General features: G+C 41.4%; 12 protein-coding genes and 5 pseudogenes across 13 annotated transcripts; all 17 read left to right on the top strand.

The window, feature by feature from the left end:
* The first annotated feature begins 3,549 nt into the window (after positions 1 to 3,549).
* Positions 3,550 to 11,514, top strand: LOC140574946 (trace amine-associated receptor 1-like). The gene is made up of 2 exons (XM_072695041.1): positions 3,550 to 3,569; positions 10,500 to 11,514. The coding sequence occupies exons 1-2, from the start codon at positions 3,550 to 3,552 to the stop codon at positions 11,512 to 11,514; spliced, it is 1,035 nt and encodes a 344-aa protein (XP_072551142.1).
* A 2,329-nt stretch (positions 11,515 to 13,843) lies between these two features.
* On the top strand, positions 13,844 to 14,875 carry LOC140574938 (trace amine-associated receptor 1-like). The gene has a single exon (XM_072695029.1). It carries the CDS (start codon positions 13,850 to 13,852, stop codon positions 14,873 to 14,875), a length of 1,026 nt encoding a protein of 341 aa, XP_072551130.1. The 5' UTR covers positions 13,844 to 13,849.
* Positions 14,876 to 16,938: 2,063 nt separating this feature from the next.
* Positions 16,939 to 17,904, top strand: LOC140574928 (trace amine-associated receptor 1-like; annotated as a pseudogene).
* Positions 17,905 to 26,229: 8,325 nt separating this feature from the next.
* On the top strand, positions 26,230 to 27,255 carry LOC140574919 (trace amine-associated receptor 1-like). The gene has a single exon (XM_072695005.1). It carries the CDS (start codon positions 26,230 to 26,232, stop codon positions 27,253 to 27,255), a length of 1,026 nt encoding a protein of 341 aa, XP_072551106.1.
* Positions 27,256 to 36,770: 9,515 nt separating this feature from the next.
* Positions 36,771 to 37,796, top strand: LOC140574911 (trace amine-associated receptor 1-like). The gene has a single exon (XM_072694992.1). The coding sequence runs from the start codon at positions 36,771 to 36,773 to the stop codon at positions 37,794 to 37,796; it is 1,026 nt and encodes a 341-aa protein (XP_072551093.1).
* Positions 37,797 to 52,444: 14,648 nt separating this feature from the next.
* Positions 52,445 to 53,470, top strand: LOC140574906 (trace amine-associated receptor 1-like). The gene has a single exon (XM_072694979.1). The coding sequence runs from the start codon at positions 52,445 to 52,447 to the stop codon at positions 53,468 to 53,470; it is 1,026 nt and encodes a 341-aa protein (XP_072551080.1).
* A 2,122-nt stretch (positions 53,471 to 55,592) lies between these two features.
* On the top strand, positions 55,593 to 56,618 carry LOC140574897 (trace amine-associated receptor 1-like; annotated as a pseudogene).
* A 1,157-nt stretch (positions 56,619 to 57,775) lies between these two features.
* Positions 57,776 to 59,788, top strand: LOC140566286 (trace amine-associated receptor 1-like; annotated as a pseudogene).
* An 8,189-nt stretch (positions 59,789 to 67,977) lies between these two features.
* On the top strand, positions 67,978 to 69,668 carry LOC140565372 (trace amine-associated receptor 1-like). Its single transcript, XM_072691662.1, has 3 exons — positions 67,978 to 68,129; positions 68,176 to 68,609; positions 69,634 to 69,668. The coding sequence occupies exons 1-3, from the start codon at positions 67,978 to 67,980 to the stop codon at positions 69,666 to 69,668; spliced, it is 621 nt and encodes a 206-aa protein (XP_072547763.1).
* Positions 69,669 to 77,131: 7,463 nt separating this feature from the next.
* Positions 77,132 to 78,673, top strand: LOC140574882 (trace amine-associated receptor 1-like). Of its 2 annotated transcripts, XM_072694946.1 has the most exons (2): positions 77,132 to 77,151; positions 77,662 to 78,673. In XM_072694946.1, the coding sequence occupies exons 1-2, from the start codon at positions 77,132 to 77,134 to the stop codon at positions 78,671 to 78,673; spliced, it is 1,032 nt and encodes a 343-aa protein (XP_072551047.1). The 2 variants fall into 2 exon arrangements, with proteins under 2 accessions (XP_072551047.1, XP_072551056.1); XM_072694955.1 differs by lacking the exon at positions 77,132 to 77,151 and having other exon boundaries at positions 77,624 to 78,673.
* A 7,654-nt stretch (positions 78,674 to 86,327) lies between these two features.
* Positions 86,328 to 91,972, top strand: LOC140564530 (trace amine-associated receptor 1-like). The gene is made up of 2 exons (XM_072690479.1): positions 86,328 to 87,286; positions 91,930 to 91,972. The coding sequence occupies exons 1-2, from the start codon at positions 86,328 to 86,330 to the stop codon at positions 91,970 to 91,972; spliced, it is 1,002 nt and encodes a 333-aa protein (XP_072546580.1).
* Positions 91,973 to 98,786: 6,814 nt separating this feature from the next.
* Positions 98,787 to 99,809, top strand: LOC140574876 (trace amine-associated receptor 1-like). Its single transcript, XM_072694932.1, has one exon. The coding sequence runs from the start codon at positions 98,787 to 98,789 to the stop codon at positions 99,807 to 99,809; it is 1,023 nt and encodes a 340-aa protein (XP_072551033.1).
* Positions 99,810 to 107,426: 7,617 nt separating this feature from the next.
* LOC140563796 (trace amine-associated receptor 1-like) lies at positions 107,427 to 108,294 on the top strand (annotated as a pseudogene).
* Positions 108,295 to 109,349: 1,055 nt separating this feature from the next.
* Positions 109,350 to 110,381, top strand: LOC140574868 (trace amine-associated receptor 1-like). Its single transcript, XM_072694921.1, has one exon. It carries the CDS (start codon positions 109,356 to 109,358, stop codon positions 110,379 to 110,381), a length of 1,026 nt encoding a protein of 341 aa, XP_072551022.1. The 5' UTR covers positions 109,350 to 109,355.
* Positions 110,382 to 117,301: 6,920 nt separating this feature from the next.
* On the top strand, positions 117,302 to 118,327 carry LOC140574867 (trace amine-associated receptor 1-like). The gene has a single exon (XM_072694906.1). The coding sequence runs from the start codon at positions 117,302 to 117,304 to the stop codon at positions 118,325 to 118,327; it is 1,026 nt and encodes a 341-aa protein (XP_072551007.1).
* A 5,448-nt stretch (positions 118,328 to 123,775) lies between these two features.
* LOC140574857 (trace amine-associated receptor 1-like) lies at positions 123,776 to 124,724 on the top strand (annotated as a pseudogene).
* A 5,019-nt stretch (positions 124,725 to 129,743) lies between these two features.
* LOC140574848 (trace amine-associated receptor 1-like) lies at positions 129,744 to 130,766 on the top strand. Its single transcript, XM_072694882.1, has one exon. The coding sequence runs from the start codon at positions 129,744 to 129,746 to the stop codon at positions 130,764 to 130,766; it is 1,023 nt and encodes a 340-aa protein (XP_072550983.1).
* The last annotated feature ends 13,413 nt before the right edge of the window (positions 130,767 to 144,179 follow it).

Raw genomic sequence — 144,179 nt, 5'->3', positions numbered from 1 at the left:
AGACGGCGGCACGGGCGTGACAGTACCACCCCCCCCGCCCCCCCCCCCCCCCAAGGCGGCCGGGTGGGTCCCCCGATGGGGACACTCCGGTCGCCGACCAGCAACCTGCAGAACATGAATGGCCGCCGAGGGACCCCGCTAGCCTAGCCTGCTGGGACGTGACCGCCAAAGATGCGAGGGCACAGCACCAGCAGAGAGGCGAACCTCCCGGGGGCAACTACGTGGACCGGGGACTGGCCTACGTCCATAAAGACGACGCCTCTGTGCGGGGCCAATGCCAAATACCCCTCCAGGACCATGAAGCGCTGCCTCCGGCCCCGGGCCCCACAGGCTAGCTGAAAAACATGAAACAAGACCGGGGTGAAAACATGAACATGACCGAAAACCAAAGATCAAACAGACCACAACCACTTAACAGGGTCTATGTGTCTTTGGCTCGAATCCACTGCAGACCACCCCCCCGGGGGCCGATGATGATCAGTGCCCCAGGCAGGCGCAATCCTGGGGGCCGCAGGCTCTACAACTGACGCGGTGGGTGCCGTTGCCGCATGCACTGCCGCGGAGGATGCCTTGGCAGACGCCGGAGCCGAGGCGGAGGACGCCGACCCAGGGACCGACGCGGAGGGCGCGGTCTTCGAAGAGGCCAGTGTAGACGTCGATGGGGCTGGCGCGGAGGGCGTCATCTTCATTGCAGGAGCCGACGCGGAGGGCGTCGTCCTCGAGGGCCATGGGGTAGCAAGCCCTGCCTTCGCTGGACTTTGGGCAGCTGGTACCGCTCGCTTTGGGGCAATCCTGGGTACCACCGCCAGACCAGACCTTGAACCTGGGACAGCTGGCCCTGCTTGCCCGAAAGGGGGCACAGAAGCCACTGCCCAGACATGAACAAAGGCGGACAGGGCAGCCTCCTTGAACCGTGAGGGCGCGCTGGGCGCCTCCTTAGGCCGTGAGGGCGCGCTGGGCTCCTCCTTAGGCCGTGAGGGCGCGCTGGGCTCCTCCTTGAGTTTACTGGGTGCCGCCTTGAGTTCGGACGGCGCGATAGGCCCCTCCTTGAGTTTGGAGGGCACAATGGGTGCCTCCGTGGCTTGACAGGCGGGCTGGGCCGTCTTCATGACCTGTGAGGGCGCGCTAGCCACCTCCTTGGCTTGACAGACGGGCCGGGCCGCCTCCTTGGCCGGTGAGGGCACCCTGGGCGCCGCCTTGACATGACCCGGGGCCGCGAGCGCCGCCTTGACGTGACCCGGGGCCGCGAGCGCCGCCTTGACGTGACCCGGGGCCGCGAGCGCCGCCTTGACGTGACCCGGGGCCGCGAGCGCCGCCTTGACGTGACCCGGGGAGCTGGGCACAGCCACCATAGCAGAGACCCTACGTGTAGGCCTAGGGCCATGCACCTCGGAAGCAGACGTCGGGTTGAGGTGGCACATGCCCACCTCCATGGGCTCGCTGACAGGTACCGCAGACCATGACGCCAATGACTCTGGACCCATAAACCCACCCCGACACTGCGTAACCGGACCGGTCTGCCTTCCAGGCCCAGCAGCTAAACCCCCAGCTCTCTGACTTGGGCTGTGACATGGTGGGGGTAGGGCGACCTGGGAGCTGGTCGAGCCTGATAGCGAGCGTTATGAGCTCATCCAGCTGAAGCGACTCACCTCGGTACGCCAACTCCTGCTGCAAACGGGGGGTAAGCCCGTTGCGGAACTGGGCAGCCAGCACGGCATGACTCCACCCACTACACGCAGCCAAGGAGCAGAACTCCAGCGCATAGTGGGCTACCGACCTGCAGCCCTGCTCCAGCCACAGCAACAGGTCGCCTGGCGTGAGCCCCCCTCGAGGACGCTGAAACACTGCCTTGAAGTGCTTCAGGTACGCCGAGAAGGGCTTCACGCTAAGCTCCTCTCAGGTGGCTATGGCCCAATCCAGAGCTTCTCCAGCGAGACAGGATACAAGAAAGGCGACCTTGCAAAGCTCTGGATCGCCTGAATACGTATCCGGAATGTCCATCGGATACGGACTGGTGACTTGGCTGGAAAGACTAGCAGGCTTCAACGAAGTCTGTACTCGATTCGTGAGCCCTTGGATGTCACCCACTAGTTGGGCGACTAGCTGTCGTTGGTTCGCCTGTTGCTGCCTCAGGCGACCAACGACCTCAGAAACACTCTGTAGAGAGTGCTGCTGCTGCCCCAAGACTTGTCCTTGGGCGCGAGCAGCCAGCTCTCTGGCATCCATCCCCGCTGTTCGGGGGTATTCGGCCGAGAATTCTGTCATGATCCACACGGTCTGACAAGAATGGGTGAACACTCGCAGGGGATGGACCAAGGCGAGAGAGTTTATTGATCACAATAAACCGTAAACAAAACAGAAAAGCAGCAATGATTACCAGGGATAAGGAGGAACAAAAACAACAACCGTGACAACCAATACTGGGCAAACCAAAAGAACACACCTGGGGCTGGTGAGGCACTAGGGCTGTGCTAGCTGCCGGGGCTGAGTCAATACCGCTACTCAGAAACAAACTTCCAAGCCGAGCTTGGGAAAACGAAGAACAAGGACATAAAGAGTAGCGCTAGTCAGGCGTATTGAACTTACTAGACTTGAGAGCGTGAGGAGTCAGCCACCAAACCTAGACAACTGATCCGGTCCGACGATGAGGAGAGCTAACTGCTGAAACGAGCTGGAGAGTCGCTCACTCCCGGAGCTCCTGGACCCAAGCTCGCTGAACTTATGAAGCTTGGCGAGAGATCGCCAAAGACCTGCAGTAGCTCCCTAATGGACTCTGAGACGAGAGCTGCCTTGCTAGTTAGCTTTCCCTGCTAAGCTAGCTAGGTTGAAAGAGTCCTCTGTACGAGGATGGACTCTACAGACTAGACTGATGAATCCTCAGTGTCTACCGTGAACTCAATAACCTGTGTGCATGCAGTGCACTAAGAGTAATTCTCGGCCCCCGGCAGCTGACACTAGCCCTCCTTAAATACACCAGCCCACAGGTGTAACACATAAACCAAACAATGAACAGACACATGACAAACACAACCTAAAACCAAGATGGCGACGATGGGTGTCAACACAAGAGTCCTTTTCAACATAAAAGTCCAGAACATAACTAAACATGACATGAACATGACAAAACTTTGAAGGGGGAGTTCTAGATTGCCTGTGAGCCGCGGCCCGAGACCGCCCCTGGTGCAGGCACGGCGGCACGGGCGTGACAGTAACTATAAAGCTACCAATTCTAAAACTTACATTCAGGAAAATGGTATTGTCATTATACTAATAAAAGGTTGTACAGTCATTGATTGTACGGTGCAGAACATTGTACAATCAAGGACAATGGACAAAACATGAGACAGGGTTCATAGACAAGTATAAAATATTCTTATTTTAAATTATGTGCATGAAGGCTGGGTGATTAAGGTGCAAAACTAAATTACTGTACTAATAGTAAAATGGAATAAATATGTAGACCATATGTAGTAATATGTTGTGCATGTAAATGAAAGAGAACAGGATGTTCAGGTGTGTATGCTGAGGTAGCAGTGGCAGTTTTTGAATATGGTGGTTCTGGCTCTGATGTTCCTGTACCTCTTTCTGGGTGGCAGGGGTTGAAACAGGAAGTGGCTGCAATCATTGGAGTCAGAGATGTTTATGGCTTTCCTCTGATATTTCTTGCATAGGTCCTTTATGGGTGGGAGGGCAGTTGCAGTGTTGCACTACACAGTTTTCACCACTATCAGCTGTGATCGTGCCATACCAGACTGTGATGCACAGTGGATGTATAAAGGTTTCAGAGGAGCTGTTGTGGCAGGTTGACCATCCTCAAGTGTCAGAGGAAGTGGAGGCATTGCTGGGCCTTCCTGATGATGTATGATGTATCGAGTGACCAGGTGAGATCCTCAGATATGCAGACACAGAGAACCTTGAAGCTGTCCACACCCACACCAGTGCAGTCTCCTTAATGCTTAGGAGTGTGTGCACTCTGCTTCCCCCCCTAAAGTCAATAATCAGCTTCATGGTTTTGCTTACTCTCAAGGTTGTGGAGTTTGGAGGCAGGGGTGGACATAAGCAAAGGTAATTTATTAAACACAAACCAAACAAAGCAAAACTGGAGCCAAAAAAAAAAACACGCTGAGACACTGAAACAAAGAGACTACTTATACTCAGACCAACAACTAACACCTAAGACTAACAAGGGCTCCAAAGGAGGCACAGGTGGGAACATCACTGACAAGGCGGGACCAGGGAGGAGACAAGAAAAACAAACAGAGCCATGTGCTAATGTGCATGGTAGGGCAACACAGAAACATTTACATTTACGACATTTAGCTGACGCTCTTCTCGAGAGGAACTTACAAGGTATTACTGTTATGTATTACTGGTATTACAAAGGTGGGCCAATGTAGTGATAGGAGTCTTGCCCAAGGACTCTTATTGGTGTAGCACAGCATAGTCACCCAGACCAGGAATCGAACCCTGGTCTCCCACATGGTGTGTTAGCTTACTAACAGGAAGTGGTGCAATCTGTTGCGTCACACCAACCACTACACCAACCAGGAAAGGGAAAACACAAGGGCAAGACAAAGACACCAGTTACAGAAGCCCTACCCTAACTTTAAAGTGACTGATTTAATTCAACAGAGGTTCAGGAAATTGACTGACAAGATACTGAGTGTGGAGAACAACAGGAGACTGGACTGGACAGAACTGAACTGGACACAGTCTGACGGGACTGTTCTGGAGACCGACGTAGCAGCTATTAACCTGAAAGGGGACATGAAAGGGGACCTAAAAGGGGACCTGTGGGCACCGCTGGCACTGGAGCAGGAACAGAGACGGCTGTCATTGCTGGCCTTGAAGCAGGTGCAGATGCCACTGCCGGGACTGGGACAGAAGCCGCTGACATCATTGGCACTGAAACTGGTACGGATGCCACTGTCTGACCAGGGATTACCTGCTACTTCCATTTATTAGGCTATGGTCTTCTCTCACGGTTGTGGAGCTTGGTGGTGAAGGCCGATTTCAGACATGGGGCACAGGTGGGAACGCTAATAACACAGCAGGGCTAAAATGAAGACAAGCAACAAACAGTCAGCCAGACTTGAAATTGTTCTGTGGTGAGCAGATGTTATGCTGATTAAAATTATACAGGATGAGATTACATGGATGTACCATATTATTTACCATGTAAATGTAAGACCACCTACAGTAATTCACCCCCTTGGATATGTGTCACGTTTATTGCCATTGTATAATGCTTTTAATGGAATAATGGTCAATATAATTTGCCATTATTGCAATTATGTAATTATGTGAAAAGTAAAGTCAATTACATAAAAACACAGATAATGTAAATTAAGTGACACCATAATTATTCACCCCGTTTAAAGTGACTGACCTCATTTAATACAGGTCTAGGCAATTGCTGCTGGTAGTCTCACAGTTAGTGAAATAGAGACCACTAGTGTCTGTTTGGAAGGTCTAGTGACTGGTTAATCAGTATTACTGGCTACAAATACACTATGAAGATAATAGAACACTTCACACAATTCTGAGTTTTAGTTATTATTAAGTATAAATTGTATTAAAAATCCCCTGGAGTTCAGTTAAATCCATAAAATAATTAACATTAAAGATCTGTGAACCTTTATGATTTACAGAGCATTTCAAGGTGAAATTAGAGTATATATATATATATATATATATATATATATATATATATATATATATATATATATATATATGTCAACTGACTTTGTCAACTGACTTTTGTAGTATATCATATCATAGTGTATTATAGTAGTGATGATCAGAGTAATTAGAGTAATAATAGTTATGATAGTGTTAATATTAATAGCGGCAGATAGTTAAGAATCCATGTAGATTTTATCAAGTTCATTAGACATGTGGACACAAGCAATGGCAGGAAGGTGTGCAGGTGGTCTTGGGTGGTGGGGGAGCCTGGTGGCTGGACTGGTGGGTGGCAGCTGGTCTGACGCTGGTAGTGGGGACCCCAGTTGTCAGTCTTTAAACAGGTCAGACCAGATGAGCAGGTGGCCATTTAGAGTGCCGTTTAGAGTGCAAAACCTCACACAAATGGTGAAGCTGGACTCTGATGTCGGGCAGTTGGGCAACCCCGGATTTAATCAATTTAGACAAAAAAGAAAGTCAAGTAACATTCTTTATTTATAAAATTGTACATTTGAGGTTATATGTGTAATAATAGATTGTAATCTATCTATCTATCTGTGTAGCAGGGTACAGGTGTCATGCAGCTTGAAGCAGGAAGCAGAAGCGGACATACTCTTGGGCAGGTTTATTTACATATATGTGAAATTAAGGCAAAAACAGGATATAAAGAATCAAGAACAAGGGGACTTCTACACACTAACCAGACAAACCCAAGAACAGAAACCTAACAAGGCATGGAACAGACTAAGACAAGAAAACCTAAGGACATAAACAAAGCAAGGAGATACTGACTAGATACAGACATAAACTGTGCGAGGTAACAGGGTGACACTGACTAGACACAGATAGGAACATGAATCAAACTAGGTACCCACTGGACACTGAATTCACAATCCACTGACTGACAGGCACACATCAAGTACAGGGAAACGAAACACATGCACCATGTGCAAGAACAGAACCGCACAAACATGACACACAGGGGTAGATATACACAAGAAAGGACAAGGGACACCTGGAGGGAAGAGAGGGCGTTTAATAGAACGGGGTACAGGTGTGAACACTCCTGTGTACCACTGGCATTGAGTCTGAGGCGGACTGGACCACCGCTATAGAGTCAGAGGACCTGGGAACCGGCACAGAAGCAGACGACCTGGGAGCTGGCACAGGAGCAGACAACCTGGGAGCCGGCACAGGAGCAGACGACCTGGGAGCTGAAGTGATGGACACTGCAGTCACAGACACTGGAACTGAGGCGGCAGGCGTGACTGGCACAAGAGCTGAAGCAGTGGAGAGCGCCATCTTGGAAACAGGGGCGGCGGAGGTCACGGCCTTGGAAACGGGCGGCGGAGGGCGCACTGCTTGCCCTATCGCAGGTGCAGATACTACTGCCAGAACAAGAAACTGGGGCAGCTGGCACTGCTTGCCTGGTAGCAGGAGCAGATACCACTGCCAAAACAGAAACTGGGACAGCTGGTACTGCTTGCCTGGTAGCAGGTGCAGATGTCACTGCCAGGACAGGAACAGAGGCAAAGAAACCAGAACAAGGTGACTTGTACACACTCACCAGACAAACCCAAGAACAGAAACCTAACAAAACACATGGCAGGGCAAAACAAGGGCAGGCGTGACAACAGGATGCAGCATTTTCTGTCCCTCCTCTGTTGAAATCACTTAATTCAAAGTATTTTAAAGTAACACTGATATTAGAAACTGCTGTTTAATAAATGTAAGTCAATAAATACAGTCAATAAAGGTTTAAGTGTACACATTTTTGTAGAATTTTCTAACATGTGCAGCTAGCTAATATGTCAGGATGGTTTTAGAAGTTACTACTGACTGAAAGGATTTTCATGAGCTCCCCTCACAACAGTTCCCTAGCAACACAAATACATGGTCATGTGTCACACTCCTTGTTTTTGCCTGTTGCTCTTATCTTGACTAGCATATATAACTGTCTGTACATCTGTGTGAAATATTGCCAACCTTATCTATTGCCTACTTAGCATTTATATTCTTGTTTGTCTTGCTTGTTACCAACTATTTCTAATGAACATTTTTGCCTTTCAGTATTTTACGCTTTTATTGTCTTTTGCTCATGTCTGTGTGAAAGGTTTAAAAAAAATTGTTCATTCTGTAAAGTATTAAAATATTTAAATTAATCAGCATAAAAAATCTATTTATTGTTTGTTGCTTTATGCAAAACTATTAATCTTATTTAGCAAGGTGTAATTTATGTTTACAAAAATACAAGATTGCAATTTATGTCAGAGGTAATTTATTTCACCAGATATCAATCTTATATGTATATGTTCAGATAAACTTGCTCTGATACCTGTCTCTGAGGCATCAACCTCCACAACAAAAGGTTGTGAGGGATCTGGTTGTTTAAGAATGGGTGCTTTTAAAGCCTGAAATGCTGCATCGGCTGATTCTGTTCATTCCAATTTTGTAGTTCCCCCTTTTAACAATGAGGTGAGAGATGCTGCGTTAGCCCTGAAATTACATATAAACCTGCGATAGAAGTTTGCAAAACCCAGGAAACTCTGCAATTCCTTGACAGAAGAAGAAAAAGGCCACTGAAATATCACATTCACCTTATGGTCAACCATAAGAACTCCCTAAACACTAATGACATAACTCAAAAATGAAATGGTCTGTAAAGAAATTCACATTTCTCTCCTTTCACAAAAAGAGTTTTGTGAGCTTCAAAGGTTGAGTAAATTAGAATATCATCTAAATATACTATTGCAAACCTACCCAACATGTCTCTGAGTCCCTCATCAGAATCGGAATCAGATATACGTTATTGATCCCAGGATGAAAATTGAAGTAGTTACAGTTGCAACCATTCATGTAAGAATAAAAACTATATAAAATAAACTTTCTATAAATAAACAAAAGTCAATAAACAGGCTATGATCAGTTCCGGAAGGCAAAACAGGCTAAACATTACATGTAAACACATAAAAAGGGCAAAGCAAAAAACGTGGTCGAAAATAGAGGTTGTAGGTTGAAATCCAAAGAACAAGAAACACAATCAGAAAGTCCAAGATGGTAGGCAAAAGGCAAGGTTGAAAAAACAAAGGTAAAGTCATACACAGAAAATGCCATCAGAGAATATTGCTCAGTAGAAACAGGGATACAATACAGGGATACACTACTTTGCAAATGTCTATTCTAAAGGCCGGGATTAAATACTATGCTAATCAGAGGTGTTATAGATTACAAGTCAGGTGACATGATCATTGCTTGTGTCTCCCAGAGGATTCTGGGAAATGGAATTTGAATTCGCCAAGGTACTCGGTGGAGTTGTGACACCTAACCTGTTCTCTACATACACAAGTTTTGTGTTGTAGGGTATTTAAGCACATTCACGGTTATAAAATAGATAAACTTTTCGAATTGAAAAAAACCTACTGCAGTGTACTGGGTCACACGGTTCTCTGTCAGAAGATCACAAGGCCAGTCACGTGAACTAACAGTGGGCAGACACATTAATGATAAGAGCCTGTCGACCCTGACATAAACTGGTTCAGTAACCCCATACTACTGCAATCTGGGGACAAAGGGCAAGCTTCATTATTCTGCTTTTAGAGAGCAAGGTAGAAAGAGAGATTGTGCTTGTGTATTAAAAGGGCAGATACTAAGAAGGTTGGGCATAATAATAATAGATGTTGCGTTGGTTTGTTTGTTGAATTAATTAATGAATTTATTTATTTATTTATTTAGTTATCAATAATATTTGATAATGTAGGAATTAGCAGAATAAAAAGTCTCCGCAAGGGGGCACTGTTAGTACTGAAAAAGTTTAGTTGCCCACTCTGCATTAATTTGAGCTATAATCAGCATTACAATAAAAACCTTGCTGCATCAAAACACTAATGATAATCTCATCTAGAGCTGTGATTGGTCAGGATGCTTAAACGACTGTGACATTATGATTAGGGGCTAATTTGTATATTGCATCTTTATTATAAAAGCTAGCATTTCAATAATGATTGAAAAACAATATATTGCGTGCTAATTTTTAAAGATTCATTGTGGCCAGTTATTCTGTGCTGTGACACTGCCCTGTCTTGCGCCTCTGTGGCTGGTGAAGCCCACAAGGAGAAAAGGAGGACATAATCATTTGGGAATAATAGCCTTGTCTAGACCTTAATGACCACTGGGGCCTGAGAGATATTATTAAAATCATTGCACATACAGGGGGGTGATTATACAGATTATAAAAAGTAGAGATTGCCCCTGCACTGAACAGTTGACTTGGTCAATGATTTGGGGTAAGATACAAGATCATTTAACAACTTATTCAGACAGAAAGTTTTAGTTCCTTGAATATCTATATAATCTTAACTGCTGAATAACATTGCATATGTCCTTTTCTAACCTTTAGGTGTGTGTTTGCAGTTGTTTTGTACAATTCAATTGCAATATATAATTACATATTTACACAAAAAATTGCATTCAAATTACATTCTGTATCAACAGGTTTGGGTTTACATTTCTGCATTTTATTTAATTTGAATTTAATAAGACAACAATAAGAAATCCATGGTAAAAATATAATGAAAACACTATTAATATTTGCTTCTATTCAAATGTGTAATGGATTGAAAATTCTGAATTTCTCTGAATTCTCTGAAATTCTGAATTACTCTGTTTTAATGAAAAATGTACACAAATCAACAACAACTTTTTTTTATCACAGGTAATAACTGTGACTTGTTTATTAAAAAATGTGGAATTGATTTTTCCAGGTTGCATTACAGGAACAAAATACCTCTTCAGGAATTGGACTTTGAAATGAACTCAAGCCAAGCTCATACAGTAGAACTCACTCCTTTGTGTTATGATTTTTTAAATGGATCTTGTCCAAAGTTTGCCTACCCTCTGCTTTTGAGGGTGCCGCTTTACATGTTCTTTGGCTCACTGGTGATTTTAACAGTATTGGGAAACCTTTTTGTCATTCTAACCATTGTTCATTTCAAACAGCTGCACATGCCTACTAACTACCTTGTTCTATCACTGGCTGTAACTGATCTGCTGCTGGGTGGCTTTGTGATGCCTCCAAGCATGCTGCGCTCTGTAGAGACTTGTTGGTATTTGGGCACTTTATTCTGTAAATTGCACAGCAGTGTTGACATTACTTTGTCCACTGCTTCCATTTTAAATTTGTGTTTCATATCCATTGACAGATACTACGCTGTGTGTCACCCCCTGCTGTATCACAGTAAAATCACCCCCCTTGTGACACTAATAATGATATCCATATGCTGGATTGTCTCGGCTACAGTTGGTTTTGGAATAATATTTCTGGAGCTGAACATTCTGGGAATTGAAAAATTTTACCATGAGAATGTTGCATGTGAAGGAGGTTGTGTGTTATTTCAAAGTGCAGCCTCGAGCACTGCTTCCTCATTGCTTTCTTTCTATTTGCCAGGTGTTGTGATGCTCAGTATATATATGAAAATATTCCATGTTGCACAAAAGCAAGCAAAGTCTATTCAGGACTCCAAATGTAAAAACAAAATTAAATCAATGTTAAGCAAAGAAGAGAGAAAAGCAACTAAAACTCTGGCTGTGATTATGGGGGTGTTCCTGTCTCTTTGGACACCATTTTTTCTCTGTAATGTCATTGATTCTTTCATTAATTACTCAGTTCCTCCATTATTGTTTGATATGCTTGTTTGGATTGGATATCTAAATTCAACCTGTAACCCTGTTGTGTATGCATTCTTCTACAAGTGGTTTAGAAAAGCATTCAACATTTTTTTATCAGGTAAAATATTTCAGCCAGGGTCTTCAAGAATTAATCTCTTTTCACACTAAATTAATAAGCATTGCATGGGCAGAGGAAATGTACACTTTGCCTAGTAAATATGGAAAACTATAGACCCTTTAATACCTGTCAGTAATAACTAGTACAGATTGTTATTACCCAGTAGTTATTTCAATTACTACTATGATTAAGGCCAGGGGTGTGCAACAGAGGCCAGAGTCATAAGTTTAATTATAACATAAGTTGTGCCTGAGCAGGGAAATCACAAAACTGTGCAGATATTCAGCCTTTAAGTACTGAAATTGCCCATTCCTGATCTAGGCATTTGTTTTCTTATTTGTTTTCAAGTTTTTTTTATTTTTTTATTGACAGTTCAGTTAACTTACTAGGCACACAGCCCTTATATAAAATAAATAAATACTGTTCCCCATAATGTATACTCATAAGAATTTTCAGCAGAGTAACCTGAATTTACAAAGAGAAGATGGGGTACACTTACTTGCTATATTTAAGCACAAAAGTTGTTAATCATCCGATCAATTTGCACCAATTTGCACCATAACATTTTATTGCACAACTACTGAAAAGTACAACGTTTTAGTGAGCATTGACTTTAAATGTGTTTCTGAAATTTGGAATGATTTGTTTACTTTCCTGTTTTATATAAAATATTTATTTGACTTGAATAAAATTACTCAAACCCTTATGCTTAGGTTGCTGCAAACAAATAACACAAGTAACACAGGTTACAACATTAGATAAAAAATAAATTATAAACGAGGCAACGTTAGCTCACCTGATGTAATTTTTCCTCACTTCAGGAGCTAACGTGTGTGCGCTGTGCAGTTTTTAATGATCACAGTGTGATTTGTTACTTCGCTATATTGTGATTATCATGCCACAGCTTTACATAAAATAAAAAAATAGCATCTCAGGTGGTCTGGGGGTTTTAAGGAAACAATCCAAAGGGGCAGAGATTAAGTCCTTGGGCAATCATTATTATTATTTAAGCTACAGTATAACATATGAAGTGTTCACACACACACACACACACACACACACACACACACACACACATACATACACACACACTTAACTAAATTAGACTAGAAAATAATCAAAATAAACAAAATACTGCATAAGCACAACAGCTACATCCTATATATCCATATATTCCATGAGGACAACATGCAATGGTTGTAAAAGAGTTTATATAGCATTTATTTACACCTGAATTAGAAACCAAATTTTCAGTTTTATAACTCCCTCTTTAGAAAGCAACCCATTTGTGCCATAATCTGTGTCTGCCACGAATGGAGTCATTTTGATTTGGGCTCAACTACTGGCAGAGGTGTCAAGTAACGAAGTACAAATACTTTGTTACCATGCTTAAATAGAAATTTTGATTATCTATACTTATTGGAGTAATTATTTGGAAAAAATCTTTTAAGACTTCTTCTAAACCTATGCCTTGGTGGTACACTTGGGATCATTGCTTGGTATGCTTTTGTATCATTGTCCTGTTGGAAGGTCCAATCACGCCCAGGCTACAGCTTCCTCATAGAAGGCATTTTATCCTTGGATTTCTTATCACTTGATTAAATCCATCTTTCCCAGCAAATTTACAGTGCCAGAGGAAGCAGAGAAATACCAGGGCATCACCAAGACACTACCATGCTTTACTGTAGACAGGGTGTGTCTTTAATAACACTTTGCTTTGCTCTCTTTTTGTATAATATTCTTTGAACATTTTGGACAACTCTTTTGGAAATCAAAATGTCACACTCAACAAACCTTCAACTCAAGCACACAATTAATAAAGTCATTGCTTTGTCACCAGATTTGCTGCACTAGTTATTAAATGTGACATGTTATGCTAAATTTGGGAAAAGAATTAGCATGTAATGTATAGGTGTAAGATTTAGGGTGTGTGGGAAAATACATTATACATCAAGTCTAAACAACATGCCACCTTTAATCATTATTTTATTGTTTTCTATAAACCATGGTTAAAAGACCTAAAGAAGATCTATTTTTGTATCATTTAAGGATAGTAATGTTTTTTGTCAAGATTTTTACCATGGGATATTAACACAAATAAGGGGGCGGTGTTTAAACACATGCAGCGGTAAAAGACTATAAAGGACAACTGTGTGGCTTTATCTTCCAGAAGATTAAAGGTAAGACCTGACAGAAAGCTCTTTTTACAAAATGAGTTTTATTTAATTTTTTTAATTAAAATGTGATTATAAAGAACATGCAACATAAAATGAAATATATGTGAATATATGTGTTTTCAGTGCTGTTGTTACCATTTCAGTTCACATTAAATTTAAATGATATATATATACATTTGCAGGTTGCATTAAAAATCTACTCAACACAATGAACTCAAGTCATGCTCAGATAGTGGACATCATTCCGTTGTGCTATGAATATGCAAATGGATCTTGCCCAAAATTTGTCTATCCACTGGTTTTGAGGGTGCCACTTTACTTGTTCTTTGGCTTAGTTGTGATTTTAACAGTATTTGGAAACCTGTTTGTCATCATAACTGTTGTTCATTTTAAGCAGCTGCACATGCCAACTAATTACCTTGTTCTGTCTCTGGCTGTGACTGATCTTCTGCTGGGTGCCCTTTATATGCCTCCTTGTTTGGTACAGTCTATAGAAACTTGCTGGTATTTGGGGCCTTTATTCTGTAAAATACACAGCAGTGTTGCCATCATGTTGGCCACTGCTTCCATCATAAATTTGTCTTTCATATCCATTGACAGATATTACGCCGTGTGTCAACCATTGCTATATCATAGCAAAATCACCTCCTTTGTCACAATAATCATGATTGTCATATGCTGGAGTGTCTCAGCTGCAGCTGGGTTTGGAATAATATTTCTGGAGCTGAACATTCTGGGTATTGAAGAGTTTTACTATGAAAATGTTGCATGTGAAGGAGGTTGTGTGTTGTTTCAAAGTGCAGCATCGAGCACTGCTTCCTCTGTCATTTCCTTCTACATCCCAGGTGTTGTGATGCTCAGTATATATATGAAAATATTCCGTGTTGCACAAAAGCAAGCAAAGTTTATTCAGGACTCCAAATGTAAAAACAATATGAAATCAATGTTAAGCAAAGAAGAAAGAAAAGCAACTAAAACCCTGTCTGTGATTTTGGGAGTGTTTCTTTCACTTTGGACACCATTTTTTATCTGCAATGTCATAAATCCTTTTATTGGTTATGCAATTCCTCCTGTATTGATTGACATGCTTGCTTGGATTGGACTCATGAATTCAACCTGCAACCCTATTGTGTATGCATTCTTCTACAAGTGGTTTAGAAGAGCATTTAAAATAATTTTCTCAGGTCAGATATTTCAACCAGGGTCTTCTAAAGTGAATCTGTTTTCACAATGAAAAATAAAGTTTATGCTAAACGTACTGCAGAAGCATGGATAGAGGCACTTTTAGCTAAGCTTGAGATATTTAAGTAAATAGCTTGAGATAGTTAAGTAAAAAAAAGCCCTCTGAAAAAAAAAACATACTTTGCTTTGCTAACTTTGATGTTAATATGATGTTAATAATATGAAACTTAACTGGTTAAGGCATTTTGGAACAGGAAAACCAAGTCTAAATGTGTTATGGTTATGTTTGTCCTATTCTGAATGACTGACTACAAAGAATAAAAAAGAAACACATTATAGTTACTATTGGAAACAATTATTTATGGCAAAAAATATCTAAGAAAAGGTCCCCAAATTCCCCATCTGACACTGTAAAAGTTCACTGCCAGGAGCACCCCATCACTAACGCAATAGTTTTGTCGATTTTTTGCCCTTCGAGCGATAATAGTACAGCCACAGAGCTGAAGTTGCAAACAAAGTTGAAGTTGGTGAAGCCAAGTACTGAGGAAGTACTGTGCCAAGCAGAGGGACCAGTCCATGACGACATGGATCTTGAATGGGCTCATGCCCAGTTGGCCCCCTGGACACTATAAACTCTGGGACGCTTATGACAGATAATTTTTCCACATTCATGTACAGGTCATTCTCCAGAAGCTGCTAGACTCCTAATATGATTTTCATGTTTATTCATTGAATATCTGTAAATCAAAATGTCAAAACAAACATGTAGTGGTCTAGAACCTCCCGCAAGACCTGATTGATGTAACACTGGGAAATGGTTAATTCTGTAATCCCAAAGGCATGACATTCATAAAGACTTCATTTGATTACTTATGCAGTGTTTTTTTAACTGCAATAGCTCTGAATGCAAATAAATACTGAAAATGCTATTTTAATGACATTCTACATGCTTTCTTATCATCACTTATCTTTGCTAGTTTGGCAGAATTTACAAACTTTTTGAATTTTTGTCCATCAAATAAAATAAACTCCTGAAAGCAGATCATAGGCTATTTTTTTCATATTTAAATTCCTTTCAAAAAGCAGTGATGTTTAATATCAGAGCTTGGTTTAATTTAATTACATTTTTATATACTGATATTTTTTGTATAATATTAAACATGGGTATTAAGTATTCAGCAATGTATAAATAGAAAACACAAAGCAGAAATATGATTAAAACACTCTTTAAACACTGGCAAAGTGCAGTTATCAGATCTCTCTAAGAAAAGTCTGGTCATGGTCTTAATATTCTAATAAATGTGCGTGACTGAATGCCATACTGCTGAACAAAATGTGTTCACATTACCATGACAATGCAACACAGCCAGGAGACAGCAAATTTTGGTAAGAATTTATTTATCTTCAGCAGCTGATTACAACTGTGAAGGTAGTGCAGGCAACGGGTGAGTGGAAGTCAATGGATCTTCCCAGCTATGACCTGTTTCAGCAGTCCTGTTTTGCAAAAAGCAAAACTTTTTGCAGTTTGCCTGTTAGCCAAAGCTTTTACATTGCAATAACTAGAAAAGGTTAATCCATGTTGCACAAAAGCAAGCAAAGTCTATTCAGGACTCAAAATGTAAAAACATAATGAAATCAACGTGAAACAAAGAGCTCACATATAACACAGAGGTCACATATTTCAGCCAGGCTCTTCGAGAATGAATATATTTTCACACTAAAATAAATCCATACAAAGTCCATGATGAAATTGTCTAAGATGAAAGAGAACTAAGATGGTATTCAATACACAAAAATACAATTTTTACATTTTTAAGGCTTTTGGTCAACATTTCAACTCATTTTACATTGTGAAGTTTAATTAATTATTATTTATATTTATATTAAATATTATTATTTTATTTCCTTGAATAGGGAATAGTCAGGGTTAAGACTTCCCTTTTTCAGTGTTGAAATAGAATATGCACTTTTCACAAACATTTTACACTTTTCTCAATGTGCTATGAGTAAGAAATAACTGAATTAAAAATAACTGTTTAATTAATTGTTTTTAAAAATATATGTTTTCAGGTTGCATTACAGGAAAAAGAAAATCTTCAGCAGGTGGACTTCAGAATGAATTCAAGTTACACTCAGATAGAGGACATTACTCCTCTTTGCTATGAATACTTAAACGGATCTTGTCCAAAGGTTGTCTATCCTCTGCTTTTAAGGGTGTCAATGTATTTGTTCTTTGGCACAGTTGTGATTTTAACAGTATTGGGAAACCTTTTTGTAATCATAGCCATTCTTCATTTCAAGCAGCTAACTATCTCATTCTGTCTCTGGCTGTAACTGATCTGCTGCTGGGTGGCTTTTTTATGCCTCATAATATGCTACGCTTTGTAGAGACTTGCTAGTATTTTGGCACTTTGTTCTATAAAATACACAACAGTGTTTCTATCATGTTGTGCACTGCTTCTATCATAAATTTGTCTTTCATATCCATTGACAGATATTATGCTGTGTGTCACAGTAATCATGATCTCCATCTGCTGGAGTGTCTCAGCTGCAGCTGGGTTTGGAACAATATTTCTTGAGCTGAACATACTGGGCATTGAAGATTTTTATTATGAAAATGTTGTATGTGAAGGAGGTTGTGTGATGTTTGAAAGTGCAGCCGCAAGTATAGCTTCGGCTGTCCTTTCCTTCTATTTGCCAGGTGTTGTGATGTTCAGTATATATATGAAAATTTTTCGTGTTGCACAAAAGCAAGCAAAATCTATTCAGGACTCAAAATGTAAAAACAAAATGAAATCAATGTTAAACAAAGAGCAGAGAAAGGCCACCAAAACACTGGCTGTGATTTTGGGAGTGTTTCTTTCACTTTGGACACCATTTTTTGTCATCAATCCTTTTATCGGTTACTCAGTTCCTCCAGTATTGATTGGTATGCTTGCATGGATTGGGCTAATGAATTCAACCTGTAATCCTATTGTGTATGCATTCTTCTACACATGGTTTAGAAAAGCATTCAGAATGGTTTTATCAGGTGAAATATTTCAGCAAGGCTCTTCAAGAAAGAATCTGTTTTCACACTGAAAAAAAATCCTTGTCTAAGACAAAAGAGAACAAAGATAGTGTCAAAAGCATGAACAGAGCTGATAACCTGATAACCAAACGAAGATGTACTCTAGCAATTTTGTCTTTGTAATATGTAATATGTTGTAATATCTTTTGGTGACTTTATCGTATCCACTGGTTTTAAAGATACTGATAGCTCAGTGGTTAACTTGACTGGGGGTCTATAAGGCATTCATTACTAAACAAATATACTTCAATAGACTGTTAAATAGCTATTTCTTTGGGCATGTTTTTTTCATTAGTTAGATGTTTAGTTTTGTTCATTTCTAGTGATTGACCTGATTTAAGGTGGAATGGGACAAAAATACAACAAAAAAAGTAATACTTTATTTACCAGTATGCTGATAATGTCATAATTATACATTTCACATATCCGATCCATTAAACTTATCAGACATATTGACTTCAACTTCATTGGTTTCCCAAACATACTTGATTCAGTTATTTAGATTTTAATAAAAGGTATTTTGGGGTATACACAAGAATGCTGTATAGTAGTTTCTTTTGTTTGTTGCTATAAAATTGCTTTCAAAAATACCTGTTTGTTACTTCTAATATTTATATTTAATTGGAAGGTTTTATTACAAAAGCTACCAAAGAGAACAGATGACAATTCACATTAAGCATAATGTCTCGAAAAAGAATCTACCACTGATTCAATAGTAAATGAATGACAAAACTGACTGTAAATCTCTTAAATGGGACAAAATTTGCAGTTTACTTAGACACTGAAAATGACAAAAGTTTATTCTAAACATATTGTAGAAGCATGGATGGAGGCACTTGAGATATTTAGTTAAGTAAAAAATAAACAACACATTTACTATAGAAATGTATGTTTAGTTTTCATTTTCAAGTAAGATTTTTATGGAAGGTAATTCTAATAATAAAGCCCATTCTTTCGCTGATTGTAATTAAGTTAGACATTAAACTCCATGACATTTACATTCACTGATCCAGCAGTCAACTCATTCAATTTACAAAGTACTAAGAGTAGAATTATTCACACAATTCCGAAGGAAAACAAAAATATTTGATTTGCCATGATGATTAAAATGTACAAAAGGAAATGTCTTTGATGCTATATAAAATGTACACAATCATTCAGCAAGTTTCTAACATTTATCTATTTTACTTATCAGGTCTGTTGAACATCCTTTGCTCTTTTTGGACTATTAAAACTCATCTGAACATTTGTACAACAAACTTTGGGAGGCTAATATGATGTTTAACTGGTTGAGGCGTTTTGGGACAGGAAAACCACCATGTCTAAATGTGTTATGGCTAGAATCTGGTGTTTCACCTAGTTAGTAAGCACTTTGTGTATAACATCCACCTAACATTCTACCCTAGTATAGCCCAAGATTAAGTTTCCCATCTTACACTGTATCTGTTTAATGTATCTGATGTACATTTAGAAGTAGCCAGATGGTATAGTAGACACACCAATGACACAAAAAGCAAGGGGTTTCAGGCAAACCTTCCATTCTACCTTAATCTGTTCTGTGCACTGTAGGGCAAATCCTTGGTCAAAGTTCAATTAAAACAGAGAGCTCATATGGACTTAAGACATTTGGCCTGATGAATGTAGGCATATGGAATTGGTGTCTTGCCCCATCCAGCCAATGCCTCTGCCCAAGTTCACTGTCAAGAGCTTCCTATCACTGATGCTATAGTTTTGCTTCACTACTGTAAATAGAAAGTAGAAATAGAAAAAGTAAATACAAATAGGTGACCATTTACTAGGAGAAGGTAAAGAGAGCAGAGAATGTTAAGCAGTATCAGAATGTGTCTGACAACTCTGGCAGGTCTGACTATAACAGTGCAATTAACAGGAGAGAGCCAGAAGGTAACACAGACATGGGAGCACCCTGAAATGCTAGCGCCCATCTGTCCGTGAACCCCTACAACCTTTATCTAAGGGGAAAAATCTAATTACCAAAAGCTAAACTAAACAGATGAGTCTCTTCCTTCTGCTAAAGTTTTTTGAATTTTTGGAACTACTAACAAGCCAGCACCCTGAGATCTAAGTATTCTTGATGGTTCATAATATGTAATAAGTCCTTGCAGCTACTCAGGAGCAAGTCCATGTAGGGCCTTGTATGTTAATAGAATAATTTTCTAGTCAATACAGAATTTAACTGGAAGCCAGTGCAGTACTGATACAGTACTGGACTGAGTACAGAACTGGACTCATATGGTCATATTTTCTAATTTTAGTAAGGGCCCTGGCTGCAACATTTTGAACTAGTTGGCGTTTATCAAGGTTCCTGCTGGAACAATCTGACAAAAGTGCATTACAGTAATCTAGTCTTAAGTTAATAAAAGCATGTACTAGTTTTTCTGCATCCTGTAAAGATAAGAAGTTTCTTAGTTTGGCAATGTTCCTAAGATGCATAAAGGCTGTCCTACTAATATTAGCTACTGTATATGTTGCTCAAATGATAGATCTGAATCGAATATGACACCAAGATTTTTAGCTGCTAAACCAGGAATAATAGAAGCATCAGCCAAGTCTAACATGAAGTCTGATTTATTTGTAGTGTCTTTTGGACCTAAAAGGAGAACCTCGGTTTTGTTACTGTTAAGAAGTAACAAAATTTAGCGTCAGGTTTGGCTGATATATAGAGCTGTGTGTCGTTTGCATAACAATGGAAATTACCATCAACATAGAGCCTTGCAGAACTCCATATCTTACTTTTGTGTAATTTGAAGATAAATCTTTTACTTTACAAACTGAAAGCGTTCCGTTAGATATGATTTGAACCATGATAGGGCTGTTCCTGTGATTCCAACCATTTTCTGTTGTATGATCTATTGTATCAAAGGCTGCACTGAAGTCGAGTAGGGCTAATAAAGATACATAGCCTTGATCATAGGCAAGAAGGAGATTGTTTGTAATCTTCATTAGGGCTGTCTCTGTGCAGTGATGGGGTTTGAAACCAGATTGGAATGTCATTTTTACTCAGGTATAAGCAGAGTTGTTGGGCCACAGCTTTTGATAATATCTTGAATATAAATGTTAAGTTGGAGATGGGTCTGTAATTAAACAATACACTAGGATCAAGATTTAGTTTCTTTATTAAAGGTTTTATGACTGCAAATTTAAGGGTTTTTGGTACATGCCCTAAGCTAGGGTGAGTTTACTATTGTTAAAAGGTCTGATTATAAAGTGTAGAAGTGAAACTTCCATTCCTGCATTGGCAATGTAAATCAATTTGATAAATAGGATAATTTGGGCCAGGACGTTGCAAGACAGGAGCCATAGATAGATAGACAGACAGACAGACAGACAGACTGACTGATTAACTGTCATTGGTTCTGATCCTTCTTGACCTCTCCGCAACTTTTGACACAGTGGACCACAAGATCCTTCTGTCTATCCTTGCCGGCCTTGGAATTACCGGCTCTGCATGGCAATGGTTTGCATCGTACCTGCAGGGATGCTCATACCAGGTAACAGGTAGTCTCTTTGTAGTCTCTCCACTGGCGTTCCACAATGCTCAGTTCTTGGTCCTCTTCTTTTCTCACTCTATACTAGCTCTCTTGGTAAAGTGATATCCTCTCATGGATTCAGGCTCACCGGCTCACCACTTCAAACTCAACCCCAGCAAGACAGAGCTGCTGTACATCCCGGGAACTGCTGGACTTAAAAACGATCTTGCCATCTCCTTTGAGAACTCACTGGTCACTTCTTCTACAGAAGCTCGAAGCCTTGGTGTAGTCATGGATGATCAGTTATCGTTCTCAGGTCATGTTTCAAACGTACCTCGGTCATGCAGATTCCTCCTGTACAACATCTGGAGAATTCGACCATTCCTCTCTAGAGAGGCCACCCAGGTGCTTGTTCAGTCCCTTGTCATTTCAAGACTTGACTACTGCAACTCTCTTCTGGCTGGTCTCTCTCTGTGCACCATCAGACCCCTGCAACTTATCCAGAATGCAGCGGCACGGGTCGTCTTCAATGTTCCTAAGTTCAGCCATGTTACTCCACTGCTGCGTTCTCTTCGCTGGCTTCCTGTCGCTGCCTGCATCAGATTCAAAAACCTGACGCTGGCCTACAAAGCCAAAAACGAACCAGCCCCTCTGTATTTGATGGCAATGGCCAAAAGCCAATCTGCACCAAGACCCCCTCGAGCTTCAAGTACGGCTCGGTACCAAAGTGGTGGAACGAACTTCCCCTGGGTGTCTGAACGGCAGAGTTGCTCGCTGTCTTTAAACGCAGATTGAAGACCCACCTCTTTAGAGAATACTTGGGCAAATAGCAGAGTGGTCACCCTATTGACTTGTGTCTAGTAGTGTCTTAACTTGGAGATATCTTAGAATTTTAGCCTATTCAAACTAGCTGATGTTATTCTTCAGTAAATAGCAAAGCACTCTGGATAAGAGCATCTGCTAAATGCCTTAAATGTAAATGTAAATGTAAATGTAAATTTGAACACCCTGCGACTTTGCAAGTTCTCCCACTTAGAAATCATGGAGGGGTCTGAAATTTTCATCAATGATCCTAAGAAAGGTGAGGAATCAGCCCAGAACTACGTGGTCAATGACCTGAAGAGAGCTGGCACCACTGTTTTCAAGGTTACTGTGGGTAATACACTAAGACGTCATAGTTTAAAGTCATGCATGACCCGGAAGTTTTCCCTGCTTAAATCAGCACACGTCCAGGCCCGTCTTAAGTTTGCCCATGACCATTTGGATGATCCAGAGGAGTCATGGGAGAAAGTTCTGTGGTCAGATGAGACCAAAATAGAACTTTTTGGTCTTAATTCCACTCGCTGTGTTTGGAGGAGGAAGAATGATGAGTACCATCCCAAAAACCCCATCCCTACTGTGAAGCATGGGAGTGGAAGCATCGTGCTTTGGGGGTGTTTTTCTGCACATGGGACAGGACAACTGCACTGTATTAAGGAGAGGATGACCGGGGCCATGTACTGCGAGATTTTGGGGAACAACCTCCTTCCCTCAGTTAGAGCACTGAAGATGGGTCGTGGCTGGGTCTTTCAACATGACAATGACCCAAAGCACACAGCCAGGATAACCATGGAGTGGCTCCCTAAGAAGCATATCAAGGTTCTGGAGTGGCCTAGCCAGTCTCCAGACCTAAACCCTATAGAAAATCTTTGGAGGGAGCTTAAACTCTGTGTTTCTCAGCGACAGCCCAGAAACCTGGCTGATCTGGAGAAGATCTATGTGGAGGAATGGGCCAAAATCCCTGCTGCAGTGTGTGCAAACCTGGTGAAAAACTACAGGAAACATTTGACCTCTGTAATTGCAAATGGCTACTGTACCAAATATAAATATTGATTTTCACAGGTGTTCAAATACTTATTTACAGCAGTAACACACAAATAAATTATTAAAAAATCATACATTGTGATTTCCAGATTTTTTTTTAGATTATGTCTCTCACAGTGGACATGCACCCAAGATGAAAATTTCAGACCCCTCCATGATTTCTAAGTGGGAGAACTTGCAAAGTTGCAGGATGTTCAAATACTTATTTTCCTCACTGTAGATAGATAGATGGATGTGTGCAGTAGATGGAGAGCAGTTTGTGCAGTGTCCTCCTTTTTTGTGCCACCCTACTACAGAGTCTAGTTTTCTGCCACTGCTACAGAGTCTAGTTCAACACTAACCACTGACCCAGCACGTCTGACCGGCTTGTCAAGACGCATCTTGTCCCTCTTTATCATGCTTCCTCACCAGCACATCACAACATAGAAAAAACAGCTGGACACCACAGTCTAATAGAACTTTTGCAGGAGCTTTCTACAGATGTTGAAGGACCCCAGCCTCCTCAGAAAGTAGAGCCAGCTCTGGCCTTGTCTGTATAGCATGTCTGTGTTGGCTGACCAGTCCAAGCTTTTATCCAGGTGCAGTCCGAGATATCTGTAGGTCTTAACCATCTCCACATTAATCCCCTCTATAGAGACAGGCTGAGTGAGTGGCCTATCCCTGCAAAAGTCCACCAAAGACAGGACACACCACACGGGTGGCGAAGAAAGCACAAGATGGCTCAGACGGCTTAGGAGGTTTGGTATATACCCCCACATACTCATGGCGTTCTACACCTGCATTGTGGAGAGTATTCTAACTGGCTGTGTTACTACCTGGTATGAGAACTGCACCACTCATATATCTGTATAAAGCGATGTGACAAAAAACATGGTTTGATTTGATTTGAGTGGAGAAAGTACAGCCTGGCATCCTCAACTCCTACTTATTTCCCTGTAGGCAAACTGGAGGAGGTCCATTGCATGTTGAATCTGTCGTCCCTTCTTTCTCCGTGCGCTTAGCCTTTAGCTCTGCAGCTCTGATAGGGTCTCTGCAGCTTTTGTTGGAGTGTACCTCTGTTCAGAGCGTTAGCAGCTCTTTTGTTGTGTAAACTTAGTTAGTCCTGCACGTGCACATGGAAACAGATTTCATGTCCATAGGACATACAAAATAATCACTAAACTAGCAATAAAAATGGCAAGGAAAAAGGCTAAAACAATACACAAAAGATGGCGCTTCTAGAAAGACTGCCATTCAGAGTGGCGCCGGAACATGCATGGGCTTTGGAATTCCACAAAAAAAACTCACGAACATAAACAATACAGAATTAATTATTTTTACCAATTATGGTACAGCCACAGAGCTAAAGTTGCAGACAATGTTCTGGAAGAAGTTGATGAAGCTCAGGAAGTACTGTACCAAGCAGAAGGACCAGTCCAAAATCACATGGATCTTGGCTGGGCCCATGCTCAGTTGGCCCCCTGGACACTAAAAAAACTCTAGGAAGGGTTCTGACTGCCTATGACAGATAATTGCTCCACATTCACATACAGGTAGTTTTCCAGAAGCTGCTAGACTCCTAATAGGATCAATGTTAGGACAAACATGTTGTGGTTTGTGTGATTGATGTAATTAATTAATCATAAAGGCATGACCCAGAATTTATGACAATGGCATGACGAAGGACCTCTTGTACTTGTAAAATTACTCAAAAAATCTAATTCTGCTGTAATGCCTTAAAGGCTGTAGGGCAAGGGGTAGCAATCCTTGACCATAATTTTTTTGGTGTGTGGAACCTCCAGAGCAAGTGGCTGATCCAGTCACACATAAACCCCGACAATGACCAGTGACAAGTACCTGGTTAGGGTAGAGTTGTTCCCAAACATTCAGTGGGTAACTGAAAGTAAATGACTCATGCTTATGTAGCTTCAATTGTTAGCGTCAACGAATTCAACAGAATATTTGTCTCTCAATCTCTTGCTCTGGCATATTGAAGCTGGTTTGCCAAAGTGGTTCAATTTGGATGCATAGCCTCTGTAAAAAGGGCTTGTGTATGCCAAACATCAGATTGGTCTTCCCAGACCAATGTGGCCCAAATAAAATGTGGCACTAGTGAAAACTGCTGGTTAGGTCAATTTGTGCTTCACATGCCTATTTTTTTCTAACTTGTCTCTGGATTTTTGCCTCAAATTTGATCAGTGTGATTTGATACACACTGTGGTGTTTTTAGGAAAATAAACATTGTCATTGTTTTCTCCATCAATCAAAGCTTTCTGAACTAAATTGATATAACTCACCAGTAGTTGTTCTAGCAGTAATTCTATTTTACATGCTTTCTAATCATCACTTACCTTAGCTAGTTTGACAGAATTTACAATCTAATTAGGATGTCCATTATGAAATTGTATAAGATAAAAGAGATATAAGATGGTATGCATTACACCCAAAAACAAAAGCAAAAATGTGCAAATTATTCAGGTTTGCTACAGAGGTACCTGATATCTGAACAAAGATATACTCTAGCAATGAGTTAATTAACATTAGTTATATAACATTAGAAAGACATGAATCTTTTTGTATTATTTAGGAAAAGATTTAGTCAAGAGCATCACCATGGGACATTTTTGAAACATGACTCAAAGGGTGGTGTTTTATCATAGGCAGTGCTGGAAGAGTATAAATCTGTGTGGTCTTGTCAACTGTAAAAATTAGAGGCAAGATCTGAGAGAAGGTTTGTATTACACTAAACAATTTTTCTATCATTATAACAAACATAGCATAACAATAGATTCATTATGCATTTTTAAGGGACATTTCAGCTAATTTATATATATACATTGTATAGTTATGTTTTTTATATATTATATTACTTATATTATATTATTATTTTACTTCCAATCGACATAGACAGAAAAAATGTTTAATGAACTGTTTTATTAATTGTTTTTTAAATGCTTTCAGGTTACATCACAGGAGCAAAAAAATCCTCAGAAGGTGGACTTCAGAATGAATTCAAGTTACACTCAGATAGTGGACATTACTCCTCTTTGCTATGAATATTTAAATGGATCTTGTCCAAAGGTTGTCTATCCTCTGCTTTTAAGGGTGTCGATGTATTTGTTCTTTAGCACAGTGGTGATTTTAACAGTATTGGGAAACCTTTTTGTAATCATAGCTATTCTTCATTTCAAGCAGCTGCACATGCCAACGAACTGTCTCATTCTGTCTCTGGCCTTGACAGATCTGCTGCTGGGTGGCTTTTTTATGCCTCTTAATATGTTACGCTTTGTAGAGACTTGCTGGTATTTTGGCACTTTATTCTGTAAGATACACAACAGTGTTACTATTATGTTGTCCACTGCTTCAATTATAAATTTGTCTTTCATATCCATTGACAGATATTATGCTGTGTGTCACCCCCTGCTGTATCACAATAAAATCACCTCCTTTGTCACAGTAATCATGATCTCCATCTGCTGGAGTGTCTCAGCTGCAGCCGGGTTTGGAACAATATTTCTGGAGCTGAACATTTTGGGCATTGAAGATTTTTATTATGAAAATGTTGCATGTGAAGGAGGTTGTGTGATATTTGAAAGTGCAGCCGCAAGTATAGCCTCTGCTGTCCTTTCCTTCTATTTCCCAGGTGTTGTGATGTTCATTATATATATGAAAATCTTCCGTGTTGCACAAAAGCAAGCAAAGTCTATTCAGGACTCACAATGTAAAAACAAAATGAAATCAATGTTAAACAAAGAGCAGAGAAAGGCCACCAAAACACTGGCTGTGATTTTGGGAGTGTTTCTTTCACTTTGGACACCGTTTTTTGTCTGTTATGTTATCAATCCATTTACCGGTTACTCAGTTCCTCCAGTATTGATTGATATGCTGGCTTGGATTGGACTCATGAATTCAACCTGTAATCCTATTGTTTATGCATTCTTCTACAAATGGTTTAGAAAAGCATTCAGGATGGTTTTATCAGGTCAAGTACTTCAGCCAGGCTCTTCGAGAATGAATCTGTTTTCACACTGAAAAAAAAAAAATCCATCCAAAGTACATGATGAAATTGTCTGAAATAAAGGAGAACTAAGATGGTATGCATAAAACCTTTGAAGAATACATAAAGCTATTGCAAATTACTTTTGGTTATAGTTCAGTGGTAAATGTGATCTATAAGGCATTCAAAACTAAACAAATTAGAAATAGACTACCTGTTACCTTGGGCATGATTTTCCTCTAAATAGATGTTTAGTTCTGTCCATTTCTACTGGTTGATCTGGACTTTAGAAGGAATAGGACAATTATACAACAAAACATAATAATTTATTTGCCATTATGCTGCTAAGTTAAAGTGTGCAAAAGGACACAATTCATAGGTAGTATTTTAAAATGTGCATTGTCTTCTGAGGTGAAATCCTGCTTCAGCTAATGTCTTACATAATTATATATTTCACATATCAGATCTTTACTTAACTTATCAGACATTTAACTTCATTGGTCTCCCAAACATGTATGAGCAAGTTATTTAGTTTTTAATAAACAAGAATTATAGTTATTTTGGTCATACAAAAGAATGCAGTATATTACTTTTTTTGTTTGTTGCTGTAAAACAATATCAATATAACAATAATGGTCAAATGGAATCAAACTTCCACAACCCTCCTGAAAGTGTCAGGACTCAACTGTGTCTTTGATCATATGACTTAACTAGTATGGTATATGAGCCCGGGCTTTCGAATAGGCTAATCGTGAGGTATAGCATCCCTTTTGGTGATCTACTGAGCATTCTTTCTATCTATATATTTTCCTGTAGGACCTTTGCCCTTGGTTTTCTACTTTGCCTTTTGCCTTACCCTTTGGATAGTTTGCCTGTGTTTTTGATAATGCACTTTGACACTCTGCATGTGTTTTTTTTTGACTGTTTGCCCTGTGTGATGTTTGCTATTTTGCCTCTCATCTGCTTGCTGGAACTGACCCTTGCCTGTGCATCGATTATGAACTTGGATTGTGATTCTTTCAGTAAAGCCTCCTTTGCATTTTACCTCTGCGAGTGTCTAAACCTATGTGGCACATAACACTTTCAAAATAAATATTTGTTACTAATATTTATGTTTAATTTGACGTTCTTATTACAAAAGTTAACAAAAGGAGAATAGATGACAATTTGCGTTAAGCATAATGTCTTGAAAAATAATCTGCCATTGTATCCAATAATTTAATTGCAGAAAGTGGAACCAAAAAAAAAATCCATCCAAATATTTTCTTTTTCTTTTTTGGTAATGGTTTGTATGTTGGTAAAATGGTTTGCTAAATATTTATTTGCCTTGAATAAAACCAGTTAAACTGCTTGTTAGCATGTGCATTACATCTGGTAGGTTGAACTGAGCAAATTCTAATATCATACATATAAAGTTTTCCTTTGGATGAGGTCTCAGTGAGTCAAAAAACAGACATTGTTCAGGCTCTTTTCTCTTCCAGATATTTTTTAAGGATGAATCTTTGCTTTCATTTCATATTTTATGCTCCTGATTTGTTCCACAGTATTTTCTTCTTTTTGCTTACACTTCTTTTTTGTTTGCAAGTTTTCACTGCAGTGATTGTCAATGATGGCTTGCTCCTTATTGCACTGAAGAACCTGTTCAATCCTCTGATGAACCTGCTCTCTTACATTATAACTTCTTTGTATCCAAGAGTCTACTGCAGGCATCAGAAGGAGTCCTGGTCCACGAAGCCAATGGAGATTATACCCCAGGACACTTAGTAATTGTGTCATACCAGTTGCAGAACTTGTGAGTGAGTTCTGGGCCATCCCTGCCCATACCAGACATCGGGACCAGTCAGAGGGATTCTCGTGACAGAGCATGTGTAAGAATTTACTTAATTTTTGATGAATTCATTCACACTGTCCATTGGATTGCGGATAATACCCAGATTAGATCAGACTAATGGATTCCCCAGTGCTTTCAACAAAGGATGACCACCCTTGAGAGGTAAACTGTTGCCCCCAGTCACAATGTATTCTGATATCCCAAACACACAAACAACCTGATAAAATATTGCTTCTGCCATCTGGAATGCAGTGGGAATAGCTGTGAATGGAATGATTCTTAAACTTAAAGAGAAACGATCGATTACAGTGAGGACTGAGGTCATTTACGAAATCTATGGCCTATGAAATCAGGTCTATAAGAAATATTAAAACAGACGCATGAAAAAAAACAAGGACCATCAAGCCTGTCAAGCATTCATGCATTTAGCGCATTGATACAACAGTACTGGGTCTGATTAGCAAAGGCAACAAGTCAGCATGATTGAAGACAAGACCAAGGAAACAGTTGTTGACTTCAGGAGAGCATGACACAAGCACTCTCCACTCAACGTTGTCGGGTCCTCTGTGGAGATTGTTAAGTGCACAGAGTTCCTTGGTGTCCACTTAGCGGAGAATCTCACCTGGACCCTGAACACAAGCTCTACAGCCAAGAAAGCCCAGCAGCGTCTTTACATCCTCCAGAAAGTGCGCATTTAATTTTTGCACAAATATTTATTAAAAGTAGCACATTCTATTTACACCACCCCACTTCCCACTACAATCAATGCTCAATCTGCCTGATTTATTGATTGATTGATACTGATTCTTTTGTCCTTCCTGTTACACTTTCTCATTTGCATTGTGTTGTATTGTCTGTATGCACTTGTTCTGTTTTGCACTTGTGTTTCTGTCTGCACTGTGTTGTGTGTTGCACCATGGTCCTGGAGGAACGCTGTTTTGTTTTACAGTGTACTCTGTATATAGATGAAACAATAAAGTTGCTGACTTAACTTGACTTGATGTAGATTCTCATAATCAGTTAATACAATGAAAGGGTGATTAGCTCCTTCTAGCCAGTGTCGCTGTTCTTTTTTTCTAATTTTACAAGGCCAACAACTCATGATTTTCTATGCCATACTTTCATTATGCAGGTGAGAGCTTATGTGAATAAAATGCAACCAGGTGCAATTTAGGAGGATCTCCCGTACGCTTGGACAATATGACCTCAACACCGGTCTAAGAGGCAGCAACCTCTACGGTGAAGGGTTGAGATGGATTGGGTGTTTTTTAGATAGGGGCTGCTGTAAAGGATGTGAGAGGTGCAGCGATAGCACTAAAATTGCAAAAGAAACCTCTGATAGAAGTTCTATAAAAATCTAGAAATCATTATATGAGGAAGAAGTGGGCCACTGAAGAACTGCATCTACCTTTTGATAATCCATGATGATCCCTTGGGCACGTATAACATACCGCAGAAAGGACACAGACTGGAGATGAAACTCACATTTTCTCCCTTCAAAAAAGTTGTTATCCAGTAGACATTGTAACACTGCATGTACATGTCTGACATGTATGTCACTATATGGTGAATAAACTAGAATATCATCCAAATATGCTATTAAAGGGTAGACTGATTTTAGACTGATTAGACTAGATTATTAACTAGTTTTACTAGTATACTAGCATTAGAAAGGAGCGGTCTCTCAATGTAATGCACTTGTAGACTTGTAGACCTAATGGTTGGATGACTTTTGAAATAGTCCCTTTGCTGACTGGTCTTTCATCTAGTGCTGCCACTCCTGAGTTATTTGATTGTCATCTGTAGCTGCTCCACCAAATGTCTGTGTGTAACCCAGGGTGTCATGTGATTTACCACCTGTGCACTTAGTCCACCTCTGATGGTACCTTTGCTCTGAGTTGTGTATTTTTTGTTTTAGGGGAAAGAGGGAGACTGGACACTGCAGTGCTCGTTTTGATCGCAGCTCAGAAGCAGAAGTACATGTGAATAAAGTTCCCTTCTACTCCAAAAACTATTAAGGCAAACAACAAAAAATAATCTAATAAAATACAGCATAAGCATAATGTGCTAACATCTACACCACATGAACACATATATTATATTAGGACAGCATGAAAAGATTCTAGAAGAGTTAAAATAACATGTACTTAAACAAGCAGTATATGTTTTTTTTCTGGCAAGAGAGTGCAAAACTTAAAATGGGTTGATGTGACACTCTTTAGAAAGTAACACATTCATGCCATAATCCATGTCTGTGGAGAATGAAGTCAATTTGATTAGGCTGCTTGAGCTATATGATCTGATGTTGAAAACTAGACTTACAACCCCAACTCTTGCTCAACTGGTGTTAAGCAGTGCTGACATAATTTAGACAGTTATGAGATCACCACTACAGCTTCTGTTTAGAACAAAATGAAACAAAATCCTGTTCTGCCCACAATAGGTCCTGTCTTTAGCATCACTCTTTGTGAAGTCCAAGGTATTGTCTTCTACCACTGCTAAGCACTTTTTCTGAAGTCGAGTATCCAGTTTTGCTTCTTTCAAAAGCCTGGAAGAATGTATGATTACATGTTCTTGTCCTGCCACTGCTTGAAGAAGTACTGCTCCCAAATCTTTGTAATTGGTGTCATCCTGTTTCTAAAAACATTTAAAGTCAGGTGGCATGACAATAAGTCTTTCTTCTGACGCCTTTTGGTGCTCGCCAATCCACATATACACCACAATCACAAACCTGCTAAAACAGAGGTGGAGAAGCCCAGGGTCAAGTTTTAACACAATTTTTTTGCACACGTGGTTATAAATTAATTGTTAAGTAAATTAATATTTTTATTTTGTGAGCGAGAGCAGGGAAATCAACAAACTGATCTCTGGGCCCCAGTTCTCTAGGTTGAGAGGACAACTTCCTCCAGGTATTGCATGTGCTGTTATACTGCAGTGGAATAGACACCTAGCTTTTATCTTTTTTATGCAGCAGTGCACTTTAAATCTCTTAAGTTGTGGTATTGTTATACCAGCATTGGTGAATAAAGAGCAATAAGCTCAGTGCTTTAAGTCCAAAGCATGAAGGAGGACTGCTCTGTGGTGCTGCCTATACCAAGTCCTTGAGTTTAAAGTGCTGAACACAATGTCTCTGTGGAGGGAAGACAATTTCTCAATAAATAATGCCACATGAAGCAGTTCCAAAGGCATTTACACATAGGATGCAATTTTTGTACCAGAACATGTGTATAAAGGTGAATGTACAACACATTTTAATTTGCCCTCTGCACTAATGATGGACTTTTTTGCTGGCAATATAATTTTTCTCTTTACCAATCACCACTCTCTTTCTGGTGTTGGTATGGTAACAACCTGAAGTGACTACTGATAACTAGAATTTCCCTCACCTCTTCCAGCACTGCTTCCTTTGTCCTTTCCTTCTACATCCCAGGTGTTGTGATGCTCAGTATATATATGAAGATATTTCGTGTTGCAAAAAAAACAAAGTCTATTCAAGACTCAAAATGTAAAAACAAAGAAGAGAGAAAAGCCACCATAACTCTGGCTGTCATTTTGGGTGTTTTCCTGTCACTTTCAGCTCCATTTTTTATCTGCAATGTTATCACCCCTTTTATCAGTTACTCCGTTCCTCCAGTATTGATGAAAATGTTTTCTTGGATTGGACTTATGAATTCAACCTGTAACCCTATTGTGTATGCTTTCTTCTACAAGTGGTTTAGAAAAGCATTCAGAATAATTTTGTCAGGTGAAATATTTCAGCCAGGATCTTGACGATTGAATCTGTTTTCAGACTAAAAAAGCCTTGATGAAATGTCTGAAATGAAAGAGAACTAAGATGATACTACATTGTAAAAACATTGTTTTTTTCCCCTGTTTATTGTTGATGTGTAAATAGAGGTAAATGCCATCTGAACAAAGATATACTGTAGCAATTTTGCATTATTTTGAAAACATTTAATATCTGTTGGTGACTTTAGTATGTGTTATGGTTCTGATTGATTGGTGTTGATAGCTTAGTGGTAAAATCGGTTGAGTGCCTTTAAAGGTAACAATTATAAACACTCTACAAGTCATTTTGGGGATGTTGTCCACTAACTGGACATTTTTGTTTTAGTTCTTTGTATTGGCCTTGGAAAAATGATACACAAATTATTTGCCTTGACACTGATCATTTAAAATATATGTTTGAGGACAGATCTTGCAAGGTTTTTACAGAATTATATTTCAAGTGCAGATCTGCACTCACCAGACACATTGTCTTAAGTCAGTTTTTTGGATTTTAATAAATGAAATGTATCTTTTTGGGCATAAAAAACAATGTGGTTTATTTGTTTTTGAAAGTCTTTACTTGGAAGTTCTTAATACAACAAAACTTCCCAAGGGGAGAACAAATCTACCAAAAATCTACAATAGTATCCAGTAACTTAAGAAGAGGACTGCAGAAAATGAAGGGAACAAACATTTTGTTTTCTCAAAACTACAGTTAAAGAGGTAGTCAGAGGCAACCCAGACACTGAACTATATGTGGTAGCTTTTCTTCCACTCTCTTTGCCTCTCAATTATTTGTATACCATTTTGTGAGAGGCAAGTAAAAACATTACAATGCAACTGTGTTCAATGAAACTGCAAATGTTAAAGATACATAACTTCATAGCTCTTCATCCACTGGCTCATTAAGACCACATTATTGTTCACTTCATTACCTTATATAAGCCCTGTGTTTAAACGCTGCCAGTGATCATCAGGGCAGTCAGGAATTGATTGTCTCTTTGTTCTCATTCACAACTTAACATCTCCATACTATTACAGTTTCCACCTGCTCCACCCAAAGATTTGCACTATTGACTTCCAACATCCACAACTGTGATGAAAAACACTCTCTGCCACAAGTCCTGAGCATTCTAACAACACTGCAATCTATATTCACCAGGTGAATGTAGCATTTCCTGCTGTTACAGTGTGGAACTCTGTGGAGCATAGTCTGTAATGTATGGTATACAGTAGTATTAAATACTGTCACTTTAAGAGAATGGCAGCCCGCAAGGTGTTTTGGGTAGTGCTGTTCTAATTGTATATACACACATGGAGTTTGGAGTAAAAGAGACTTGCATGGTGAGACTACTATACGTAGTCGTCTCCTTATTTTATGTCACGTAAGACAAGGTACGGACATTACATGGTGTCAGAAGCAGAGGTTGCTCGTGTCTAAGATGAAGGTTTGCCATGGTAAGGTTCAATCCACCGAGTGAATTCAAGTTTGAGTGCCCCATCGACTGGCCAGAGTGGAAACAGAGATCGGTTAGCAACTAAGCTAAATAAGGACAATGGAGAAATACAAGTGAGTTCTCTTATCTATTACATGGGGAGCGAAGATAAACAGATATTCAGCTCAGGTGGAGGAGATTCCTAAACAGGTCTAGTCTAACCCACCGGAGACTCAGCTTGCAAACGTGAACAGGCTACACTGTCAGGGCAGTCCACAAACAGACAGAAGATGGGGGCATGGACAGCGGCAGGCGGTAAGCCCAGGGACTTGGACATGAAAAAATGCCCTGCACTGAAAAGCATGTGTAACAAGTGTCACAAGCAAGGACATTGGGAGCGTGTGTTACTCAAAACAGCTGAGAGAAAACACAGAGGAGGTGAAGCAAGGACAGCTGGATAGTTAACCTGGAGGTGAACAACGTCCCAATAACCTTTAAAATAGACACTGGTGCAGATGCCACAGTAATCACAAAACACATTTAAAAAGATGTCCAAAAAGTCCAAAATCAAACTTGATCCACCCGACACCAACTTTGTTAGCCCAGGAGGAGACCTCAGCTGTTTGAAGTTATTTCAGGCTACTACAAAGTATAAAGAAAAGCAGTACTCTTTTAAAATCTATGTCATTAGAGGAAGAGTCAGCTGTCATCTAGGCCTTCATGAAGCTGTCGACATGGGTCTTTTGAAGCGGGTGGACAAGGTCAGTGGCGTTTTCAGGTCAGGTGGACTACTGAATACTGAGCCAGTGAAAATAGTCCTGCAGGATGACGCCCAACCATATGCTGTGCACACAGCAAGACAGATACCTCTGCCGCTCATCCATCTAGTAAAGAAAGAACTCCACTTCTTGTTTGCTATTGTGCAGATCTTCGAAGGCTTAATCGTGCAGTGAAACGTGAAAAGTATGTGCTCCCTACTATAGAGGAAATATTGCCTAGACTCGCAGGGTCAAAGGCATTTACATCACTAGATGCAGATAGCCATCCAGCCAGTCCAGCAGAACTGCTAATGGAAAGAAAAATCAGGAATTCAACAAACCGATGACAGTGCCAAACAGGGTCTAAGGTCACTCGCTTGGGCAGAGTGAGCCAACCAGCAGCTAAACTTGATCTGCAATCATGGCAAGTGGTATCAAATAAAAAATTCTGCATAAAAAAGTGTGGTTATTGCAGAAAAATTATGTCAGCTTTTAATGTCTTCAGATGTGAAAATACCCATCCCCTGTTACTTGAGCGACCCATTCCTTTAGCATTGCATGAGTCTAAAGTAATGCTGGCAGTACAGGTGTCTATCCTAAATCACATCTCACTCTGAGTACACAGGAGTAGCTATATCTGAGGAGACCAAGGACATAAAAAAAACAAACAAAAAAAAAACAAACAAAAAACTACAAATTAAAGAAACCCACCCACCAATCCCAAACCCACAATAAGAATTATTTCCACCCTGGAAATGTCTAAGTAAACCCAAAAACCCAAACAGCTAGAGAGTAAGCCATTTTTTCTTTTTATCCCTTCTGTTGTATATTTGCAGGTGTGCTCAGAATTAAAGTACTTTGGTGTACTTTAGAGGAGTCCATGGTCAACTCAATGACTGAAAGGTGCCTACATCCTCTGGATGCAAAACAATTATTTATTTATTATTACCCCTCCCCTGTTGTCCTTTACAGTTGGTAAGAGATTATTGTGCTGATATGCTGTGGTTGATTTTTACCAAATGTGACGCTTTGCAGTATAACCAAACATCTTCACCTTTGTCTGGTCTGTCCAAAGGACATTGCTCCAAAAGTCTTGTGATTTTTTAAATGCAACTTTGCAAACTAAAGCCATGCTGCTTCTTTTAAGAAAAAAGACAAACCTTCCAAACAAGCTAAACTTTTTCCAATATATGCCAACTGTAGAGTCTGAGATGCAGTTCTTGGGTTTGTGGCCATTGGTGGTTCTGTGTTAAATACAGTGTTGCTTAATGTTGGGAAAAGACCACGTGACAGTAATGTTTAATAAAAATACAAAAGTGGGCAATAAATAACACTGGACAAACTAGCAGCAATGTGAAACATAAAAAATATGTAGGTAAGTGGAGAAAAAGTATACATATGTACTGTTGTATATATATGATCAAAATTAAGCACCAAGGCACCATGAACCACCAGTGTACTGGTTTCCAAATTGCAAATTAAAATAGTCAAAATCTGAAAGAAGATCTGTTTTGTATAAATTAAGGATAGTAATGTATTCCAGTAAGGAGTATTACCATGGGATAACTATGAAAGGGCGGTGGTTTATGACATACACTGCTGGAGGAGTATAAATCTTCATCACTGAGTAGCTTTATTCACTGTGAATTTGACATAACAAATTCCTGCATATAAATACATAAAATATATGCATATTTATTTTAGTTTTTTATATTTGCAGGTTGCATTAAAAAAAAAAAATCAACAGGACCCACACAATGAACTCAAGCCAAGCTCAGATAGTGGACATCACTCCTCTTTGCTATGAATTTTTAAATGGATCTTGTCCGAAGTTTGTCTATCCACTGATTTTAAAGGTTCCACTTTACTTGTTTTTTGGTTCTGTGGTGATTTTAACAGTATTGGGAAATCTGTTTGTCATCATAACAATTCTTCATTTCAAACAGTTGCACATGCCAACTAACTACCTTGTCCTGTCTCTAGCAGTAACTGATCTGCTGCTGGGTGCCCTTTACATGCCCCCATGTATGATACAATCTGTGGAGACTTGCTGGTTTTTTGGCACTTTATTCTGTAAAATACACAGCAGTGTTGTTATCATGTTGGCCACTGCTTCCATCATAAATTTGTCTTTAATATCTATTGACAGGTACTATGCTGTGTGTCAACCTCTGTTGTATCACAGTAAAATCACCTCCTTTGTCACAGTCATCATGATCTCCATCAGCTGGAGTATTTCCATTGTAGCTGGATTTGGAACAATATTTTTGAAGCTGAACATACTGGGCATTGAAGAGTTTTACTATGAAAATGTTGCATGTGAAGGAGGTTGTGTGATGTTTCAAAGTGCAGCCTCAAGCACTTCTACCACTTTATTTTCCTTCTATTTGCCAGGTGTTGTGATGCTCAGTATATATGTAAAGATATTCCGTGTTGCACAAAAGCAAGCAAAGTCTATTCAGGACTCAAAATGTAAAAACAATATGAAATCAATGTTAAGCAAAGAGGAGAGAAAAGCCACTAAAACTCTGGCTGTGATTTTGGGGGTGTTTCTTTCACTTTGGACACCATTTTTTGTCTGTTATGTCATTAATCCTTATATTGGTTACTCATTTCCTCCAGTATTGATTGATATGCTTGCATGGATTGGACTTATGAATTCAACCTGCAACCCTATTGTTTATGCATTCTTCTACAAGTGGTTTAGAAAAGCATTCAGAATGGTTTTATCTGGTCAAATATTTCAGCCAGGGTCTTCAAGAATTAATCTGTTTTTACACTGAAAAAAACTGGAACCCATGAAAAATTCTGATATCACACATATTTTAGACATTCAAGATTGCATGCACTGTACATAAAATCATTGCAAGTTAAAAATGTAAAGTTTAAGCACAATGGGTCTAATTAATGGGCCCAATATCTTTACAAGAATGTTTTAAGATTTGTTCTTTAGAACGTCTTTGTCTTTGTGATGTGTTTTTAAAGCACATAATTGTTCACAGCTCTGCACTTATGATGCACTTAAATTGAACAAATCACAAACAAAGAAACATTGGTGAATATCATGTTCTTTGTGCAAACAGGGTAAATGGGTTGAAAGAAGATTTTTTTTAAGCACAGTTGGTGAGTTAGGCCCAATGTCTTGTAGGAGCATGGCAATTTTATGTTATATTACCCAAGCTTTCAATCTCAAGACATTTACGTTTACATAGAAACATAGTAATCTGAGAAACATTATTAAAGCTTTAATTAACTTTTAATTTCTGTTGGTCTCTTTACAACAGTTTTTTTTATCATTCAGACAGCCTGGTAGTTAGTTAACATGGCAGAGGGACCGTTTTATAGGCATTTAATGTCATTTTAATGTCACTTTGGTAAGGAATTTCATTTAATAGTTTATCAATTTTCAGATTCATTAAACTTACCAACGTTTAATGTTATGACTCACTTGGTCAGTCTAAGCTGTCAACACAGATGAGCTAGGTTATTAGACATTAATAAACGTAACTTGCTTTTATTCAAGGTTTTGTCATGCCCTGTATTCTTGACTGAAAAAAGAAATGCATATTAGTTACTGTAACAATTTATACAAACAAATCTTCCAAGAGGAAATGGAATAGAAGATGTAATGGGATAGAAGATGATCTTAGTTAATCAGACTGATGAGCAATTCTTATTTTGTTTATCCAAATTATTTTTTTTATTCCTGTCAATCAATGTTTTTTTTTTTACTTGAATAACTAGTTGCCATGTATAGAATGATGTAATGGCTGTAATGTAATGTAATGCAAATACTTGTCTTTCACAATGTTCACTAGGTGCAATACATTTGATGCAGACCAATTATTGTTCACATCCTATGTTCCTGGCTCAATCCTGTAGGGTCAAGAATGTCAATCATGGCTACAGAAACACTGTGTGTGATGCTGTCAGTTTTATGTTCAGAAAAGAAAAATCATCAAAACTTAAGGTAACATATTCATATCATTCGTATGTTTACTGTATGAACAAAATATCATTATTTTATCACTGATAATTTCTGTGACTTTCTAACTTGTTTATATATATGCTGTATATATGCCAGGTTCTTGTGGTCTGTCCATTCTACAAATGGATGTTCAGCCCCTTCAAACCAGTGCCTCCATTCTTCCAGGAATAATTTTACCACTAGGAGTTCCCTGGTAAACATTGACAACAATCAGTCCATTGGTGTCCGATAGCTATAACCTCACTTTAATCTTCTCAAAGGCACTTGTGCTTCTGTCAACCAATGGAAGGGACCTTGGCAAAAAAAGCAGTTTACCAAGGGCAGGGGGAAGACTCATTGAACATTGAGTATTCCTCCAGGGGTTTGCTATAAAATAATATGTCATTGAGGTAGACAGTTCCACCTGCTCTATGTGCCCCAATTCGCAGTGTTATTGAGTGGGTGCAATGGGTCACCGGACCCATAATTCTCCCATCTATGTCAATCACAGGCAGTGGACATTCCAGCGGGTCCACAGGCTGGCCAAGCCTAGCAGTGAGAGAGCTGTCCATAAAATTACCTGCAGGCCTGGAGTCCACAAAGGCTGTCAGTAATGTGCGTTGGGAAGTCCAAGCTAAAGTAACTGGGAGGTGTAGACCTGAGATGGGTGATACCACATTGTCTAAGGTAGAGTCCCTTACTCAGGTTTTAGCCTCACATTTCCCCACTTGTGAAGGACTACCTTAGACCTTTCCCCCAGGTCGGGCCAGTAGAAGGTTCAGGCTCAGGGTTGAATCTGTTTTCACTCTGAAGAGTGAAGCCTTAATGAAATTGTCTGAAGTCAAAAAGAATTATGGCTTTACATGTAAAAGCATGAATAGAGGTCATCTAAACAAAGATATACTGTAGCCATGTTGCCTTGTTAATAATAAAATATATGTTGACTTCAAGCCAGGCAGTGAAGTAGCAAACACTTGCAGAGATGGAGCAAAGCAAGATATAATTACACACAGGGAATATTAATAGGGAAGGAAATAAAGGGTCAGCAATCTAGGGACAAACAGCAAAAACAAAACAAAAAAAAGATGACAAACCTGGACTGGGCAAAACAAAATGGGGTCTGGGAGGACGAAAGCTGGAACAAGGATACGGGAATAATAATACTGTGAAGGCTTAACGGGGAAAATCAAAAACCACTGAGATGTGCTCAGGAGGGGGCAGGTGAAAATCATCAACAAAAAAACACAAGCCATGCTAGGGAGAAACAGAAAACCATGGAGCAGTGTTTGGGCAATTCAAAAAGGGAAAGCGAGAAAACAAAACAAAATGCAAAGCCGAGCTTCAAACTAGTAACAGAAACAAAAATACACTGATTACAAGAGAAACAGAGCAGAAACATGAGATGCTGATAGTGATGTTTTCCCCTTGAACAGATGCAAAGAATGCACAGATACTGCGCTTGTGTGCAGTCAACTTCTGGAATCCCAGCTCCTTCTATGGGTCCTGGAAGTGCTTTGGGGGAGAGCGAGACGATGGAAACCTGACATGACTATCATGTTTTATGGTTTTGATGTACGGAGATAGCTCAGTAGTAAATCCGGTGCTCTTTAAGTCAGACATTTAAAGCTAACAATTATAAACAGAGTACAAGTCAAGGGATGTTCTTCCAGGAACTGGCCATCCAATGTTCTGGCTGATGCTGAAGATAAGTGATGAGTAATGGCTGAACCATGCCATATCGGACAAATAGTGGCACTGGGTCTAGGCTCAGAGGTGCCTTCAGACTTAAGCATCAGACATGCAGACCTACAAACCGGATTCCAAAAAAGTTGGGACACTAAACAAATTGTGAATAAAAACTGAATGCAATGATGTGGAGATGGCAAATGTCAATATTTTGTTCGTAATAGAACATAGATGACAGATCAAAAGTTTAATCTGAGTAAATGTAACATTTTAAAGGAGAAATATGTTAATTCAAAATTTCATGGCATCAACAAATCCCAAAAAAGTTGGGACAAGTAGCAATAAGTGGCTGGAAAAAGGAAATTGAGCATATAACGAACAGCTGGAAGACCAATTAACACTAATTAGGTCAATTGACAATATGATTGGGTATAAAAAGAGCTTCTCAGAGTGTCAGTGTCTCTCTGAAGCCAAGATAGTAAGAAGATCACCAATTCCACCATTGTTGCGCAGAAAGATGTGCAGCAATACCAGAATGTTGTTACCCAGCGTAAAATAGCAAAGACTTTTAAGTTATCATCATCAACCGTGCATAACATCATCAAAAGATTCAGAGAATCTGGAACAATCGCTGTGCGTAAAGGTCAAGGCCGTAAAACTCTACTGGATGCTCGTGATCTCCGGGCCCTTAAACATCACTGCACCTCAAACAAGGAAATAACAGAATGGGCTCAGGAATACTTCCAGAAATCATTGTCAGTGAACACAATCCACCGTGCCATCCGCTGTTGTCAGCTGAAACTCTACAGTGCAAAGAGGAAGCCATTTCTAAGCAAGCTCCACAAGCTCAGACGTTTGCACTGGGCCAGGGGTCTTTTAAAATGGAGTGTGGCAAAATGGAAGACTGTTCTGTGGTCAGATGAGTCACGATTTGAAGTTCTTTATGGAACACTGGGATGCCATGTCATCCGGACCAGAGAGGACCAGGATAACCCAAGTTGTTATTAACGCTCCGTTCAGAAGCCTGCATCACTGATGGTATGGGGTTGCATGAGTGCTTGTGGCATGTCTGGAAAGGCACCATTAATGCAGAGAACTATGTTCAGGTTCTAGAACAACATATGCTCCCATCTAGACGTCATCTCTTTCAGGGAAGACCCTGCATTTTTCAACAAGATAATGCCAGACCACATTCTGCAGCAATCACAACATCATGGCTACGTAGGAGAAGGATCCGGGTACTGAAATGGCCAGCCTGCAGTCCAGATCTTTCACCTATAGAGAACATTTGGCGCATCATAAAGAGGAAGGTGCGACAAAGAAGGCCCAAGACGATTGAACAGTTAGAGGCCTGTATTAGACATGAATGGGAGAGCATTCCTATTTCTAAACTTGAGAAACTGGTCTCCTCTGTCCCCAGACGTCTGTTGAGTGTTGTAAGAAGAAGGGGGGATGCCACACAGTGGTAAAAATGGCCTTGTCCCAACTTTTTTGGGATTTGTTGACGGCATGAAATTTTGAAACAACATTTTTCCCTTAAAATGTTACATTTACTCAGATTAAACTTTTGATCTGTCATCTATGTTCTATTACGAATAAAATATTGACATTTGCCATGTCCACATCATTGCATTCAGTTTTTATTCACAATTTGTTTGGTGTCCCAACTTTTTTGGAATCCGGTTTGTATGTTATTTGTTAAGGTCTGGCTCTCATAAAGTGTCTGAACTTCACTAATGCCACAGGGTGATGTAACCACAATCTTGTTGCAAAGTGACCTTGTAACACAATTCTCTGTGTGTCTAAGGGCAACTATGATCATGTGATCACATGATCATTAACATACATTGACATTTAAGGCATTTAGCAGATGCTCTTATCCAGAGTTTTTTACAAAAGTGCTTTGCTATTTACCCAACATCATGTGTTAACTTTGAACACGTATCATACAATTTTTTTTTCAGTTTGATCCTGGCATCCAAAGGGGTTTTACCACCTGACATTTACGGCTTGCTCAATTCTGGGCGCGAGACCAACACTCTGCTGCTTCACTAAAACAGTGGTTATGGGAGAAGCCAACAAACAGAACTTAAAAGGGGTGGGTTTGAAATAAACGCAGGGAAAAGGCAGGAAAACAAACAAACGCTGCCAGGGGAGACATGCGGGACCTACGGAACACAAGACAGGCTTGATGTGGGACACGAGGAAGGTGGGGTTAACATGCATCGAAGGGGGAAGGGCAAGGCAGTTGGCGACAGGATTGACCTGGTGAAGGATCTTGAATGGTCCAATATAACAAGTAGCCAACTTGCGGGGGGCACCATGCAAGGGCAGATCCTTAACCGAAAGCCAAACCCATTGCCAAGGACGATAGGCCTCCGCCTCCTATTTGCATAGCGCTTCTAAAGAGCTACTGCAGACAGGAGGGTTGATCGCTGGCTGGCAGTGCTGGTGCACCGTCAACTGTACATGGGCCCGGCGGACATGCGGGACCCATGGAAAACAAGACAGGCTTGATGTGGGACATGTGGAAGACAATCTCCTTTTTAAGCTTTGTGGTGTCCCACAACACCCTGCACATGGACCCGACCAAAATCAAGGTCATGTAAAGATTTGTAGATTGAGCACTAGTCTCCTTAGCTGATGGCAGTGTTGGGAGGGCCACAAAGCAGCCAACCTTGGAGAATAATACTACAATTTACATTTACATTTACGGCATTTGGCTGACACTCTTATCCAGAGCGACTTACAAGGTTACTCGTATTACAGAGGTGGGCCAGTGTAGTGTTAGGAGTCTTGCACAAGGAGCCTTATTGGTGTAGAGCAGCATAGTCACCCAGACTGGGAATCGAACCCCAGTCTTCCACATAGTGTGGTAGCTCACTGGCAGGAAATTATGTTATCTGTTGTGCCACACCACGCTAACTAGAATCACAGTGTTGCCCTTACAGGCCTAGGTATGTACAGTCGATCCGGGGGCCACCACCCGGATCAGGTTCAGTGAGGTAAGCATGCTTGACTGCATCCTCTAGTCCCCATTAGATGCAGATGTAGGCCAAATTCTTTTGGTCCATCCAGACCAGAAAGGAATGTTTTGCGCGAGCTTGACCACCAGTAATTCACGGTCACCAACAGGCGCCTTAGGGTGTTGAATGCTTGCTGGGCCTCTGTGGACCAGATGAACATACCTGATGTCTTCCTCATCAAAGCAGTCAAAGGGGCCGCCACGGAGCCAAAATTCCTAAGAACGTCGGAAGAAGTTGGCAAACCCAAGGAAGCACTGGACTAGGTATACAGACGTTGGCCTGGGCCCGTTTTACATGACCTTGATTTTGGTCGGGTCCATGTGCAGGGTGTTGTGGGACACCACAAAGCTTAAAAAGGAGATTGTCTGTGCATGGAACTGTGATTTCTCTAGTTTGATGAACAGGTGATTCTCCAGGAGCAACTGGAGAACCCATCGGACGTGGGCGACGTGTTTGTCTACGGACTTACTATAGATGAGGATGTCATTCAAATAGATGAAAAAAAACCTGTCCAAAGCCCCCTGAGGACCTTGTTAATGTATCGTTGGAAGACGACGGGCGTGTTCATCAATGACAAGGTTCTCGTAGTGCCCAGACAGGGCGATGTACGCCGTCTTCTACTTATCACCCTCTTTGACCCTGAACAAGTGGGCACTGTGCAGGTCCAGCTTGGTGAAAATGGAGGCCTGCTGCAGTGCCTCGAAGGCTGAGGTCATTAGGGGTAACGGCTAGCGGTCCTTAATGGTTATTTTATTGAGGCCTCTGTAGTCAATACAGGGTCTCAACCCCCTATCCTTCTTCCCCACAAAGAAGAAGCCAGCCCCAGCTGGGGAAGTGGATGGCTGGATGAATCCTAAGGCCAGGGCCTCCTGGACATAGTCCTCCATTGCCTGACGTTGTGGTGCTGACAAAGAAAACAGCCTACTTCTAGGAGTAGTGCTAGGGAGGAGGTCAATGGTGATGTAAAAGGGTCTGGGGAGGTTTGGGGCCTGCCGATTACTAAACACCTCCCAAAGGTCCCAGTACTCTTTTGGTAACCAGGAGTCAAAACCTTTGAGAATGGTGTCAGTACCCTTGAGGCAGGAGGACCGACAGACTGGCCCCCATGCCAAGACAGACTGGGATAGCCAGTCCACATGGGTTATGCTTCTGGAGCCAAGGGAAACCGAGAACCAACCACAAGTCAGGAGTGTTAATATTTTGGTTTGGTGGGACACCACCCTGCACGCAAAGCTAGGAGATGCCCAGAGATTCTGCAGTAGAGGCACCTGCAAGAGACCCTGCCGCTTCTCCACGGATCACAAGGTTGAAATGCGACAAACTGGGCTGCGGAGGCACATACGTGGGGTTGGTGCCCCCACACCGGGGTGTGATGTATGCCACCTTGGAATGCTCTGATGGGAAGTGGGATGGCTGCAGTTTGAAAGTCAGTGAACATTAAAGGAAAAAGCCTCTACAGCTTCCTGGCCCACCAGCATTGCATTGTGCTCTGGGGCCAGTAGAGAAGGTTCAGCACAAGGCACCATGGCTGCATGCACTTAAACTGGAGTAAATGAATACATGTGACATGTCCACAGATGTGAATACCACATTGTGGAATGTACAATCTAAAGGCTGAAAGCTGAGTTTGAACTATTTTCTCAGCTTTTTTGTGTTGTTCTAGTACAACAAAAACACAAACATGAATACCTGTCATGCCAGGGGTCTGGCGGGGGTTTAGGATCTTGGCCTGGTGTAGATATTCCAGATTCTTGTGGCCCATGACCACTTGAAAGGGGAAAGTGGCACCCTCTAACCAATGCCGTCACTTCCCCAAGGCCATCTTAAAGGCCCTATCTCCTATGTTGTAATTGCGTTCGGCTGCTGTTAGTTTCTCAGAATAGAAGGCAACCAGGAGTTTGTCACTCTGCCCTGACTCTGCCCTCCGCCAAGAATGCCTTTCTGTGATTAGGGTGTTTTAACAACTGGGCCGAGGTGAAAGCGTGTTATGACATTGAGGGCCCGGTAGTCAATACAAGGGCATAGACCCCCCCTCTTTCTTCTTGATGAATAAGAACCCCGAGGCCACAAGAGACTTGGACAGAGATGTACTTCTGAACTAGGGCCTCTGAGATGTATTCTTCGCCTGTTCTTCCTTCCCAGTGTAGGGGTAAATGCGTGACTTGGACAGGGTGTAGTCTTCGACTTAGTCAATGGCATGGTTAAACGTGTGATAGGGAGGCAGCGTGGTGGCCTGGGCTTTACCTAAAATGTCTCTTAAGTCGGAATACATTGGGGGCAATGTTACTAAGGTCTCAGGACTTTCAGTAGAGCTGGACAGGAGCTTGATAGGGTCTAGACCAAGGCAGTGGGACAGACAGTACAGGGGCCAGGAAAGGATCTCCCTCTCAGGCCAGGAGATGTGAGGGCTGTGCTTGTTTAGCCAAGGAGTACGTAGAATGATGGCATAGTCAGACACCGGGAGGATGTGGAAGGCTATCTCCTCTGAATGGAGCTAGATGGCTGACAGTCATACTGGCGTGGTGACATGAGTAACGGGGGCAGGTTCTATGGGTTGGCTCTGGAGGGCCCTCGGGAGTGACCTAACAGGAATCCCCAACTGTGATACAATGTCAGCGCTCATGAAACTGCCCTCCACGCCACAGTCAATCGGTGCTGAAAAGACAAAGTCTATTGGCAGCGTGAGAGATTTGGAAAACAACCCACTAGTAGGAACACTAACTGCACATGCTCTCCAGGGGTTGGGAATGAGCTTTTTGTGAATGTGGAGTCTGCAATCATGTCTCATGCCTCCGCACCTCCACAACAAAAACAGAGTCCCTCCCATGCTCTCTGACACTCCTCGGGCGTATGGTGGCCTGAACTCACCTCCATGGGTTCCGAGGCATAGGGGGTCGTCAGCGGTGTGGTCGTGGTGAGCGATGGGAGGCGAGAAACAAGGTTTAGACTTTAACGTAGGGGCTACAGATGCATAGGGGTGTGACAGGGTATAGCATCTGTGTGACAGGGTAAGCAAAATGAGACTGAATGTTGGAGATGAAGAGGAGCTCCAAGGTAAGTCATGATGGGAAGCAGATGTTGAAGTTAAAGTTTTGTGTGTCTGGGCATGTGAATAGATAAAGCCTATGGGCCAAATTTGGGGGATGTTTTAAGACAGTACCTTTTATTTGTCTAAAAATTTGTCTTTATTTAAGACAGTCTCACATTTGTTAATTATGTGTATTAATTTGATCATTTTTGATAAAAAATACTTAAATTTTTTTTTTTTTTTTTTGCTTGTAAGTACTATAAAAATAACCTACTACCTATTTTAATATGTAATGTCTTTTTGTCATTTGTAATTTTTAAATCAACAGTTAACCTACATGTGGAAAAAGCAAATGCCTTCGATTCCAAGCCGTCGTCCACAGGCCCAAATAAGGACTTCTGCTTCATTTACGTTCATGTGTGAGTCGAGTCGTGTTCATTTGGTTCATGCATTACACCTGGGACTGGGGGGTACTTAAGGAGCCATGACACCATCATGCTCTGTCGAGAATTGAACCGCCTGGAACCTCTGGGACGCTCCGAGGTTCCTCGCATGTTCCGGTGTGTTCAGGTCAGCTCTGGTGCTTTATCCACATTCAGGAGCAGGTCTCCCTGCTACTCACGCATCTAGTGAGGCTCGCTCTCTTCATGTCAGGATTCTCAAGTTACCCATGTCCAAGCAAGGCGACCTACGCTCACGGCACTTTACTCTGACCATCACTGCCATGACTACGTTTAAGTTCTACACCATGATTTTTATATTTGAATTATGATCAGAACAGTTCAAAAGTATAGACACCAGACTGTTCCTGTCTCGGTGGCCCCACCAGCCTCTGTTCCTGCAGTGGAATCTGTGCCTACTACCAGGCAAGCAGTGCCAGCTGCCCCTGTTTCTAGTTCTGTTCAGGCAGTGGTGCCTTTGACTGCCCCAAAACAAGCAGTGCCAGCCTTCCTGCAACACCCACCATGTTCGTTCCTGTGATGGCGACACCCAACGTGTCTGTTCCTGTAATGGCGATGCCCACCACATCCATTCCAGTGCCAATGGCAGCGGTGCCCGCTGTGTCCGTTCCAGTGCCAAGGCCAGCAGCGTCCGCCATGTCTGTTCCAGTGCCAAGGCCAGTGGCACCCATCGCATCTGTTCCAGTGCCAGTGGCGCCTGCAGCACCTCATGTTGAGGCTACCTGGTAGGCCGCAGTGGACTCTAGAGAGAAAGCCACAAGAATGTTAAGTTGTCTTGGTCCTTATTTGGTTTCTGGTTTTCATGGTCATGGTCACGTTTACACAAGTCGACAAAATTGTTGGTACCCCTCGGTTAATGAAAGAAAAACCCACAATGGTCACAGAAACAACTGGAATCTGACAAAAGTAATAATAAATAAAAATACTATGAAAATGAACAAATGAAAATCCGACATTGATTTTAAACCATGCTTCAACAGAATTATTTTACAAAGTAAACTCATTAAACAGGCCAGGACAAAAATTATGGTAACCCTGAAAATAATGTGACCAAAGGTTGACCGAATACGAATAGTAACAAAAGAGACCAGAAAAACTTCTAAAGAGATTAAAGGTGAACTTCAAGCTTAAGGAACATTAGTGTCAGATCACAACATCCGTGGTTGTTTGAGCCAAAGTGGACTTCATGGGAGACGACTAAGGAGGACACCATTGTTGAAAACAAATCACAAAAAACTACATGTTGACATTATCTACAACTAGATTTTCGCACCAGTGGTAGTAAGGAAGTGCTCAATGTCTGTGTGCATTGAAAGTAACATTCCACATAAAATGTTGTCAACAAAAATAGGGATGTCAAGCTCAGTGGCATCAGGCCAAACCTTATTCAGGTCTTAATCGGCTGGCAAATTGGCATATCCAAAGGTACATTGGGTGAAAGTATATTGCATGTGACAAAAGGTGAATGCCAGCATGTACTGTTTGGCAACATGAACTGGAATGGTCCAGAATTCTGAGGCCACATCTAGGGTGGAAAAGAATTTAGCATCGCTGAAACTGGGGAGTTTTTGGTGAAGCTATGTTATCTGTCATCATAACAGTGGAACCTGATTGCTGTAGTCAATGGTTATTAGGTTTCAGGACTGGCCATGTGTGCACATAGTCTAATAATCTGCTAGTCTAATAATCTCCTTATCAAGAAGTCAAAGTATATAGACTGGCCAATTACTGTTTGAAGTCATGAAACCAAGAATGGTTGATTGAGGAAAAATGATTGTTTTGTGGCATTCTGTACATACAGCATTGTGTAGGCCTACTCTTCTTTGGGGAACACGCAGCAGCAGCAGAAGTCTGGGCCAGCGTAGGTGCAGTCCACCTCTCTGTGTATGTGGGTTGGGGCACCACTGACACCAGCCGAGCTCAGGATGAGGGTGCTGCTCGAAAGTTCACCATTCTATCAAATAATGAACTAGAAGGGTCTGCTAAACTATGCCCACACTGTTTTGATACATATTATACCACCGCCAGACCCTCCTACAGTGGAAAAATCAGCATAGAAACAATCTTTCAGACAAAGTTCTGCAGACGCTACAAGTGCTCAGCCTGCTACGAGACCCAGGCCTGCTCCCTCGACAATAAACTGGACTACATTCAACTCCAGCGAACTACCCAGCATGAGTTCAGAGACTGCTGTGCTTTAGTCTTTGTGGAATCGTGGCTTAGCGACAACATTCCTGACAGCGCCATTCAGCTAGACGGGCTAGCCTTGTTCAGAGTGGATAGGAGCGCGGCTCTGTCCGGGAAGACTTGCGGTGGAGGCGTGTGTTTACATCAACACGGAATGGTGTAACAACGCTGTGACTGTCGCCAAGCACTGCTCTCCGCTGGTGGAGTTCATGATAGTCAAGTGCAGACCTTTTTATTTAGTACGGGAATTCAGCGCCGTGCTGATAGCCGCCATGTACATACCACCTAGCACTAGTGCTAATGCTAAGGAGGCACTATGGGAACTGCACAGGGCCGTCAGCGATCTGCAGACCAAACACCCTGACGGACTGTTTATTGTCGCCGGAGATTTCAACCACGCTAATCTCCAGTCAGTCCTCCCTAAATTCCATCAACATGTGGACTTTGCAATGAGAGGAATGAACGCGCTGGACCTTGTTTACACAAACATCCCCAGCGCGTACCGGACGGAGCCCCGCCTTCACCTCGCGTTCTCAGACCACATGTCTGTGTGACTCCAGCATACCAGCATATGTTATCTTGGAGGAGTATACAGCATCAGTCACTGGCTACATCAGCAAGTGTATTGATGATGTCACTGTCTCCAAGACCATCACCAAACGCCCAAACCAGAAGCCGTGGATGTCTTCTGAGGTTCGTGCGCTACTGAGGACCCGCGACTCTGCCTTCAGAGTGGGTGACAAGGCCGCCCTGAGGAAAGCAAAAGCCAAATTATCACGACCCATCCGAGAGGCAAAGCGCACACACGCCCAGAGAATCCACAGCCACTTCAAGGACATGGGTAACACGCAGCGCATGTGGCAGGGCATCCGGCAATCACAAACTACAGGACAATGCCACTGTCCTGTGACAGTGATGCCTTCCTCCCTGATGCCCTGAACGACTTCTATGTACGATTTGAGGCACAAAACAACACATTGGTGAGAAAGATCACTCCCAAGCCAGATGAGAAGGTGTTGTGCCTGACTGCAGTGGATATGAGGAAAACTCTGCGCAGAGTCAACCCACAGAAAGCTGCAGGACCAGACAACATCCCCGACAGAGTGCTCAGAGAGTGTGCAGACCAGTTGACAGATGTTCTCACGGACATCTTCAACATCTCCCTGTGCATCTCCACTGTTCCAACGTGCCTCAAGCCCACCACCATCGTCCCCGTACCGAAGAAGTCCGCGGTGTCCTGCCTCAATGACTACTGTCCTGTTGCTCTCACGCCCATCAGCATGAAGTGCTTTGAGAAGCTAGTCATGAGGAACATCAAGACCCAACTGCCCTCTTCATTGGACCCCCTGCAATTTGCATATCGTCCCAACCGCTCCACGGGCGATGCCATCACCACCACCCTTCATCTCTCTCTTACCCACCTGGAGAAGAATGCTGTCAGAATGGTCCTGGAGGAACGTTGTTTCATTTCACTGTGTACTCTGTATGTAGTTGAAATGACATACAGAAAATAAAACCCACTTGACTTGACTTGACTTGACTTAAGCCCACCAGTGACACACTTTTTGTCACATACGTACACTACATACGGTTCCGTATGTTTGCCCTTAGCAGCCACCTTTCCATGTCCTCTAAATCAATGACCAAAAATAAATCACTGGTCTCCCACAGACCAAAAGGTAAAATAAATAAAAAAAACATCAGCACTCAGCTCAGCTAAGCAGTCTATATGTTATGTGCACCTTAAATATCTGTGGTATTGATGACCAAAAATGTGAGTCACAGTACATAACAGTACACTGAGTTTAGGCTTACTGCAACTGCAATGTACATTTTGGTAGACTCTAAACACTCAAATTCTACTCAAAATAAGTACAAAATTAAAAAGGCATCTCATAATGAGGTGGGGGGACAAGGTATAGTACTACAGTTTTGTCCAACTGGTAGAATAGGTCCAGAAAAGCACAAAGTGTGTTGGCCCACAAATTCCTGCCCCACTGGTAAGAGCCCAACCTGATAACCACCAAACTCTCACCACCTCTCACTCTCACAAAATCCAAATTAATCTGGGAGATCTGAAGGCCAAATTCTCAAGTGGGTCCATCAATCCAATTAAGCCAAACAAAGCCCCTGTGGGACTAGTTGGGGACACATCTGCCCCAGTAAGGCCATAAACTATAGTACAGCCTTCCAGTACCTTATGGTCCTCACAAACACAAACACAGGGGAATTACTTAACTTTGTCATTAAAGTATAACATGGTTTATATACTAAAATATATCTTTTGTGTTTTCCTCTGAGCTACTTTTGCAACTGTAATTATGATGACAAATGAGTAGTAACACCATACCCGATAGGTCTATTTGGTGGTGTGTCTCTTTATAAAGTTTGCAATCTTGTATGCACTTTTTGCTCTCTCGGTAACAGATAGATAGTAGTGGGGTGACCCAGCTGTGTCTCTTATCGTATGTTAATCCTCACTCTCCTGCTCTGTGATGATCATGGCCCCTCCTAAATTTGTGGAATTGGGACACAGCTGAAGGACCAAGACGGACTGCTGCTCACAAACTGTCGTCTACATACCCAAAATGTGTTTGTTAGACTGAACCCTAGCAAAGTTGGTAGGAAAATGTCCCAGCTGGGCTGGAGCCAGATGGGAGATCTGAAGATGTAAATTTGTTTTGTGGTGAGCAGGCTGTTTTCTAACTAAGTCAAGGCTGTCCAGTTTCTTTCTCTTGTAATGTATTCCAATTAGAAGTATTACCTTGGGACAACTATGAGGAAATTGTCAAATCATTTGCAGTGTTGGAGGAGTATAAATCTGGACCACACTGTGACTTTATCCACTGTGGAAATTAGAGGTAAGATCAGATGGAGGGCTCCTTTAACATAATACATTTCTGCATGTATATATAAAAACTATGCAACATAACATTAGATACATGATGTGTATTTTCAATGCTGTTGTTTCCTTTTCAGCTCGCAGAACACTTTTTATTTTTTTATTTTAATGAGTTATTTTTGTGACATTTATACTTGCAGGTAGATAACAATATTGCTATTTTTGGACTTCAGAATGAACTCAAGCCAAGCTCACATAGTGGACATCACTCCTCTATGCTATGAATTTGTAAATGGATCTTGTCCAAAGATTGCATATTCTCTGTTTTTGAGGGTTCCACTTTACTTGTTTCTCTCCTCAGTGGTGATTTTAACAGTTTTTGGAAACTCATTTGTCATCATAATCATTCTTCATTTCAAACAGCTGCATATGCCAACTAATTACCTTGTTCTGTCTCTGGCTGTAACTGATCTGCTGCTGGGGGCCTTGTTGATGCCTCCTAGCATGGTACGCTCTGTAGAGACTTGCTGGTATTTGGGCACTTTATTTTGTAAAATACACAGCAGTGTTGACATCACTTTGTGCACAGCTTCCATTTTAAATTTGTGTTTCATATCCATTGATAGATATTATGCTGTGTGTCACCCCCTGCTGTATCACAGTAAAATCACCCCCTTTACAACACTAATCATGATTTTCATCTGCTGGAGTATCTCCACTTTAGTGGGGTTTGGAACTATATTTCTGGAGCTCAACATTCTCGGCAGTGAAGAGTTTTACAATGAGAATATTGCATGTGAGGGGGGTTGTGTGTTGTTTGAAAATGCCGCTACAAGCACTGCTTCTTCTGTCCTTTCTTTTTATTTCCCTGGTGTTGTGATGTTCAGTATATATTTAAAGATATTTCATGTTGCACAGAAACAAGCAAAGTCCATTGAGGACTCAAAATGTAAAAACAATATGAAATCAATGTTAAGCAGAGAACAAAGGAAAGCCACCAAAACTCTGGCTGTGATTTTGGGGGTGTTTCTAACACTTTGGACACCATTTTTTGTCTGCTATATCATTAATCCATTTATCAGTTACTCAGTTCCTCCGGTATTGATGGATATGTTTGCTTGGATTGGACTTATGAATTCAACCTGTAACCCTATTGTGTATGCGTTCTTCTACACATGGTTTAGAAAAGCATTCAGGATGGTTTTATCAGGTCAAATATTTCAGCCAGGGTCTTCAAGAATAAAGCTGTTTTCACACTAAATGAAATGAAGACCACAACAAAATATGTATAAATGTCAGAAAAGGTTAGCATGCATTGTACAAAAATGCTGCAAATGTAAGCTTACTTTTTATTAGAAACATAGACTGCAGTACTCAGTCTCATTTTCAACTATACATTTAGTTTTATATATAGTTAAAAAAGATTGTACTCTTATTAAAATGATGGGTTGCCTAGATAATATTGAAATCCTTGGAGTTTTTATATCTGTTGGTTGAAACAATAGAATTTCTAAGGATGCTGATGAGCCAGTAGTTGCCCCAGGATGGCTGAGAGCCCATACGCCATTCATGTAATTTCTTGTAAACTGATACAGTAGTAAGATAATGAAAGTCACTTTATGTAAGAGTTTTAGTGATGCCAGTTTGTCTTTTTCTGTGTAGTTGTTTTAGTTATTCCTGTACTCTGAGTAGAAAGACACAATATGACAATAAAAAAATAAATAAAAAAGGTTTCTGCTATGGTGCTGCTAATATAGGAAAGAACAGTTCTAATGCTCTATTTTACAGCGTATTTGGAATCTGAGAAGAATTCATGCTTTGAAAAATTACAAGTTCAGTTGTCTTAAAAATGATCTGTTTTATTTATGATACCTTTTGATTTATTATCAGCCATTTCTTCCTTTTTCTTACTAATTTCATGTCAAAACATACTGGTTCCATCTGAGGTACCAACAAACATGAGTTGTGTAACCTATACAACACTAACACAACTGGTTAAAGTCATTTGGGGAATAAAAAAAAATCGATTTAGCATGGCATGAATCTCTGTTTTATGTAGTTGTTGCTATTACATTTTTGTCTCTATTAGTCTTTTGTTTTTAACTAACAGTATTTCGTACACCAAAGCTCTCAATGAGACAAAAGATAAAAGGTTGAGCACAATGTCTTAACAACAATCATTTCGAATACAGTTTTAGAAGAGGATTATGTAAAAGGTGGAACAGAGTAGTAGATAATCAATGTGTTTTGTCTAATTAAAAAGACAGTTTTGGTTAATCAAGTTGTGTGTGTTTTGTGTGTATGTGCATGTTTCTGTACTTTAAGCAATTATTTGCCTTAAGTATACTTAAGTATAATTTTGGTTACTATACCTCTGATAAGTACACACAAAGTAAACTAAAAGCATATTCGCATAATTTTAGTTGAAAGAAGTATACTAATAGCATACTTGATTAAACTTCTTTGTAAGGCCACGGAAGGCTTATATTACACAATTAGTTATCTAATCGTAAAGGTCAAAAGAACCTACACTTAATTAAAGCTTCGTCACATCTCAGTCACACCCAACTGAAGTAACGTTTTTTAACAAGTACAGTTCTATAAATGTGTGTATATATAAGGATTTAAGAAAAAATATGTTATAGTACACACATTTGATTAGTATTAATCATGTGAACAATAATGTAAATTAAACCTCTCTTACTTTCTTGCAAGTCATACTCTTCCAAAAACACAGACCTTGTGAGCCTTTTCAAAGTGTCAGCAGGGTGTATCTTTCCATTTTGCTTTTGTAAACTAAAAGCAGGACACCAGGAGTGTAAATATTAAAAATAAAGTAAATATTGCTCTTAAAAGGACACTTAGCTGCACTCATATCTTGAAGTCATCTAAAAGTCTCTAAAAGTCCTTTCCTGACATAATTACTTTCTAATAAATCTGCTATCCCATGAGCATGAATTTCTTGTTGTCAAACCAAGGAACCATTAGGATTTCAAACACAGGGTATGACATCAAATAGTGCAAGGGGTTGAGTCATTGAATGGAGTGTAGCAGTGGTCCAGTATCCTATCACCCCAACAAGAGGGCGGTGTTTTATCACTTGCGGTGTTGAAAGAGTATAAATCTGGGCCACTGTGTGATTTTATCCACTGTGGAAATTGAAGGTAAGATCAGATGGAGGGTTCCTTTAACATAATAAATTTTTACATGTAAATATAAAAACTAAATAACATCTGATACATGATGTGTATTTTCAATGCTGTTTTTTTTTCTTTTTTCAGCTCACAGAACAATATTCTTTTTATTTTAATGAGTCCATTTTCTGACATTTCTGACATTTATTGCCTTACAGAAAAATATATCTCTTTAGTTGGACATTAGAATGAACTCAAGCCAAGCTCACATAGTGGACATCACTCCTCTGTGCTATGAATTTGTAAATGGATCTTGTCCAAAGATTGCATATTCTCTGTTTTTGAGGGTTCCACTTTACTTGTTTCTCTCCTCAGTGGTGATTTTAACAGTTTTTGGAAACTCATTTGTCATCATAATCATTCTTCATTTCAAACAGCTGCATATGCCAACTAATTATCTTGTTCTGTCTCTGGCTGTAACTGATCTGCTGCTGGGGGCCTTGTTGATGCCTCCTAGCATGGTACGCTCTGTAGAGACTTGCTGGTATTTGGGCACTTTATTTTGTAAAATACACAGCAGTGTTGACATCACTTTGTGCACAGCTTCCATTTTAAATTTGTGTTTCATATCCATTGATAGATATTATGCTGTGTGTCACCCCCTGCTGTATCACAATAAAATCACCCCCTTTACAACACTAATCATGATTTTCATCTGCTGAAGTGTCTCCACTTTAGCGGGGTTTGGAACAATATTTCTGGAGCTCAACATTCTCGGCAGTGAAGAGTTTTACAATGAGAATATTGCATGTGAGGGGGGTTGTGTGTTGTTTGAAAGTGCAGCCGCAAGCACTGCTTCCTCTGTCCTTGCCTTCTATTTCCCTGGTGTTGTGATGTTCAGTATATATTTAAAGATATTCCATGTTGCACAGAAACAAGCAAAGTCCATTGAGGACTCAAAATGTAAAAACAATATGAAATCAATGTTAAGCAGAGAGCAAAGGAAAGCCACCAAAACTCTGGCTGTGATTTTGGGGGTGTTTCTAACACTTTGGACACCATTTTTTGTCTGCTATATCATTAATCCATTTATCAGTTACTCAGTTCCTCCAGTATTGATGGATATGTTTGCTTGGATTGGACTTATGAATTCAACCTGTAATCCTGTTGTGTATGCGTTCTTCTACACATGGTTCAGAAAAGCATTCAGGATGGTTTTATCAGGTCAAATATTTCAGCCAGGGTCTTCAAGAATAAATCTATTTTCACACTAAATAAAAATAAAGCCCCTGTTAGAAAAGTAGTCAAAATGTGCACATAATGCACATTTTCATTTTCAACTAGACATTTAGTTATAAATAATAAAAAAAAAAACTATAATTGCAAAAGAATGGGATGCCTAGTTAATATTAAAATTTTTGGAGTTTTAACATCTGTTGGTTACAACAGTATAATTTTTAAGGATGCTGATGACCCAGTAGTTTCCCCAGGTTGGCTAAGAGCCCATAAGCTATTCATGTAATTGACTGATTAATTAGTAAGATAAATAAGAGTTAACTGATGCCAGTTTGTCAGTTTCTGTGTATTTATTTTGATCCTTCTGTACTCAGAGTAGAAAGAGACAATAATGACAATAAAATAAATTCTGATGTTCTATTTTACAGTGTATTTGGCATCTGAGGAGAATTTCTGCTTTGGAAAGTGACACGTTGAAATGCCTTGATCTGTTTAATTTATGATATCTTCTGTTTTCTTACCAGCCATTTCTTATTTTTTCTAACTTCCTGTCAAAATACTGGTTTCATCTGATGTACCAACAAACATGAGTCTTGTTCTGTGATAAGAATATATTCTGTGGTAATGAACAAATGCAAACAAAATATTCCATTAACCAAAGTAAATGTTGGCATACATGTCCCTCACAGCTCTACCATCCATGTTGTCTACAATTAAAATTTCTTTCCATTGCTCCAACTGATGCACTCTTGGCGTTCTTTCTGAAGTATTGCTACATCCACTGAACCGGTTTTGTGACTTTATATTGTCTTTTATGACAGGATATGAATACACAATATTTGTGTTTTTATATTTATTTATATAAATGTATTTATATATTTATGTCAGATTAGTCAATTATAATCCCACAAATTCTTGCAGTGTCTATATTAGAATACAGGATACATTTCACACCGGTTAAACATCACTTATATCCTTCCATGGGTTTGTTGGTCCTTGGGAAGAAGGGTCTTGCTTTCATTTCTACATTAATTAGCTCTGCCCTACATTTTCCTGTACCACAAATTTTCATTATGGATGCCACATGTTAACAAGGACATTGATATAAAGTTATTTCAGCACTGAACTACCTACTGGCTTGTGAAGAATGTTACTCAACATGAGTATATGAGTGAGACACAACCAGATTCACGAGATGTATGGTACTCTAATTTAAATCTGTGGTCTACATCTTAAGGCTGTGAGGGCAAGAATTGTGTTCTTTACCTGACAGCGTCACATATAAGGGTATGTGAAACACATAATAGATGTCACATTTTATGCCATAGCACCTTTTTGTAAAACAGATCGCTCATATTTAAAAAAAAATAATAATAATATTACAACTGTTCTATTAAATATGCATATTGTACCTCAGTTTGCACCAGAAAAATAACAGTTAAAAAAATAGAAATCCAATATTGTAATGACAGTCATGTGCATTATGATTGAATGTAAATTTCACAACTGGTGTTGTGAAAAAATGTTTTACACTCGAAGGACCCTTTAATGCTGCCTGGATCTTTGTGATATTCTAATGCATGTATTGCTAGGCCTGTTACTAACAACAGGGTTAACTGTGATTTTAGGTTGAGCTTGCATATTATTTTAAGTCCTTATTAGAAATTGAAATTACATTGTATTGGTGATACCAGTTGCAAAGAGTATAATAAAATAGAAGCAAAGGCCTGTGGGTGTTTTAGTATCTGAAGTATGGACGTCATTAAGAAATGTTATAAATAAGATGATTGGTTAACCATGTAATCTTTTTTCCCCCAAAAGGCTTAATGGCTATTATTACAATAAACAATTAGAAATGATTTAACTTTATTTAATTAATGTTTTAAGTTAAATTTCTTAAGAATATGCTAGATTGTTGAATTGCTTAAGTAAAGATACAAATCAACTGCATATACAAGTTGAAGCATGAAGCCACCCTGAAACACCAGTCCAATTGTTTTCACATTGCAAATTTAAATATTTACACTGCACTGCTTCAATTTTAAATCTCTCCTTCATTTCCATTGACAGATACTATGCTGTGTGTCACCCACTGCTGTATCACCATAAAATCACCTCCTTTGTCACAGTAATCATGATTGTCACATGCTGGAGTGTTTCCACAGCAGTTGGGTTTGGAATAATATTTCTGGAGATTAACATTCTGGGTATTGAAGAGTTTTACTATAAGAATATTGCATGTGAAGGAAGTTGTGTGTTGTTTTAAAGCACAGCATCGAGCACTGCTTCCTCTCTCTGCCACCCAGCCCGACCTGCTGGAAGATTGCCCGCTGAGGTCCCCTCTACCTGCGTCAAACCAGCTGCCACCTACCAGTCCGGCCAGCGGGCCCCCCCACCCGCCACCACCCATGGCGGACCGGCGGCTCTCCCGCCTGCCACTGCTGCCTGTTTGGTGGCCGTGTTGAAACCTAGATATCACCACTATTAACTTTCTGTTGTATCTGGTTTAGTAATTTTTATCATTAATGTTTAAATAGTTCTGACCAGAGGAGGATGGGTCCCCCTTGTGAGTCTTGGTTCCTCCCAAGATTTCTTCCTCCAGCTTTGAGGGAGTTTTTCCTTGCCACTGTCGCCGTTTGGCTTGCTCACGGGGGGTCTTTGATCCTTCATGTTATTTCTTCTTTCTTCTCTGTCTCTGTCCTTTATTAAGTACTAATTATGTAAAGCTGCTTTGTGACGACAACAGTTGTAAAAAGCGCTATACAAATAAATCTGACTTGACTTGACTTGACTTTTCCTTCTATTTCCCAGGCATGGTGATGCTCAGTATATATATAAAGATATTCTGTGTTGCACAAAAGCAAGCAAAGTCTATTCAGGACTCAAAATGTAAAAATACACAGACAGTAATAAGCAAAGAAGAGAGAAAAGCCACAAAAACTCTGGCTGTGATTTTGGGTGTGTTCCTGTCACTTTGGATGCCGTTCTTTATCTGCAACATCCTCAATCCTTTTACTGGCTACTCAATTCCTCCAATATTTTTTATATGCTTGCCTGGATTGTACTTATGAATTCAACCTGTAACCCTATTGTGTATGCTTTCTTCTACAAGTGGTTTAGAAAAGCGTTTAGGATTATTTTATCAGGTCAAATATTTCAGTCAGGGTCTTCAAGAATTACTCATAAACTCCACAACAATATTTTCTGAAATCAAGCCATTGTACTAAAACAGTACAAATAACTCACTAACTAACATTTCATTTTAGTGTAAAAATAGACAATGTTATTTTGAAGTTTTAAAATGTAAAAGTAAGTGCTGAGTAAATAAAAACCTTGAGAGAAATTCTGCTTTGGCAATGTTTTTACAGAAAAAAGTTTCATTTATTACATCATCCAATATATTGACTTTAAACACATGAATAAATGAATTGTCCTCCAGGATGTTTTTCCTCCAAGTGTTTTTTTAAGCCAGCAAATAAAAAATTAAACCATGTCAACTAAATTCATGAAAGGTGTGGTGCACCTGCATGTACCCTTTACATGTAATGAGGTAAATAGACTTCTAAAAAAACTAAGCGTAAAGTACACATCCACAGACATGGTGCACACTTCCAAACATATGACCAAACCAACAAAAGCAAACAATACATATTTTTAATTCCCTTTTGTGATATATGACTTAGCATAGTTCAAATCTACAGAAAAGCCTCATTGTTAAAGTAATGTATATTAAATCCTGGGTAAATGTGATGGGGACCTGAAATCCAGAGGATTGTTTATAGAGTTCTGAGCTGAAAGTCCAAGGAGTAATAACAGGGTAACTCTTAGAATAACTGCAGAACCAAATTGTATATTTTGTATATCAATTAAAAATTGTATTTCACCATATGTCATCTATATCATCTAAAATCGCTGTTTTGGGAAGCTTTTATTAAATATAAATATAAATATAAATCTCGACTACAGTTCGGCATGTGGGATTGTTTTGCCATCAGACTACATGCTCTGGAGGACACCAAACATCATTCTGTGTGGATGCTTCCTGCAGCAGGCACTGGAAAGCTTGTAAAGGTAAAGGATCAAATGAATAAGGCCAAATACAAGGAAATCCTGGAGGACTATCTGACCCTGTTTATACCTGGTCACTTTGTGCATCTTGAGTATCCGGATTATATCTGGATAAGGCCAAGCCTCATTAAAGTGCAAATATACATGCTGTACCCCTGCAAAGCGATGATAACAAATAAGAAAACTCACTGCTATATTGTGAATTGTGTTTTCATACAAAATAGGCAAATAGGAGAATTTTAGTACATCAACACATTCTCACATCTGTGCATGTCTTCCACTACAGAAACCTCGTAGAATACTTAAACTGCATGTATAACTAGCCAGCATTAACAACAATTTTAGTTTGTGAATTACCACTGGTTTTCTAACCATAACCAATTACTAAAAATGCTCTGGCTCATTGTCTATTCTGTATTAACTAACTTTTTTTTCTGAGGAAACTGACTTATACTGAAGAACTAACTCATCACAAATAACTTTTAACCCATCACAAATGATGGACTTTTTATACCTACCACACACTCCCCGACAAACATAAATGTTGTCCAAACATTAACACAAAAAGTATCAAAAACAGTGCATTTAAATAAAACAAAATCATAGTACTTGACTTCTGATCAGGTTTGACCATTTTGCATCTGTAAGGTTTCCATTGATTTCCCCCATCTAGATCAGTGCAAAATGGCATTTAAAAACATAAAGGGAACAACACAATGTAACGCCAAGTCAATTACATTTCTGTAAAATCAACCTGTCTAGTTGCAACACTGATTGTGAATTAGTTTCAACTGCTGTTGTGCAATTAGCAAGACAGCCCTATAAAGGAGTGATTCTGCAGGTGGTGACCACAGACCATTTCTCTGTTCTCATCCTTTCTGGCTGATGTTTTGGTCACTTTTTCACTGCATTTTGTCAGTGCTCTCACCCCTAGAGGTAGAATGAGGCAGTGTCTATAACCTACAGAAGTTGCTCAGGTAGTGCAGCTCATCCAGGATGGCACATCAATGCGAGGTGTGGCAAGAAGGTTTGCTGTATCAGTCAACACAGTGTCCAGAGCATATAACGAATACCAGGAGACAGGCCAGTACACCAGGAGATGTGGAGGGGGCTGTATGAGGGCAAAAACCCAGCAGCAGGACCACGGGAGGAGCAGTGCCAGAGCCCTGCAAAATGACCTCCAGTAGGCCACTAATATCCATGTTTCTGCTCAAATTGTCAGAAACAGACTCCATAAGGGTGGTATAAGGGGCCTGACATCCACAAGTGAGGCTTGTGCTTACAGCCCATGCAGGGCGATTGGCATTTGCCAGAGAACACTAAGATTGGCAGATTCACCATTGGCACCCTGTGCTCTTCACTGATGAAAGCAGACCCACACTGAACACATGTGACGGACATGACAGAGTCTGGAGATGCCGTGGAGAATGTTTTGCTGCCTGCAACATCTTCCAGTATGACCGGTTAGGCAGTGGGTCAGTAATGGTGTGGGGGTGCATTTCTTTTAAGGGCCACACAGCTCTTCATGTGCTAGCCAGAGGTCCCTTGACTGGCATTAGGTACCAGGATGAGATCCTCAGACCTATTGTGAGACCATATGCTGGTGCAGTGGGGTTGGGTTCCTTCTGATGCATGACAATGCTAGGCCTCATGTGACTGAATTGTATCAGCAGTTCCTGCACGATGAAAGCATTGATGTTGTGGTCTGGCCTGCCCGTTCCCCAGACCTGAATCCAATCAAGCACATCTGGGACATCATGTCTTGTTCCATCCACCAACTCCACATTGCACCGCAGGCTGTCCAGGAGTTAACTAATGTTTTAATCTAGGTCTGGAAAGAGATCCCTTAAGAGAACATCCGCTGCCTCATTAGGAGCATACCCAGGCATTGTAGGGAGGTCATGCAGGCATGTGGAGGACACACACACTAGTGAGCCTTATTTGAGCAGTGTATTATTGAACACAATATTCTTTTATAAAAGATTTACAAGATTCATTAGAAACAGTGATTTAAAAGGATCACAGCACAAATCAAATCAAATTTATTTGTATATCGCTTTTTACAACTGTTGTCACCGTGCAGCTTTCAGTAATTAGTAATTAGTAAAAGACAGAAAATATAAAATAACATAAAAAAGACATAAAAAATCTAAGACCCCCAGTGAGCAAGTCAACAGCGACAGTGGCAAGGAAAAACTCCCTCAGAGCTGGAAGAAGGAACCTTGGGAGGAACAAAGATTCACAAGGGGGACTCCTCTGGTCAGAACTATTTCTAAATTATTGACAAAAAGTCACCAAACCACATAAACTGTTCTACTACTCAGTTGCAACATAATGATAATCATAATATAATAAGCATGGTGTAGTATAACTTAATATAGTCGTGGCAGTGATGGTAAGAGTAATGATGGTTAATAGTGATATTATTAATAGTGGCAGATCCATTTAGGTTTTAACATGGTCAATAAGTAGGTAGCAGTGGTAGGAGGGTGTGCTGCTGGTCTGGCATGGGTGGTGGTGGGGCGGTCCTGCTGGTCAGACTGGTAGGTGGCAGCTGGTCTGACATTGGTAGAGGTGTTCCAGCAGTTCGGGCTGGATGAGTATGTGCCCATTTACTCGGAAAAGACATGACTGCATGGAAAACAGCAGGTTGTTATACAGAAAGCTTCCTTTTTATGTCTTTCTGCCTCTTTGCCACATATAATGTTTTGATGCTATCATTATGAAGACCAATTACTACAGTGTGCAAGAACATTGCTAGACTAATGCAGGGTCATACCTTAGACCTGATTCTGCGTGAGACAAACAGAACTTTTTGTCTCAGATCTAGAACATGCTTGAAAAAATTTTGTGGGATCTCCTTACTATGCTAGCCCTTCTCAGAATCAGAATCAGAATCAGAATCTCTTTATTTCACCAAGTATGTTACACATACAAGGAATTTGTCTTGGTGAGAGCAACACGTATGACAAGTAACAAAAAAACACAGAACACAGTCTTAAACTAAAGGAAAATGACACTAAACAATAAATAGGGTAGGGGATAAATTAAAAAAGTAAAAAGTACTAAGGTAATAAAGAGCTGAAAATATATTTACAGAAAAGAACATCTGTACAGGTGTGCAAATAGTCATAGTGCAAAATAGGCAGAGTGCAAAATAGCTGTTCAGTCCGGTTTGGTACAGTTCAGTTGTAAGTTTTGAGGTTTAAAGTGGGAGGTGTCCACTGTGATTGAGGAGCGCTACAGCTCTGGGGAAGAAGCTGTTAGCATGACGTGTTGTGCTGGTTTTGATGGACCGCAGTCTTCTACCCGAGGGGAGTGTCTGGAAGAGGAGGTGTCCAGGATGTGAGGGGTCAGATGTAATCTTGCCAGCCCGCTTCCTCATCCTGCTGGTGTAGATCTGCTGAAGTGATGGCAGGTTACATCCGATGATCCTCTCTGCTGTCCGGATGATGAGCTGGAGTTTGGTTCTTTCTTGTGAGGTGGAGGAACCAAACCAGATAGTTATGGAGGCTGTGATAATTGACTCGATGATCGCTGTGTAGAACTGGATCATCAGAGTCTGTGGCAGGTTGAATTTCTTGAGTTGTCTCAAAAAGAACATTCTTTGTTGAGCTTTTTTGATGATGGAGATGGTGTTTTTCTCCCATTTCAAGTCTCTGGAAATGGTGGTGCCCAGGAACTTGAGTGACTCCACCATTGATACTGCAGTGTTGTTGATGTGGAGGGGGGGAAGGGTGGGTGGATTGCGTCAGAAGTCCACCACCATCTCTACAGTCTTTTCTGTGTTTAGCAGCAGGTGGTTGTTGCTGCACCAGGACACCAGCTGCTCAATTTCCTTTCTGTAAGCAGACTCATCACCGTTAGCTATGAGGCCCACCAGAGTGGAGTCATCTGCAAATTTCAGGATCTTTACAGCTGGATCTTTGGAGACACAGTCATTAGTGTAGAGGCTGAAGAGAAGGGGTGAAAGAACACAACCCTGAGGGACTCCAGTACTGAGTGTCCGGAGGTCTGAAGTGTGTTTCCCCAGCCGCACCTGCTGTCTCCTGTCTGTCAGAAAATCCACGATCCACCGACACATGGAGTCTGGCACTGACAGCTGGGAGAGTTTGGTCTGAAGAAGCTGCGGCACAACAGTGTTAAAGGCCGTGCTAAAGTCCACAAACAAAACCCTAGCATAGTTTCCATGGCTGTCGAGATGTTGCAGGATAAAGTGCAGGGTCAGGTTGACCACATCATCGACAGACCTGTTTGCTCGGTACGCAAACTGCAAGGGGTCCAGCAGGGACCTGTGATGGACTTCAGGTGGGCTAGGATCAGGCGTTCAAAGACCTTCATGACTACAGAGGTCAGGGCGACAGGCCTGTAATCATTCAGTCCGGTGATGGTGGATTTCTTGGGAACTGGAATGATGGTGGAGGTTTTGAAGCAGGCTGGAACAGAGCAGAGTTCCAGTGATCTGTTAAAAATGTCTGTAAACACTGGAGCTAGTTGGTCACAGCAGTGTTTTAGGGTGGATGGAGAGACTGAGTCGGGCCCGGGGGCTTTCCTCACCTTCTGTCTGCTGAAGAGCCTGTGAACATCCTGCAGGTTGATGCAGAGATGAGCAGGAGGCAGAGGTGAGAGGGCCAGTGTGGGGGTGGGAGTGGAGGAGGAGGGGGGTGATGGGGGGTAGACAGTCTGATTGTCTTTTGTGAGTTCAAATCTGCAGTAGAACTCATTCAGGTCGTTCGTGAGGTGTCGGTCGTTCAGGAGGAGGGGGGTCTTTCTCACCTTGTGACCAGTGAGAAGCTGAAGGCCTTTCCAGGCTGAAGATGGGTCGTTAGCAGTGATGTGTCTGTTCAGCTGCTCTGAGTACTTGCTCTTCGCAGCTCTAATCCCTTTCTCCAGTCTGTATTTGGCCTTCTTAAAGACAGTTCTATCTCCACTCCTGAACGCTTCCTCCTTTTCCCTCCGAAGCTGTTTGAGTTCAGCAGTAAACCAGGGTTTGTTGTTACTGTATCTCACCTGTGATTTAGTTGAGATACAGCTGTCTTCACAGAAACTGATGTATGACGTCACAGTGTCTGTGTATTCGTCCAGTCCGTCTGTCGCCTCCTCAAACACAGCCCAGTCTGTGGATTCAAAGCAGCCCTGCAGCTTCTCAATGTGTCCACTGGTCCACCTCTTCAAAGTTGTGATGACCGGCTTGTTGGTTTTGAGTTTCTGCCGGTATGTTGGAATGAGGTGAACGAGGCTGTGATCGGAGAGCCCGACAGCTGCGCGCGTGACCGCGCGATAGGCATTCTTGATACAGGTGTAGCACTTGTCCAGTGTGTTGCCTCCTCGTGTTGGACACATGATGTGTTGTCTGTATCTGGACATCTCCTTCGTGAGGTTTGCACTGTTAAAATCCCCCAGAATGATGAGGAGTGAGTCCGGGAACTCCCGCTCCACCTTCGTGATCTGTTCCGCCAGCTGTTTCAGCGCGTCGCTCGTGCACGCGCTTGGCGCAATGTAGGTGCCGGCTAGGATGAACGAGCTGAACTCTCTGGGCGAGTAGAACGGCCTACAGGTTATGAACAGAGATTCCAGATGAGGGGAGCAGGATTTTAACAGTACCGTAGTGTCTCTACACCAGCGCTCCTTGATGTAGAAGCAGATTCCTCCTCCTCTGCTCTTGCCGCTGCTCTCCGCGTCTCTGTCCGCTCTGTGCAGCTGGAAGCCCGGGAGGTGCAGCGCGCTGTCCGGGGTCAGCTCGGACAGCCAGGTCTCCGTGAAGCAGAGCGCAGAAGCAGCGGAGAAGTCATTGTTGGTTTGGTTGATCAGAAGTAGTTCCTCAGTTTTGTTGCTGAGAGATCGGAGGTTGGAGAGGAATAATGACGGTAGGGGTGTACGAGCCCCGCGCTGCCTCAGACGCACGAGCGCGTGCTTCTCCACAGTCTCCTGGCGAGGCCGAGCGCAGCCAGCGCGGCTGTGGTGAGGATCTCCGCACAAACTGAAGGTTCTTGAACAAATTCTGGGATGTTTTCAGGGGAAATGTTGTTCCTGAAGCTCAGTAGTTGTTCCCTGCTCCAACTAACTGAGTTTGACGTACAATAGACAACATTAACAAACAAAAACAAACACCACACGGAGGAGCTCGTCACCGGGCCTGCATTCTCGGCGCCACTGGTGTATGAGCAAAGTAAGTTACTTATAAAAGTCTGTGGTACTTTTTTCTTGGAAACGAGAATGTAAAAATTTGTCCAAGAGTGGGCAACGTTAAATGAGACTATCTGAAGTGGTACTCTTAATTGGAGCACTCACTTTTGGATTTTGGATTTCAACATCAGATGTTCTGACAAACCACAGTTCTTATTTACTTTCTCTCCTTCTCTCCTCTGTAATTAGATAACATAGCCAGCAGCTGACTGATCAAGTTAAACAGCTGGCATATCCAAATTAGTAGGTGAGCTATGGGTATAAGGAAAATGTATCTAAATTAACTAATATTTCCTTGCAGGATGAAGGTTGACTTGTAGAAAGATGCAGATCTACTGCAAGTCAAAGGTTTTGCACCAAGTCACTCTTAACTAATTGCAAATAGAATAAATTGTTACTTCTTACAACCTTAAACCATAATCTATTTTTATTTCATAAGAATAATGTTTTTCCAGTCAATGTATTATCATGGGATAACTATTAACGTATGACTGCAAGGGAACATGTGACGTGTTTTATCACATGTAGTGACAAAAGTGCTGGAGGGCTCATTCTCTATTCTCCTGTATGTCATTATGAATCAAACATGACATAAGAAAACATAAGATAACACCAGACACATAATGTGTTGTCAATGCTTTTCTTACCATTTAAGCTCATTATTAATTGTGAAGTTATGCAAATGAATTTGTAATGGAAATAACTGCAGCTACTTAGGATAAGTACTAGTTGTGTTATGAAAATTGTAAATCGTTTTTTAAAGATTCTATTTCCAAAAAAAGAGTCCACTTAGCAGTTCAGAATGAACTCAAGCCATGCTCAGATAAAGGACATTACTCCTCTTTGCTATGACTTTTTAAATGGATCCTGTCCAAAGCTTGCCTATCCTCTGATTTTGAGGGTGCCACTGTACATGTTTTTTGGTTCAGTGGTGATTTTGAAGTATTTGGAAACCTTTTTGTCATCATAACCATTGTTCATTTTAAGCAGCTGCACATGCCAACTAATTACCTTGTTCTTTCTCTGGCTGTGACTGATTTGCTGCTGGGTGGCATTGTAATGCCTCCTGGGATGCTACGCTCTGTAGAGACTTGCTGGTACCTGGGTACTTTATTTTGTAAAATACACAGCAGTGTTGGTATCATGTTGTGCACTGCTTCTATTTTAAATTTGTCTTTCATATCCATTGACAGATATTATGCTGTGTGTCACCCCTTACTCTATCATAGTAAAATTACCCCTCTTGTCACAATAATTATGATTTTCATCTGCTGGAGTGTCTCAACTGCAGTCGGGTTTGGAATAATATTTCTGGAGCTGAATATTCTTGGAATTGAAAAGTTTTATTATTATAATATTGCATGTGAAGGAGGTTGTGTGTTTTTCCAAAGTGCAGCTGCAAGCACTGCTTCCTTTGCTTTCCTTTTATTTCCCAGGTGTTGTGATGCTCAGTATATATCTAAAGATATTTCATGTTGCACAAAAGCAGGCAAAGTCTATTCAGGACTCAAAATGTAAAAACAGTATGCAATCAGTGCTAAGCAAAGAAGAGAGAAAAGCCACCAAAACTCTGGCAGTGATTATGGGGGTGTTCCTGTCATTGTGGACACCATTTTTTATCTGCAATGTTATTGATCCATTTATTGGTTACTCAGTTCCTCCAGTTTTGATTGACATGCTTATTTGGATTGGATTTTTTAATTCAACCTGTAACCCTATTGTATATGCTTTCTTCTACAAGTGGTTTAGAAAAGCATTAAGAATGGTTTTATCAGGTAAAATATTCCAGCCAGGCTCTTCCAGAACTAATCTGTTTTCACATAAAAAAAAATAAGGTCATAAAGCCACAATTTGTTTACATTAAAAAAGATGGTACGCACTATTAAAAGTAACTTAATTATTATTCTAACTTAAGGCATCCTGTCTCAGATTGGACATTTTATTGCATTAATTGGCAAGATGTTAAGTGTTTTGAGCATGGTGAGATTTGTAATTGAAAGCCCATAAACCAGTACTTTGTCATGCTGTTTTGGAGAAAGTATGGACACAATTGTCCAACACATTATCATATAGTAATACGTTAAATCATTGTACAACCATATTGCTGACTGCTGGTTGTCTATAGATAACTCAGAAAATTGCCCTTTGAAATGTATCCATCTGAAATTTTGCATGTTATTATTTGTTCATAAGTGAGGTTTGGATATGTTTGTATGAATAAGATAAGTAAGCTTGTTCTGCTCTGCTCCTCTATATTTAATATTTAAGAAATATAATGTGTCCATGAAAGTTTACAAAAAAGATCAAATATTAAATTAAATATATGTATATAAATGTATATACAAAAAAAAGACAATAGATAATATGTACACAATTTGAGTCGTAATACATGAAGTACATGTTAAAATGTTTACCTACTAGTAAAATTTTTTTTGGAAAGTGTCAATTCAAAATATTTTTTGTCTCTAATCTTGAAATATGAATTCAACGTTAGTGGCTTCATTTTAACTGATATGATGGGGTTGTACACAGTGATGGGGTGGGTTGAACAAACTCTCTATGTAATCTCTTGGTTTTAGCCTTCACCTGTCATCAGAACATTTTATTAATTGTCAATATAAATTTAGACTTATCATTAACTTATTAAAACAAATTCTAAGTATATTTCAAATTCAGACTTTATTAATACAGTGTCATGGCGGGATAGGCCAGACACAGGGGGATGAACACTCATGAGCAGTATAACTGGATAGAGAGCCATAGGATACTCTCCCTGGAACAACGAGCGACTCTCGTTAGACGCTCAAACCTCAGAGAACATCAGGTCGAGCTGAAGCTGACCTAATGCTGCTAGGATAATGGAAGGGAACCTCTCGGAAAACCTCAAGGTTCCTAGTCTTTACACATCTAATTCTCGGCATGGAGTCTAGGGAGGAAGCCCCTTAAGTACCCCCCGCCTCAAGTGAAATGCATGAAACAATCAGATGACACCAAGCAATCAAAACAATGAACACAAAGGAACTGAATCAAACACACATGATGTAAATTAACTTGAACCGAATCTAAGAACCGACACATACACACTGAAACATGAAACAAGTCCTTAGGTGAGCCTGCCGGCTATAGCTCGGGACCGCCCCCAGGGAGGTGGAATCGACAATGGGGGAACCCTGCTGGTCCGACGAGGTGGCCTGTGTACTTAGCTGAGAGTTTGTGTGAGGGGATCCCTGTCCGGAGGTCCTTAGTCGCCAACCAGACTTGGTCCCCTGGCTCGTAGGATGGGGTCTCCCCTGTCTTACAGTCCTCTTGGATCTTATAGAGCTGCAGGAAGGTCTGGATATGTTGGTGGGCTGTGGTCCAGACCGCTTCACTGAGACACATCCATGAATCCACTGCCAGGACCTGTGTCTCCACGGCCGTCCAGGGGGACAGCGGGGGCTGGTACCCCAGAAAACATTGATGGGGGTCAGACCAGTGGTCGCACACCTCAGTGAGTTCTGGCCCATCTTGGCCCAGACCAAATACTGGGATCATTCGCTGGGGTATTCATGGCAGTATAGCCGTAGGAACTTCCCTAGCTCCTGGTTAGCATGCTCGCACTGGCCATTGGATTGTGGATGGTACCCAAAGGAGAGGCTAATGCTCACCCCCAGGTGCTCACAAAAGCCCCCCTAAACCCTTGACGTAAACTTAGCCCCCCGATCTGATACTATGTACTCCGGAATCCCAAAATTCCGGAGGACGTGGTCCACCAAGGCCTGAGCTGTCTGCATTGCTGATGGCAATGGCCATTGGAATAATGTAATAAACCTAACCCCCCGAGAAAACCGATCTATCACAGTCATCAACACCATGTTCCCCTCTGATTTGGGCAGGTCTGTGACAAAGTCAATTGCCAGGTGAGACCACATGCGTTCAGGCATGGACAGCAGCATGAGCTTCCCCAAAGGGAGCATTCTGGTGGTCTTACACTGTGCACACTCACTACATGATGCTACCACCCAGTGAATATCTGCTCTCATCCCCTCCCACCAGTACTTGGGTGCGAGCAGGTGGTATGTACGGGCCTCACCTAGGTGACCCAAAGATTGGAAGCATGAGCCCAGACAAAGAGCTTCTCCCGGAGTGCTGCCGGGATGTAGACTTTGTCCGGGGGGCATGAGGGGAGCACGGTGGTGTGTCTGAGAGCGTGGGTGATCTCCGTGTCCAGGTCCCACTGGATTGCCACGACAGTAACCCCCGATGGTTGGATCGGTGCTGGTGTGGTCTCTCCCTCATCCACTGACTGGTGGATGCGAGCGCATGCGTCCACCTTGGTATTACGGGAGCGCCTGGAAGGACTCCTCCACGTCCGGCATCCACATGATGCGCCGGGGAGCCCCCTTGAGCAATGACGTGATGGGCGCTGCCAAACTACTAAAGTCTTAAATGAAAGGTAGTCTTTGAGGACGTCCTTGATAAAGGCCTGGAAGACGGAGGGGGCATTGGCTAACCTGTACGGCATGACCTGGTACCAGTAGTGCCCCCTGGTGCCCCCTGAACGCCGTCTTCCACTCGTCCCCCTCCCTTGTACATGCTATGCAGATCTAATTTGGTGAAGATCCAGGCTCGACGCAACTGTTTGAGGGCGGATGGGACTAAGGGCATAGGATAGGGGTACTGCTTGGTGATGGCATTCAAAGCACGATAATCGATACACGGCCTCAACCCCCCTCCCTTCTTCTGAATAAAAAAGAAACCTGAGGCCACCGGTGACTTGTGATGTATCCTTGAGCTAATGCCTCCGTGATGTATTCCTCCATCCCTTCCTCCGTGAGGGGGATACAAGCTTTGGCCAATGTGGAACCCTCCACTAGATCTTTAGCACAATTGTACGGATGATGGGGGGGATGCTTAGCGGCACGGGACTTACTGAATACGCCCTGCATATCAGCATACTCTGGCGGAAGGACTACTAGACTACTTAGATCTCAGGGTACTGGACTCTTACTCGTTCCCAAAATTCAGAAAACCTCAGCAGGGGGAAGAACCTTTTCTTATAAAGCCCCCCCAACTCTGGAATAACCTTCCAGATAATGTTCGGGACTCAGACACAGTCTCAATCTTTAAATCCAAGCTGAAAACTCATCTGTTTAGTTTAGCTTTTGGAAATTAATGTTTCTTAGATACAGGTTGCAGGTCCAGGGGTTCGCGGACACAGGGAATTGTAGTACACTGAAATGCTGGAGCTGTCGTCTCGCTGCTTACATGTGATCAATCAGGTTTGTTGACTTTGGAGCAGATAGATGCAGGCGTTTTTAGGGTGCTCCCGTGTCTGTGTTACCTTCTGGTTCTCTCCTTTTAATTAGCCTGTTATAGTCAGACCTGCCAGAGTCGTCAGACATAATCTGATACTGCTCAACATTCTCTGCTCTCCATAAAATTCCTCTCAGAACTAGCCCTCTCCTTTTACCTTCTCCAAGTAAATGGCCACCCAGCCCGACCTGCTGGAAGATTGCCCGCTGAGGTCCCTTCTACCTGCGTCAAACCAGCTGCCACCTACCGGTCCAACCAGCAGGCCCCCCACCCACCACCACCCATAAGCAGACCAGCGGCACATCCTCCTACCACTGCTACCTGTTTAGTGACCATGCTAAAATTTTTAACTATCTGTTATACCTGGTTTGGTCATTTTTATCATTAATGTTTAAATAGGTCTGACCAGAGGAGGATGGGTCCCCCTTGTGAGTCTTGGTTCCTCCCAAGGTTTCTTCCTCCAGCTCTGAGGGAGTTTTTCCTTGCCACTGTCGCCGTTGGCTTGCTCACCAGGGTTTTTTCATCCATCATACGTTATTTTCTTCTTTCTTCTTTGTCTCTGTCTTGTATTATTCACTATTTATGTAAAGCTGCTTTGTGATGACAATAGTTGTAAAAAGTGCTATACAAATAAATCTGACTTGACTTGACTACTAGGGCATCGGGCTCGGGGCACTCTATGGAGGTGGACAAGACACTCACAAAGCCTGTGTTTTGACCCCTGCATGTCCTGACCATGAGTTTTGCCTTAGCCCTAAAAAAGTCCTTTTGCAAATGCAGCCTGCCTCAACCACTCCGTCACAATGTGTACCCTCGACAAAGATTGTATAATTAGAACCAAGGCAGGTAGGGTTTCTTTAAAAAAAATTGCTAATGAAGAATTACATGTCATTAGTAAATTTTTAGTTAAAGTGATGCTTATGGAACAGTGACTGACAAACCACAACTCTTTTAACTGATAAACTGATAACTCTTTCTCTAACTGATAAAAGACAACTGGGACATTGACTGACTAATGAGGGTGATGTGAGCAGGCAGCATGTACCGCAAGCCGCCAGCAGGGGGCCCAGCCAGCAAAGTAGGAAAGCTGGTGAGGTTGGAGCAAAGAACTCCAAGCCCCAGAATTCCCAGCGATAATCAACGCTGACCAGACCCACCTGTGTGGCACAGTATAAATACACCTAGCCAAACACACTTCCCCATCGCACCTTTGTAGAGGGGTGAACGGTAACAGTGGGTTTATGTTGTGAAGAGAAAAGAGAAGTTTAAGCTGTGAACAGAAAAGAGAAAAGTGAACAGCTGTGAACAGAATAGAGAAAAGTGAAAAGAGAAGTTCAAGGTGTGAACAGCTAAAAGAGAAAACCATTTGAGTTGTCTTTAGTTTGAGTTAACATCACTCCTGGTTTTCCTTTTGTGTTCCCGCCTTTTTGTGTTGCTTAAGATCAGTGCTTATACTGCCACTCCTCACAGCTGTGGTGGCACAGTGCAAATACACTGGGCTCCCATTACCAGGGTTGGGAGTTCAAGTCCAACAGTCACCAAGCACACACCACAAAAGGAGTTGTCTCATTTGATCATAATAAAACAAACTTTAACTGCACTTGAGTCCAAACCCCACACCACACCGTAACAGGTGACCCTCATTTACAATGTAACCAAGCAATGTACACAACATAGATTGGAAATGAAGGCAAGAAATTTGTGTAGTAAAACAAGTAAGATGTAAAACAGCTTCCGGAGGAAGTAGAGACGCTGCTGGGCTTTCTTGACTGTAGAGCTGGTTTTCAGAGTCCAGGTAAGGTTCTCTGCTAAGTGGACATCAAGGAACTTGGTGCCTTTAACGATCTCCACAGAGGACCCGTGGTGAGTAGAGTGGTTGTGTCATGCTCTTCTGAAGTCAACAACCATTTCCTCTATTTGGTCTACATTCAGGTCAAGGTTGTTGACACCAGTCTCCACTGCACCTCCTCCCTGTTTGCTGACTCATCGCCTTTGCTGATGAGACCCAGCACTGTTGTGTCACAGGCCAACTTTATGATGTGGTTAGAGCTGTGTTTTGCTGCACAGTCATCAGTCAGCAGGGTGGACAGCAGAGGACTCAGAACACTGCCCTGGGGGGCCCCCGTGTTCAGTGTGATGGTGTTGGAGATGCAGTTCCCAAGTTGGACTGATGGGGCCTCCCAGTCAGGAAGTCCGGTACCCAGTTGCAGAGAGAGGTGTTGAGGCCCAGCAAGTTTAGCTTTTCTATGTTAAATGTCCGTTCGAACATCCATCAGCTGTTCCTGAGCACTCTTGCTGGGGATGTTGTTTGGTCTTGCAGCTTTCCGTGGGTTGACTCTGCACAGAGTTTTCCTCACATCCACTGCAATCAGACCCAAACCGTCGTCTGGAGCACCTGTGTCCTTGAAGTGGCCGTGGATTCTCTGAGCGTGTGCGTGCTTTGCTTCTCTGATGGCTCTTGACAATGTTGCTCTTGTTTTCCTCAGGGCCACCTTGACACCCGCTCTGAAGGCTGAGTAGGTCCACAGTGGGTCCTCACCAGCGCACGCACCTCAGCTGTCATCCACAGCTTCTGGTTTGGGTGTGAGATGATGTTCCTGGAGGCATCAACATCAATGCACTTGCTGCTGTAGCCAGTCACTGATGCTGTATACTTTTCCAGGTTAACTGTGTCACTGACAGTTGCAGCCTCCCTCAACATGTCCCATGCAGTGCACTCGAAACAGTCCTGAAGGGCAGAGATGGCTTTCACCTGCTTCTGAACTGCTTTTGAGCATCTGATGAGAGACCTGTATGCTGGAGTCAGCCACACAGACATGTGAAGTGGGGGATGGGGATGTTTGTGTAAACAAGATTTGGGGACAACTGACTTGAGATTTGCATGGTTGAAATCTCTGGTGATCATGAACAGCCCGTCCGGGTGTTTGTTCTGCAGCTCGCTGATGGGCCCCATACAGTTTGCATAGTGCCTTCTAAGCATTCGCCCTAGCGCTAGGTGGAATGTACAGGAAGGCTTTCTGGTGACTTATATTTGGTGGCAATATGTCTATATTCCCCACATCTGCAACAGAAAAAGGTCTGAGAGTGGAGGAGAGATGGGGGCCCAAGTTTCACAGTATGGGGCCGGTTGGTAAGAGTCCTTTTTATAGGCACATGTGAGGAGGAAGGCCAAGAGTGTCCAGTTTGGTGATGAGAATGTCCAGGGTAATTATATCGAAAGCTGAACTATAATCCACAAAGAGCATCCGGACGTAGCTTTGCTGCTGCTCCAGGTGGCTCAGTGCATAGTGGAGAGCTATGTCGATGGTGTCCTTTGTGGATCTATTAGTGTGATGTGCAAACTGGTGGGGCTCACAGTCTGGGGGAGGTACTCTTTGATGTGCTGAACAACCAGTCTCTCAAAGCACTTCATGAATACTGGAGTGAGGGCCGCAGGATGGGAGAGATATCAGGATTGTGGCTGATCTCAGGCAGGGCAGGATGACTGAAAGCTGGTGGGTACATGCTTTAAGCACCTTGCCAGGTTCTCCTTCTGGGTTGGCAGCTTTTTTGGGGTTCACTGCCAGGAGCACCCATCTAACATTGTGCTCCTGATGCAGGAAAGTTAGGCTGGAGCACAACATCACTGCATGCTGAGTGCTGCAAAGAAGTCTCCTTTTGTCAAATAACAGCCTTTGTCAAGACATACAGCCAACTCTTTCCTTTGTTTCTTATGGTCCATGTTGAGTGTGGTACACACCATGTCACCATTCTTAAAATGTAAAATAAAGTATATAAATAAAATTGAGTATATTTTTAAAATAATTCTGTTGAAGCATGGTTTAAAATCAATGTTGGATTTTCAATTGTTATTTCTGTGACCATTGTGGGTTTTTCTTTTATTAACCGAGGGGTACCAATAATTTTGTCCATGTGTGTATGTAGTCCAGTACTATTTCTGTAAATGTGTTCCCAATCCCAGTCTGTCTGTTAAAACCAGTTAAAAACAGAGGGCTACCCACTAGCAGCATTCTAGTGTCTGGTATCCCCGGGTGAAGCCAAGTTTTAGGTGATATTTTAATTTTTATTTTTATTTTTTTTTTAGGTCAAAACACAACAATTCCCAGTGAGTTGTAGTCCAGTGCGTCATCCATTTTATGTACCAGGGATCTGGCATTGGAGAGCAACAGGCTTGGTAGAGGTGGCTTGTGTGGTTGTGTATGACGACATTTGTTTTTAACCGATTTTAACAGACAGACTGGGACTGGGAACACATTTACAGAAATAGTCCCTTACCCACCTGTAAGTAGTCCCTTACCTGTGTTGCGAAACACAGTTCTAACAACATCATAAAGTTTGCCGATTAATACAACTGTGCTGGGTCTGATCAGCAAAGGCGATGAGCATACAGCATACAGAGAGGAGGTGCAGCAGCTGACAGACTGGTGTACAGTCAACAAACTTCACTGGAATGTAGACAAGACCAAGGAAATTTGACTTCAGGAAAACAAGACATGACCACTCTCCGTTCAGCATCAACGACTCCTCTGTGGAGATCGTTAAGAGCACAAAGCTTCCTCCGAAAGCTGAGAAAGGCCTGTCTCCCTCCACCCATCCTCACCCTCTTCTATAGAGGGACCATAGAGAGCAACCTGAGCATCTGCATCATTTTGAATTATTTTCTAGCACACACACTGTACTCGACAAAACAGTATTGCCTTACATGAGAAGAAAGTCAAACCATCAGAGTGATTCAGTACATCCTTAAACACACCCTGATACAGTGATAGAATTTTACGGCTAGTTAAACATTTTGTGACTATGGGTGTGACTTTTAACTTTGGTCCTGTCTCTCTCTTTTAGTGTATTTTGATTGTTTGCATGTGTTTTTTTATAATTGTGAAAGACTGTTTAGCTGTTTACCTGCTAAACACTATAAAATAAATTTTAAATATGTTTGAAGTAATTAGTATGATTACTATAGCAACCGATCATGGTCAATAACAATAAAAGAGGCTAGATGATGTTACTAATGATTTTATTGTTAGAAATATAATGTGAATGTATACAGTCTAATGCCTGTGAATATAAAATCTCTAGACATTAAAATCTATGCTTACAGGTATGATTATCAAGAGTAGCTCAGATTTCCTTGCAGCATAATAGTTTATCAGACATATGAAAAGATTTTTATCTACTGTCAGTCTTAAATTAAGCACCAGTCCAACCTGAACCATCTACACAGTAATTTCTACGATGCACGTTAAAGTACTTATTTATGTAATAAAAAAATATTATTTATAATATTTTTATATATTATTGTTTTAAACAAGCACAGCAATGTTGAACAGCAAAGAGTGTTATCATTGGATAACTGTGAACATGTGATTAAAGGGGCAGTGTTTTACCACATGCAGTGGTGGTAGTATAAATTTAGACCACTGTGTAGCTTTGAAGACGAAGGATAATGTGTTAGATTAAAATGTAAAACCTTTCTTGTTTTTGCATTACAAAAAAAAATATGATCTAGTTAGACTTCAGGATGAACTCAAGCCAAGCTCAAGCAGTGGACATCACTGCTCTTTGCTATGAATTTTTAAATGGATCTTGTCCAAAGCTTGTCTATCCTCTGCTTTTGAGGGTGCCTTTTTACTTCATCTTTGGCTTAGTGGTGATTTTAACAGTATTGGGAAACCTGTTTGTCATCATAACCATTCTTCATTTCAAGCAGTTGCATATGCCAACTAATTACCTTGTTCTTTCTTTGGCTGTGACTGATTTGCTGCTGGGGGGCTTTTTGATGCCTCCTGGCCTGGTACAATCTGTTGAGACTTGCTGGTATTTTGGAACTTTATTCTGCAAAATATACAACAGTGTTTCTATCATGTTGTGCACTGCTTCCATTTTAAATTTGTCTTTTATTTCTATTGACAGATATTATGCGGTGTGTCAGCCCCTCCGGTATCAAAGTAAAATCACCCCCTTTGTATCAATAATCATGATCTCCATCTGCTGGAGTGTCTCAATCACAGTTGGGTTTGGAATAATATTTCTGGAGCTCAACATTCTGGGCATTGAGGAGTTTTATTATGAGAATTTTGTTTGTGAGGGAGCTTGTGTGTTGTTACAAAGTGCAGTCTCAAGCACTGCATCATCTCTTCTTTCCTTCTACTTGCCAGGTGTTGTAATGCTCAGTATATACATGAAAATATTCCGTGTTGCACAAAAGCAGGCAAGATCTATTCAGGACTCAAAATGTAAAAATACACAATTAATGTTAAGCAAAGAAGAGAAAAAAGCCACTAAAACTCTGGCTGTGATTTTGGGGGTGTTCCTGTCACTTTGGTTGCCGTTCTTTATTTGCAATGTCATCAATCCTTTTATTGGTTACTCAGTTCCTCCAGTATTAATTGATGCGCTCGTTTGGATTGGTTATATGAATTCCACATTCAACCCTATTGTGTATGCATTCTTCTATAAGTGGTTTAGAAAAGCATTTAGGATAATTTTATCCGGTCAAATTTTTCAGCCAGGGTCTTCAAGAATGAATCTGTTTTCACACTGAGGCAAATTAAACAAATTATTACAAAATAAAGATCCAAGCTGTTCTTAAAATCATTTTTGATCTACCAGTGAGCCAATGTATGTGACTTGTGTGTATGGACCCTGTGTATGAAATGTTATGCGACAATGCTAAAACGAAAAGTAATAAGTGTTAATGATATGTCCAGACATTCTGAGGCTTGTTAATGAGGCCCTACTTGATCTACTTTATTCTCTGACACTAATCTATTTTATAAAATATATTTTAAATATGAGAAAATATAGTAGTATATGTTATTAAATATGAAATACTTTAATATGACGATGATTATGATGATGATGATGATTAAATGATGGATTAATCTGATGAGATACTTTAGTCTGCTTTAGTAAATTTTAGAGTTATCCATTTTCTATTTACCTCATTTACCTTCATGTTAACTCATTGGTTCAATTTCTGCTTGCAACAAACCATGTGCTGGGTAAATAGATTTAAATATTTAAGATATTTAATGGCATGTAAAACTATTTAAAAATTGTCCTGCTACTATATCATTTTCAGTTGTATTTGGCTATTTACATTCCTGTTCTGAATTCTTCATTAGATCAAAAAATATATAAACAAATAAATTTTACAAAAATGTTATGTTTATCCTCCCCAATACAACTGAAACAGGCTTTTTCTTTGCTTTAATAGTTTTTATTTAACCTGAATATGACCAATTAAGCTGTATGTTACCCCACAAAGTAAATTTTCAGATTGAATTGACCAAACATTTTAAAAATGTACATAAAGTTTTCCTACTCATTAGAAGGTTGTGCTCTATCATTTTTGCAGCCTAATGTCATTTTAAATAGATAAACCTGGAAGCCAGAAGTGCTTAAAATGTATGTTAAACATTAAACATTTTTAAACACTAACTCAAGCAGGACAACGTAAAACAGATGACATTTAAAAAAAATCTATGTAATTATAAACACTTTAACCTATAAAGGGGGTAGCTGCACTTTACTTTAATCAGTTCCACACCAAACTGAGATACATTTGTTTGCAATGCTGGCACCTCACCACAGGCCAAAACACAGACCTAAACATAAACCCTGAATTTATCTAATGCAATGCTAAAGACTACAAAAGGGTCAGATTTGACCTGCAAAGATTGATCAGAGAAGCCAAGAGATTACTGACTGAAGCAATAGGCATACCCCACCACCGCAGACTTCCGGCACATGGCATTACCATCATATGAGCATGGGGGGGTCACAACCTGCCACGCCAGATTGCCTTTCAAGTTCAACTCAGACAGATATTATAGCAGCAAGTCTCTTTCTACAGTCTTTCTTTCTACCAGTTTTGTGGACGGCTTCATTAACACACTACCCCTTACCCATACTCTGACTGGTTGAACTTTGGCCAACACACACACCATTATTGAACTGTACTCAACTATATGTAGACATTTACATTTATTACATTTACTACTGCTGCCATACTACTGTTAATAATACCACCCAGTATAATACTGCACATGGAAATGAAAGCTCTAGTGCCACTGTTCTTCAGCCAATCACCAGCCTCACCCTGTATTAAAAGAAACGCTTTTTTACTGCTTTCAGAAGTGACGTCATGTCAATGAAACACAATCGTTTCGTTTTGTCACGGCTCAGTCTCTTCCCCGTCTCCCCGGCTCCTTCGCCTGCCCCCGCTGGCCTGGATTCACGGTTTATAGCTGTCAAAGTGCATTTGGCTCTGCTTCCAAAGCGGGCCTGCTGGCAGTGTGCAATCTCCCCAGCCCCTCTTGCTCTGCTCCTCCGCCATATTCAGGTGTTCCTCTCCCCGGCTCTTTTGACAGCTTCAGCTCTGCGCCCATGCTGTCTCTCCCCCACTTGGGCCTTTTGTTACACCCACCAGTGCTGTGGTTTAGTGCCGTTGGCAGTCTGGCATCATCCGAGGTAAGAATTTGGTCTCTTTGCTGCTTTTCTCTCTGGCGATCAATAGCTGCTTGTGGTGATGTATACATTTTTATTTGGCTTTCTGGCCCTCATGTGCCTCGTCTTCTTTTGTTTAGTGTCTTTGCCTTTGCTTTGGCGTTTGTTGAGGCATTTGTGCTATGTTTTCCCAGCACAGACTTGCTGGTCCGACATTTCGTGCTCACCTGCTCTGTTTTTGAATCACACAAAAACACGCCTGCCCTGCCCTCCCTCGAACACTGTCTCTCATGCTGAACCTGTGCTCCCTCCGCAAGACTAGCACAGCCCTCCCAGACCCCCTCACCAAGTCAGTTTGCCTTCTGTGCCGTTGTCTTGCAATCTGTGGTTGTGCTCCTTTCTCTAGTTTTATTTTCTAATTCAGTGAGTAAGTCTGTCATGTCTGCAGCTGTTTTTTCACCATGTGCTCCTAGGCACATGGCTCTGTTTGTGTCTTGTCAGTTCAAGCCCTTCCTGTTCATTAGTGTTCCCACCTGTGTCTCCTCTGTAGTCATGCCCCCAGGTGTTCCTTGTTGTCTCTCTGTACAAGTACCCCATTGTTTCAACCTTCCCTTGTCTTTGTCAGTCCCAGTGTTGGTTTGTTTCCTTGTTTGAATCTCTTTGTGGTTTGTTTGTTTGTTTTAGTTTTGTCATTTACGTCCGCCTCTGCCTCCAAGCTCTACACACCATAACAGAAGACCAGACCTCAAAATGGACGTAGCAGGAAATCCTTTCGCTTGTTTCGTGTTCTGGCGGACCACCTGTTTCCACCTGTTTGCTATGCTTGGGAGATAAAGGAGTCCTCTGCTACTACAGGCCGTAGGAACTGGCGAAGGCAAAGCCCCTAGGTCTCCTCCTCAGCGATGGATATCCCATCAAGGGGTGGGGAAAATTTAGGCGGTACACCTTGTGTCTACTTCCAAGGCCCGGGCTCCAGTGTTTATGCCCAGGCTGCCAGTGCTCAGGCCGCCAGCTCCTCTTTCAGCAGTGGCACATGCACTTACCCCAAGGCTAGCAGTGCCAGCTGCTCCTGTGTCGGTGATGCCCGGCGCTCCTGCTCCTGTGATGATGGTGCCTTGCGCTCCTGTGATGGAGACGCCCACTGCTCCTGCGATGGCAGTGCCCACTGCTTCTGTGACAGTGGTGCCTGTTGCTTCTGATCCTGTGAACGCTCTGTTGGAACTCTCTTTTCCAGTGACTGTGCCAGCAGTGCCTGCTGCCTCTGTTCCAGTGACAGTGGTGCCTGCCACTTCTACTCTAGTGCCAGCAGTGCCTGCTGCTTCTACTCAAGTGCCAGCGGCTCCCAGGTCGGCTGCTCCAGTGTCTGCTTCCAGGTCATTCGCCTCTGACTTTGTGCCGGCGGTTCAGGCCACTTCTGTTGTAGTGTTGGCCCCCAGGTCTGTGTCTAGGCTGACTCTTAGGCCAGGTTGGCCCCTCAGACTCCACCCCAGGCTTTTGCCAGTCCTGGGCCTAATGCTATGTTTGTCCCTATGTCTGTCCCTGTTTTGGTTTTGGTGTACATCCCTGTCACTGTGTTTGTTTGTTCCTGTCCCCATCACTGCCTTGGTTCCGGTTCCTCTGTCCAGTCCTGTTCAGTCTCCTGTCATGTCTCATGTCCAGTCCAAGTTTCTGTCCAATGTTTGGCCCCATGTCCAGTCTTATGTACAGCCTTCTGTCCAGCCCCCAGTTCTGCCTCTAGTCAAGGCATTTTAGGGAGAGTACCACCTAATGCTGTTTCTGCAAATCCAGATCGCTTGCTTGCTTCCATGTTCCATACCTGGCAACCTGGGGTGTGGAGTTCCGCACCGTACCTGATCATTCAAAGACGGAAATACAGGCTAAAGCACGGCTGTCAAGAAATGCTAGTGCTTAAACGCTAATACAGAAAATGTAATACTCAATGGATCTTTAAATGTCTCAAGTTCCACACCGGTTCTCTTTGTGCACCTATTTCCATTTTACCAAACAGCCTTCCCATGACTACCAAGTGGTTTAGTGAATGCTCGTCAGAAGTCATTTGCAGAAGTGAGATGCAGCTCACCTCCAAGATGTTACTATGGGAAGTCACTTCAGATAAGTGCTGCCATTACATCTGTAAACCTAGGCCAGGCATCTCCTCAATGAAGCTGTTCGGTAGATGGACATCTATTGCCTATAAAACCTACAAATGGCCAGATGTTATACACCAACTGCTGTCTGAGGAAGTCTAGGAGGATTATCAACGACTCCACCCACCCAAGCCGCTGCCTTAAGCTGGAAGCTTGAAGACCAGAAGACAGTTCAGAGACAGCTTCTATCCTCAAGCAATTAGGCTGCCGAATGAACAATAGCTCTCTAAATCTTCAAGGTGTGTACCCAAATTAAGCAAACTGCTGGTGGCAGTTCCTGGTGCACTAAGTTTTCTCTAATTAAGCAAAGCCAAGCCATGCAAAGCAAATCTGACCGGATCACTTCAGACGGATCCAGCAGCTGGACAGCTGAACAAGAATGACTGCTGGCGGATCTGGTAGACCAGCTTAACCTAGGCCCATATCACTGTTCCCAGATGTCTGTGGCAGATCAAGACTACTAGGCACTGGCAGCCTGAACACCGCAGCAGATCACAGCAACCGAATTCTTGCAGCTGGATCCCTGGGCAACAAGCAGGAAACCACATGCCCAGAGGCTGCATTCATTATTGTTAGAGACTTTAATAAAGCAAACCTGAGAAAAGTAGCTCAAGTTCTTTCAGCACACCTTGTGCAGCATGCAAAAAACACAGACTCTGGACCACTGCTACACCCCCTTCCGAGGGGCATACAAAGCCCTCCCTCAACATCTGTTTCGCAAATCCTGCTCCTGCCCACCTATAGACAAAAGTTCAAACAGGAGCCACCCACCATCAGGGTGGTTCATTGCTGGTCAGACCAATCAGACTTTTATGCTTCAGGACTGTTTTGATGACGTGGACAGGGAGATGTTTCTTGATTCGTCAAACAACATTGGTGAGTATGCAGACTCAGTCACTGGATTCATAGAGAAGTGCATAGAGAATGTTGTGCCCACAAAGATTGTGTTTACCCCAGTCAGAAGCCATGGCTTAACTGCGAGGTTTGCATAGCTCTGAACACACACAGCGCTGCTTTCAGATTTGAAATACGGAGGACTATAAAATAGCCAGCTATAACACCAGTGTCACACTAAAGACAAGCCAAACTGGTTTTATGCTCGTTTTCAAGGCAAACCACCATTTTAAGGCGAAAGCACCATCCACTGCTGAGTCCCACCCACCCTCTGTCTTTGAAGATCCTTTACATACGTCAACGTGTAAATCTGCTGGCCCAGATGCCATACCCAGCAGAGCTCTTAAAGCATGCACCAGTCAGCTTGCTGGAGTTTTTGCAGAACACCTCTCTCGCTCTCTCAGTCGTACCAGCATGCTTTAAACTGGTCACCATTGTTCCAAAGACAGCCAGCCTTACCTGCTTAAATGACTGGTGCCCGGTGGCTTTAACCCCTATCAAAAGCAGGAGCTTTGAGAGGCTGGTTAGAGATGTCATATGCCTCTCATTACCTGCCACCCTGGATCCACTGAAATTTGCATACAGGTTTACACACAACAAAAAAAAAAACACGTATGTGAGAATGCTGTTTGTGGACTACAGTTTAGCATTCAATATCATCATTCCACCAAGGCTTAACACCAAGTTTCAGGATCTGGGTCTGAACAGCTCTTTTTGCAGCTGGATCCCAACATCGGAGCCCCCCAGGAATGTGTACTCAGCCCGCTCCTGTACTCCCTTTACACATATGACTGCAAAGCCAGACACGGCTCCAATGTCATGATTAAATTTGCTGATGATACGACTATCATGGGCCTGATCTCGGATGATGATGAGGAGGTTAGCTTCCTGTCACAATGGTGCCAGGAAACCAACCTTTCTCTTAACATCAGTAAGACCAAAGAGCTGGTAGTGGACTTCAGGAAATAGGAGAGAGTGCACACCCCTATCTCCATCAATATGACCACTGTGGAGAGGGTCAGCAGCTTCAGTTATCTTGGTGCTCACATTACTGAGGAACTTACATGGACAGAATACACCAAGCGGGTGGTGAAGAAGGCACAGCAGGAGATTTGTTATGAACCTCTGCATACTCAGGACATACGACACCTGCACTGTGGATAGTATTTTGAAGGGCTGTGTCACCACCTGGCACGGGAACTGCACCAGCCCAACACAGAATCAGGGTTGCCAAACCCTCTGGATTTATACACCAACTGCTGTCTGAGGAAGTCTAGGAGGATTATCAACGACTCCACCCACCCAAGCCGCTGCCTGAAGCTGGAAGCTTGAAGACCAGAAGACAGTTCAGAGACAGCTTCTATCCTCAAGCAATTAGGCTGCCGAATGAACAATAGCTTGTGGACTATGGATCTCATCTGTATCATCACACCTTCTCCCCATAGAAACACGCTCTGCACCCACAAAGACTTTTCCCCACCCACCCTATACCTGTATACTATAACTCACACTCATCCAGTGCCTTTTGTAAATAATGTAAACATTTAGATTACATCAAACCTGCACATTCAACTGCTTTTACTAGTGCAATATAGTAAATAGAAAGTATGTATATGTATAGTATAAGTTAATGTGTAAATATTCAGTATTTCAATTTGTAAGTTTGTATTTTTTGTACTGCTGTGAGGGACGATGCACCCAAGTTTTTCACTCACCTTTACGTGTAATGTGACGTGACAATAAAAGTGATTTGATTTGTGGCTGAATTTCCTGGCTGAGCACTTCAGTAGATGACTAAAGTTGATCACCGCAGCTGGATAGCTACGATTGGATCAGGGCTGATGGGGACTAGTAGCCAGACTACCTCAGCTGGATCACTGTGGTGCGAGTGCTATAAAATGCCCTGAAGACAAGTCTCAGATTTTGTTTAATATTCTTAGCTCACTTTACTCTGTGAGCAAGGGAGCACCCCTGAAATTCATGCATACATACTCAAAACCTTTGGTCTAAGCCATAAACACTCATTTCGGCACAAGGATCTCAAATGCTTCAACTAAAGGATTGTATGTTGTAAGTGAAGTACTGGTTTCTTTAACCTATTGTGATTAAATCACTACTGTCATGTACTACGTAGTGTTAAATAACACTTGTGGTTTGTTACTGCATCCTAAAATATTATCTTTCTGTGTTTCTCCTTTAGAGTTTCTGAACCAGGTAAAAGACCTCTTTGGGGTAGGCTTCGCCTATGATGAAGCTCTTAAATGGCCATAAAAAGAGCAGTAACTGATACCAATAAGTGACCTTAAAGAGGCACTTTATCCAAAATGAAAAACTTCAAATTTAAAAATATAAATGAAAAAGCAGTACTTTGTAAACATATATACTCATAACCTATTGCAGTGCCATGGTAGTCCCTTGATCTCTTAAAGTTGGGAGGTATTTTTCAAAAGAACTATTTTTTTTAAGAACTATAAAATGTGTTTCAAACAAGCACAGCAATGTTGAACAGTAAAGAGTGTTATCATTGGATAACTGTGAACATGTGATTGAAGGGGCAGTGTTTTACTACATGCAGTGCTGGGAGAGTATAAATCTAGACCACTGTGTAGCTCTGAAGACTAAGGGTACATTACTTGAAACATTATTTGCTGAAAAATGTAAAAACATTTTTCCGAAATACAGGAAAAAAATATTCATATATTCAGGATGAATTCAAGCCAAGCTCAAGCAGTGGACACCACTACTCTTTACTATGAATTTTTAAATGGATCTTGTCCAAAGCTTGCCTATCCTCTGCTTTTGAGGGTGCCTCTTTACTTCATATTTGGCTTAGTGGTGATTTTAACAGTATTGGGAAACATGTTTGTCATCATAACCATTCTTCATTTCAAGCAGCTGCACATGCCAACTAATTACCTTGTTCTTTCTCTAGCTGTAACTAATTTGCTCCTGGGGGGCTTTTTGATGCCTCCTGGCCTGGTACAATCTGTTGAGACCTGCTGGTATTTTGGAACTTTATTCTGCAAAATATACAACAGTGTTTCTATCATGTTGTCCACTGCTTCCATTTTAAATTTGTCTTTTATTTCTATTGACAGATATTATGCGGTGTGTCAGCCCCTCCGGTATCAAAGTAAAATCACCCCCTTTGTATCAATAATCATGATCTCCATCTGCTGGAGTGTCTCAATCACAGTTGGGTTTGGAATAATATTTCTGGAGCTCAACATTCTGGGCATTGAGGAGTTTTATTATGAGAATTTTGTTTGTGAGGGAGCTTGTGTGTTGTTACAAAGTGCAGTGTCGAGCACTGCGTCATCTCTTCTTTCCTTCTACTTGCCAGGTGTTGTAATGCTCAGTATATATATGAAAATATTCCGTGTTGCACAAAAGCAAGCAAGATCTATTCAGGACTCAAAATGTAAAAATACACAATCAATGTTAAGCAAAGAAGAGAAAAAAGCCACTAAAACTCTGGGGGTGTTCCTGTCACTTTGGTTGCCATTTTTTATTTGCAATGTCATCAATCCTTTTATTGGTTACTCAGTTCCTCCAGTATTGATTGATGCACTCATTTGGATTGGTTATATGAATTCCACATTCAACCCTATTGTGTATGCATTCTTCTATAAGTGGTTTAGAAAAGCATTCTGGATAATTTTATCAACCAATTATTACAAAATAAAGATGGTCCACGCTGTTCTTAAAATCATTTTTGATCTACCAGTCAGCCAATGTATGTCACTTTAACTAATAGTGCCAGTTAAATTGGGGACCCTGTGTTTGAAATACTATGAGACAATGCCACAACGAAAAAGTATTAAATGTGTCATTTGTCAGGATGATGATGTATAATAATTATATTAATAGATAATTGATATTTAATAGAAAATTTAATCATTGATAATTAAATATTATGATTATTATTTATGATTATTATTATTATTATTATTATTGGTATTACCAAACAATGGTTTAATCTGATGAGATACTTTAGTCTGATTTAGTAAGTTTCATAGAGCGTTATACATATTTTATTTACTAGAGACTAGCTTCATGTTAAGTCATTGGTTCAATTTCAGCTTGCTACAAACCATAGCATGGGTAAATATTTGATGGCATGCAAAACTATTTTTAAATTGGTCCTGCTACTATATCATTAACAGTAGCAATTGGCTATTTACATGTTTTTTTCTGAGTTCTTGATTTGATCAATCAATAGCCCCCCCCCCCAAAAATACATCTTACAATATCAAACATCACAGGTTTTTATTCCTTTGCTTTAATCAAAGTTTTTATACAAATGTTATGGTTAAATTTAAACTGCTTGTTATGTCATGAGGTACATTTTTAGATTGAACTGACCAAGCATTTTAAAAATGTACACAAATGTTGTGCTCTATCAATTTTGTAGACTAATGTAGTTTGAAATAGTCCACCTCATGTAAACCATGAAGTCAAACGTGCTTAAAATGTATATTAAACATGGACACTAACTCAAGCAAGACAACGGAAAACAGATAACACTAAATATATATATATATATATATATATATATATATATATATATATATATATATATATATATATATATATATATAATTTAAAAAACTATAAACCATAAAGGGAGTAGATGTCCTTTAAATTGGTTCCACTCCAAGTCTCTGCTGTACACAAGACAGTCAGTCAACTGGCAAACACATATCCAGCACAAGAACTGTAAGCACAGGTGCTGTGTGCTGAGCCCCTTGCTGGACATTTATTATATATGATAGTGGGGCCTCTCAGAACCATAAACTTTGCAGATGATATGCAGTCATTGGACTGATAACTGGTGAGGACGAAAGCACATGTTGCAGATATGGTGGTCTAGTGTCATGACAACAATCTGTCCGTTAATGCGGACAAGACCAAGTCCCAGCAGTGACTGTACTTTCCAAGAAGGCTAGGCTATGCCTGCCAAAATTCTCTTTAAGAATTTTACTCCAGCCTCCTGATGCAGCCTTTTCATCACTGCCGAATATCCAATACACCAGGGACAACAACACACCCCACACAGTCACACTTCTAGAATTAGACAGATGCTTCAGTAGTCCAGAACAAAAGACTCACAAACAGTTTCTATCTATGAGCCAACACACTACCTCTTCCCCACACTCTGACTGGTTGAACTTTGGCCAACACACATCCACACCATGTTTGTTTGTTTGTGGGTCAGCCCCTGGGTTTAGCGACTGATCTCACAGCTCCGTATTCACGTCAACTAACTCACACGTCAACTTGCGCCTGACGAGCTGTCAAACAAACGCTGTTTGTTATTCCCCGTCTTACCACTGGCAAGCCAGTAGTTTATGTACTTTTACCTCCCTGTTAAGTTTCCCTGTTCAAGCTTAGCTCCCTAGGTTTCCACTAGCCTAAGGTGTGTGTTTTGTGTTTCCCACGTTCTGTTGTCACGTTTGTGTTTTGGTTGTTCATTAGTCCCTGTACTTTGCGGCATTTTCTGTTTTAGTTGCATATTAAAGCACTCTTGCATCGAGCCATCCCTTGCAAATGTTCATCCCGCCTAGTCACAACCTAGCCAGTCATGACAGAATTCTTGGCCGAATACCCCCGAACAGCGGGGATGGATGCCTTGAATCAGGCTGTTCGCGTCCAAGGACAAGTCTTGGGGCAGCAGCACCACACTCTGCAGAGTGTGTCTGAGACCACTGGTTGCCTGATGCAGTGCATAGTGGGTGGAGTCATGCCTCACTTGTCGCCATGTTCTGCAACAGGCTGGCCCCCGGTTTGCAACATAAATTGGCGTGCCGAGGTGAGTTGCTTGAGCTGGATGAGCTCATAGCGTTCTCCATCAGGCTCGACCAGCTCTCAGGTCGCCCTACCCCCAGCTGGTGGAGAAGGGCTGACCGTACCCATAGCTCCTAGCCATGCCACGTTCCCTAGCCATGCCACGTTCACTTCAGCTCCAGTGACAGCTGCACCCGTGGTCCTGGCTCAAGTTGCGGTGACGCTCGCGGCCCCTGCTCCAGTCACGCCGGCAACCGCGGCCCCTGCTCCACTCACGGTGGTCCCCGCGGCCCCTGCTCTAGTCACAGCATTGCCCAGCGCGACTGCCCCAAGGCAAGCGGTGCTGGCTGTCTAAGGTCCAGCAATGGCGGTGCTTGTCGCCCCTGCCCCCTGCTCGATGGCGCCCTTCGCGTTGGTCCCTGTGACGGCTATGGCGCCCTCCACGTCCGGAACAATGACGAAGACGGCCACTGCGTCAGTTCCAGAGCCTGCGGCCCCTAGGATTGCGCCTACCTGGGGTACCGACCATCACCGCCCCCCCGGGTAGGCAGCAGCGGACTCAAGCTGCGGACTCCTAGACTCACGACTATTTAAGCCATTTTGGTTTTTTGTTTTCATGGTCATGGCATGTTCATGTTCACGTTTTCACCCCAGTCATGTCCTGCTTTCTTTGTTTTCCAGGGCGTAGCCCAAGTAAAAGCCCCTGTGATGGTCGCCTCTCCGCTGGTGCTGCACCCTCGTGTCTTCGGCAGTCACGTCCCGGCGCACCTGGTTGGCGGGTTCCTCGGTGGCTGTTCATGCTCCACAGGTTGCTGACCGGGGACCAACCCGGCCGCCTTGGGGGTGTACTGTCATGTCCGCGTCGCCGCGCCATCCCTGGGGGCAGTCCCAAGCCGTGGTCCGCAGGCTTCAAGGGCTTTTAAAGTTGACATTGTGTTCATGCCCATGTTCACGGACTTCCAGTTCCAGGTCAAGGTTCACATCACTGATCACGGACACTTATTTTGACAGCCATGTTTCTCGTTTCAGTTCATGTATTAGTTAGCCTCATGTGTGTTTCATTTGTGTTCTTTGTTTCATTGATTTGTGTCACCTGAGGCGGAGGTATTTAGGGAGCGAATGTGAACTGTCTCATTGCCGAGAACTTACTGTCCTGGGCCAACCTGGTGTGTTGGCGTCTGTGCTTGGTATCCTTTGTCAAGCGTCTAGTTAGAGATCCACAAGGATGTCTGTAGGAGTCCTTCACGTTTCCAGTTTTCTACTGAGTCAAGTGTCTCGTTAAAGATTCACGAGAATGTCCATAGGAGTCCTACACGTTTCAGTGTTCTACTCGGCTATTACCGTTCAAGAGCATACTGATGCTCTGGTTTGTTCATGGGTCGCCTCCTGGGTTCAGCAACTGATTTCACAGCTCCGCATTCACGTCAAGTAAGTTCTGTTGAGCCTGACGAGTGCTGTTATCCCCTGTCTTTCCGCTGGCATGGCCAGTAGTTTATGTACTTAGTTTACCTCCCTTTTAAGTTTCCCCATTCAAGCTTAGCTCCCTAGGTTTCCACCAGCCTCAGGTGTGTGTTTTGTGTTTTCCACGTTCTGTTCTCAAGTTTGTGTTTTGGTTGTTCATTAGTCCCTGTACTTTGCTGTGTTTTCTTGTGTTTACCCATTTTAGTTGTTTGCGAGTGTTCATCCACAACCTAGCCAGTCATGACAAAGGGGGAGATGTTACTTCACGAGAGGATGAGGGGATGTCTCTATTGCTGCAGTTAAACGACAAAATTGATAAAATTGAAAGAGAAAACTGAGGATAGTGATAGATTTCAACCTCAACTATTCCTATTTTGCCATGTGCACGAAAGTGGTAATGCACCCAGTGAATTAAATGAACAACAAAAAATCTCTCCACTCTAACGGCAGTAACAAGAATTCAAGATGGCGCCGAGGATGGCAGCCACGGTGACGAGCTCCTCCGTGTGGTGTTTGTTTTTGTTTGTTAATGTTGTCTATTGTACGTCAAACTCAGTTAGTTGGAGCAGGGAACAACTACTGAGCTTCAGGAACAACATTTCCCCTGAAAACATCCCAGAATTTGTTCAAGAACCTTCAGTTTGTGCGGAGATCCTCACCACAGCCGCGCTGGCTGCGCTCGGCCTCGCCAGGAGACTGTGGAGAAGCACGCGCTCGTGCGTCTGAGGCAGCGCGGGGCTCGTACACCCCTACCGTCATTATTCCTCTCCAACCTCCGATCTCTCAGCAACAAAACTGAGGAACTACTTCTGATCAACCAAACCAACAAGGACTTCTCCGCTGCTTCTGCGCTCTGCTTCACGGAGACCTGGCTGTCCGAGCTGACCCCGGACAGCGCGCTGCACCTCCCGGGCTGCACAGAGCGGACAGAGACGCGGAGAGCAGCGGCAAGAGCAGAGGAGGAGGAATCTGCTTCTACATCAAGGAGCGCTGGTGTAGAGACACTACGGTACTGTTAAAATCCTGCTCCCCTCATCTGGAATCTCTGTTCATAACCTGTAGGCCGTTCTACTCGCCCAGAGAGTTCAGCTCGTTCATCCTAGCCGGCACCTACATTGCGCCAAGCGCGTGCACGAGCGACGCGCTGAAATAGCTGGCGGAACAGATCACGAAGGTGGAGCGGGAGTTCCCGAACTCACTCCTCATCATTCTGGGGGATTTTAACAGTGCAAACCTCACGAAGGAGATGTCCAGATACAGACAACACATCATGTGTCCAACACGAGGAGGCAACACACTGGACAAGTGCTACACCTGTATCAAGAATGCCTATCGCGCGGTCACGCGCGCAGCTGTCGGGCTCTCCGATCACAGCCTCGTTCACCTCATTCCAACATACCGGCAGAAACTCAAAACCAACAAGCCGGTCATCACAACAGTGAAGAGGTGGACCAGTGGACACATTGAGAAGCTGCAGGGCTGCTTTGAATCCACAGACTGGGCTGTGTTTGAGGAGGCGACAGACGGACTGGACGAATACACAGACACTGTGACGTCATACATCAGTTTCTGTGAAGACAGCTGTATCTCAACTAAATCACAGGTGAGATACAGTAACAACAAACCCTGGTTTACTGCTGAACTCAAACAGCTTCGGAGGGAAAAGGAGGAAGCGTTCAGGAGTCGAGATAGAACTGTCTTTAAGAAGGCCAAATACAGACTGGAGAAAGGGATTAGAGCTGCGAAGAGCAAGTACTCAGAGCAGCTGAACAGACACATCACTGCTAACGACCCATCTTCAGCCTGGAAAGGCCTTCAGCTTCTTACTGGTCACAAGGTGAGAAAGACCCCCCTCCTCCTGAACGGCCGACACCTCACGAATGACCTGAATGAGTTCTACTGCAAATTTGAACTCACAAAAGACAATCAGACTGTCTACCCCCCATCACCCCCCTCCACCTCCAAACTCCAGCGCATCATCAGGACAGCAGAGAGGATCATCGGATGTAACCTGCCATCACTTCAGCAGATCTACTCCAGCAGGGTGAGGAAGTGGGCTGGCAAGATTACATCTGACCCCTCACATCCTGGACACCTCCTCTTCCAGACACTCCCCTCGGGTAGAAGACTGCGGTCCATCAAAACCAGCACAACACGTCATGCTAACAGCTTCTTCCCCAGAGCTGTAGCGCTCCTCAACCACAGTGGACACCTCCCATTGTAAACCTCAAAACATACAACTGAACAGCTATTTTGCCTATTTCTGCCTATTTGCACTATGACTATTTGCACACCTGTACAGATGTTCTTTCTGTAAATATATTTTCAGCTCTTTATTACCTTTAGTACTTTTTACTTTTTTAATTTATCCCCTACCCTATTTATTGTTTAGTGTCATTTTCCTTTAGTTTAAGACTGTGTTCTGTGTTTTTTGTTACTTGTCATACGTGTTGCTCTCACCAAGACAAATTCATTGTATGTGTAACATACTTGGTGAAATAAAGAGATTCTGATTCTGATTCTGAACTGTGGCTGGAATGAGTGACAAGCCTGTCTGGGTTCCAATTCTGGTTGCTAGCAGTGACACTGAATGCCCCGTTATTGGTTTCAATGTGATTGAAGAATTAGCACTGATGAACACACCTAGAGACTGTGTTCCTTTAGGTCGCATGGTGATAAAATGGTGCTCCACATTAGTGGTGGGATTTAGAATGGCGAGCTGTTTTATCTGTTTTAAAGAAAAAAAGCCTGAAAGCCAATCCCATATAGCTAGAGTGAGCAGACAAGTAACCATCCCTAAGAACAAAGTGATAACCGTGCAATGTGGGTTGCTAAATAATGGATAAACATTTAGTGCCTCACATGTATTGCTGCAACCTTACCCTGAGGCTCCATAGTCATCAGGTCTGGTGATCAGAGAACAGTTAATTCAGCTCCCTTTGGAGGAGAATGGTAAAATAGCTGTGACAGTCAAAAACATGACTGACAATGACATCACGTTGTGCGGTCATACCACACTTGGTTGGTTGTACAGTGTTAATGCCATCTACCCATTGCAGGAAAGACCTATGGAGGGCCAGAAATCCCAAACATCAGAAAGAAGTGTAACCTTGCTCAAACGGCATCCTAGTACAGAGTCACAAGGTGAACCCTGGGACTCACCTTTGGATTTGAGCCATTTGTTGGAAGACCTGCAGCAGTAGGTACAGCAGATGTTAAGAGAAGAATGTGATGTTTTTGCCAGGGATATATGGGATACAGGGTGCATTGAAGACTTGGAGATTGACATTCAATTAAAAGACAATGTGCTGGTACAAATGACATACAATGCAATCCCCAGACACCTCTACCAAGAAGTGAAAACACACATGCAAGACTTACTTCATCAAGGCTGAATCCAGAAATCCTGTTTGTCGTATTCCTTGCCGGTAGTATGTGTCAGAAAAAAAGATGGGAGCCTATGCTTATGCGTAGACTACAGGCTACTGAATTTTCAGAGTTACATGGAGGGATGCCTTGGACATCTCAGAGATGAAGTCTGTGTATCGTACCTGGATGACATCCTGGTATTTAGCCCTATATTTGAGTGGCACATCCAAAATGTGCAGCAGGTGCTGAAACGACAAAAAGAGTGTGGTATAAAACTGAGGCTGAAGAAATGTGACTTCTTCAAAAATGAGGTCTGTTATGTGGGTCAAATAATCTCAGCAGAAGGGTACAGAATGAATCCAAAGGAAGTAAAAGCAGTTCAAGTACTAAAGCATGAGACACCAACCACTGTGCAAGAGGTGAGAAAGTTGATGGGTTTCCTTGGATATTACAGATCTTATATAGCAGATTTCTCCAGGATAGCCAAGCCTCTGTATGAGCTGTATGTGTACATACAAAAAGTGTATGAACCAAAAACCAAAAAGTGCCCAGTTGCCACCATCTCATTCAGTCCAGTGGACAGTGACTCACAAACCAACCCAGTGATGGCATATCCAGATTTAGAGAAACCTTTTGTGCTCCTCGTGGATGCGTCAGAAGAGGGCTTAAGTGCAGTTTTGTACCAGCACCAAGAGGGTGTTCTTAGAGTCATAGGGTATGGATCAAGAACATTAACCATGGCAGAAAAGAATTACAAGTTACATTTTGGCAAATTAGAATTCCTGGTGCTGAAATGGGCAATAACAGAACGTTTTCGTGACTATCTGTTTCATGCACCTCATTTCACTGCATTCAGTGGCAATAACCCTCTGACATACGTCACTAAATCGGCAAAACTTAGCGCAGCTGCACACTGCTGGGTGGCAGAGTTTGCGAATTATAGGTTTACCCTCAAGTACAGGCCTGGACCAGTGAATAGAGATGCAGATTCCTTGTCATGTAGACCACAATCCATTGAAGAGATCCTGCAGGAACGTACGGAGGAGTGTCCACAGGAAGCCATTGAGTGCATTAGAAAAGCTCTGGAGGGAGAGAAAACGGGAAAATAACTGGATTTCAATGTAGATGCAGTGCCGGAGAAGTATATCTTGCAACCAATTCAGCCTCTGAGTGTGGAAGACATCAAAGCTGCCCAAAATGCAGACTTGACCATAAGCAGAGTCTTGGCTCTGAAAAGAACCTGCGACCATGTGAACTACAAAGCTAAGTTGGCGGAAACTAAAGGTGTCAGAGCGCTTCTCAGAGAGTGGCCTCGTCTGCAAGTAGATGAAGATGGTATTCTCAGGAGGGAGACAACAATGAGAAAACAAATGGTTATTCTTGAGTCCCACATAACAGGAAATGGAACATTACATAACTCGAGTGTGTCGCTGCCTAAAAAAAAAAGATAACAAGAATGCCTATACAGAGCATTGAGACCTCTGCACCATTTGAGATGATCTCCACTGACTACTTGCATGTGGATAAACGTAAGGGAGGGGAAGAGTATATACTTGTTGTTGTAGATCATTTTACAAAGTTTGCACAAGCATATGCAATGAAAGACAAGTCTGGGAAAACTGCAGCCAAAAAACCCTTTGATGACTTTATTGTGCGTTTTGGTTTTCCATTCAAGATACACCACGATCAGGGGAAAGAGTTTGAAAATATCCTTTTCTGCAAGCTCCAGGACTGTTGTGGCATTCGTCATTCACACACTTCCCTGTATCACCCTTAAGGTTATCCTGCAGAGCGCTTCAATAGAACTATCCTGGGTATGTTGCGTACACTGGAAGAGTCAAAGTTGAGGTGGAAAGAGCACCTAAACAAGGTATTCCATGCCTATAATGCAACTGTGCACGAAGCAACAGGATTCTCTCCATACTTTCTCCTTTTTGGTCGTGAGCCAACCTTGCCCATTGATCTTATGTTTCAGAAGAAAGGTGAAGGAAGAAACCAGTCACATACTGACTATGCAAAGAAGTGGCAAGAGGTTATGCAGGAAGCCTATGCTATCGCAATGCAGAATATGAAGAAAAGTGCAAGGAGAGGACAGAACAACTACAACCAGCGCATATGGAGCTCTGTCCTTGAGCCAGGTGACCATGTCTTGGTGAGGAATCTCACACCCAGAGGAGGCACTGGGAAAACATGAAAGAAAGGGTCTAGATAGCCCAGTATATGTGGTTGAACCATTGCAAGGAACAGGGAGGAGACGTGTGTCACATCAAAACCTACTCCTACCATGCCCTTACCTGGTACAAGAGCCTGAGGTTCATGAACTCAACCTGATAGAGAAAAAGAACAAAAAACAAACAAAACAAACAGCAAGAAGTAATTACAAAGCCTAACGTGACACTTACCTGACAGGCTCGGACAGTTCCAGTGAAGAGGAGTATCAGTTCTGGACAACAGTGAAATGTGCTGATCAAACCCTCATTGCAGACGCAGAGAAATTTTGTCTAAGGGGTAAAACAGTCAGGGCGGAACCTGAGCAGATATTCGAACATGCCTGAGGAACACCCTGAAGAGGAGCAGGTGTAGAAGAGTTATGGTATTGTGGAAAAGACCAAAGCATCCGCTTTTGAACTTGAGAGTAATGAAGAAACATAGAGACAAGCCGAAGAGAGCCAGACAGCCTAGACGTATCTACACCTATGATCAGCTAGGCCAGACAACTTTTCAACAGCGGAAGACTTAAAAGGCAGAATTTAAAGGTCCTCAGAAGTCTCTAACACATGACCGAATGTAGAAACAGGTGATTGAATTTCTATGAGAGGTTACTAGCTCAACAATTTGGAGTTTAAATGATTGCGTGTACTCACAGTATAGTATTTTTGAATGCATGGCTTTATAATATGTAGACACATATAATGTGTACATGGTATTTTCCTTGTCTCTTTGTGAAGGTTGGGGGCCCAATACTTCTATGGACTATTTACCCATCAGTATAAATGGACTATGGACATTTAGTCTTGTACTGTTGCCATGCCAACTATTCTGTAATGTGTAATGTTTGTGGAAATACTTACTCATGTTTTCACCTTCCCACAAATGTTCTATTGTTCTATTGTTGATTTACTAATGTTAAAAGAGTAGAAAAGAAAATGTTTTACAACATTTTTTAGTGGGAGAGTTTGAACTTGGAAATAACTGCACAATTATTTATTTACTTTTTTTATTTAACTGAAACAAATTTAAGTTGTCATCGAGAAGTACACTTTGATGTAATTGTATTTTGATCTTTTTTTACAGTATCTGTGTTTCTTTTACATGTCAAGGTCATAGTTTACTGATGACATCAGCAGAATACGTGCAGCATATAGATATACACACAAAGAGAGAGTGTGCTACTAGCGATGCTGAGTGAACGTCTCTGTAACATGTTCTGTAATTGCTTCGTGTAAAAACTTCAACACTGCAGTTGCGTAAAATAAAAGCACACAGAGTCAGGTTGGTTTTAAGAGTGCAACATACACGTGTGGAATTAATAATGGTGCAGTAATGCAGTAATTTGACAATAAGAATAATAATAGTTAATCAGTAATATCAATGGCCTATAGCTAATGATGGTGATCAGCTGTTGATGAAGGTGATGGCCTGAGTGTAAAAATATATTGTAAGAAAGATCGGTATTGCCATGACAGACAGTCAGCATGATGATTGTATATAAATTTGCAAGTGTGTACAAAAGTTTTGCACTCGAATTGTCCTTTAATGTTACAAAAATACAAAATACAAATACAATCACCCTTGCACATTTATACATTTATTGCTCAGCTTGCTAAATATAACAGGGTTAAATGTGCTTTTTGGTTGATTCAGCACACATTACTAGTGACTGCAATAAACATTGTATATGTTATTTCAGTTGCAAAAAGAATAATGAAAGTAGAGCAATATTAAGACATTTTTGTATCTGAAGTAGAAATGTCTACTGATTATTTCGATGATTGTTAACAGAGTAATCATGTATTTCTTGATGAGGAAAATTGCTTTTCAGACTTGTGAAAAGGACTATAAAAGATCTGTTATTTGTATAATTTTAAATATAGTAATGTTTTCCAGGAGTATTACCCTGGGATAACCATAACCACGTGATTTCAAGGGGTATTTTTTTTTGGCAGCATTGGAAACATATAAATCTGGACCACTTGCACTTTTCTTCCACTGTTGAAATAAAGGTAAGATTTAATAGAGGGCTTTACATGAAACATTCTTGCAAATTCTTCTGAATCAATGTGGAACACAAAATTATACACAAAATATACTTTCAGTACTGTTGTAACTATTCAAGCTCAATATGCACTGTGAAGATGTGTTAAAAAAAGAAAAGAAAAAAGCATTGCATTTAAATGGACAGTTTTTAATTTCTTTGTATATATATATATATATATATATATATATATATATATTTGAATATTTATTTTTATTTATATATATTTATGTGTTATATATATTTGTTGGTTGCTTTACAGGAAAAAAAAACAAAAACAGCTGGACTTCAGAATGAATTCAAGCCAAGCACAGATTACGGACATCACTCCTCTTTGCTATGAATTTTTAAACAGATCATGTCCAAAGAATGCATATCCGCTGTTTTTGAGGGTGCCACTTTACTTGTTCTTCAGCGCAGTAGTGATTTTAACAGTATTGGGAAACCTTTTTGTCATCATAACTATTCTTCATTTTAAGCAGCTGCACATGCCAACTAACTACCTTGTTCTGTCTCTGGCAGTGACTGATCTGCTGTTGGGTGCGCTTTATATGCCTCCTTGTATGGTACAGTCTGTAGAGACTTGCTGGTATTTGGGCACTTTATTTTGCAAAATATACAACAGCAGTGGTATCATGCTGTGCACTGCTTCAATTTTAAATCTGTCCTTCATTTCCATTGACAGATACTATGCTGTGTGTCACCCCCTGCTGTATCACCATAAAATCACCTCCTTTGTCACAGTAATCATGATTGTCATCTGCTGGAGTGTATCCACGGCAGTTGGGTTTGGAATAATATTTCTGGAGATTAACATTCTGGGTATTGAAGAGTTTTATTATGAGAATGTTGCATGTGAAGGAGGTTGTGTGTTGTTTCAAAGCATGGCATCGAGCACTGCTTCCTCTGTCCTTTCCTTCTATTTCCCAGGTGTTGTGATGCTCAGTATATATATAAAGATATTCCGTGTTGCACAAAAGCAAGCAAAGTCTATCCAGGACTCAAAATGTAAAAATACACAGACAGTAATAAGCAAAGAAGAGAGAAAAGCCACAAAAACTCTGGCTGTGATTTTGGGTGTATTCCTGTCACTTTGGATGCCGTTCTTTATCTGCAACATCCTCAATCCTTTTACTGGCTACTCAATTCCTCCAATATTTTTTGATATGCTTGCTTGGATTGGACTTATGAATTCAACCTGTAACCCTATTGTGTATGCTTTCTTCTACAAGTGGTTTAGAAAAGCTTTTAGGATGCTTATATCAGGTCAAATATTTCAGTCAGGGTCTTCAAGAATTACTCTGTTTTCACACTAAAAACATTAAAGCTACAACAAAAATGTCTGTAATTAAATCATTTTAGAAAATGAAAGTGGTATGCAATGTAATAAAACATTATAAATAACGAATTTAATTGTAGAAGCATAGAAGATTAGAGTTACATAATTTTAACATCTTTTGGTGCACCAAAAAGCCAATCATTTAAGCCCATTTGCTGTAAAAATTGTAGCTCTTCTGAAATAAAAAAGAATAAGCCACATAAAATATTCAAAAACTTATAAATAAACAAATCAAATGATCCTAAATAATTTTTGGTCTGTTAAGATGTACATTTTGATGCAGTAATTTTGGCATATTTTTCACATAAATTTAAAATTCACAGACACATTGACTAGAATAAGAAAGATGACATTTCTTTCTCCACAATATTGAAATTGTACTTGAACCGCCAAATATTTTTTTTAAACCATGTGCACTCCAAGTTTGCTATGCACTAGACATTCTAGTGGGAGGTGCTCACCTACCCGAATGTTGTTCAGGTGACCATTTGCCTAAACCAACACGCACATTAAAAACAGAATGCTTTTGTGTTTAACTGTTAGAAAGTTGCTGGAGCCAGGTTTGAACCAGCAACCCACAGAATGAGAGGGGGTGTGTTACCACTATACTACTATGGAAGGGAGAAAAGAGGTTATGGGGGGGAAAGGCAGAAACGACTCACATTCTATGGCAAATGCAAGGGCCTTTCCCAGTCAGGAGAACCTTTTTTCTAGAGCTCCCATAAGCAAATCAAACTCTGGGCATATGTGGATTTTGGGGCCATGTAAAGCTTTATTGACTCCTCCCTTGCCTCGGCCCAGGGATAACCTGTAGAACCTTTTGACCATCCATTGCTAATCTTTCCGTGGCCAATTACTTGGCTCTGGTCAGACTACACACTTTTCCCTGGGCCACCATAGCCCACAAGGCCCTAATCCTAAAAGTTGTTTTTACCCAAAATAAATGTCTGTTGTACATAAATCTGGATATATACCACATGCTAGTTTTGAGTTAGTGACAATTTGTGATCATTTTAAAGAGTTAAATCAACTTATATAACGTCCTATTTCAGCACAAGTATTTAATTATATTAAAATAAACTAATGTATTAGTTTTTCAATTGGGTCCTGGCACCACCTATTTGTATACTGAGTGTGCCTTTCCCCCTTCAATAACCATCAGTGTATAGCCATTCCCCCAGGCCACATTCCCCTATGTGTTCACTTATAAATTATATAGTGTTGTAGCAGACTGGCCGTAATATTGGAGACTTTCTCTGCTGAGTGTGGCTTCATGTTGGCTGAATGCTATAGAGGCCATTAATGCAGAATTATGCAATCAGTGTTTGTGTGAAGATGTTGTGAAACTACACTCAAATTACTCAAGTGCATTATTTTTCTCCAGTCTGCTGCATATCATCTTCTGATCCTTAGCTGGGTGGTTTATATAGGCAGATCAAATGCAGTTAGATAAATGTCTACACATTAGTTGGTACTTGACAAATGGAGACAAAAGTTTGGGTTTTTTTCACCATTTTATAAGCTGTTCTCACAGCCCTGGGCATAAGTAATGTGATATCACACTACATAAAAAAACAAACCTATAATAAGAACTAGGGCAAAACAGTTGTATTTCAAGTTTAGGGATCCCTTTTATGCAATCTGTAATCGATACTTTGCATGTGTATATTATTCATGTCTCTTCTTCAATTTCATTCTTTATCCAATATCCACTCTGTATCCTTTTTTACTCACACTAGTGCACCAATTGCATAAAATGATTCTAAAGACATTCTAAAGAAAATGTATACAGTGTGCTTTACAGTGTTATTCACAGAATAGCAGTGTGCAACACTATACAGATTAAATATTGTGCAACCACAGCAGTGTACACATGAAATAATTAATGGTGCAGTATAATTCAAGAATTTGTCTTGTTTATTGCACAGCAGAATCAAGCAGGTACACTATACAATAACATTCTTACTTTGCAGTTTCTCCATTTACCAACAATCATATAAATATCACTATAAAAAAAAGAGAGAAACAGAATAAGTATAATACAATATATATTAGAACGTGCAGTGCCTCCAAGTAGTATTCAACCCCCTGCAGATTTTGCAAATATAACAAGTTGCAAATAAGTTACAGCCTTCAAACTTTGAACAAGAGCAGCCTTTATTAATAGATGCATAAATATTACAAACAAAAAATATTTGTTGCTCAGTTAAATTATAATACATTTTAAACATAAAAATGTGGGTGAATTATTATTCAACCCCTAGGTTTAATATTTTGTGGAAAAACCCTTGTTTGTACAGCTATTAATCGTATTAATAAGACCTGATCAGACCGGCACAGGTCTCTGGAGTAATCTTGGCACACTCCTCCATGCAGATCTTCTCCAAGTTATTTAGGTTCTTTGGGTGTCTTATGTGGACTTTAAACTTGAGCTCCTTCCACAAGTTTTCAATTGGGTTAAGGTCAGGAGACTGACTAGGCCACTGCAACACCTTGATGTTTTCCCTCTTGAACCAGACCTTAGTTTTCTTGGCTGTGCTTGGGGTCGTTGTCTTGTTGAAAGATGAAATGACGACCCATTATAAGATCCTTGATGGAGGGGCAGAGGTTCTTGGCCAAAATCTCCAGGTAGGCTGTGCCATCCATCTTCAGGCGCTAATAAACTTACTTGACTAGAGTGCAAGGGAACCGGACGCCAAATCCCAGTGGCGACCAACCGGTGACCCAGACAGCGAACTCCTTCTGAACGTGAAACCGCTCCGATAGAGCATACACTACCGAAACCCGTAGACTCTCCTAGAAGTCTCATGGACGTGAAGCCAACCTTAAAGCTTGACATCGCAAGAGTAATTCTCGGCGACGAGGCGTCTGCGTTTGTACATCCTTTGTGCTCCAGCTCTCAGGTAAAACGAATCAGAACTAAACAGAAAAAATGGCGTCTTACTTCGACCGCTGTCAACATAAAAGTCCTTGGTGAGAAAACCAACGGGAGGAACAGAAAGTACATGAACATTGAAATCAACCCAACATCGACTTAAAAGTCCCAAGGAGCCTGTGGACCGCGGACTGCGGCGCCGCTGGGCTGACAACTTCATGTACAGCTAAAAAAACAACCCTTGTATCCCTGCCAGTTATCATCACTCTACCAGAAAGGTATGATGGGATTTTTGATGCATTAGATTTTTTCATTCAGAAGTTGATAGAATTAATTTTGTGATTTCTCTGCTTACTGGGAAGCCCAAGGATTGGGCTGTTGCTTTATGCTCACAGAATAGTGAAGTACTTAGGTCAGAACCCAGTTTCACACTTTGTTTAAAGAAGTGTTTGATCATCCTAAGGCTGGTCATGATTCCCAGCTATGTAAAATAAAACATTGTAATCGATCTGCTGCTAACTATGCATTTGAATTTAGAACTATAACAGTTGGTAGTGGTTGCAGTGAAACGGCGCTTTTGACTGTCTTTTGGAAAGATTTGCAGGCGGTAATTAATGTGTGTGGAACCGCTATGAATCTGGACAGGTTCATCCAATCTGTGTTTGCTCTGGACAATCTACTAGGGGATAATGTAGATTGACCTCATACAGGCCTGTGGGTTTAACTCCAGAACACTCTGCTATAGGTCCAGAGCCTATGGAATTGGGGAGGCCTGTTTGTCTCAAAAAGAAAGACAGAGACTATGTAGGAATACCTATGCCTTTATTGTGGAGGTTCTGGTCACATGCATGCATCCTGTCCTATATGTCCTGGCCAGGCTAGGGTTCAGAGTCTGTTTTTGATTCAACATTTATTGACTCTGGAGCTGCCGGAAACTTCACTAACCATGCTATCGTTCAGAAGACCAAGACTACTTCTTTTGTCTCTGCAAGCAGTGATGGGAGGCCTCTTGGTGATGAATCTGTGACTATATATACCAAGGAACAGAGAATGCGTGTAGGACTTTGTCATAAAAAAACCCAAACATGCTATCATACTGGGGGTTCCTAGGCTGACTATACACCAACCCACCATTGCTTGAGTGAGTTCCCATAGAGGTCTTAATGCAATTACTGTCAAGTATAGATACCCTTTACCACTAGTACCAGCTGCTCTGTAACAACTAAGAGGAGCCACAGTGTTTATCAAATTAGATCTCTGAAGTGCTTACAATTTCAATCGCAATAAAGAAGGAGAGGGATAAAATACACCCTTTATAACCACTAGAGGCCATTATGAGTATACAGGGATGTCATATGGTTTGGCAATTTTACGTTCTGTGTTCCAAGCATACATTATTGAGGTATTATGAGACATGATTGATCACTGGGCAATTGCTTACATTGATGACATTTTAGTGTATTCCAGGTCGCTGGAGGAACACAAGGTCCATATAAAACTGACGCAAAGGCTGTTGCAACATCAACCTTACGTTAAAGCAGAGAAATGTGGTTTTCACCTAAATCAATTCTCATTTATGGGCTATATCATCGATAAAGAAGGTGTGTGCATGAATGCTGCTAAGGTGAGTGCAGTTGTAAAGTGGCCAAGTAATGTCAAGAAATTGCAGTGATTCTTAGGCTTTGTCAATTTATATCAACGATTCATTAGGGGTTTCAGCTCCATTGCAGAACCTCTAACATCATTGCTAAAAGATACACAAAGGTCTCTACAATAGAATGAGAATGTATTTAAGGCATTTGAAGCATTAAAAACTCTATTTGTGTCTGCTTCTATTTTGAAACATCCAAATCCCAAACTTCCATTTGTTGTGGAGGTGGACACTTTGGATTCAGGTGCTGGAGCAATTCTTTCACAACATCAGGACTCACCTCCTAAACTTCATCCAAAAGCATATTTTATATGCAAACTAGAAGATGCTGAATGCTATATATAGCATTATAAAACTATAATATGGGTAATAGGGAGTTGCTTACCATGAAGCTAGCTTTTGAGGAATAGCATCATTGGCTTGAGGGTGCACAGCATTCTTTCTTAGTCCTAAGAGATCACTGCAACCTAGAATATCCCATGTGTGCTAAAGGATTGAATCCCAGACCAGCACATTGGGCATTGTTCTTTATTCAGTTTAACTTTAACATCACATATCGTCCAGAATCTAAAAATGATCAAGACTGTGCGGTTTTAAATTAGAAAGAGAGAGATCTGACACCATCATTGGGCCAACTTGCATCTTGGTCCCTATCAGATGGACATTTATATAGGAAATCAGAAAGGAAAGAAAAGCTGAACCAGCCCCACCTGACTGTCCCAGGAATCGTGAGTATGTACCCATTAAACTGAGACAAAAAATACTAGAATTACCCTTTAGCACTGGGTCCAGGTGTTAATCATCCTTTTTGGAAAGAAAAATCTGGTTGAAGGGTTTAGTCAGGGATGTGGCTGCCTTTGTCAAGGCTTGTGTTCTGTGTGCTCAATCAAAGAACTCTAGACAGCTTCCAGGAGGTCTCTTAGAACCTTTACCAATCCATCAGAGACCCTGGTCCTGTTTAGGGGGTTAACTTTATTACAGATCTGCCAACATCTCTTGGCAATACAGCCATTTTTGTAATCATTGCTCAATGTTCTATGGCATGTGGTCCCAATTAAGAAATTGCCCACAGCACTGGAACTGAATTGCTATTCCAAAATATCTTCAGATGTCAGTTTCTGACAGGGGACCTCAATTTACTTTTCATATCTGGAAGCCAGACCTTGGGATACCATTCTCAATCTAATGGGCAAACTGAAAAGCTTAATCAGGAAACTGGTTGTTTTCAACGATCATACTGTAGCAGAAATCATGTTCGCTGGACACAGTTTATACCATGTTTAGAATGTGTGCAGAATTTCTTTGGTTAGCACTTCTACAAGTCTAACTCCCTTCCAATGTGTCCTTGGTTTTCAACCCCCCTTAATTCTCTGGTCAGGTGAACCATCCGTGGTACCAGCAGTGGACGAATGGATAAAGAGGAGCAAACACACTTGGAAAAAGGCTCATGTTTGTTTACAGAGAGCTATTCAGAGGCAGACTCAACCGGCTAACCGACACAGGCGAGCAGTGGAGCAGTTTCAACTGGGATAAATGGTCTGGTTATCTACTAGGGATTTGAGTGAGTTCAGAAAACTCAGTCCCAGATATATTGGCCCTTTCAAGAAACTTGGACAAATAACATCCAATGTCATATAGATTGGAATTGCCTAGACCCTTTCATGTCTCGACTACCTTGTGGACTGGTAAGGTTATGGCCCAGAGGAATGATCATGGGTCTCATCTACTGATATTTTGGATCCCTATTGATTATGGATTCCTGTGTCAGCCATCTTGTATGTTTAAAACCTAGCAGACCTCTTTGTGAAGTCCTGTTTGGTGTTTTTTTCCCCTGCAATTCTAATGCATTATCTTCTTGCCTTGCTTTGTGTTATGACCTCTTATTTTGGCTTTTTAACTACTGTGTATTGGATGATGTTTTGGCTTGTTTGCAAGATTCTTTGGACGGATCTTATGGTTTATGGTTTTTACCTGGACTGATGAACCTGTGTCTCATTAAACTTGCGCTTGATTCCTAATCCCTGTTTGGAACTCCATTATTACAATCCTTATTTTCACACTACATACGTATATATATATATATATATATATATATATATGAAAATACTGTGTGCTTTATGTGTTTTTGAGTTTTACTATGAAAATGTTGCGTGTTAATTAAGTTGTGTGTTGTTTCAAAGTGCAGCATTGAGCATTGCTTCTTCTGTTCTCTCCTTCTGTGTGCTTTATATGTGTTTTTGAGTTTTACTATGAAAATGTTGCATGTCAATTAAGTTGTGTGTTGTTTCAAAGTGCAGCTTTGAGCACTGCTTCTTCTGTCCTCTCCTTCTATTTCCCAGGTTATGTGATGCTCAGTATATACATGAAAATATTGAGTGTTGCACAAAAGCAAGCAAAGTCTATTCAGGACACAAATGTAAAGTCAATGTTAAGTAAGGAGGAGCAAAGTTTCTTTCATCTTGGACGCTGTTTTTTATCTATATATATATCTATATATATTTTTTATTTTGTCACCTACGTTTTATATCAACATGAAACCGTCAAGTCAGTAAGACACTTTAAAATATGCATTATCATCACTGAAACTGCCAACTAATCTTGGTTCATTTATAAAGGCAAATTCTATATATTTTTTTTCTTTTTGTCAAGTGAGTTTAATAGAGTAACTGAAAATGTTAGTTTAAAATGGTTCCATCTATTTTACCTTCAAAATCCTTGATGATGCTGAGCTTGGTATCTATACTTATGAACTGTAGTAACATGTGGTTATAGTTTGGAGGCTATGAATATGTTCACTTTTTACATGCTTATGCCTGTAGCTGTAGGATCATTATGTTAGCTTAGATTTCCTTGCAGGATATTTATTAATTAGACATTTGATGTGATTCATCTACTACAGTTCCAAAATGAGTGTTATTATGGGATAATTGAACACGTGATGAGAAGGTGCAGTGCTGTACCCCAAAAAGTGGTGGATAAGTTGTTTCTCGAATATTTGGAATCTTTCCTTTCATAAGTTTTATTACAGATTATACTTAAGAATGAACTCAAGCCAAGTTCAAATAGTGGACATACCTCCTGTATGCTATGATTTTTAAATGGGTCTTGTCCAAAGTTTACCTATCCCCTGCTTTTGAGGGTGTCACTTTACTTCTTCTTCAGCTCTGTGGTGATTTTAACATTATTTGCATATGCCAACTAACTATCTTGTTCTGTCTCTTGCTGTGACTGATCTACTGCTCGGTGGCTTCGTGATGCCTCCTTTCATGGTACAATCCATAGAGACTTGCTGGTATTTTGGCACTTTATTATGTAAAATATACAACAGTGTTGTTATCATGTTGTGCACTGCTTCTATCATAAACTTGTCTTTCATATCCATTGACCGATACTATGCTGTGTGTCACCCCCTCGTGTATCAGAGTAAAATTACCCCTTTTGTCACAGTTGTCATGATCTTCATCTGCTGGATTGTCTCCACTGCAGTTGGGTTTGTAATAATATTTCTGGAGCTTAGTATTCTGGGCATTGAAGAGTTTTACTATGAGAACATTGCATGTGAAGGCGGTTGTTTATTTATTCAAAGCACAGCATCGAGCACTGCTTCTTCTGTCCTCTCCTACTATTTCCCAGGTGTTGTGATGCTCAGTATATACATGAAAATATTCTGTGTTGCACAAAAGCAAGCAAAGTCTATCCAGGACTAAAAAGGCATAACAAATATACAGTCAGTGATAAATAAAGAGGACAGAAAAGCCACAAACTCTGGCTGTGATTTTGGGGGTTTTCCTGTCACTTTGGATGTCATTTTTTATCTGTAATGTTACTGACCCTTTTCTTGGTTACTCGGTTCCTACAGTTTTGATTAATATGCTTGCATGGATTGGTTATATGAATTCAACATTTAACCCTATTGTGTATGCATTCTCATTATAACATATCTTCTAGGATCAAATGCTTGCCCTCAAATTAAAACTCATTGATTCCAACTGATCGTCCAATAAACATGCCAATACATGCCAATAAAAGTGTAAAACAAATATAAAGTCAATGGAGGAGAAAATAGCCTCAGGCTGTGATTTTAGGTGTCACCTTGGATGCCGTTTTTTATCTGTAATATCATCAATTCTTTTAATAGATGCTCAGTTCCTCCAGTAGTGATTGATATGCTGGCCTGGATTGGACTTATGAATTCAACCTGCAACCCTATTTTGTATGCTTTATTTATTCAGCCACGTTCTGCAAGACTGAAAAGAGCTAACCTTTGAAAATATTTTTAGAAAATAAAACTTAAATAATACTTGACATCAATAAAATGTTAAATGTTTTGTTACCACATCAAGTGCATCTTTAGGTTGAACTGGTCAAATGTTTTTGGATTCAAGGTTTACCTGTCAAAAAGAAGGTTTCTGTCTGTAGTTCAAAAGGGTTTATATTGCTATTTTTAAAAGTTACTTTTTAGTAATGAAAAAGCACTTATTTTGGTCCTAAAGATGATCTTTGTAAGCATAATATTTTTAGTCATATGTATTACCATGGGATAACAATGAACACATGGTTAAAAGGGTGGAGTTTTACCACATGCAGTGAAAAAAGATTAGAAATTTTGATCACTTTGTGTCTTTGTCCACTGTACAAGTTAGAGGTAAGATCAGGTGGAGGGCTGATTTGACATTTTCCTGATTGCTATTATAAAACATTATGTAATACATTAAATATGTCTTGGTATTTAATCATTATGCTGATATCACCATTTATGCTTTTTTAATTTTTTTTAATCTGTCAAAATATACAGGATGTTTTCAAAGTATGTACACACAAATTTTGTTTTACACTTATTTTAAATATCATATAATTAATAAGAATGTGCAACAGATAAAAAAAACTGTATCTTAGTCTAAGGATTAATGACTTGATATTAGATATTTTGTCTATGTTTATTAATATTTACAGGTTTATATTACAAGAAGAAAACATCTGCTTAATTAGACTACAGAATGACATCAAGCCAAGCTCAGATAGTGGACATAACTCCCCTTTGCAATGATTTTTTAAATATATCTTGTCCAAAGTTTGTTTATCCTGTACTTTTAAAGGTTCCACTTTACTTATTCCTCAGTTCAGTGGTGATTTTAACAATATTGGGAAACCTTATTGTCATCATAACCATTCTTCATTTCAAACAGCTGCACATGCCAACTAACTACCTGGTTCTTTCTCTGGCTGTGACTGATTTGCTGCTGGGTGGCTTTGTAATGCCTCCTTGCATGCTGCGCTCTGTTGAGACCTGCTGGTATTTGGGTCCTTTATTTTGTAAAATCCATAACAGTGTTGTTATCATGTTGGCCACTGCTTCCATTATAAATTTGTCTTTTATATCTATTGACAGATACTATGCTGTGTGTCACCCCCTGCTGTATCAGAGAAAAATTACCCCTTTTGTCACAGTAATCATGATCTCCATCTGCTGGAGTGTCTCAATTACAGTTGGGTTTGTAATAATATTTTTGGAATTGAACATTCTGGGTATTGAAGAGTTTTACTATGAAAATGTTGTATGTGAAGGAGGTTGTGTGGTTTTCCAAAGCCCATCCTCTAGCACTGCTTCCTCATTTCTTTCCTTCTATCTTCCCGGTGTTGTGATGCTCAGTATATATATGAAAATATTCCGTGTTGCACAAAAGCAAGCAAAGTCTATTCAGGACTCAAAAGGTAAAAGCAGTATGCAATCAACTATAAGTAAAGAAGAGAGAAAAGCAACTAAAACACTGGCTGTGATTTTAGGCGTATTCCTGTCACTTTGGACTCCATTTTTTATCTGCAATGTTATTGAACCTTTTATTGGTTACTCAGCTCCTCCAGTACTGTTTGATACACTTGCTTGGATTGGACTTATGAATTCTACCTGTAACCCTATTGTGTATGCCTTCTTCTACAAATGGTTTAGAAAAGCATTCAGAACTATTTTATCAGGTCAAATAATTCAGCCAGGGTCTTCAAGAATTAATCTGTTTTCACACTAACAAATGTCGTAAAAATAATGTAATGTAGAGGCAACTTTTATTTCGATGCATCCGATTAAATTTAATAGTATGTTTACTTGATTTGATCTATATTTGTTAAAAATGTATATAATGTATTTAATGTTTTGTTGTTGTTGTTGTTTAGTTCATATGGACACCTATTTTGACCATATAATGGCCTTTAAAAGAATAAAGGTCATAGGTCACTTATTGTGTTCATCTGAGTAGGGTAATTAGACTTTCTGTGTCAGTGTATTTAAGAGACTGTGGTGCATGAAAAATAATCAAAATGTGAAATCAGTGGAATGTATATTTATAGGTTGTTATTGCTACTAGAATCTTTATTCAGTTTTCAGTTCCTCACTGAAAATATTTAAAAGTTATCATTTATATTTAATGTTATTTTTCAATGGTATTTGAGTAATTACAACAAAGCTTTAAAAAAATTTATGTCAGGCATAACATATTTAAGTCATCCTTTCCTCAACTTTGAGTGGACAGGTGCTGGCACATGCAATCGTTTTGCAAAAGAGGGCAAATGTACTTCGTCATTTATTTATTGAGGAAAACTATCCCATATCTGTGAGTGTTAAAAGTATGTAAATCTAAAGGATTACCAGATAATTTTAAGGTCTATCCCTGGTTATTTGATTATTGATAAAAACTATCACATATATCTGTGATTGTCAAACGTATGTAAATCTTTAGCATTAGCAGACAATCTGAAGGTGAAATTAGAGTCAGGTGCTTTCCATCAGATGTGAGTAGGTGCCCTGTTCGATTTAAGAACAGAGAAATATCAAAATTTCATCCTCACAGCACGTTTGTGAGTTATTGATGCCCATCAGGCTGGAAAAGGTTACAAAACCATCTGTAAAAAGTTTGGACTTCACCAATTTACAGTCACACATATTGTGTACAAATAAAGGAAATTGAAGACCATATTACCCTCCCCAGGTGTAAGCAGCACAGTAGGAAAGCTGGTGGAGGTGGAGCAAAAAACTCCAAGCCCCAGAATCCCCAGTGGTAATCAACTCTGACCAGACCCGCCTGTGTAGCACAGTATAAATACACCCAGCCAAACACAATTCCTTGTTGCACCTTTGTAGAGGGGCGAACGGTAACAGTGTTTCTAAGTTGTGAACAGTCAGAAAAAATGCAAGAGCTGAAAAAGAAAAGAATTTGTGCTGCTAGCAGTGAAGAAAAGCTGAAGTTAAAAATAAAAAAGAGTTTGTTGCAATCAGTGGCGAAGGAAAACTTTAAAAAGAAAATGGTTTGAGTTGGAAAAGGTTTAGATGGTCCTTTGTTTGGGTAAACACCACTCCTTGTGTTTCCTTTGTTTGTTTTCCCGCCCTTTTTTCTATATAGCTTTTAAACAGTTTTTATACTGCCACCTCTCACAGCTGTGGTATTGCAGTGGAAATGCACTGGCCTCCCACCACAGCCACAGTCTCACCAAGCAACAATCTTGTATTGACTTAAGACATTCACCATCTGTTAGACGCACCATAAAATAATATCCCAAAACAGTTTCTTTTAGTTTCATTAATTAAATAAATTAATAAATAAATTAACTAAATAATAATGATTAATTAACTGCACTTGAGGCTTACATAAAGTGGCCTACATGGTGTCTCTGCTCACGGACCGAACTCCAGCATGGGCCACGGCCCTGTGGGAGCAGAACTCCCCTGACTGCCTCACTGCTCAGGCATTTACTAAGGCATCACTAACCCGAGTGGGGGACTCAGCCTTAGACCATGTGGTATTCCCCATCTCGAGACTATGCCTCCCGGTCACTCTAGCTTGGACCTCCCAATGTAAATCACTGACAGCCTTTGTGGATTCCGGGGCTGTAGGTAATTTTGTGGACAGCTCACTGGCTGCTAGTCTTGGCCTTATTGTGAACCCTGTGGAATGCCCACTACCTGTCCATGACATAGATGGGAGGATTGTGGGCTCTGGTCCCAGGGAATTGTACCTGACTCGGGCACCTCATCTGCAGTTGGTGCTGGGTTACCCCTGGTTGGAGCTCCACAATCCTCGAATAGTCACAAGGAAGCGCCCCCTCAGAGAGACCATAATCCAGAGTCACTCATTCCTCATCTGGACAGAGTTCCTGAGGTGTATGGGGATCTCCGTGCTGTATTCCATAAACGCGATCATGGTGAAAGACCGCTATCCCCTCCCCCTCATGTCAACAGCACGCATAACTGGACCTACGTAGTGCCTACAACTTGGTCTGCATACTACAGGGCATTATGAATACCGTATCCTGCCTTTCATCCTCATGAATGCCCCAGTGTTTTTTCAGTGGCTTATCAATGGCATGTTACGGAAGGCCTTGGATCGCTTTGTATATGTTTACTTTGATGACATATTAAACAGCCGGTCCCTGGAGGAGCACGTGGGACATGTCTGACGAGTCTTCCAACTGCTCCTGGAGAACCGTCATCTCCAATGGCACCCTTTGTATGGATCCAACCAAGATTCAGGCCATTAAGGACTGGCCACGTCCTTCCTGGGATTTGCTAACTTCTTTCACCGCATTGTGAAATTTCAGTACATTGGCCGCTCCTCTCACTGCTCTGACTCGAAAGACCCCAGGCTCCTTGCAGTGAAGTTGGCCCTGGATGAATGGAAGCACTGGCTTGAGCGAGCCAAACATCCGTTTATTGTTTGGACAGACCACAAAAGCCTGGCTTGCATACAGCAGGACAAACGAATGAACCCTCAGCAGGCCCGATGGACACTGTATTTTGGCTGCTTCCATTTTACGCTGTCCTATAGGCCCGGTTAAAAAAACACGACACCAGATGCCTTATCCCGGCAGTGGGAACTGATCCAGAACCGATCATCCCTGCCTCTCAGATAGTGGATCCCCTCTGCTGGAACATTGAGGAGGACATAGTGCAAGCCCTTCGACGGGAGCCCGACCCCGGGGGTGGTCCTCCTGTTCGGCAATATGTGCCCTCCACAGTTCTCCAATTATGCAGTGTGTAATAAATATTGAGTCCAGTGAGGTAGTAATGTTATTAGTGCAAATGCTTTGTGCAAAAATGCTTCCCATTTTATCTAGGGTAAATGGTTGGAGAGAGAGAGCGAGAGAGAGACATGTAACAGAAAAAGACATCAGTTCAGAAGTTGAGTTAGGTTGAGAAGTCTGATGGCTTGGGGGGAGAAGCTATTGCAGAGTCTGGTCATGTTGGACCGGATGCTGCGGTACCTTCTTCCTGATGGCAGGAGGGAGAACAGTCTGTGTGAAGGGTGGGTAGAGTCATCCACAATGCTGGATGCTTTGCAGATGCAGCGGGCAGTGTAAATGTCCATGACGGAGGGGAGAGAGACTCCGATGATCCTCTCAGCTGTCCTCACAATGCGCTGGAGGGTCTTGCGGTCAGAGGCTGTGCAGGTCCCAAACCAGGCAGTGATGCAGCTGCTCAGGATGCTCTCTATGGTCCCTCTATAGAAGGTGAGGATGGGTTGAGGGAGATGGGCCTTTCTCAGCTTCCGGAGGAAGTAGAGATGCTGCTGGGCTGCTGCTGAAGTTCTCCGCTAAGTGGACACCAAGGAACTTGGTGCTCTTAACGATCTCCACAGAGGAGCCGTTGATGTTGTGCGGAGAGTGGTCGGGTCTTGTTTTTCTTTTGACTGTACACCAGTCTGTCAGCTGCTGCACCTCCTCTCTGTATGCTGACTTGTCGCCTTTGCTGATGAGACCCAGCACAGTTGTATCATCTGCAAACTTTATGATACTGTTAGAACTGTGTTTTGCAAGGGTGCACAGCAGAGGACTCAGTACACTGCCCTGGGGTGCCCCAGTGTTCATTGTGATGGTGCTGGAGATGCTATCCCCGAACCGGAGTAACTGGGGCCTCCCCATCAGGAAGTCCAGGATCCAGTTGCAGAGGGGGGTGTTGAGGCCCAGCAAGCTTGTCTGGTCCTGCAGCTTTCCGTGGGTTGACTCTGCGAAGAGTTTTCGTCACATCCACTGCAGTCAGGCACAACACCTGCTCGTCTGGCTTGGGCGTGATCTTTCTCACCGACGTGTTGTTTTGTGCCTCAAACCATGCATAGAAGTCGTTCAGGGCATCAGGGAGGAAGGCATCACTGTCACAGGATGGTGACTTTTTACTTAGCCACATCTGGTTTCTGTGCTGTGACATGAACCAAAATGAGCCTGCTGACATTCTACCAGTGGTAGGTTCTGCCCTTGGGATCACATGTCCAAGATGACTACGAGCATGGCTGCCATGTTGTGAGCTCCCTCTAGTCCCTGTATTTTTTTTGTTAGATGCGTGTTTGTATACTGCTCAAAAAAATAAAGGAAAGAAGTGGAGGCATTGCTGAGCCATCCTGACAATGTGTGATCTGACATCCTGACGATGTGTTGAGTGGTCAGGTAAGATCCTCAGATATGGAAATTAAAGCTGCTCACTCTCTCCACCATTGTCCTCTTGCTGCTCAGAGGTGTGTGCATGCTGTTACCTTTCCTAAAGAGTGCTAAAAGGCTGCTCTTTATGTGAGCCAAGATCAGCTTCTCAAAGCTTATCACAATGGGTTGAGAAAGATGGGATGGTAGTTGTTCAGGCAAGAGATGTTCCTCCTGTTTGTGGTGTGTCTTTCCTGTTGCCTTGGAGTGTGAAGAGGACCTGCCTCGCAGAGGAGCTGCCTCTTTCCCCCCGCCATCCACAACCATGCCCCCTGCCCACTGCTCTGGGTGTGTGTGTGTACTCACTGCCCCTAACACATTTGTGTGTGAGTGTGTGTTCACTACCAGATGGGTTAAATGCGGAGGACACATTTCGCTGTACAGTCTACACTGTACAGTGACAAATACGTGCACCTTTACCTTGTACCTTTACCTTAATTCTAAGGGAGGGCCCCTGCTGGCAGCCCGGGAGAGGTTGCCGGCATGTTGGGCTTTTCGCCAAGGATGGATATATATATATATACCATGCCACACAAGTGGCCCTGGTCAGCACTAATTACTGTTGGGCATTCTGGGCCTCGAAGTTATTTAACCCATATCAGACTGCTTTACTAATGCCTCAGCCAGACCCCCTGCTGGTGACTGGTGGTACAGGTTGCCTGCTTACACTTATTGTCAGTAACTGCTTGGATTCCTTACCACATGCACTGAGGGTCTGAGTTGAAATTGTGGCGTTGAAGTAGGCTGGAATTTATCTGCTGCACTTGTGTCTAGCAGCTCTAATGCTGAGTATTCCAACAACAATTTGGTCACAGATATTCTCGCCTCTGCTTGCACAGAAGTCGCAATGTTCAGACAGTTCATATAGAGCTCTTATAAAAAACTCGGCCTTCTCGCGTATTTTACATTCCTCCAGGGCACAAAGTACTCGAATTTTCCCAGCACTCTATCTAACTAATTTCTCTGCCCCTCCTCGTCGAAAGCGAACAAGTGGTAGATGTATTCAGATTCGCTCCCCATGCCATATATCAGGCTACTTACTTGCACAGCACCATCCTCCTTGTTTAGTTTAGTGGTGGTTCTGCTTCCAATACGGCCACTCACCCGGCTTGTCTAAAGAAAAGTTTGTCGGTGGGTTGGCCATGACCTGTTTACTTCTGACACCCTGTGGAAGAATGTGACTGAGGATTTACTCTCTCATGAACTTTCTTTAATGAAGCCTTTTATCCAGGCAAAAGCGTACACATCCCCCACTGTCTGTTACTCCCCTATATCTGCTAGTATACGTGCAAGCCCACTTAACTATCGTATAAGACAACCAGTGGCTGCCATTTTAAACATGTCGCAATCAGCACACAACAGCACACAAACAGCACAAAGCACTGATTCTGCCCCTTCAGACCACACATGGAATGTCCTCACTGTTGCTTTAACGCATTTCAGCAGCTGCTGGTATGTGGGCTTTGTCAGTTTAGAGATCTGGTCACTTTCACTGAATGAAGGTAGGGGGTTGGTGCTGTAAGCCTCTTTGATGTTCATGTAGATATGATCCAGGGTGTTTTCCCCATCTGGTTGAAATCCCCACGATTATGAGTGCAGACACGGGGTACCGAGACTGCTGCTGAGACTTCATTCATTCTCTACCAGTTTTGATGTAGCCTTGGTGTGTCACTTTTTTCTTTTATTATTATTATTATACACAAACATTTCTAAGACAAAGATGAAAGGAGATTATTTGTCCATGCGACTGAGTCTATTTCGTAGTCTTGATACATAAGAAAAGTTAGTTCATATAATAATACTTGTACTAATCAGTATTATTATTATTATTATTATTATTATTATTATTATTATGACACCCTTATACACCCTGCATAAGTCAGTAATTAGACAACTTCTCTCCCAATCACCACAAAGAGTAAGGCCAGTTTGTCTATTTTAATAGTTGACTGGAAGTAGGGTAAAACTACAAAAAAAAATAAAACACCAGGGTATGAGTTAATAATGTGAGAAACAAAAATTGCTGCATAGTGATATTTGAGACGTGAATCCACTGCCATGCTATTTTATGCCTTCTGTTGTTTAAATAAACATTAATTTTTAACTCTAGACGATGGACTACTGCATATATCCTGATACACTAAGAACTAGAATGTGACTTTGTAACAGTGCATGAAATACCATCAAATGCAATCAAATTAGAATAATTATTTATTAATAAAAACAAACTCTAAAAAAAGTCCAAATAGATCTGCTGTTGTTTCATTCAAACACAGTTAAACACACAATGTTTATTAGTCAAGAGTGTTATCATGGGAGCACTGTGAACATGTGATTAAAAAGGCGGTGTTATACCACATGCAGTGTTGGAACTATATAAATTCAGACCTGTGTGGCTTTAAGTATTAGCTGAAAAAAATGTAGAATCATTCTTGATGTTATTAGGTTGCATTACTGGAAGATAACTCCTTATCAATTGGACTTCAGAATGAACTCAAGCCAAACTCAGATAATGAACATCATTCCTCTCTGCTATGAATTTTTAAATGGATCTTGTCCGAAGTTTGCCTATCCCCTAATTTTGAGGGTGTCACTGTACTTGTTTCTTACTTCAGTTGTGATCTTAACAGTATTTGGAAACCTTTTTGTCATCATAGCCATTGTTCATTTTAAGCAGCTGCATATGCCTACTAACTACCTTGTTCTGTCTCTGGCTTTGACTGATCTGCTGCTTGGCAGTGCTGTGATGCCTCCTTTTATGGTACAATGCATAGAGAATTGTTGGTATTTAGGCCCTGTACTCTGCAAAATTTACAACAGTGTTGTTATCATGGTGTGCACTGCTTCTATTTTAAATTTGTCTTTCATATCTATTGACAGATACTATGCTGTGTGTAACCCCCTGCTGTATCAGAGTAAAATCACCCCCCTTGTGACAGTAATTATGATCTCCATCTGCTGGATTGTCTCGGCTGCAGTTGGGTTTGTAATAATATTTCTGGAGCTGAACATTCAGGGCATTGAAGAGTTTTATTATGAGAATATTGCATGTGAGGGGGGTTGTGTGTTGTTTCAAAGTTCAGCCTCAAGCACTGCTTCGTCTTTTCTTTCCTTCTATTTTCCGGGTGTTGTGATGCTCAGTATATATATGAAAATATTCCATGTTGCACAAAAGCAAGCAAAGTCTATTCAGGACTCCAAATGTAAAAGTAGTGCACAATCAATGTTAAAGAAAGAAGAGAGAAAAGCCACCAAAACCCTGGCAATCATTCTAGGGGTGTTCTTGTCACTTTGGATGCCATTTTTTATTTGCAATGTCATGAATCCTTTTATCAGTTACACAATCCCTCCAGTATTTTTTAATACACTTGCTTGGATCGGCTATATGAATTCAACGTTCAACCCTATTGTGTATGCTTTCTTCTATACATGGTTTAGAAAAGCATTCAGGATGGTTTTATCAGGTAAAATATTTCAGCCAGGTTCTTCAAGAATGAATCTGTTTTCCCACTAAAAACATTACCCCATGACAAATGCCTGTCACTATCAAAAACAAAGATGCTATGCATGGTCTTAAAATCACTGCAAATAATTTAAATGAAGCATGGACAGAGGTTTTTAGAGTTAAACTTTTGTTTCTGATATTTTGTTTCATAAAAAAGAATGTAATCTGTATCTTTCTGATATATCTAAACTGATTTTGTAGCAAATTTTGCCTAGTTAATATAACAAATGTGAATAATTTTAACATTTACTGGTGACTTTGTAACGGATTAAGATTTTTAAAGACGGTGATAGCCCAGTAAAATGGAAAGAGCCTATTGATCCCTAAGTTTAGTTTATAGTTTAGAAAGTTGATAAAAAATAATCCAAATGTGATATGGCTGGTTATATGTTGCTATTAAAATGTATGTTAAATACTGATTTCCTGGCTGCACAACAAAATACACAAAATGTTTTTTTTATCCTCCTGACCAAACATTTCTATCATGTGCACAAGGCTTGCCCACATTAAGGAAAATTATCTTTTGTAGTTTTTGAAACTTTTATGGAGTTTGAAATAAACACATCTCAAATTAACTGTGAAGAAAGACTTACTACAGATGTATCTTCTCATGTTTCAAAAGGGAAGTATATGCTGCACCCTATCACCTATCCTTAGCTTAAAAGAGTTCATATGAAAGGAAATGAAAAAGAAAAGAAAAACTGCTTATTAAAAAACGAATGCTTAAACAAATTACACATCCAAACATAGAATTGAACCTAAATGATGGCAAAAAGACAGCTAACTGGTCATTTCATGGTATGTTCTGTAAAAACAGAAACTAATTTAGAAGCAGAAGGTGCCATAGAAGCCAAAGGTGTGATAGTTGATAAATACATTCAGCATTTTGGATCTTAGATAGCTTTGTGGACTTAGTGACGCTACAACCTTTTATTCAATTCAAAGCAAAGTTTATTTCCCACATACACAGTCACTGAAAGTAATTGCATGAGGAACAGAATGTATAAAATATAAAGATAAAAAGCAAATAAAGTAAAATAAAATATGCAGAGATAACACAAAGTTTTTGTGTTATCATTCATATTCTCTGAAACAATTCTACCGGGGTATGTAAACTTTTTAACTGTATTTGGCTTGCTTTACACTTCTTCAGAGCAAATCCTACTGGGTACTGTGTTGGAAAGTGAAATGTCCCCCTCTGCTGGCCTCAGTGGAGAGCATGTCCTCCAGTAAGCATGGTCTGAGCTCTGTCCTTCAGCTGAGGCTCATCTTCTGCATACAAATGCTGGTCTTCTTTAGAGCATCTTTACTCATGTGTCTACTGCAGAATTACCTGAAGACACCATAAGCAATCGTAGTAAGCGTGATCACACTGAAATCTTACAGCGTGATTACAGTGAAATCTTTCTCTGCATTCACCCTCAATGAACATGGCGATTGTAAGGGAGGTTGTGTGGTAGAAAGGTATCCACTTGTGCTACAAAGCCTATCATTTTTCCGGCCTGTTGTCACTTAGTTCTGCGGTCATGCCACACTGCAACTTCCTGTATTTAAATGCTTAAACAAATTACTCATCCAAACATAGAATTGAACCTAAATGATGGCAAAAAGACAGCTAACTGGTCATTTCATGGTATGTTCTGTAAAAACAGAAACTAATTTAGAAGCAGAAGGTGCCATAGAAGCCAAAGGTGTGATAGTTGATAAATACATTCAGCATTTTGGATCTTAGATAGCTTTGTGGACTTAGTGAAGCTACAACCTTTAATTCAATTCAAAGCAAAGTTTATTTCCCACATACACAGTCACTGAAAGAAATTGCATGAGGGACAGAATGTATGAAATATAAAGATAAAAAGCAAATAAAGTAAAATAAAATATGCAGAGATAACACAGTAAATGTAAAGATGTATAAACAGCCATATAAATATTATATGTATTATATACCTGCTGACAGGTCTTTTTGCCAGTAGTAACTATACTTTTACTTTTTGCTGCAATCTTCTCCTGGTTCTTACAACAGCTCCTTTATCAGCTTTCTCTTCCTCAGGTACTAAGATCTTCTTATACGTGCTGTGTCCTAGTGTTCGTTGCACCACATATGGGCCACTTTGCTAAAATCCCATTGTCTGCCATTATAAGTAATATTAGCACCTTTTTTTTCCTGGGCTGAAGCTCAGTGTTTTACACAGTTGTCATACCGCTCTTTCTGCTGGGCTTGTGCCCTCTCCATATTTACATGAACAGTGTCAGTGAATTGCTTTAGTTAATACCTCATATTTAGTATGTGTGAAAGGTTACTTTTTTTTTTAATTATTATTATTATTATTCACATTAATTCCCTTAAACTTATTTTAGCACATCATGTGATCCTCTGACCTGTCTTCTGTATGAGAGGATAAAGCGTGAGAAGCCTGTGGAAGTCTGTATGCAAGCAGAAAATATAGCAGCCACATGTCCTAATCCGACCCTGTTTCAAACAAAATGTTCTTTAGCACTGCCTTCAAAGTCTTATTAAAGCATTCAACCTAATAAAGTATACACCTATTGACTTGCCTAGAGGTAAAGTTTGTGCCTTGGTATGTTAGGATTTGGTATACCTACCCATGAAATGAGCTGTAATAAAGCATTAGCTACAGTTGTGCTTAAACGTTTACATACTCTGGCAGAATTTTTGCTTTCTTGGCCTCTTTTCAGAGAATATGAACTTTTTTTTTCCACTCATGGTTAGTGGTTGGGTGAAGCCATTTATTGTCAAACATGTGTTTTCTCTTTTTAAATCATAATGACAACCAAAAACTTCCAAATGAACCTGATCAAAAGTTTACTTACCCCAGTTCTTAATACCGTGTATTGCCCCCTCTAACATCAATGACAGCTTGAATTTTTTTTTGTGGTAGTTGTAGATGAGGCTCTTTATTTTCTCAGATGGTAAAGCTGCCCTTTCTTCTTGGCAAAAAGCCTCCAGTTCCTGTAAATTCCTGGGCTGTCTTGCATGAACTCTGTGCTTAAGATCTCCCCAGAGTGGCTCAATGATATTAAGGTTAGGAGACTAAGATGGCCACTCCAGAACCTGTTCTGCTGTAGGCAATGATGGGTCGACTTGGCCTTGTGTTTTGGATCATTGTCATGTTGGAACGTCCAAGTACGTTCAATGTGCAGCTTCCGGGCTAATGAGTGCAAATTTGCCTCCAGTATTTGCTGATAACGTGCTGCATTCATCTTTCCTTTAACTTTGACAAAGTTTCCTGTGCCTATGTATCTCACCCATCCCCAAAACATCAGCGATCCACCTCCGTGCTTTACAGTAGAAATGGTGTTCCTTTCATCATAGGCCTTGTCGACACCTCTCCAAATGTAACGTTTATGGTTGTGACCAAAAAGTTCGTTTTTGGTCTCATCACTCCAAATTACCTTGTTCCAGAAGTTTTGAGGCTTGTCTCTGTGCTGTTTGGTGTATTGAAGGCAAGATACTTTGTGGCATTTGTGCAGTAATGGCTTTCTTCTGGCGACTCGACCATGCAGCCCATTTTTCTTCAAGTGCCTCCTTACTGTGCATCTTGAAACAGCCACACAGCTAGTTTTCTGAGTCCTGTATTTCAGCTGATGTTATTTGTGGGTTTTTCTTTGCATCTCGAACAACTTTCCTGTCAGTTGTGGCCGAAATTTTTGCTGGTCTACCTGACTGTGGCTATTTGTTAATCACAGTTTAAACACTGCTGACTGGCATCATCATTTCCTTGCATATCTTTTTGTATGCCTTTCCTGTTTTATGCAGTTCAACTACTCTTTCCCGTAGATCCGTTGACAATTCTTTTGTTTTCCCCATGACTCACAATCCAGAAACATCAGTGGCTAAATGAAAGATGCAAGATTCAGTCTGGATCCCAAAAACTCACTCAGCTTTTATGCACACACACTGATTACAAGCAAACAGGTCACAGGTGAGGATGTTACCTTTAGTAGTCATTCAAACTCATTTGTGTCAACTTCTGTGCATGTTATCAGGCCAAAATGTATGTGAACTTTTAATTAGGGTCATATGGATGTTTTTGGTTGTCATTATCAATTAAAAAGAGAAAATATAGTCATTTGACAATAAATGGCTTCACCCAACCACTAACCATGAGTGGAAAAAAGTTTTTTGTGTTATTCTCTGAAGCAATTCTACCAGGGTATGTAAATTTTTTTAACTGTATTTGGCTTGCTTTACACTTCTTCAGAGCAAATCCTACTGGGTACTGTGTTGGAAAGTGAAATGTCTCCCTCTGCTGGCCTCAGTGGAGAGCATGTCCTCCAGTAAGCATGGTCTGAGCTCTGTCCTTCAGCTGAGGCTCATCTTCTGCATACAAATGCTGGTCTTCTTTAGAGCATCTTTACTCATGTGTCTACTGCAGAATTACCTGAAGACACCATAAGCAATCGTAGTAAGCGTGATCACACTGAAATCTTACAGCGTGATTACAGTGAAATCTTTCTCTGCATTCACCCTCAATGAACATGGCGATTGTAAGGGAGGTTGTGTGGTAGAAAGGTATCCACTTGTGCTACAAAGCCTATCGTTTTTCCGGCCTGTTGTCACTTAGTTCTGCGGTCATGCCACACTGCAACTTCCTGTAGGCCAACACAGAGCAGAACTCCAGCCCGCTTCCTGCATTATACAAGCCTTCTCTGCATGATTTCACACACCAGTCCTTAAAAAGAGCGTCTGAAAAGCCCATTTATCAGCGGTCGTGTTAAAAGCACATAATAATTGGGTAGAGCTTGTAGATTTTGCTAATAAACCTAATTTGTAATAGGGGTTGAGTGGATTTCTATAAAGTAATGTCAATAAAGTGAAACTATTTAATGTAAAATACAGATGAACAAGGCACCTTCAGGCATCTGAAAATTGCACCCAAGGATGAGCCAAGTCCACAATTCTCTTCCTGATATCTTGGCTGATTTCTTTGGACTGTCCCATGATATTACACAAAGCAGCAGTGTGTTTCAGATGTGCCTTAACATACATCCACAGGTGTGTCTCTAATTAACTCAGATGTTGCCAATAAACCTATCAGAAGCTAGTTCAGCACACGTAACCACAATCATGGGGAAGACTGCTGGCTTGACAGTTGTCCAGAAGATGATCATCAATAACCTACAAAATATCTAACTGTTCACAGTATCAAAGAATATTAGAAAGTTGAAAATGCTGTAGGAATAGGTACACAAGCAAAATCAATGCAGTCGCCTACCCAGAAATTTGCTGACAAGCTTAATGTAGCTGACTAAGTCCAGGCCACACCACACTGAATTCATTGTTGAGGAGCCCAAACCAAAAATAATTGTAAATAAATGAACTCTTGTTAGAAGTTGTACATATCTATATTGTATATAGCACATCTTTGTTATCACTAGTAAAAATTAACCAGGTTGCATTACAGGAATCGAACATCTCAACAATCAGACTTCAAAATGAACTCAAGCTATGCTCAGATAGTGGACTTCCCTCCTTTTTGCAATGAATTTTTAAATGGATCTTGTCCTAAGTTTGCTTATCCACTGGTTTTGAGGTTGCCGCTTTATTTGTTCTTCAGCTCAGTGGTGATTTTAACAGTTCTGGGAAACCTTTTTGTCATCATAACCATTGTTCATTTCAAGCAGCTGCACAACCCAACTAATTTCCTCATTCTGTCTCTGGCTGTAACTGATCTTCTGCTGGGTGGCATTTTTATGCCTCCGAACATGCTACGCTCTGTAGAGACTTGCTGGTACTTGGGCAATTTATGTTGTAAAATACACAACAGTGTTACTATTGTGTTGTCCACTGCTTCCATTATAAATTTGTCTTTCATATCAATTGACAGATATTATGCTGTATGTAATCCCTTGCTGTATCATGGTAAAATCACCCCATTTGTCACAGTAATCATGATCTCCATCTGCTGGAGTGTCTCAACTGCAGCCGGGTTTGGTATAATATTTTTGGAGCTAAACATTCTGGGTAATGAAGAGTTTTACTATGAGAATGTTGTATATGAAGGGGGTTGTGTGTTGTTTCTAAGTGCAGCTTCAAGCATTGCCACCTCTATGCTTTCCTTCTATTTCCCAAGTGTTGTGATGCTCAGTATCTATATGAAAATTTTTCATGTTGCAAAAAAAACAAGCAAAGTCTATTCAGGACTCAAAATGTAAAAAATAATATGCAATCAATGCTAAGCAAACAGGAGAGAAAAGCCACCAAAACCACCAAATTCCTCCAGTATTGTTTGATATCTTCTCATGGGTTGGATAAATGAATTCAATATGTAACCCTATTGTTTATGGTTTCTTCTACAAGTGGTTTAGAAAAGCATTCAGAATGATTTTATCAGGTCAAATATTTCATTCAGGGTCTTCAAGAATTAATCTGTTTTCACACTGAAGATTATTTGATTTTGAACTGTACCTAAAATGTGGAAAATAGCATGAGTTTAAATGTAATTTATTGCAGGCACACAGTTCTAGCAGATCTAGCAAGGCAGTCATTTCACAAACTGAATTGTGGCAAAGGTGGCATCCTAGGGCAGTGCCCATTTATTTTTAACTGTATTTGACTGAGACTCTGTCAATTGCATAATTTAAGGCTCAGCATCTCTCCAGATGGCACTTTTTATTAGTAATTAGCTTACTGATTTCCAGTTTATTCATCACAAACTGCCATGCGAGTACCTCATATCAGATATGACATGATATTGGTTCCAATTGAATACATAGTTTATTTACACAGACATTGCAGAGGTGTACAAAATGGGTTCTGGGGCAGTCTGATCACCCCTCATTATATATGTGCCACCATAAATGTGTGGAAACATCAACAAAAACAGAAAATAGGGAGAGGATAGCCAAAAAGTCAGTCTCTACAGCATTAGTTAAAGAAGAAGGATGGGAGTATGTTCTACTAACAAGTCCCCATGGATACATACACTTCAGCTGTCATGGATTGTATAAATTCATGCATTGGCTGAACCGTCCTGCTGTGGAGCTTGTACACTGAAAATAAAATCTTGAATCTACATAGAAAAAATATGTACATCGGTTGCATACAATATAAATTATGTTTAATAAAAATGATGTGTTTATGCTGTATACACCAGCATAACTTTTTCATATTAATATAATGCTATTTTATGTATAGTCAATTATATTTTGTTACTTTTACATTACTTTTTTGTTTCTTGTTTTACAATCTAGTCAATTATAAATAATTACCTAACCTCTTTAGATAAATCATACACTACAAAGGGACAACTTTGGTATACTTTGCTTATCCATATTACAAGTTATTTTCCTTGAGCTGATTTCAGTTATTTAAGTAATACATTTTGTACATTCCTCTACTTGATATAGCCCAGTCCTTTTCATAAACAATAGCAGTAAACACATTTACACATTCACAAAAATAAACAAAATGAGATTACACAAACACATTCAGTAAAAATATTCAAATATATTTAACTCACCATCATATAAGACAAAGGCAATCAATTTCCACATTTGTAAACAGGGAAAAAGCAAATATTGTTGCATTTTTTGATGCAATTGATGCATTATTCCAGCTCTACTGCAGTATATTTTGTATACTGCAGTGTGTGTGTGTGTGTGTATATATATATATATATATATATATATATATATATATATATATATATATATATATATATGTATATGCAATTACTCACCACAATTGCAGTGCCTTTGAAACTGCATTCAAACATGTAAACATTAATAAAAGTTAAAATTAGGTAAACCATAGTCACAATTTAGTCCTTAGATTTTTAGCAAAGGGAATGCCTCCAGATACTGAATTGCATAATCGCAAATCACCTAGATGTACCTATTACCTTGTTGGCTTCTTGGTAATTAGCCTACAATGTCCTTGGCAATTAGCAAAAACAGTACCTCTATAATTGGCATACTGATCAATGGTACTCTGTCCAACTTTTTCGAGGGAGCAGTTATTGGCTCCACATGCTTTGCATTTTTCACAGTATGTAACCACATCTTTGTACACACCCGGACAATAAAACCTACTCATTATCCATTGTACGGTTTTGTTTGGGCCCAGTATTACTTCATTGGGTAGTTTTTCACTACCCTAACCTTTAAAATTTAAGCTTGTCCCCATATTTCTATTTTGACTTCAGCTGTAGGGTAAACTTTCGTCTCTTTGTACACATTTTACCCGTAACCTGCTATTGTGAAAAAGTTGGGACCCTGGTAAGCTTTTCCTTGTTTCCTGGAGTTTGGCAAGCTCCCATATTAATAAGTGCTTTTAGGGTTCTCCTGCCAATTTTAACAAAAATGACAGTATTTGTTACTGCTTCAATATTTCCCTCAGATTTGAGTACATAACAAAGCTTGTTGTCCTTTTTAGAAAGACCCATTCAATTTATGGTATAACTTCATTTTGGGAGATACGCCCCAAATTCCTCCACTCAGCCCTATATAAACCCTCAGTCTCACTCTATCATTGTGTTAAATAACTTTAATGTCTGTGAATTCACATTTACTGTCTGCTGAATGACAAAGACATAACTTTCAGCTCAGTCATGTCTTTGGAATTTCACAAAATGGCAGCTCCAGTCTCTTTTGGGCATCTTAACATATTACCCCTCAAGGTTCTGCTCTTTGTTTTGACAACTCCTAACTCTTGCCTCTTCTGCCACTTCTCTATTCCAGTACATCACACTGGACTACGTATGTATCTCGGAACTGCACTTTTGGCTTCTTCTAAAACACTGGATAGGTTTTTTATGATGATTGCTGATGTTGCGTTTGTTACTGACACAGCTCAGTCTGGAGGATTCAGCCTTTTTTGTGACAGCCAATGGTTTATATTGTCATGGCTGGTTAGGCCAGACACAGAGGGACGAACACTCACAGAGATGAATCCAATGCAAGTACTTTTATTAACAAAAAAGAGGTACAACAAAGAGGGTACACGAAGCAAACAATGCAGCAACTAAAGGGACTAAATAGTAAAACAACGTGGTCTAAACGGCTAGGCCGACCAAACCTCCAAAACCAAACCTTGACGCTAGAAGCAGAGTCCACTAGTGGACCTGAACTGTTAACCAACCACAGACTCTGGTGCTACCTCGAACCTACAATTCTCTGAACCTACAATTCTCGGCGAGGAGCTCTGTAGCCGAGCTCCTTAAGTACCCCCATCCTCAGGTGCAACACATTAACTAAACTTGACATGATGAGCTTGAATCAAATTAAAAACACATGTGAACATGAATCACAACACTGAACCCGAATCCTTGAATCAAACATAACCGGAAACACGACAAAAGTCCTCCTGTGAGCATGTGGGCGGCGGCTCGGAATCGCCCCGGGGGAGGGCACGATACAGAGGGGCTGACACGTATTTCATAATTATAGATTTAGGTCATTGTTTGTTTGTTTTTTCATTCTGCATGTACTGATCAGGCTTTTGGGATTATTTCTAAAAAAGACCATGCTTTGCCTATTTACCCTAACATAGGGTGACCATATTCTGGTATTCAAAAAAGTGGACACAGGGCACATGGGTATTTACTGAGGTTGGAATGTCGTGGCCAGGTCGTTTTTAGTCATTTATGATAAATAGTTTGATCATTTAATTTTAGTATACACGCAGATGCTTTCTTTCAAGAATTAGCAGCTTCTGGCTTTTAGATGTTGAACTGCCAGCAAAACCAACCTAAAGAAGCATGTTATGAGTAATGCATAGGCCAGGTTTTGACTGGTTCACGCAACACAATTTTATCCCAAATTCCAGCTGTTTTTGGAGTCTCAGATCAAAGGAAAATTGACATTTGCTTGCCAGTGGCTCAGGCACAATATGTGAACTGCTGAAAGACACAATAGCTGAGAAAGATGCAGAGCTCGCTGAGTGATCACCAGTAATGTCTTCCTCTCCTGGCCTGAGTATTGTGCAAGGGCAAAGCTTTGCCCCTCACTTGAGGATATGCTCCAAGCACACAGGTGCTGTTCGTTACAGGAATGATGAGGACTTCTCTTAAGATCTCTCTTTAGAGTGTTCTTTGTGTAGTCACTGAGATGCTACCTGTACTAGACGTGCTTGTGGTACTTTGTCTGCCTGTCAGTTGGATCGTAGAGTCAAAGTGTGGAGAAGACTCAGAGAATGCTATGTTGATTGCTGAGTCGATAGAATAACATCTTTTTGTGGAGGCAGTGTTATGGTGTGGGGTGGCCTCTTCCTTACTGGAAAATTGAAGCTTGTCATCATTGGAGGCTCAATCTCAATGCAGAGAGATATCGAGATGAAATTCTGCAACCAGTGGCAATTCCTTATCTCTACAGCCTGGGACCAGAATCTATTTGTGCTGTTTGTGCCAGAGTGACCAACACAACCACATTGGCTGACTCGCAACAAATGCTGGTTAAACTGCTGGGATGCCATCCCACAGCAGTGTGTGATCAGGCTGTTGACCAGCATGAGGAGGAGGTGCCAGGATGTTGTGGCTGTGCATGGTTCCTCCACATGATTGTTGTTTTTTTTTTTAAAACTTCAGTCATCCAGTTCATCAAACACTAAACGAGTCAATGGCAGAATAAGCTGTTTGGCAAAAGCAGAGAGGATTTGGCAAATTTTGAATGGGCACAACCTACATACTCTGCTCTGCTGCTCCCACAAATGCATGTTGCTTACAAATGTGGCACCATTCAATTTTAATTTGTTTGTTAAATGTGTTCAATGCATAAGGTAAACACACTTATGCTCTAAACAAGATTGTTGATAATATCCAACTATAAGAGTTGAGGTAACAATGATGGCATTCCAACTTTTAGTGTTGAGGTCATTTGCATCAGTGTTATTAATAGATGACAGTTTATCCAAATAAGAATCTCTGTCATCCTTGAGAGTCTGTCTGTCCCAAAATGGCATTTCCTCACTTTGCTTTTGCAAAGGGAATCTAGTTCCAGTCCTGTAAATAGTAACCCTGCACGATTTTATGTCTTTGCAAAATCAATTAGCAAAAACAAATTTGGTTTTATATGTGAGTTTTACTGACTTTTAAATGTATGTCCAGTCTTTTCAAAGTCTTCTGGTGTATAATCAGCATGAAAGGTTGTAAAGTCTTTGTGTAACTTGTTTTTTTGTTTTTTAATTTCTTGTTTCAAGTTGTTTTAGTTTGGATTAGTCCAACAAGGCAGTTTCCACTTCTCGAAAGGTTGTTTACATGACTACAGAGGACATGTTTCCCTTGTGTACCTTGTCCTGGGATTACTACAAAATGTCTTGAGATATAAAAAGGTATAAAATAATACAAATGAGCCCTCTTTTGTCTTCTTGATCACATTCCCCACTCTGCAAGCAGAGGTAAAGCCTAATACTCATTCTATTCTAAATTTCAAATTATATTAACCTTTTGTCATTTCTAGAATTAATATGGGTTACCAAATGACTAGGATCCTGGAAAACCCTTCACTCTGCTATGCATCTCTCAATGGTTCATGTAAAAAGTTTATTTATCCAAAGGAAGCTCAAACTGTGCTTTATCTTTTATTTGCTGTCATAGCAATTCTTACATTTTTGGGGAACCTGCTGGTGATTATAACTGTCATTCACTTCAAGCAGCTGCACACACCAACTAACTACCTCATTGTCTCTCTAGCTGTAGCTGATCTGCTTGTAGGAGGTTTTGTGATGCCTCCTAGCATGTTACGTTCTGTGGAGACTTGTTGGTATTTGGGCACTTTATTGTGTAAAATACACAGCAGTCTTGATGTCACTTTATGTACTGCTTCTATCTTAAATTTGTGTATAATTTCTGTAGATCGATATTATGCAGTGTGTCACCCCCTTCTCTACCACAGTAAAATGACTCCTAATACCACTTTTCTCATAATTTTTGTATGTTGGACCATTTCAGCTTTTGTGGGATTTGGGATGATATTTCTTGAGCTTGGTATTTTGGGCATTGAAGATTTTTACTACTCTAATGTTGCTTGTGAGGGTGGCTGTTTCCTGTATCTAAGCAAAACGGCAAGTACTGTATTCACAGTGCTCTGTTTCTATATTCCTGCTGTAGTCATGATCAGTTTATATCTGAAAATATTCCACATTGCTCAAAGACAAGCTTGTCTAATTCAAAATAGCAAAATCAGGTCTTCCCAGCGACATACATCAGTTGGTAAGACTGAGATAAAGGCTACAAAAACTTTAGCTATTGTAATAGGTGTATTTCTGCTGTTTTGGACCCCGTATTTTATCTGTGCTTTAATTGATCCTTTTATTGGACATACAGTTCCATCAGTTTTGCTTGACCTTTTCGCTTGGGTTGGGTATTTTAATTCCACTTGTAATCCAATTGTATATGCATTCTTTTATGGCTGGTTTAGAAAATCATTCAGAATTATTCTAATAGGAAAAGTATTTCAGCCTAATTCATCAAGAATTAAGTTATTTTGATTGTGCCTTGTTTTGTAGCTTTGAATCTTGTGCGTTATTTTAATGATTATGGTTTTGTACAATGTCATAATATTGAATGATCAGTACGGCCCAGCATTAGTATACACTAACACTTAATTTTGTGTGGATGTGTTTCAACATGGTTAATAAATGCATTAAATGAATTTATTATCTAATGTAAATGCATAAACATGTAGTAAATGTGTACAATAAATCAGGAAAATGTTACATATGTGAAGGGAGGCTGGACATTTTTAAAACTTTATCACACATGCTGTTATCACATGCTGAGATTCTGGCCTACTCATATGACTTCATTGTAATGAATTGAAATGTAAATAATAAACAAGTAAATAAACAAAATTGTACAGTTCCCAGCTCAGATATCTTGTTAGGAATCTCTAAACAGTGATTCTGAGCTAGAAAAAGCATTTTGATCAGTGATTATTTGGCTTATTATTGAGAAAAAACAAAACATATGGTAAGCATCAGGCAGATGTATTATTCTAATGATTTATGCCCTCTTGTGTCAATTCCGATGTTAAAACGTGAATAGCCAGCAAGACAGACCTTGTAATGCTGTGACCCTCCAATAACCGAATTTAAGGAAAAACTCAAAACCTAATGCTAGATTGTTGTTGTCATGTCCTTTAGGTTGCATAGAGGAGAGTTGTGCCAGTTTTTACTTAAAGTGACTTAAAAGTGAGACCATGACAGTAATGTCTCCAACTAAAATCTGTACATATATTTCAGGATGTGCAAGTTTGTGCTCAAAACACAATCCAAAGTCAATTCCAAAGCGTAGATGAATGCAAACAACACAAACATTACACAAGCAAACAGTCCATACAGGAAATGGCAAAATTGTGGTCCAAAACACAAACAAAAGGGTTAAAGACAATACCTCGCTACAATCTAACCTAAAACCCAGGCTTAAATACTAACCTAGAGACAAAGAGGTGAAAAACATTAGTATTCCGGAGAACACGACCACGGATGCACTTAGAGCACGCAAAGAGTCCTGGGAGGCACCAGACAGCCTGTACTGGAGCGGATTTATGTTGTTTCTCCAGGCCTATAGGGGGCGCAGGTTTGCACAGTTCGCTATGCTGAGCAAATGGGAGAAATGAACAGGAAAGGTTTTAGTTTTCTCATGAGGCAGGCGAAGCATGGTGTGTATCTACTCAAGCCATCCACTCCTTTCTGTTCCTTTAAGTGGCAATATGAGTAAGTTTGAAGTTTTGTTTGATTGTCAGATAATATACATGTCATTATTGAAGTAAATTTGGGAAGTTTTAACGTGCTATATATGTCAGTATAGTGAAGTCCAATTTGAAGTTAAAATTGGCCCTTTAATGCATCCTGTACATAAAAGGAAATGTTTATTTGATTTAAGTGGACATATTATGATTTGTATACTGAGTATCTTTCTGTATTTTGTATTGTTTCAGTTTCACACCTTTTTTGCATTAAATTATGTCCAAATACATCACGCGCCTGTTCCTTGGAGGAAGTGATGCAAAAGGGAGTTTAGCTGGCTGTGAATCCCAGTATAGGACACGGGGTCACATTGGGTGCAACAGTACAGTGAAATCATAGCACTCGACGAGGGACAACGAGCGGCAGTTCAACTTTACCATGGAGAAATCAGAGGCTGAAGAGCAATATAGGGAGGAAACAAGGTCCACTCACTCATCAAAGTCCTCCAAGTCTTCCGCAAAATTTACTGTTAGATCATCAGCAGGATGTTCAAGTAGGTCGTCAGCATCAACCCGAGCTAGTATGGCAGCAGCACAGGCACAAGCAGAAGCTCAAGCAGCAAAAGCTAGATTAGCCTACGCTGAAAAGGAAATGAGCATTAAGGTAGAAAAGGCCCGCCTAGAAGCAACTTTTGACATACTCCATCTCCAAAAGGAAGCTGATGCAGCCAAGGCTAAAGCGGAGGTGATGGAGTCAGCAGCAGCTCAATTTGACACAGCTGAATCAAAGGGTGAGTTGACATTTTTGACCCCAGAGCAAAAAGTGAGTGAATACATAAATAAACACAATTATACTCATCTGGTTCAAGACATGAGAAATACGTTGCAACAAGATGATAGCAAATATCAGGATGAACAATGCAAACAACCAGTAATGTACACACCTCTTAGTCCCAAACAAGAACCAATGCAATACCCATGTACGCCACAGGAGGGAGTAACCCCACAAAATATTGCTGGCAGCACAACAAGTGGCCTTGCCATATTTCTAGCTAAGAGTCAACTGGTAACTGGAGGACTGTCTAATTTTGATGATAAGCCAGGTAGTGACCTTAGCTGGAAAGCCACATTCCAGAGTACCATCAAAGACCTTGGTCTTACAGCCAGTGAAGAAATTAATCTACTCATTAAGTGGCTAGGTCCTGAGTCTTCTGAACATGCCAAGAGACTAAAATCAGTTAACATAAAGCATCCATCTGTGGGTTTGAACATGATATGGTCGAGACTAGAAGAATGTTACGGCTCACCAGAAGCAATAGAAAACTCCCTGTTTGCCAGAATAGAAAGCTTTCCGAAGCTCTCCAGTAAAGAACCACACAAGCTTTGTGACCTGTCAGATCTACTGTGTGAACTCCAAGCTGCAAAACTAGATGGATACTTACCTGGGTTAAGTTGCCTTGACTCCGCCCGGGGAGTAGGCCCTATTGTGGAGAAACTGCCCTTCCATCTCTAAGAAAAATGGACAATGGTGGGGTCAAAGTTTAAAGAGGACCACAATGTTAGCTTCCCACTCTTCTCAGTCTTTGTTGAGTTTGTGAAAGGTCAAGCCAAAGCCAGGAATGATCCAAGCTTTGCCACAACTTTCAGCACTCTCTCGCATGCCAATCACACATCCAGCTACAGAAAAGGGAAATCGACAGGTAACTACAACCAAAAGCTCTCAGTCACAGTGCACAAGACAGACGTATCATCAGAGGGATCCAAGACAAAAGGAGCAGACGAAGACATTAAAAGACAGTGCATACATCACAAACCCCATCTGCTTAAAAGATGCAGGGGTTTCAGAACTATGCTGCTTGAAGACAGGAAAAGGTTGCTCAAAGAGAATAACATCTGCTATCGCTGCCTTGCTTCCACCAGTCATCAAGCCAAAGACTGTACAGTCACAATTAAGTGTGAAGAGTGTGACAGTGAGAGACACCTGGCAGCTCTTCACCGTGGCCCTGCTCCACAAATGTCCAAGCCTCCCTCATACCTTAGAGACCATGGCGGGGAGCAGACAAATTCACAGGACTCAGATGTTACTGCAACATGTACAGAGGTATGTGGAAATGAAATCACAGGGAAATCCTGTTCTAAGATCTGCTTGGTGCAGGTCTATCCCAAAGGTCAGCGAGACAAAATCAAAAGAATGTACATAATAATTGATGATCAAAGTAACCAATCACTTGCAAAGACAAAGTTTTTTGACATATTTGATATACAAAGCCCAACTGAACCATACACGCTGAAAACCTGTAGTGGTATAGCACAAGTCACTGGTAGAAGAGCATGTGACTACGTAGTCGAGTCTTTAGATGGAAAAATGAGTTTTCCTCTCCCCACTCTCATAGAGTGCAATGCCATCCCCAACAATAGGGAAGAGATACCCACTGCACAAGCTGCTTTACACCACCACCATCTGAAAGCAATAGCTGCTGAAATACCGCCTCTTGATCCAAGTGCAGATATAATGTTGCTAATAGGACGAAACCTTCTGAGAGCTCACAAAGTGAGGGAGCAAATTAACGGCGGACACAATGAACCATTTGCACAGAAGCTTGACTTGGGCTGGGTTATCATTGGTGAGGTATGTCTTGGAAATGCTCACAAGCCAAATGAAGTGAGCGCTCTGAAAACACATGTATTGGACAATGGCCGCCCAAGCTATCTCACTCCCTGCGACAGTCGCTTCAATGTAAAGGAGGATTTCAGTCTGAGCTTAGCCAAAGCCATTTCCAATTAACTGCCATCTGCTTTCCCCACACCAAAAGGCCACAGCTGAGAATTTAGGAGAGACTGTGTTCTGTCGCACCAATAAAGACAACCAGCTTGCTCATTCTGTTGAAGACATTATCTTTCTGAAGAAAATGGAGGGATTCTTCAAAGATAACACTAACAACTGGGTGGCACCACTCCCATTTCGAACCCCCAGACGCAAACTCCCTGACAACCTGTCCTACGCCTACCAGCGGCTCATGTCCCTGCGACGTACACAGCAGTTCAGAGACTGCTGTGCTCTAGTCTTTGTGGAATCGTGGCTCAGCGACAGTATTCCAGACAGCGCCATTCAGCTAGATGGGCTAGCCTCGTTCAGAGCGGATAGGAGCGCGGCTCTGTCCGGGAAGACCCGCGGAGGAGGCGTGTGTGTTTACATCAACACGGAATGGTGTAACAACGCTGTGACTGTCGCCAAGCACTGCTCTCCGCTGGTGGAGTTCATCATAGTCAAGTGCAGACCTTTTTATTTAGTACGGGAGTTCTCCGCCGTGCTGATAGCCGCCGTGTACATACCGCCTAGCGCTAGCGCTAATGCTAATGCTAAGGAGGCACTGTGGGAACTGCACGGGGGCATCAGCGATCTGCAGACCAAACATCCAGACGGACTGTTCATTGTCGCCGGAGATTTCAACCATGCAAATCTCCGGTCAGTCCTCCCTAAATTCCATCAACATGTGGACTTTGCCACGAGAGGAGCGAACGCGCTGGACCTTGTTTACACAAACATCCCAGCGCGTACCGGGCCGAGCCCCGCCCCCACCTCGCGTTCTCGGACCACATGTCTGTGTATCTGACTCCAGCTTACACACCCCTCATCAGACGCTCCAGACCAGTTCAGAAGCAGGTGAGAACCTGGCCGGCAGGAGCCATCTCTGCCCTTCAGGACTGTTTTGAGTGCACTGCATGGGACATGTTTAGGGAGGCTGCGACAGAAGGCGACTCTGTTAACTTGGAGGAGTACACAGCATCAGTCCCTGGCTACATCAGTAAGTGTATTGATGATGTCACTGTCTCCAAGACCATCACCACACGCCCAAATCAGAAGCCGTGGATGACTCCTGAGGTGCGTGCGCTACTGAGGACCCGCGACTCGGCCTTCAGAGTGGGTGACAAGGCGGCCCTAAGGAAAGCAAGAGCCAAATTGTCACGAGCCATCCGAGAGGCAAAGCGCACACGCCCAGAGAATCCACAACCACTTTAAGGACACCGGTGACACACGGCGCATGTGGCAGGGCATCCAGGAAATCACAAACTACAGGACAATGCCACCGTCCTGTGACAGTGATGCCTTCCTCCCCGATGCCCTGAACGACTTTTATGCACGGTTTGAGGCACAGAACAACACGTTGGTGAGAAAGACCACACCCAAGCCGGACGAGCAGGTGTTGTGCCTGACTGCAGTGGACGTGAGGAAAACTCTGCGCAGAGTCAACCCACGGAAAGCTGCAGGACCAGACAACATCCCCGGCAGAGTGCTCAGAGAGTGTGCAGACCAGTTGACAGATGTTCTCACGGACATCTTCAACGTCTCCCTGCGCAGCTCCACTGTCCCAACGTGCCTCAAGACCACCACCATCGTCCCCGTGCCGAAGAAGTCCACGGTGTCCTGCCTCAATGACTACCGTCCCGTAGCTCTCACGCCCATCATCATGAAGTGCTTCGAGAGGTTAGTCATGAGGAACATCAAGAACCAACTGCCCTCTTCATTGGACCCCCTGCAATTTGCATATCGTCCCAACCACTCCACGGACGATGCCATCACCACCACCCTTCATCTCTCCCTTACCCACCTGGAGAAGAAGGACACCTACGTCAGAATGCTGTTCATAGACTTCAGTTCAGCATTCAACACCATCATCCCACAGAACCTCACCAGGAAGTTAAGCCTGCTGGGCCTCAACACCCCCCTCTGCAACTGGATCCTGGACTTCCTGACAGGAAGACCCCAGTTAGTCCGGTTCGGGGACAGCAGCTCCAGCACCATCACCATGAACACTGGGGCACCTCAGGGCAGTGTACTGAGTCCTCTGCTGTTCACCCTGCTGACTCATGACTGTGTTGCGAAACACAGTTCTAACAGCATCATAAAGTTCGCCGATGATACAACTGTGCTGGGTCTCATCAGCAAAGGCGACGAGTCAGCATACAGAGAGGAGGTGCAGCAGCTGACAGACTGGTGTACACTCAACAACCTTCACTGGAATGTAGAGAAGACCAAGGAAATGGTTGTTGACTTCAGGAAATCAAGACCGGACCACTCTCCGCTTAACATCAACGGCTCCTCTGTGGAGATCGTTAAGAGCACCAAGTTCCTTGGTGTCCACCTAGCGGAGAACCTCACCTGGTCCCCAGCTCTACAGCCAAGAAAGCCCAACAGCGTCTCTACTTCCTCCGGAAGAGCTCCCTCCACCCATCCTCACCCTCTTCTATAGGGGAACCATAGAGAGCATCCTAAGCAGCTGCATCACTGCCTGGTTTGGGACCTGCACAGCCTCTGACCGCAAGTCCCTCCAACGCATTGTGAGGACAGCTGAGAAGATCATCGGAGTCTCTCTCCCCTCCGTCATGGACATTTACACCACCCGCTGCATCCGCAAAGCAACCAGCATTGTGGATGACTCCACCCACCCTTCACACAGACTGTTCTCCCTCCTGCCATCAGGAAGAAGGTACCGCAGCATCCGGTCCAACACGACCAGACTCTGCAATAGCTTCTTCCCCCAAGCCATCAGACTCCTCAACACAACTCAACTTCTGAACTGATATCTTTCTGGTACATGTACACTCTCCCTCTCTCTCTCTTTCCAATCATTTACCCCAGATAACATGGGAAGCATTTTTTGCACAAGCATTTGCACTAATAACTTTACTACCTCACTGGACTCTATTTATTGCACATTGCACAACTTGCACACTACGGTCATTATTTATTATCCTCTGTCTGTACTGTGTTGTCTGTCCGCACTTGTTTGTTTGTGTTGCACTTGTGTCTTGTATGCACTGTCTATGTTGCACCATGGTCCTGGAGGAACGTTGTTTCGTTTCACTGTGTACTCTGTATGTAGTTGAAATGACAATAAACCCACTTGACTTGACTTGACAAGAAACCAGAAATGAAAGCACACTTTGTTGAATTCATGCAGAAAATGCTCAACAACCAACATGCAGAGCTCGCACCACCTCACAACAAAGATAAAGAGAACTGGAATCTCCCGATATTTGGTGTATACCATCCACAGAAGCCAGGAAAGATACGTGTGGTGTTTGATTCGAGCGTGCAGTTTGATGGAGTGTCCCTCAATGACGTACTACTTTCTGGCCCGGACCTGAATAACACACTTTTGGGCGTGCTGCTTCGCTTCAGGAAAGAACCGGTCGCCATCACAGCTGACATTGAACAAATGTTCTACTGCTTTGTGGTCCAAGAAGATCACAGAGATTACCTTCGCTTCCTGTGGTACAAAGACAACGACCTCACCAATGACGTAGTAGACTATCGTATGAGGGTGCACGTCTTCGGTAACAGTCCCTCCCCAGCAGTGGCGATCTATGGGCTGAGAATGGCGGCAAGGGAGGCAGAAAGTGAATATGGAACTGATGCCCGAAACTTCATAGAGAAAGACTTTTATGTCGACGATGCATTAAAGTCTTTCTCAACCGAAGCCGAGGCTATTGATGTCCTGCAGAGAGCTCAGAAAATGCTTGCCCTCTCAAATCTGCGTCTTCACAAGATTGTCTCCAACAAAGCGGAAGTAGTGAATGCATTCCCCCCCTGAGGATAGGGCTGAAGATATCAAAGATCTTGATTTAACAAGTGATGAGCTTCCAATCCAACGCAGCTTAGGGGTGAATTGGAACCCCGTATCAGACACGTTTACATTCCATGTTCCACAAGAGCAGAAACCCTTCACTCGCCGTGGCGTACTCTCGACAGCAAATAGCTTGTTTGATCCTCTTGGCTTACTTGCTCCTGTAACAATCAAAGGCAGACTTCTTCTCAAAGAGCTATCCAGCAGCAACCTTGAGTGGGACAGCCCCTTACCCCAAGACATGTATGATGACTGGGGAAGATGGCACAATTCATTACAGAGTCTCACAAATGTACACATTCCTCGTACCTATGTCACGTTTTCCATCTCACAAGCCATCTACATCGAACTTTGTGTATTCTCAGACGCTTCAGTGAAAGCCATCGCAGCAGTAGCCTACCTGAAGGTCACACATGAAGATGGGCACAATGAAGTTGGGTTCGTCATGGGTAAGGCCAAATTGGCTCCTGTACCAGAGCTTACCATTCCCCGATTAGAGCTCTGTGCTGCAGTGCTGGCAGTGGAGATGTCAGAGGTTCTTATGGAAGAACTAAAAATGAAGATTGACAGGACAACATTTTACACTGACAGTAAAGTGGTGTTAGAATACATCAACAATCAAAACAGAAGATTTCATGTATATGTGAACAATCGTGTGCAAAGAATCAAGCTGTCTTCTCTACCAGACCAGTGGAGATATGTCCCGACAGAGCACAATCCCGCTGATCATGGCTCTCGGTCTGTAGCAGCTGAGAAACTTGCTAGTATTTCATGGTTGTACGGCCCAGCATTTCTTCTCAACTATGAGAACATTTCCCTAGAAAAAGGCCCATATGAACTTGTCGACCCAGAGTTAGATGTAGAAATTCGACAGAACGTGACCGTGCTTGTGACCACAACTGCTCCAGGTGCCTTAGGTTCATCGCGCTTTGAACGGTTCTCAAAATGGACTTCCCTTGTCAAAGCAGTGGCCTACCTCCATCACATCTCTCACGGTTTCAAGTCCAAGGATGGTAGCGGTTGTAGCGGCTGGCACCTTTGTAAGGCAGGTTTCACAGATGAAGCTTTAACTCAAGCAGAACACACAATCATCAGGGCTGTCCAGCAGGAAGTTTATGCAGAGGAAATAAAATGTATCATGACAAAACGAGACATACCACACAACATTTCCCTTCAGAAACTTAATCCCATGATTGATGACGAAAACTTACTGCGTGTAGGAGGGTGACTGGCAGAGTCCAACTTGCCAAGTCATGAAGCCAACCCTCTTCTGATACCAGGAAAACATCACGTTACTACACTGCTTATTCGACATCACCATGAAGCCGTTCAGCACCAAGGAAGACACTTTACTGAGGGAGCTGTGAGAGCAAGTGGCTAATGGATAGTTGGTGCTAAGAGATCCATCAGCAGTGTAATCCACAAATGTGTCACCTGCAGAAAGCTTCGAGGCAGAACAGAGCAGCAAATTATGGCAGACTTGCCTGCCGAACGCTTACAGAGTGATCCCCCATTTTCCTTTGTCAGCCTTGATGTGTTTGGACCGTGGGATGTAACAACACGCCGCACTAAAGGTGGTCAAGCTAACAGCAAGAGATGGGCAGTCTTGTTCACATGTATGTCTACAAGGGCCATTCATATCGAAGTAATTGAAACACTGAGCTCGTCCAGTTTTATTAATGCTCTTCGTAGATTTTTTGCAATTAGAGGTCCTGCTAAACAGTTGAGGTCAGACTGCGGCACCAATTTCATTGGTGCCTCCAAGGAACTGAAGCTGGATCCTCCAAAGCCTGGTGAGACAAGTGTGAATGACTACCTACACAAACAGAGGTGTTCCTGGGTGTTCAATGCTCCCCACTCATCTCACATGGGTGGCACCTGGGAGCGTATGATAGGCATCTTACGACGCATCCTAGACTCAATGCTCCTACAAGCAGGGAACCCTACTCTAACTCACAAGGTCTTGACAACGTTAATGGCTGAGGTGACAGCTATAGTCAATGCGAGGCCCTTGGTGCCTGTTTCCTCAGATCCTGAGGCCCCTTTGATCCTGACCCCCTCAACTCTACTGACCCAAAAGTTTGATCCAATCCCGACTCCACCTGGGGACTTCACCAAGGCCGACATGTATAAACATCAATGGAAGAGAGTTCAAGCCCTTGCTGACATATTCTGGGCCAGATGGCAGAAAGAATACCTCAACATGCTCCAGAGTCGTCAGAAGTGGCAGTGCAACAAACCAAATGTGAAGGAAGGAGACATCATTCTTCTAAAGGACAAGCAACTGAAAAGAAATGAATGGCCTATGGGAGTCATTGTGAAAACCCTTCCGAGCAGAGATGGAGTTGTCAGGAAAGTGGAAGTGAAGGTTACACGTGACAAGATGACTAAGATCTTCTATAGACCTATTTCGGACTGTATCCTTCTTTTGTCTCTAAGAGATTAGTTTAATATTTAAGTAGGTTATAGTGGCATTCTTAAAATAATGCCAGACAGGGAGTGTACTGGAGCGGATTTATGTTGTTTCTCCAGGCCTATAGGGGGCGCAGGTTTGCACAGTTCGCTATGCTGAGCAAATGGGAGAAATGAACAGGAAAGGTTTTAGTTTTCTCATGAGGCAGGCGAAGCATGGTGTGTATCTACTCAAGCCATCCACTCCTTTCTGTTCCTTTAAGTGGCAATATGAGTAAGTTTGAAGTTTTGTTTGATGTCATTATTGAAGTAAATTTGGGAAGTTTTAACGTGTTGTATATGTCAGTATAGTGAAGTCCAATTTGAAGTTAAAATTGGCCCTTTAATGCATCCTGTACATAAAAGGAAATGTTTATTTGATTTAAGTGGACATATTATGATTTGTATACTGAGTATCTTTCTGTATTTTGTATTGTTTTTTGCATTAAATTATGTCCAAATACATCACGCGCCTGTTCCTTGGAGGAAGTGATGCAAAAGGGAGTTTAGCTGGCTGTGAATCCCAGTATAGGACACGGGGTCACATTGGGTGCAACAGTACACAGCCCAACCGAGGTGGACCCAGAGCTCCTGAGGTGTGGAGGTGCAGGAAACCAGAAATGAGTATTCAGGAGCTAGTTGAAGGGGCCCTGTCCTGGGCGGCCCCTAGGACGAGGAGCAGGCCTATTGGGATGACGACGGTGGATCTCCACAATAAGAGCCAGATCCAGAATGTCCCTAGTAGGCACCCAGCACTGCTCCTCTGGGCCATATCCCTCCTAATCCACCAAGTCCTGGAGCTGTCCCCTTCATCTTCAAAAATCCAGCAGCCTGCGGACAGTGTAGACCGGGTCCCTATTACCCATGTCCGGCAGTGGTGGGGTGACATCCGGCGAAGCCTCGTCACCAGGACCTGCTATAACACGTTTGAGCAAAAAGACATGAAAAGAACACAAAACTCCAAAACGAGAGGGTAAATGCAACCTATAAGTCACTTCATTAATGTGTTTCTCGACCTTAAAAGGTACTATGTATCTAGGTATCAATTTTCTACTTCCCTCTAGGTTCCTGAAATCCTTTGTTGCCAGCCATACCCTGCCCCGGGTTGAAATACAGGGGCATCTTTTCTGTGATGGTTGGCTTGCTCCTTGTTACAATGTAGAGTTTGCTCCAACACTTGTTCACTTCGTTGCATCCATGAATATACCGCTGGCACAAAAGATGAAGCCCCTGTCCAAGGGGGTAATGGAGCACTGAAACAGCCAACCCAGTAGCAGAGCTTCTGAGAGAATTTTGTGCTATTATAAATACAGTGCATCACAAAAGTGAGAACACCCCTCACAACACCCCTGCAGATATTTAAGTATATCTCTTCATGGGACAACATTGACACAATGAAAAGTAGTCTGTGTGCAGCTTATAAAACAGTGTAAATTTATTCTTCCCTCAAAATAACTCTATATACATATACAATATATATACAAATATACAGCCATTAATGTCTAAACCACTGGCAACAAAAGTGAGTACACTCCTAAGAGACTACACCACTAAATGTCTAAATTGAGCACTGCTTGTCATTTTCCCTCCAAAATGTCATGTGACTCATTAGTGTTACTATGTCTCAGGTCTGCATAGAGAGCAGGTGTGTTCAATTTTATAGTACAGCTCTCACACTCTCTCACACTGGTCAATGAAAGTTCCAACATGGCACCTCATGGCAAAGAACTCTCTGAGGATCTTAAAAGATGAATTGTTGCAACTGAAACTGAGCTGCAGCACAGTGGCCACATCCAGCGTTTTAAAAGAGCAGGGTCCACTCAGAACAGACCTTGCGTTGGTCGTCCAAAAAGCTAAGTGCACGTGCTCAGCGTCACATCTGAGCATTGAATGCTGTCTTTGAAAGATAGCCGCAGAAGTGCTGCAGAGATTGAAGAGGTGGGGGGTTAGCCTGTCAGTGCTCAGACCATACGCCGCACACTACATCAGATTGGTCTGTATGGCTGTCACCCCAGAAGGAAGCCTCTTCTGAAGTCTGTACACAAGAAAGCCTGCAAATAGTTTGCTGAATACATGTCAACAAAGGACATGGATTACTGGAACCATGTCCTATGGTCTGATGAGACCAAGATTAATTTGTTTGGTTCAGATGGTCTCAAGCATGTGTGGCGGCAATTAGGTGAGAAGTACAAAGATAAGTGTGTCATGCCTACAGTCAAGCATGATGGTGGGAATGCCATGGTCTGGGGCTGCATGAGTGCAGCAGGTGTTGGGAAGTTACATTTCATTGAGGGACACATGAACTCCAATATGTGCTTTGAAATACTGAATCAGAGCACGATCCCCTCCCTCCGGAAACTGGGTCGCACACCTCTAAGAAGACCACTGCTTTATTGAAGAGGCTGAGTGGGTGGAACACCAGCACTCTTGTTTCCATTGTCCACCATGGCCTCAGTCAGAAGCTTAAGGACAAGCTTGCCTACTGCTACCCTACTGCCATGAGTTCTGCCTGCCATGTCTTAGGTCTTCCTTGAGTGTCAGAAACCATTCTGTTGGGGCCCCATGCCCCATGCAGTTGGGGCACACTCTGCAACAGAAGCACAAGGTCTGCATGTGTGAAAGTAGGTGCCTTTACTGCAGGGTCTCTGGCCTCGGGGGCGTTTCTCATCACCAGACTAGCATGGGGGTCGTTTGAGGTGCACATTCCAGACTTTTTAGACTCTGGAGTGGCAGGGCACCTGGTCCCCTTGTGGGAGCCATGCCAATAGTAGCCATAGACACTGGTCCTGAAGGCTTTGGGTAGGACAGGTACGTGTTCATCTACTTGGATGACATGCTTCTGAAAAAACCACCTGTTCATCAGACTGGAAATCTCAGTTTCATATGCAGACAATTTCCTTTTGAAGCTTTGTTGGATCCCACCAAAATCAAGGTCATAGATTACAGGCCCCTGCCCACCCCTGTACACCTAGTCCAGTGCCTCTAGGCTTTTCTAACTTCTTCCGATGGTTTGTGAAAAACCTTGGCACTGTGGCTGCCCCTTTGACTGCCCTGATGAAGACGTTACTGGTTACTGGCAATCTGGCTTGCACCAGAGGAGATAAGGCACTAGTTTGAGGAAGCAAAACACCCCT

This window comes from Salminus brasiliensis, chromosome 1, assembly GCF_030463535.1.
Source record: "Salminus brasiliensis chromosome 1, fSalBra1.hap2, whole genome shotgun sequence".
NCBI classification, from domain to species: Eukaryota; Metazoa; Chordata; class Actinopteri; order Characiformes; family Bryconidae; genus Salminus; species Salminus brasiliensis.
This window is presented reverse-complemented; position numbering and strand designations above follow the sequence as displayed.

Excerpts from the sequence above, each read along its gene's own strand:
- LOC140574946 (XM_072695041.1), top strand. The coding sequence starts at position 3,550 with ATGGTGGTTCTGGCTCTGAT. Across the intron at positions 3,570-10,499 it reads ATGGTGGTTCTGGCTCTGAT|CCAAGCTCATACAGTAGAAC; the intron begins GTTCCTGTACCT and ends AATGAACTCAAG.
- LOC140574938 (XM_072695029.1), top strand. The coding sequence starts at position 13,850 with ATGAACTCAAGTCATGCTCAGATAGTGGACATCATTCCGTTGTGCTAT.
- LOC140574919 (XM_072695005.1), top strand. The coding sequence starts at position 26,230 with ATGAATTCAAGTTACACTCAGATAGTGGACATTACTCCTCTTTGCTAT.
- LOC140574911 (XM_072694992.1), top strand. The coding sequence starts at position 36,771 with ATGAACTCAAGCCAAGCTCAGATAGTGGACATCACTCCTCTTTGCTAT.
- LOC140574906 (XM_072694979.1), top strand. The coding sequence starts at position 52,445 with ATGAACTCAAGCCAAGCTCACATAGTGGACATCACTCCTCTATGCTAT.
- LOC140565372 (XM_072691662.1), top strand. The coding sequence starts at position 67,978 with ATGTTGTGCACTGCTTCTATTTTAAATTTGTCTTTCATATCCATTGAC. Across the intron at positions 68,130-68,175 it reads AGTGTCTCAACTGCAGTCGG|TTTTATTATTATAATATTGC; the intron begins GTTTGGAATAAT and ends GGAATTGAAAAG. Across the intron at positions 68,610-69,633 it reads ATTAAGAATGGTTTTATCAG|ACGCTCAAACCTCAGAGAAC; the intron begins GTAAAATATTCC and ends GACTCTCGTTAG.
- LOC140574882 (XM_072694946.1), top strand. The coding sequence starts at position 77,132 with ATGTTACTAATGATTTTATT. Across the intron at positions 77,152-77,661 it reads ATGTTACTAATGATTTTATT|CCAAGCTCAAGCAGTGGACA; the intron begins GTTAGAAATATA and ends GATGAACTCAAG.
- LOC140564530 (XM_072690479.1), top strand. The coding sequence starts at position 86,328 with ATGAATTCAAGCCAAGCTCAAGCAGTGGACACCACTACTCTTTACTAT. Across the intron at positions 87,287-91,929 it reads GCATTCTGGATAATTTTATC|AGGCCGTTCTACTCGCCCAG; the intron begins AACCAATTATTA and ends TTCATAACCTGT.
- LOC140574876 (XM_072694932.1), top strand. The coding sequence starts at position 98,787 with ATGAATTCAAGCCAAGCACAGATTACGGACATCACTCCTCTTTGCTAT.
- LOC140574868 (XM_072694921.1), top strand. The coding sequence starts at position 109,356 with ATGACATCAAGCCAAGCTCAGATAGTGGACATAACTCCCCTTTGCAAT.
- LOC140574867 (XM_072694906.1), top strand. The coding sequence starts at position 117,302 with ATGAACTCAAGCCAAACTCAGATAATGAACATCATTCCTCTCTGCTAT.
- LOC140574848 (XM_072694882.1), top strand. The coding sequence starts at position 129,744 with ATGGGTTACCAAATGACTAGGATCCTGGAAAACCCTTCACTCTGCTAT.